The 120,185-nt window shown below is 46.2% G+C and overlaps 2 protein-coding genes and 2 long non-coding RNA genes across 7 annotated transcripts; 2 read left to right on the top strand and 2 right to left on the bottom strand.

Annotated features, from left to right (window-relative positions):
- The first annotated feature begins 29,652 nt into the window (after positions 1–29,652).
- On the top strand, positions 29,653–50,216 carry TAL1 (TAL bHLH transcription factor 1, erythroid differentiation factor). Of its 3 annotated transcripts, none has more exons than XM_020987686.2 (5): positions 29,653–29,807; positions 32,975–33,129; positions 38,769–39,248; positions 40,739–40,833; positions 45,716–50,216. In XM_020987686.2, exons 3-5 carry the CDS (start codon positions 38,770–38,772, stop codon positions 46,174–46,176), a joined length of 1,035 nt encoding a protein of 344 aa, XP_020843345.1. In that variant the 5' UTR covers positions 29,653–29,807; positions 32,975–33,129; position 38,769; the 3' UTR covers positions 46,177–50,216. The 3 variants fall into 3 exon arrangements, with proteins under 3 accessions (XP_020843345.1, XP_020843348.1, XP_020843349.1); XM_020987689.2 differs by lacking the exon at positions 29,653–29,807 and adding an exon at positions 30,066–30,616; XM_020987690.2 differs by lacking the exon at positions 29,653–29,807 and adding an exon at positions 30,678–32,600.
- Positions 50,217–63,439: 13,223 nt separating this feature from the next.
- Positions 63,440–84,949, bottom strand: LOC110209316 (uncharacterized). Of its 2 annotated transcripts, none has more exons than XR_013487432.1 (3): positions 84,188–84,949; positions 63,934–64,198; positions 63,440–63,597 (listed from the first exon to the last, which is right to left on the bottom strand). It is a non-coding gene; the product is annotated as an uncharacterized LOC110209316 (long non-coding RNA). The 2 variants fall into 2 exon arrangements; XR_002324779.2 differs by lacking the exon at positions 84,188–84,949 and adding an exon at positions 73,882–75,334.
- PDZK1IP1 (PDZK1 interacting protein 1) lies at positions 84,950–95,898 on the top strand. The gene is made up of 4 exons (XM_020987678.2): positions 84,950–85,120; positions 90,198–90,306; positions 94,283–94,378; positions 95,385–95,898. Exons 1-4 carry the CDS (start codon positions 85,054–85,056, stop codon positions 95,461–95,463), a joined length of 351 nt encoding a protein of 116 aa, XP_020843337.1. The 5' UTR covers positions 84,950–85,053; the 3' UTR covers positions 95,464–95,898.
- A 5,304-nt stretch (positions 95,899–101,202) lies between these two features.
- LOC144457859 (uncharacterized) lies at positions 101,203–105,797 on the bottom strand. The gene is made up of 2 exons (XR_013487431.1): positions 105,301–105,797; positions 101,203–102,177 (listed from the first exon to the last, which is right to left on the bottom strand). It is a non-coding gene; the product is annotated as an uncharacterized LOC144457859 (long non-coding RNA).
- Between the last annotated feature and the right edge of the window lie 14,388 nt (positions 105,798–120,185).

Raw genomic sequence — 120,185 nt, 5'->3', positions numbered from 1 at the left:
TAGGAAATGACTTGTTAAGTCAGTTTGTGAGGGGCCACCACCGACCATTCCCTCTCAGCCCCATAAGAGGAAATCCTGCTAGATTACCCTGGGGCTGGCAAAGGGTGCTATTAAAGTGCTCCCAGCCAGGCACCGCCACAGCCTCTGGGGAGCAGCTTTTCTGCTGCCCTGGCCAGATGGCATGGTCGCCCTTCAGGCTTTTTTCTTGACTAGGCTAACCTGACACAAATAGCGAATGCGTTTAGACTTCCCCATGAATGTGTCGTTTCCTTATTTCAAGGGCCAGCTTCTGTGCCTTCATGAAGGAGGTGGCAGTATGTTAGGTGCATTCCCAGTAGTGTAACTTTCCCAGGTTTAAATTGTCCCTAAATGGCTAACCCTTGTCAGTGGAGGAAAAAAAAGCACTTATTAAGTGCCTTCTGTGTGCAGGGATAAAAAATTCCAGCCCTCAGGGAGCTTACATCACCGTAAGGGGTAGGGGAGGCACAAGGCCCTCGTCCCCCTGTCATTCCTCTGAAGTCGCTTCCAGGTTTCCGCCCACTGCTAGTGCCTTCCTTCTGGTATCCCCTTCCCTTTTTATATGTCTTGTATGTATGTAATTGTTTGCATATTGTCTCGCCCATGAGATCATGAGCTCCCTGGAGGCAGGAATTATTTTTTTTTTGCCTTGCTTTTTATTCCTAGTGCTTCATTATGAATGCTTAATACCTGCATGCAGACTAACATTTACATGGATAGATATAAGAGAATCTGAGGGTGGAGCCAGCCCCCCAAATCGGGAGGGTCCAGACAGGCTTCCCTGGGAGGTGGTCCCTCAGCCGAGCCTCAGAAGCACCCAAGGATTCGAAGAAGCAGAGATATGGAGGGCGAGTCCAATCCAGGCATGACAATAGGAGAGGAACATACAAGTTTAGCTAGAACCTGGAGTATGTGGAGATTAGCGTGACATCACAGACCATAAGCTGAAGACTTTGTATTTTATTCTAGAAGTGCTAGTGAGCCACTGAAGATTCTTGTGTAGAGAAGTCAACGGTGCAGAGAATGCTCTGGAGAGAGGAGAGGCTGAGCGTGGGGAACCTTAGGGAAATACTAGATGCTTTTCTGCCAATGGCTCATAACTTCTCATCCGAACGGGGATTCCTTCTCTGGTATCCCTCACTCACAGGGGATCAAGCATTCTACCTGCTTGACCACACTCAGTGATGGGGAAACTCACTTCCAAGGCATCCCATTCAATTTTGGACAACTCAGTATAAAATCTCACTTAAATTGAGCTAAACTCCACCTCTGCCTGTGTTTCAAGGTGGTTTCATCACTGTGGGAAATTACTTCCCCCATCGATGCAAATCTAAACTCCCTGAGGCGTTAGCAGGCACTTGTAAATAGTCAGAAAAAATTGTCTCCTTTCTATTGCCTTCTTATTAATAGCCGACATCTATCAATATGGCATTTCAGATTTGCAAAGTACTTTATGTTGAGCCCCACAGCAAACCTACATGGTAGAAATTCCAGGTGTGATTGTCATTTTATGGATGAGAAAACAGCCTCGGAGACCTTAAGTGATTTGCCCACGTTCACACAGTAGAATCAGAGGCCAGATTGGAATCCAAGTCTTCCTGACGCTAGGTCCAATGCTGTTATGTGCTGCCTTCCTCCTTAGTTCTTTGCTAACCCCCTTCTCACCCCATTGAATTGAAAAGGATTCCTAAGATGCACTCGGGATGCAGCATGACGCTTTGCAGGCATCCTCGGCCAAGGAATACCTCCTCATTCTATAGCTTGTCATTTAGGTAGCCTGGGTGAGAATCTTACACAAACCAACAGAGGTGCTGTTTAAGAAAATCCAATACCAAAAACATTACACACAGATAAATGGATGATTCATAGAATCTGAACTGGAAAAGACCCAATGCCTGTCTGGTCCTATCTGCACCTGAATTAGACTCTTCAGTATGCCCAGTACTTAGCACAGTGCCTCGCCTGAGTAGGTTCCTAATAAGCCATTCCCTTGTATCAAACCAAACCTCTCTCTTCTCAATTTTCTTTTCATTGAGATACTACATTATTTAGCTCTGCCTCTGGAGAGGCAGAGCAAGTCTGATGGTTTGTCCAGGGAACAGCCCTTCCAGTACTTGAAGATAGCGCTTATGTTTCCCAAGCCTTTTTCCAGGCCAAACAGCCCTAGCTCACTCAACTGATTCTCATGGTTACTAGCCTATTCATTCTAGATTATTTCTCTCTACATGTTCTTCAGTGTATCACCATCCTTTCTAAAATGTAGCACCCAAAATGGAACATAAGATCCCAGATATGGCCCAACCAGCACAAGATTATCGCCCTCCAGTTCTAAGTACTAACTATTCTTAATGGCTAAAATTACATTAGTTTTTTTTTGGGGGGGGGAATGGGACTGCTGTATCATACTATTAACTCGTAGACCTTGTAGTTCACTACAATAGCTAAAATTGCGTTAGGTTTTTTTTTCCTTTGCTACCTACCATATATCACAATATTGAAACACTGGCCTTTCCATTCACTAGTCATCCCCCCCATCCCCCAACCACTTTTAATTTTTTTTCTGATGAACCGCTGTCTAGTGTACCTCCCCCACTTTGTATTTGGAATACTTGGGAAATTGGTTTTTTTAACCTAAGTGTAAGACTTTACATTTATCCCTGAACATTTCATTGTAGTCAATTTCTCACTTTATTGAAGGGTCCACTAGGATTTTCCTTTAAGTACTAAGACTTCCTCATCTAATACTTCCATCTCTAACTACTTAAGGAATATCTCCACTTGCATATCCCATTATCAGTTCAAACACTGTGGATCTAAAATCCGAGTTCTCTTCCTTCCTAGGCAGTCCTGCCTTTCCAATTTCCCTATATCTTTTGATGGTACCACCTACTTTATTCCCTGAGACTTAAAAGTTTGGTGTTGTTATCTTCTAACTCCCTAACTTCATCTGTAACATAATAACTATCACTTGTGTGACATGTTAAGGTTGGAACTTTAAGGTTGAAACTTGGCGAATGTCTCATTTGGTTCTCACAACAACCCTGGGAGGGGCAGTGCAGTTATCCCCATTTTACAGATGAGGAGACTGAGGCTGAGAGAGGTGCTACCTTACCCAGGGCCACACAGCTGTTGACTGAGATGGGAGTTGAATTCCATTTTCTGGTGCCCAGGTGTTGTCACTCGATGCACTTTGCTACCTCACTGACACACATTGTCTCCCAGTTCTATTGATTGCTGTGTTCACTTCTTTCAATCCCTATGACCCACCTATTGCCTGGTGCCTGGATTGCAGTGACGCTCTAGCAAATCCCCCAGCCTCCTTTTTTCCCCCCCTTTGCATCCTGCACAGGCCCCAGACTAATCTTCCTAGAGACCCTCCTGCCCACCCCAGATCAAGTCCAAATGCCTGTCTTTGACTTCCAAAGTCTTCATGGTTTTGGTTTATCAAATCTTACTCTCATTGCTCTCCTACACGGAGACCCTCTACCCAGGCTGATTTCCTCCTTAGTTGTTTCCCACTAACACACACACACACACACACACACACACACACACACACACACACACACACACACTTTTCAATATTCTTTGAAATTCCCTTTCACCTAATCTTCCTCTATGAAAATCCTCACCTCAACTCCAGGAAGTTTTGGCTGACCATCCCAGTCTGCAGTCGGCTATCTTTCCCCTACCTGATTTCTCTGTACCATGTATTTGGGTACTTAACTACCATTTAGTACATCATTCTATTCTGTTTGTACTCCTTTCTGACTTGTTCAAACCACATACTTGCTTCCAGGGACCAGATCTCTCCCCAAAGATTCTGAGCTCTATGAGGCCAGGAGCCCCTGGCTGCACACCTCTGTTCTATTCAGCAATCTAACCAACATGAAATACCTGCTGGGTGCAGAAGACCGCAAGAGAAGGGGGGTTTAGATGCCTCGTCAACAGCTATCATTCCCTGTACTTAGAGTACTTCAAAGTTGGCAAAGCACTTACCTGTGACAACTCACTGGATCCTCAAAACAACCCTGATGGGAGGTAGATGCTATCATCATGTGATCTATAATATATATTATTAAACCCAATTTGCAGGTGAGAAAAAGAATTTGAGTGACTTGCCTACAGTCACACAAGTAGGAAGTGTTCCAGGAAGGACACGAAATCTGGTCCAGCACTCTGCCCTGCCAACTAGCTGTCTCAGTGGTGCACTTGGTCTACTAGGGCAGCGCGACACATAGACAAATCTATTATGAGAAAATTGCCTCAGGAGAGGCAGCCTCAGAGAGAACGGCTAGGTTTGAGTCCTGTTTCTGATACGTATTAGCTGTGTGTCCCTGGGCGAGTTACTGTTGGTGGAACTGTGTGAACTGATCCAACCATTTTGGAGAGCAATCTGAAATTATGCCCAAAAGCATTGTAAAACCACTTATACCCGTTAAGCCAGCAATACCATTATTAAGTCTGTTTCCCAAGATGATTAGGCAAAAAGGAAAAGAACCTAGCAAAGAACTAGGGGAAGTAGATAGGCAAGGCCTCCTAAGGAGGTGGCACTTGGCAGATGATCTGAGCTAGAAGGCAGCTCATCCACCTTGTCCAGCTTGAGCCTGAGTGAGAATCCCCTGAAATTTTCAAAGTACTTTGCCAAGTACTTTACAATCATATTAGGTGAGCTTCCCAACAAACCCAGTGGATGGGTGTTATGCCCATTTTGAGGGTGATAAGACCAAAGCTCATATGGATGAAGTGACTTGCCCAAGATCATTCAGCTCATAAGTCTCCAAAGCAACTTCCAAGCCCGGGTCCTCCCGATTCTGAGTCCAGCTCTTTCTGCATGATCTGGGCTGCCTCGACAGTACAGACAAGTGGTCAGACAGCCTCTGCTTGAAGACCTTCAATGATGCCTCCCCCACTTCCTGAGGCAGTCCATTCCACTTTAGAACACCTCTGGTTTTCAGTTTTTCTTCATATCAGGCTGAATTGGCCTTTCTGTAATTTCTTCCTGCTGCTTCTGATTCTGCCCCACTGCAGCCAAGCAGACCACGGCTGACCCTTCTCCCACACAACAGACCTTCAGGTATTTGAAGGCAGAAATCACATCTCCCAGCGTCTTCACCTAGAACATCTCCAGTCCCTTCAGCTGATCCTTATATGAGGTGAACACAAGGCCCTTTGCCAATCTGGTTGCCCTCCTTTAGACACTCGCTTATCAGTGTCCTTCCTACACTCTGGTGCTCAGATGTGAAGTTAGTCATTCAGATGTGGCCTGGCCAGGGCAGGCATCAGTACCTCATTCCTAAAAAACAAGGCTCTTAATGCGACCGAAGATCACACCGGGACAGCTAGGTGGCGCCATCGTGCACAGAGCATGTCGGGGTGTAGGGGTGCCTGGAGTCAGGAAGACTCACTGAGTTCAAATCTAACCTCAGACACTAGCTGTGTGACCCTGGGCAAGTCATTTCACTGTCTGCCTCAGTTTCCTCATCTATAAAATGAGCTGGAGAAGAAAATAGCAAACCACCGCAGTATCTTTGCCAAGAGAACCCAGATGGGGTCACAAAGCGTCATACATGACTGAACAAGAAGAACACATTAGTTTTGTTGGCTGCTGAAGGAGACTCAACTCACACTGAGCTTGAAGTCCACTAGAACTCTTCAGCTCTTTCATGGCCAAGTTGCTTTCTAACAATGCCTCCCCCATCTTGTTCTTGTGATAGTGACTTCTAGAACCCAGCTGCAAGACTTTTACATTTGTCCCTATGAAGACCCATAGTGTGATGGAAAAAAAAATTGGTCTTGGAGCTAGAAGACCTGCGTGCAAGTCCTGTCTCTGATACGTACCAGCTGTATGAATGTCAGCTGGTCCGTTAAGCTCTCAGTGCCTCGGCCAGCTCTTTACAAGATGAGAAATTGCCCTACAATATCTTTTATCACCTTCAGTTCCCAGCATATCCCTCCCTTCTCCTTTCCCATAGAGTCATTCCTTTTAACAAAGAGTAAAAAAGAGAAAAAATTGTCCAGCAAAACTGACCAAGACATCGACCAATTATGTGCAGTGGTCCATCCTCATGGTCCCTGCCTCTGCAAAGAAGGGAGGGAGCTAGAGTCTCACATCTCTGGGGCCAAGTTTGATCATGATGATTTCACAGCGTTCTGTTTCAAAATTTACATTGTATATATTGTTTCCCTAGTTCTGCTTGCTTCACTTGGTATCGGTTCATTAAGTCTTCCCATACTTCTCGTATTCATCATTTCTTACAGGGCATTAATACTCCATTCCATTCATGGACCAAAATTTGTTTAGTTGTTCCCCAATTCACAGTTTCAGCAACAGTGGATTAGTGTGCCTGTCTTTCTACAGCTCCTTCAACAATGATGCTTCATCTCTTTTGCCGTCTTTGCCAGCTTGGTGGGTTCACCTCGTATTAACACTCGTCATGGTACCTGACACACAGAGCTTAATGAATATATGCTTGTTGATTTATATATATATATATATATATATATATATATATATAATGTATATATATATTATATATATATATATTATGTATATATATATTTATTTTTCATTTTCAACATTCACTTTTATAAGATTTTGAGTTCTAAATTTCCCCTCCTTCCCCTCCCCCTTTCCCAAGACAGCATGCAATCTAATACAGGCTATACATGTTCAATCATCTTAAACATATTTCCACATTAGTCATGTTGTGATAGAAGAATCAGAACAAAAGCAAAAAACCACGAGAAAGAAAGAACAAAAAAAGAGAGAGAGAGAAAATAGTATGCTTCGATCTGCATTCAGACTCCATAGTTCTTTTTCTGGATGTGGATAGCAATTTGGATTGTGAGTCTTTTAGAGTTGTCTTAGATCACTGCATTGCTGAGAAGGGCCAAGTCTATCAAAGTTGGTCATCACACAGTGTGGCTGTTACTGTGTACAATGTTCTTCTGTTTCAGCTCACTGCACTCATGCTTGTTGTTTGTTTGTTTGTTTGTTTGTTTGTTTGTTTGTTTGTTTGCTAGGCAGTGGGGTTAAGTGACTTGCCCAGGATTACAGAGCTAGTAAGTGTTGTGTCTGAACTCAGGTCCACCTGACTCCAGGGCTGCTGCTCTATCCACTGCGCCACCTAGCGGCCCCTTTGCTTGTTGATTTTTGACTGATTGCTCTGACATGTCCTCAGTTTTTCCTGTAACTCGCTGCATCGTCATCCATGTCTTGCTCCCTAACCATAGGGATCTCCCAAGTCTCCATCTGGGGCGCTCTCCTCTTCCGCCTTTAGACACTCCTACTGACTTCGTCGGCTTCCATGGATTCAGTGATCATCCCTGCAATGTCAGATCCATATATCCAGCCTTGGCCTCTGTTCTGAGGTCTAGTCTGGCACCATCAGTTGCCTGTTGGACATTTTAAATTGTATGTCTTGTCTTTCTCTTTGACCTCCTTGGGATATATATCTAGCAGCAAGATCTCTGGGTCAAAAGCTATGAACATTTAAATGTTTTGTTAAGAAATCTAATTGTACAAATAGTCATAACCACACTTTTTAATTAACAAAGTAATCTATTCCTAACCATTCAGTCAAGTAGATTATTCAACATTATTTTCCAGTTTTACAGATGAGGAAACTGAAGGGAGCTGAAGTGATTTGTCCTTTGTCAAAGCACTAGAAGGTATGAGGGTTGGGACTGGAACCCAAGTCTCTTGGCTCCTAATGCAGATGTCTGGCAATGTCTCAAGTGTTAAGATGAATGTATCTTCTCTGCTAGTGGTAGTAACAGCAATGGTCATAAAAGCTACTACTTCTATAGCTGGGGCAACTAGGTGGCACAGTGCCAGACCTGGAGTCTGGAAGACCTGAGTTCAAAATCTAACCTCAAACAGTTTTTAGCTGTGTGACCCTGGGCAAGTCACTTAACTCTGTTGGCTTCAGTTTTCTCATCTGTAAAATAAGTTGGAGAAGGAAGTGGCCAGAAAAGCCCAAGTGAGGTCATGAAGAATAGGACATAACTGAAAATGACTAAACAACAATTTCTATAACACTTTAATGTTTGTGAATCACTTTACCAATATTATCTCATTTGATCCTCCCAAGAACCCTGGGAGGTAGGTGCTATTACTATCCCCATTTTACAGATGGGGAAACTGAGGCAGACAGGGGTGAAGTGATGACAAAAGTGGGTGCATGGGTAAGTATAGGGATGAGAGGGATCTCAGAAGGAGTAATATGGAAAGAATCCAGTCAAATATTCAACTAACTCCATTTTCTTCTTTGTAAGATGGGGGTTGGGGATTAGACTATATGATCTCCAAGGGTTCTTTTAGCCAGCTCTAGTCATCTCTGAACCTAGTGTATATATATCCTAATATATATATAATATATATTATATATACACTAATATACATCTACATACACTAATATACTATATTAGTCTAGTATATACTAACGTACTATATATACTAATATACTATGTTAATATATACTGATATATACATATACTAATATCCCAATATATACATACATATCCTAATATACATATATGTATCCATATTTAGTGCTGTGGGAGCTCTAAGGGAGATAAGTTGTGGACCTTCTTGGAAGAACCAGGGCCAGAAATAGTCTTAGCAGAATGGGTGGCATTTGGACAAGCCAAGAAGAGAGAGGGGGAGGATGATTTTAGGGAATGGCCTGGCACTAATGAAAGCCGCTGCTGATGTCACCCCCATTTCCTGGCACCCTGGGCTCCTGGCTTAGGGTGATGGCTCTTCATGTTCCTGCATCCCTGCCCATCCCCCACTGTCTCCACCAGAGGGGTCTGGAGCTCCCCACCTCCAAGGAGGAGGAAAAAGAGGGTGAAAGGAGGAGGAGGAGGAGGAAATCCTGTTTTCCCATTTCCTGGCTGGGGGGAAAGTCTGCCAAAATGAAGAGAGGAACAGAACGGTATGGGTTTAGGGTTGGAAGTAAGAGAAATTTGTTTCAGATCCCCCGTCCCCTGAGCTTGTCAGGAGGCTGGAGTCCTGGGAGGGGGGGGAGGGAGGAGATTGGAGAAACAAAGGGCATGATGATACTAGGGACCTGAAATGTCAAAGCTAGGAAGTGGGGAGGGGGGGTTGTTAGAATCATTGGCCTATAGGGGTCAAGAAGACCTGAATTCGAATCCTGCCTCAGACACTTATCTGTGTGGCCTTAGTCAAGTCACTGAATCTCTCTCAGCCTCTGTCTCCTCATCTGTAAGATGGGGGTAATAATAACATCTACCTCGCAGAGTTGTTGGGAGGATCAAATGAAATAATATTTGTAAATTGCTTTGCAAACCTTAAAGCCAATATAAGTGCTGGCTATGATTATGGTCCTAGTCATGTCAGAGCAGGAAGAGGTGTCTGAACACAGAACATGGAATATCAGATCTGGGAGAGACCTTGAGATCATTGTGTATAACATCTTCATTTTCTGAGGAAAAAACTGAAGCTCAGAATTGAGTAGTTTTCTCAAAGTTGCCAGTGAGAGGGAACTAGAGGTGAGATTAGAGCCTGGCTCCCTGGGTTCTCAGTTCAGGCCCCCTGCACACCTGCACTGTTGGCCCCTGGCAGGATACACATTGACCTCAGTTTCATTGATATAGTGGCTGTACCAGGCAGTTCTGGGAGATGCAGTTAAAGAGAAGAGACACCCCTGACTTTGGTGGCTCACCAACACGTTTTCACACATATTCAGATAGTTTGTGCTCATAGACTGTCATGCACATGTATGTGGATCCAAACACACACAGACACACACAGACACACACACACACACACACACACACACACGCACACGTGTGCTCCTGCGCACGCGCTCCGTTCTGGCTTTGGAGATAGGCTCTGATGTCACAAAATGGCACATCTCAGAGTCCACCTGTGGCTGAAGAATGGGACACAAGATTAGGATGGGTGGAACAGGCTTACCCTGGAGGCATCCCTGGAGGTGGTGAAGTTGGAGTGTTGGGTAGCTGTGGTTTAGGCTGAAAGTGAGGGCAGTGGGGTTGTGCCCTCTACCAGGTCTCAGCACAGTGCCTGACCCATCGTAGCTACTTAATAAATGTTACTTGACTGACTCCATCTCTCCACCTCAGAGCTAACCCTCCTGGGGCCAAAGCTGCTTCTTTCTGGAATACTGATCCCTCTCCCTTCTCTCTCCACCTTTCTCCCTACCCCAGACCACGCCAGGACATGAACCCACAGGGAGCTTGGTCCAGCACCTGGCTAGTCCAATGTCCGAGCTGCTCCAGGAAATTGCAGACTACAAGGTTGTGTAATCAGCTTGTGCGAGAAACCCTTATCGGCCCCTTCCCAAAGCAATCTATGTGGAGCTGAGCTAGAGGGAAGGGAGGGTCTCCTCTAAGCTCATATTGCATGTTCCTTTCTGGCTATCTTCTTCTCTGTCTCCTCCATCCTTTCTCTGTCTCTCCTTCCTCCCTCCCCCTCTCCCCTTGTCTTTTTCTGTCTCTCTCCCCTCTCTCTCTCTCTCTCTCTCTCTCTCTCTCTCTCTCTCTCTCTCTCTCTCTCTCTCTCTCTCTCTCTCTCTCTGTTTTTCTCTGTCTCTATCTCTGTTTTCTATACCTCTCTGTTTCACTCTGCCTTCCAGTTCCTTTCTGAGTCACAAATTCTGAAAGACAGAAGGGACCTCAGAGGTCATTTAGTCTAATGTGCAGCTAAACCTAGATCTTCTCTTCAGCACTCTCAACATGCAGGCATCCAGCCACTCCTTGAGGACCATAAGTGATGGAGAACTCACTCCTTGCTGAAGCAGTCCATTCCACTTTGGAAAAGCTCTCATTGTAAAGCGTCCTTTCCTCCCGACCTCACTGATTCTCTGCAATGTCCCTGCATCATTCTTGATTCTGCCCCCTGGAGCTGGAGAAAACAAAGCTAACCCATCCTCCGCATCACAGCCCTTCAAATGCTTAAAAACCACCCTCATGTCCCTTCTAAGTTTTCCCTTCTTCAGGCCACATATCCCCAGCTCCTTCTACTGATCCTTACATCTCTCCCTCAGTTTTTTTGTTGTTGTTGTTTTTTGGTCTACCTCTTGGTTTCCCATTCTGGGTCTAATAAGGGAATTTTTATAAAAAGTGCTTACTTAGCACAATGCTTGACACATGGTAGATACAACATTACCTTTCCCTTCCCTGTGTGTGTCTCTGTCTCTTTCTGCCTTTCTTTGTATCTTTTTATATCTACTTTGTATCTATTGTATTTTTCATTCAGTCTTTGTATGAGGGTGCAGGGCAGGAGGGACAATCACACACATACATGTGAATGTCTATGAATGTATAAGGCACGCCCATAAAGCAGTAAGATAAGTTTCCTGTGTGGCCTGTGGCCTCAGCCTCATGCCTTTATAGTCACAGGGCATCTGGTGCAGCTGCCCCTGCCGCATCCCATGACTGTGCATGAGTGACATAGACAAAGCCCTGCCCATGGTTTCAAGGTAAATATTGCCAAAACTCACAAAGTGCCCATAGTTCTTCTAAACTGACTGGAGGAATGAAAACCATGAGGAAAGACACACAGACTGAGATAGGAAGAGAATAAGGAAATGCATGAGGGGAAGTGACATCAGGAAGATGGAGACAGACAAGAGAGAGAAAGAAGGCGAGATGGAGTCAGAGACAAGAGATAAGAGATAGGGAAAGAGAGAGACAGGAAGGACAGAGAAATGAGAAGACATAAAGATGGAGACTGAACCTGGAGATAGGAAACAGTTATACACAGAGAAATGGAGGGAAAGAGACAAGTTGGAGGTGAAAAGTGGAGATAGGTAGCAAGCATAGATATGTCCTGGAGAGACTGAAAGCTAGCTACAAAGAGAAAAACGTGGAGGGAAGTGAAGACAGACAGGAGCCGAGAAACCTTTAGAAACACAGCAATGAGAAACAGACAGAGAAAACTGGAGACAGGAAATGGAAACAGGAAAAGAAGGAAAGATACAGAGATGGGGTCAGATAAATGACAAATAACAATGTTTTGCCTTAATTTTCTCACCAAGGTGTTTTCTCATCTCTTGGCTTCTCCAAGTACCAGTCTCCCATAATTAAGTTAGAAAATTATAGAATATTCAATGTGAGAGCTAGGAAGGGCCTTTGAATAGACAATAGAAAATGTAAAAGGTGGGAGGGCCTTAGAACTTAGGACAGAGACCATCAGACCTGAGAAGCTCTTTAGAGCCTGAACCCCATTTTTTACAGATGAAGGAATTAAGAAGAAAAGATTTGTCTAAGGTCACCCATACCATTCTGGGCTTCTTATTCCATCAGTGTTGGAACAGGCCCTACCCTATCAGCTCCTGTTTGAGGCTGAGCAGTTAAATGAATTTTAATTTTATTTTTTAAATAATAGTGTATTTCCCCCCAGTTACATGTAAAAACTATTTTTAACACTCATTTAAAATTTTTTTTTGAGTTCCAAATTTTCTCTCTCCCTCCCTCACCTCCCCCCTCCCTGAAACAGTAAGCAATTTGATATAAGTTCTGCTTGTTCAATCATGCAAAACACATTACTGTATTAGTCATGTTGTGAAAGTCAAACCAAGGGGAAAAACCCCACAAAAAATAAAGGAAAAAAAAGTATGCTTCAATTTGCATTTAGACTCCAACAATTCTTTCTCTGGAAGTGGATAGCATGCTTCATCATGAGTCCCTTGGCGTTGTCTTGGATCATTGTATTGCTGAGAATAGCTAAATTATTCACAGTTGATCATCATACAGAATTGCTGTTACTGTCTATACAATGTTCTGGTTCTGCTCATTTCACTTTGCATCAGTTCATGTCTTTCCAGGTTTTTCTGAAACTGTCTGTTCGTCATTTCTTATAGCACAATAGTATTCCATCATGTTCATATACCACAACTTGTTCAGCCATTTCCCAACTGATGGGCATCCCCTCAATTTCCAATCCTTTGCTGCCACAAAAAAGAGTTGCTATAAATATTTTTGTACAAATAGGTCCTTTCTCCTTATTAAGGGACATTTGAAGAGTCACAGGAATACAGCTAGAAGGGATTTAGAAGTCCATCCATTTCAACTTGTCATTTAACAAAGGGAAAAATGAGAAGGGACTTGTCCAAAATCAAGCAGGTAGTAAGTTAAGATTTTGATCTAGGGCCTCTGATAGCACATCTCATGTTTTTCCAAATATAGCAAAGTGTGCCTTTGTATTCCAAGTAAGCTTTAGTTCAGTTTAGTTTAATTTAGTTAATATAGTTTAATTTAGAGAGGAAGTGAGATCCATTATTGCTTTGCAGTGATGAGCCAGCATGTCACCACCTTCATAATCTTCCTGCCCAGGACAGGACGTCAGAGAGGTGTGTGCCTGTCTATACAGCTGTGGTACAAGGTCTTGCTGGTTTGGGGCTCCCCTCCACCCTTCTCTGGCTGCTTGGCAAATATGCACAAATATAATCTGAATGTCTGTGGAAATCAATGGAGCTCTTGCTGGGCAGATATCCCTCCTCTCCTCCATCCCCAAGGATACCACCCTTCTAACCATCTGCCTGGACTATGGCAATGGCTTCCTTGAAGGTCTTTCTGCCTCCATTCTCTCCCTCCCCCCATCCAGGCCTTTCATACTTGTGGATCTGGTCATCAGACCCTCCATTGCCTCTCTAGAGAACTGAAAACTTCATCTGGCATCCTAGTGTTTCCCAGCAGGTCGTCGTTGGCCCGCCTGTCCAGATAGGAACATGCTATTGCCTTCTGCTCACTCCCTCCTCTGGCTAGACTGGAGCCCTGAACATGCCAAGGGTCCTCCCAAGGCAGCTAGGTGGCACAGTGGATAAAGAGCTGGGCCTGGAGTCAGGAAGTCCCGAGTTCAGATTCACATGACCTTTACTAGCTGTGTCACCCTGGGCAAGTCACTTAACCTCTGCCTGCCTCAGTTACCTCCACCATAAAATGGGGATAATAAACAGCACCCACTCCCAGGGCTGTTGCAAGGATTGATTAAGATCATGTTTGTAAAGAGCCTGGCACATGTTAGACACTTAGCAACTGCTTTTTTCCTTCCTTCTGTCCTTCCTCTTTGCCCCTCCTCACACTGGGATCCTGTGTGCCTGTGGCATTCCTACCTACACATTTAAGCCACCTCCTCCAGGAAGGCTGCCTTGATCCCCTTCCCCCAAAGACCTCACAGGACACTTTTATTTGTGCCTCTCTGGTGAACTTCTCATGCAGTTTGTTGTGTGTTTCAGTTTTCTATTGGCAAAGGATTGAGGAGGGTAGGACCCAGTTTTATCTAAACTTTGCATCTTCTGCTTCTGCCACTAGAAAGTTCTGCACAAAACAGGCACTTAAATAAATGTTGGTGGACTATTCCTTTGCACATTGTACATGTCTTCAGACTTTGCAATGTATAGATCAGTTACACTGATTTTTCATGTCCTTTCCCATTTTTTGTCCCAAAAAAATGCTATTTCTTATCTGGGATGGCTCTTAGGGAGGGGAGAAGGGGAATAGTGGGGGAAATCACAGTGATATAAAAAGGCAACTAGGTGGTGCAGTAAGTAAAGCACCAGGCCTGGAGTCAGGAGGACCTGAGTCCAAATTTGGCCTAAGACACTTAGTAGCTATCTAGGCAAGTCACTTAGCCCTGTTGGCCTCAGTTTCCTTATCTGTAAAATGAGCTGGAGAAGGAAATAGCAAATCACTCCAGTATCTTTGCCCAGAGAGTTCTAGCACTGATGAAATCCCAAGTCCCTGACTTACTGATAGGTAATTCTAAAGAGATGCTATGATTGTAAAATTCCATGATTCTGAGATCTGAGGGGAAAGATTGCTGCTGGCTGTGGAAGATTCCCGGAAGAGCCGACACCTACCTCACAGGGCTGTTGTGAGAATCAGATGAAATGAAATTTGTAAAAAGAAAAAAAGATTTAGCACAGTGCCTGGCACATGGTAGGTACAATATAAATGCTTATTCCCCTTCTCTTCCCACCTCCCACTCCTGTGAGGGGCTGGTGCTGGTACCAGTGCTGCCTTCTATCCCTGCAGCTGAAGAAAGGGGAGCTTAGGACAGAGAATGGGAAGCCCACATTGCCCAGAGACTGCAAGGGTCTCCCATGAGACTGAGGCCACTCTAGGGTGGCTTGTTAGGGGACACTGATAGTGTGTTAGGTGTTCCTCCAAGAAACATTGAAGATAAGGACTGCCTGCCAGGTTTTTGGTCTGAATGCCCAGGTGCCCACCAGCACACTGCCTGCACAGAGCAGAATCTTAATAAATGTTTGATGGCCCTCTGTGCACAGGGCCTTTGCCTAAGGCTTGAGAGGCCAACTGCCTTGCCCTGAGTCATCCAGAACTGAGGGTAGGTGGGTGGAGGGGGTGGTGGTTCTAGAGAGATCCTGGGTGTCCTGGCCTTGGAGGACAGCTCCTAGGAAAAAAAACAGCTCGTAGAAGGGCACTAGATGTGGGAGGTTTGACAGGATGGGGCCCTGACCCCTCTCTAAACAGCTCCCGCTTCCGGCTGGCCTGAAAGATAAAGGGGAGAAGGGTGGGGAGGAGGACAGGGGAGAATTGGGGCTCTGGTCACCCCCCCCAATTTGCTTCCGTCCTCTGGGTCACATCCGGGGTCAAGCTGCACACTGGTCCACGGGTCCTCTCCATCAGTTCCTGTCCTGTCTGGCTTCCTGTGGCCCACCTGGGAGAGGGACTGGGCCGGGGACAGCCTGCTCTGGGTGCCCTGAGGAGCTGAAGGGTGGTAGTAGGCAGGGCCCCATGCCCCCAGACTTTACAGTGGCTGTGAGATGTTGGGGTGGGGGAACGGGAGAAGGGCTATCACCCTTTCTCCACCCCCCGCCCCAGCCCTTGCCTCTGTCCAGGGTCCTGGTGAGAAGGGAGAGGGGGGCTGCATTTCCTGGCGTGCCCCTGGGTTTCACGTCACCACCCGTTCCCCCCTTCCGGAGGCTATTTTTGGCTGCTCTGCAGGGGATCTGTCGGTGTTTCCTTTTTTCCACTGGCCATGGAAAGTGAGGAGGGAGTTAGGTGTCGTCACGGGCCCCGGAAATGGCTGAGGGGGGAGGGAGAGAGATGGACAGAGACCTGGCAGTCCAGACCGTGGCGCCACTGGCAGGACTGGGTGGGGGAGATGGGGGTTGAGGAGCAGGGAGTAGCTCGGAAGGGACAGTGAGCATCCTTCGAAGGAAAGACCTTGTAACTTACGAAGGAGTACAGCCCTGCCTTTCCCCCTATTCCCACCTCCTGCCAACTGCTCACCTCTCTAACCACTGTGAGGATGAAAGGCCACAGAGAGAGTACATAGTTATCGTAATAGCCATTGTTACAGACATTCATTGGCACTGCCTATATGCAGGGCCTCGGGAGGACCTTGGGCAGAGGCAGAGGCAGAGGCAGAGGTAGAGGCAGACGCAGAGGCAGACACAGAGGGAGGAGGCAGCCCAGTGGATCCCTGCTTAATCCATCAGTCTCAGTGTTTCCTCTGGCTTCCTGGTTGTACCGTAAAGCATGGCGGGGAATAGGGGGTGGTGGTGGATAGGGTAAAGCCACAAGTAGCTTCAATCCACAATAATAAGGGGGCCAGATGTGGTGTTGATCAAGATCTTAGGGGAAAGATTATTAACAACTGTGGGGAGATTCCAGGATGAGTGGCCACTGGAATTTGATTTTAAGGGCTGGGAGTGAATGGGAATTCAACAGATTGGGGATGGAGCAAGAGAATGCAGGGTCATTGCTGGGGTCAGAGACTTGTGTGCCTGGAGGGCAGGGGTGGGAGATAAGCCTGAGAAGATAGGATGGTGCCAGGTTCCATAGGGTCTTAAAAGCTATGCTAATGACCTTGAACTTTATTCAGAATGGAGGAAGCTGAAAAAAGGTTTGTAGTTAAGCAAGGGCATGACACCTATGTATAAGAAAGATTACTGGGGCTATCTGTGACTGTATTGGAGGGGAGAAGGATGGAGGGATGACCAGTTATGAAGCTAATGAAAGAGTCTAGGTAAGTGGCAATGAGAGCTTATTAATACAATAATACAATTAATACAATGGTGATAGGAATTAAAGGAGGGGACAGGTGCCAAAGCAGTGAGAAGGAATGGACAGGAGCCTTTAACTGAGGGGAGATGAGAAGCAGGGGCATAGGAAGAGTGAAATATAACAGCAGGGTCCAGGATACAAGAGACCAGATGAATGGGGCCACAGACAAAAAGAGAGAAGTCAGGAGAAGTGGAATTTCTGGGAAAGACAAAAGCTCACGTTAGGATGGGCTGTTTGAGGTGTGGTAGAGTGGCATCTGAGGTGGGCAGTTAGAGATAGATGGAGAGTGGCATCTGAAGACCAGAAGAGACATTAGTCTGCAACGGTATTTACATAAAGTTTGGCTTTCTTGAAGCAGGGGGTGAACATGAATTTCATATATCTGTAACTGGGAGAGATTTCAGAGTCCATTTGATTCAACTACCTCCTTTCATAAAGCTGGAAACCAAAGCCGGATAAGTTAAATGTCTTGCTCAAGGTCACACGGGTTACATAACATTGGAGCTAACAGGAGGGAGTATAATTAGCAACAACTTACATTTACGTAGCACTTTATAGTTTGCAAAGTGTTTATTTACTCTGTCTTTCCCTGTCTCTCTCCCCCTCTCCCCCCCATCACTCCCTCTCTCCCTTACCCCTTCTCTTCCCCTGTTCTCTCCTTGTCTGTCTCCCTCTTCCTCTCCCTCTCTCCCCTGCCTCTTCTCTCCCCTATCTCCCCTCCCCCATCTCTCTCCTTCTCCCTCTCTCTCATCTCTCTGTCTCTGTCTGTCTCTGTTCTCTCTCTCTCTCTCCTTCCTCTCTGTCATTCTCACCCTCCTCTCCTCTGTCTCCCCTGCCCCCATCTCTTTTTCTCTCCTCTATCAATGCTGATGGGCACCTGCTCTGCCAATTATAGTCTTAAGGAGTTGCCTGGGAGCTGTGAAAAGTTAAGTCGTGTTCCCAGAGTTACACCACAGTGTGTGTCAGAGTTAGGACTTGAACCCAGGATCACCTGACTGAAAGGGCAGCTCTCTTTCCTCTATATTATCATGCTTCTCACAGGTGTCATTATGTCTGTTTTATAGAAGAGGAAACTGAGGCTTATAGCATTAATGTGATGACTAAGTCATCTACTAGTAAGTTTCTGAGGTAGGATGTGAACCCAGGTCTTCATGACGCCAAATCCAGCACTCAGTTCATTAGACATACTTCCTAGTCTAGGGATAGGAACAGATTCTTAGGGAATAACCACTTTATTAAGGAAATTAGGAAACATTGAATGAAACTGAGCAAGAGAAGCCAAATCCTCTTCCATCTTAATGCCTTCTCTCTGAGATAACCTCCCATTTATTCTGTCTGTATCTTTTTCGTACATAATTGTTTGCTTACATGTTGTCTCACCCATCAGATGTGTGGGTTCCTTGAAAGCAGTTTTTTCCCCTTTCTTCATATCCTCAGCTTTTAGCACAGTGCCTGGCACAGAGCAGGTGTATAATAAATGCTTGTTGTGGCTAATGCAGAAATGTTTTGCATGATCTCACATATATAATTGATATCATGTTGCTTGCCTTCTCAATGGATGGGGGAAAGGAGGAAGGGAGAGATTTTTTTAAATGAATGTTAAAATCTTTTCACATGTAATTGGGAAATATTTAGCAAAATAAATTCTTAAAAATATGTTTTACAAAATAAATGTTTGTTGACTGATTATATCTGGTAGGCAGACATGGCTAACACTTGTCAGCTACTGCAAAGAAGTCAAGGAGGCTAAGGCTTGAGAAAAGGCTTTAAAAGGCTGTCAAGAGGTTACTGGGGACTTTTGAAAGAGGAATTTCAGTAGAATGGTGGAGTCAGAATCCGGATTGCAAAGGGGTTGGTGATGTGTGGGTTCCTTGAAAGCTGTTTTCCCCCCTTTCTTCATATCCTCAGCTTTTAGCACAGTGCCTGGCACAGAGTAGGTGTATAACAAATGCTTGTTGTGGCTAATGCAGAAATGTTTTGCATGATCCCACATATATAATTGATATCATGTTGCTTGCCCTCTGAATGGATGGGGGAAAGGAAGAAGGGATAGATTTTTAAAAATGAATGTTAAAATCTTTTTACATGTAATTGGGGTTGGTGGTAAGAAAGCAGAGGCATTGGGTGTTAGTGGAAGGAGAAATGGGAGAGGATTCTGTCCATCTATAAGGGCGGCAGGACCACTTTTTAAGGAATTGGGAAACTAGGGAATGTTTGTAAACAGACAGGAGGTATCTAACCCAGAGGGAGAGATACATGAGAAAGAGAGGCGACTATAGGAAGCAATTTCAAAATAAGCCTGCAGACATTTGTTAAGCAAACAGCTACTTCGTGCCAGGCACTGTGGTAGGTAGGAGCATATTAGAGTTCTCTGGGGGCTGAGGATATAGAAAGAAATGGATAAATATGTAGAAGGGTAGTGATGGTAAATTGAGTCACTAATGACTAACAGGGATATGGAAAGATGGTTAGTAGGAAGTGACAGGATAAATTGGAAATCATCAATGGAGAGAAGGCACTGGCATTAAGGGAGGGTTTGGGAAAAACTTTATGCGAAAGGAAAGATTTTGGCTGAGACTTGAGGAATATCTGCCAAGATAGCAGAGATAAGGAGGGAGAGAATTCCAGGCTTGAGGGACAGCCACTGAAAATGTAGAGATGAGAGATAGAGTATCTTGTGTGAGGAAGGGCTTGGAGGCCAGATCAGAGAACATGGGAGGGGGCAGTGAGATGTAAGAAGACTGGAAATAGAGAAGGGGGCCAGGTTATGAGGAGATTTCAAAGGAAAAGGGAAAGATTTATATTTGATCCTGGAGGTAATAGGGAGCCACTGGAGTTTACTGAGTAGGGAGATGATATGGTCAAATCCAGGTTTTATGACTTTTGACAGCTAAGTGGAGGGGAGATTAGAATAGAGAGAAATGAAGTAAAGAGATGACCAACCAGAAGTTATTGCAGTCATGCAGGCCTGAGGTGATGAGGACGGGCATGAAGGTGAGGAAAGTGTCAAGGGAAAGAAGCAGGCATACTCAGAAGATGCTGCGAAGGTAGAAATGATAGAACTTGGCAACAGATTGGATATGAGGAGGTGCTGAGAGATTGAGGAGTCAAGAATGACGTGTAGGCTGTGAAACGGGTCACTGAGAGGATAGTGATGCACTCTACAATCTACAGGGAAATTAGGAAGAGGGAAGGGTTTGGGGGGTTTAGCTTCAGACATGTTGAATTTTAAATGTCTATGGGATATCCAATTTGAGATGTCCAATAGGTAGTTGGAGATGTGAGAATGGAGCTCAGGAGAGAAGTTAGGGCTGGATAATACATCTGAGAAACATATGCAAAGAGATGCTAATTGACTCCATAAGAGCTGATGATACCAACAAGGGAGATGGTATAGAGGGAGAAGAGAAACTGGCCAAAGACAGCCATAATTAGCAGGTGTGACCTGAATGGATATCCAATAAAAGAGACTGGGAAAAAGCAATCAGACAGGTAGGAAAAGAACTAGGAAAGAGCAGTGTCACAAGAAAGGAATGAAATCAAAGGTTCCAGAGAGGTCACGAAGAATGAGGATTGAAAAAAGGTCACTGGATTTGACAATTAATAGATGACTGACAGCCTTAGAGAGCTACAAAGCCAAAATATAGAGAGCTTAAGAAGAGAATGAGAGAAAAGGAAATCTTCTTAAGGAGCTTGGACATGAAAGAAAGGAAAGATAGAGAATGACAGGTAGCAGGGAAGGGTGGATAAAGTGAAGGGTTTTTTTTTTTTTTAAGAATAGAGGAACATAGGCATGATTGTAGGTGGTACAGAGGTAGGTAGTAGAAAGGAATAACTAGGCCAGTTTGTCTTGGCCAAAGAATATGTGAGGCAGTTTTTGTTCAACAACTCTGAAGAGATTGGAGCTAGGCTGTATTTAAAAAATCATTTATTTTTCATTTTCAACATTTATTTTTATAAGGTTTTGAGTTCCAAATTCCACCTCCCCTTCCTCCCCAAGATGTTATACATTCTAATATAAGCTATACATGTGCAGTCATATTAAACATATTTCCACATTAGTCATGTTGTGAAAGAAGAATCGGAACACAAGGGAAAAACCAAAAGAAAGAAAAAAGAGAGGGAAAATAGTATGTTTCAATCTAAATTTGGATCCCACAGTTCTTTCTCTGGATATGGATAGCATTTTCCAGCATGAGTCTTTTGGAATTGTCTTGGATCATTGTACTGCTGAAAAGAGCTAAGTCTATCAAAGTTGGTCATTGCACAATGTTGCTGTTACTGTGTATGATGTTCTGGTTCTGCTCACTTCACTCAGCATCAGTTCACGCCGAGTCTTTCCAGGTTTTTCTGAAATCTGCCTGCTCATCATTTCTTATAGCACAATAGTATTCTATTATATTCATATACCACAACTTGTTCAGCCATTCCCCAATTGATGGGCATCCCCTCAATTTCCAATTAGGAGCTAGACTTCAGTGTATGACATGTAAGCTCTGGAGCAACCTTACAAACCTCTATCCTTATTGACAAGTCAGATGTTCAGAGTTTAGCTGTTAACTTGTCTTCTCAGAATCTAGGGGTAGCCCTGAGGGGCTGAGAGGTGCCTTTCTTTCTTTTTTTAAAATAAGTTTTTTTCCCCAGCTACATGTTAAAACAAATTTTTAAACTTTTGGGTCTTTTTTTTAAACGTTTTGAGTTCCAAATTTCTTCTCTTCCCTCCCACCTCCCTGAGAGGGTAAGCAATCTGATATAGATTACGCATGTACAATCACATAAAACATTTCCATATTAGTCATTTTGTACAAGAAGACTTGAAGGAAGAAAGACAGACAGAAAGAAAGAGAACAACAGCATGTGGCAATGTATATTCAGTCAATATCAGTTCTTTCTCTGGAGGCAGACAGCATGCTTCATCATAGTCCTTTGGGATTGTCTTGGATCCCTGTATTGCTGAGAAGAGCTAAGTCATTCACAGTTCTTCATTGTACAATATTGCTGTTACTGTTATTGTCCTGGTTCTTCTCACTTCATTTTGCATCAGTTCATGCAACTCTTTCCAGATTTTTCTGAAATCATCCTGTTTGTCATTTTTTATAGCACAATAATATTCCATCACAATCATATGCTACAGCTTGTTCAGCCATTTCCCAATTGATTGCGCATCCCCTTGATTTCCAATTCTTAGCCACCACAAAAAGAGCTGCTATAAATATTTTTGTACAAACAGATCCTTCCCCCCTGCTCTTTTTTAAATTTGAGAGGTGTCTTTCTAATGTGATTGATAGTTCAGCAGCTCCCATCGATGTTCTTCCGTTCTCCCCATGATTATCAGTGGGTGTTAACTAGTCTGCCAGACTTAATTAGCTTTTAGGAAGGAGAATTTATACAATAGAGAACCACTGAATGAATGCCAGAGAATACTATGGTTGGGCATATTTTTTTTTTGCTTTTTTTAGTGAGGCAATCGGAGTTAAGTGACTTGCCCAGGGCCACACAGCTAGCAAGTGTCAAGTGTCTGAGGCTGGATTTGACCTCAGGTCCTTCTGACTCCAAGGCTGGAGCTCTATCCACTGCGCCACCTAGCTGCCCCAGACATTTTTAAAAAGTAATTTTTTTCACTCTTCAAGAATCTACCTCATTTCCCTTCCAACCCCTCACCAATTGAGAAGGAAAAAACAGAACAGAATATGTAGAAATACAAAAATATATTGTTAAGCAAAACAAATTTTCCCATTGATCATGTACAAAAAAGTTATCTCTTTCTGTACCGAGTCTTTCATCTCTATCAGGCAATGGTTAGCAGGTTTCATCATTATTCCTTTGGAATTGTGGCTGGTCATTACACTGGCAAGAGTTCCCAAGTCTTTCAAAGTAGTTTTATTTTACAATATTGTTATCTTTGTATAAATTGGTTTCCTGGTTCTGCTCACTTCATTCTACATCTGTGTATATGAGTCTTCCAAGGATTCTCTGAAGCCCTCTCCATTATTTCTTAGAGCACCATACATCAAGTTTCTATACCACAGCTTGTTTAGTTATTGCCCTGTGGATAGACACTTCTTCAGTTTCCAATTATTCTCCAATGCAAAAGAGCTATAAATGTTTTTGTACATTCTTAGTTGGAGTTTGTTTTGCTTGGGAGTAATCCCTCCCTTAATGTACCTTCCCTCTAATTCTCTCTTCTCTTTCTCTCCTATTTCCCTATCAAGTAAAATGTATTTCTGTACTCATCTCTGTGTGTGTATTCTTCTCTCCTTTGAATCGGTTTAGATAAGAGTGAGGTTTAGGTATCATCCACTTCCCCTCATCCTTGTTTGTTTAGATCTCTACTTATATATCTGAAAATGTGAGATAATTTTCTTTCACATTTCTCTCCTTTCTCCCTCTCCTTCCATTTTTGTTTTAAGATCATTAAGGCACAATAGAACCACTCCCAGATCTTCTGCCTAATTAGATTTCCTCTCTGTCCTCAGAGCATCTGCTCTGTATATGTATATCTCTCCTCCTTAGAATGTAAGCAGTTTATCATTGTTTAGTCCCTTATGATTGTTCTTATCTTTACCTTTTTATGTTTTTCTTGAGTCCTGTGTTTGCACTTCAAAATTTCTATGGAGCTCTGGTGGTTTTTTTTCTATGAAGAATGCTTATAAATCCTTTATTTTATTAAAGGTTCACTTTTCACCCTGTAGCATTATATTCAATTTTCCTGGGTAAGTTATTCTTTGTTCCTAGCGTATATCTTTTGTCTTTTAGAATGTTGTAATCCAAGCTCTCCATTTCTTTTTAGTGGTGGGTGCTAACTTGGTGTGATCCTGATTATGGTTCCTCAATATTTGAACTTTTTCTTTCTGGTTGTTTGTAGTAGCTTTTCTTTGATCTGGAAGCTCTGGAGTTTTGCTACAATATTCCCGAGAGTTTTCATTTTGGGGGTTTCTTTCAAGAAGTGACCAGTGGGTTCTATTTCCACTTTGACCTCTGGTTCTAAGAGAGATGGGCAATTATCTTTTGTTATTTCTTGAAGTGATTCTTTTTTTTATTCATGATTTTCAGGTAGTCCAATAATCCTTAAATATTCTCTTCTTGATCTATTTTCCAGATCAGGTATTTTTGTGGTGAAATACCTTACATTTTCTGCTGTTCTTTTTTCCCAGTCTTTTAGTTTCATTTTTGTATTTCTTGATATCTCTTAGAATCATTAAATTCTGTTTGGTTAATTCTAATTTTCAGACACTCAATTGTCATGTTCCACTGCAACTCAGAACTCATGAGCTGATGAAATCCATTAACCTTAGCTTCCCTGATTGCTTGGTTTACAGGTGTGTGACACCATACCAGGTGCCATTTTTTCCTGTGCCAAAAGGCACAGATCAAAGTGTTTCCTTTAGGAAATCTCTTCAAACTACCCTAAGTCAATAGGCTGCCTCTGTTCTCTGAATTTTAACAATCCTGATTGTTTCATTTATATGGGATTCACTCATTACATACTGTAATGATTCTTTGCCTCACTCCCCACAGTGACTGCCCCAAATCTTGTTCTTTTTCTTCCACCTCCAGCCCCACCCTAAATTTCTCTTCCCCCCCTTAAAAAAGGTGACAGTGCTCCCTATTTTCCAGGCCATCTATCAAGAATTCTTCGCTTTCCTGGGAAACAATCTTTGCAGCAAGTATCTCAGATAAAGGCCTCATTTCTCAACTATATAGAGAAATGAGTCAAATTTATAAGAATAGAAGCCATTCCCTGATTGATAAATGGTCAGATGATAGGAATAGGAAGTCTTCAGATGAAGAAATCAAAACTATCTATAGTCACATGAAGAATCATTTTTGATTGGAGAAATCCAAATTAAAACAACTCTGAGGTACCACCTCACACAAAAAAGGAAAATAATAAATGCTGAAGAGGATGTGGGAAAATTGGGACGCTAATGCATTGTTGGTGAGGTGTGAACTGATCCAACCATTCTGAAAAGCAATTTGGAACAATGCCCAAAGGGCAATGAAACTATGGATATCCTTTGATCCAGCAATACCACTAATAGGTCTGTATCCCAAAGAGATCATAAAAAAGGGGGAAAAATTTATATGTGCAAAAATATTTATGGCAGCTCTTTTTGTGTTGGCAAAATACTGGAAATTGAGAGGATGCCCATCAATTTGGGAATGGCTGAACAAGTTATATGAATGTAACGAAATATTATTGTGTGATAAGAAATGATGAGCAGGCAGATTTCAGAAAAACCTGGAAAAACTTGTACAAACTGATGTGAAGTGAAATGAGCAGAACCAGGAAAACATTGTAAACAGTAACAGTAACATTGTGAGATGATCAACTATGAATGACTTAGCTCTTCTCAGCAACACAATGATCCAAGACAATTACAAAGGACTTATGATAGAAACTGCTATCCACATCCAGAGAAAGAATTAACAGACTCTGAATGCGAATCAAAGCATGCTTTTTTTTCTCACTTTTTTGTGGGGTTTTTTTTTGGCCTGTTTCTTCTTTCACAACAATGACTGACAAGTAGATATGTTTTACATGATAGCACACATATAACTTATATCAAATTGCTTACCATTTTAGGAAGACAGGAGGAGAGTGAGGGAGAGAGGGAGAAAAATTTGGAATTCAAAATCTTGTAAAAATGCATGCTAAAAATTGTCTTTACATATAATTGGAAAAAATACTATTTAAAAAAAAAGAATTCTTCACTTTCCTTCATCTAGTCCTCAAACTTGTTTCTAATAATCACTCATTCTTTCTTTCTTCCTTGCTTGATGTCTTACAGGTTCTCTATATCCTCCTTGAGTCCTTGCTTATAGATGTCATGGAGTAATTCTCTTTTCCTAGATATGTGTCTTAAGCCTTCTCTATGATCATAATAACTCTTTTTTTTTGGTGGAATTCTTTTCTTTTGTTTGCTCATTCTTATAACCTACTTTTTGGCTTTAAACTTTTTGCTGAGGCCAGGCTGTGTGTGTGTGTGTGTGTGTGTGTGTGTGTGTGTGTGTGTGTGTGTATACTAAGTTTTTGTCCTCTTAGATCATTCTGATGCTTTCTTGGGAGTGTTGAGTATTGTATTATTCCAGGATCTCAGGAACGGCACAGCCTGGGGATTTGCAAGCTTTCAGTGCTCCCAAAGTGATATGATCTAGGGCAAAGACTGCTCACTGCTCTCCTAGTCTGAACACTTCAGGTTCTTGACTCAGGTTTGAGTCTGAGCAACATGCCTATGGGCTTCCTCCTCTTTGGAAGTTTCAGTAGACTATTTCTGGGCTCAGCCACTGTCAGCTAAATGGGAAGCTTGGCTGGTTCAAACTATAGGATTCCCTTTTGGTCTGAGATTCCTGCCCTGGTTATTCTGTTGCAGGCCTCAGTTTAGGCTGGAGGCCTAGAGTCTTTGCTCTGCTTCTGGAACCACAGCCATACAACCATTGTTTACTTCTGAATTTGTTCTTTGCTTAGTACATAGCTAGAGCCCACTAGATGACACTCCTCTCTGCCACCCCCAGCTCCTAGGCATAGGTCCCTTCCTCAGTGTATGCTGAATCTGTGACCCAGAACTGGGTAGTGAACAACAAAGATGCTGAATGTGCCCTGTTCCTGCCTTCTGGCCCATGTGGCAAATTTCTGGCCAGACTATCCTCAATTCTGCAGACTTCTCTGTCTCTCCGTGCCAACCTGGGCTGGAAAAAGTGACTCACTGTAATATTTCTTGGATTTCTCCATCAGGACTTAGTCTGGTATGTTTTCTAGATCTTTATGAAAAAGTTGTATTGGAGGAGCTGGGCTATATACTTCTGTCTACTCTCCCATCTTGATTCCACCCCTGAACTGAGTCTTGATGGAATCCAGGAAAGGTAGAGAAGCCAGGAGAGGGAGAGCAGGAGGATAAACATTTCAGTCATGGAAGACAGCCAATAAAAAGTCAGAGAATTGGAGTTGGGATCAAAGTGTCACTAGGCATAAGTCAGGAAGACCTGAGTTCAAATCCTGCCTCAGATACTTTCTACTGTGTGACCCTGTGCAAGTCCCTTAACCTAACTTTGCCACAAGTGTCTTCCAAATAAAGTAGAGATAATAATAGCACCCACTTTCCAAGACTGTTGTGAGTCTTAAATGAGATTATACTTTTAGAGTGCTTTGCAAACCTTAAAGCACTATATAAATGCTTGCTGTTATTATTATTTGAGGAATAGGAAGAAAGCCAGTGGTGCTTGTTACATGTTGGAACATGGAGTATATGAAGAGGAGTAAAGTGTAAGAAGATTGAAAAGGTAGGAATAGGAGAAATTGTGAAGAACTTTTTAAAAAAATTAATTAATTTTGTTTTATCAACAATCACTTTCGTAAGCTTGTGAGGTTTAAATTTTTCTCTCCTTCCCTCCCCAAGATGGCAAGCAATCTGATATAGGCTATACATATACTTTCCTATTAAACATATTTTCACATGAGTGATGTTGTAAGTAAGAATTAGAACAAATAGGATAAACCACCAGAAAGAGGAAACAAAACACAACAGAAGGAAAAAAAAATAGCAAATAGTATGCTTCGATCTGCATTCAAGCTCCATAGTTCTTTCTTTGGATGTGGATAGCATTTTTCATCATGAGGCCTTTGGAGATGTCTTAGATCTTTGTAATGCTGAGAAGGGTTAAGTCTATCAATATTAGTCATCAAACAACATGGCTGTTACTGTGTACAACGTTCTCCTTGTTCTGCTCACTTGTGAAGAACTTTGAAAGGGAACCAGAGGAATTTCCATTTGGACCTCGAGGTAATAGCATTTCTCAAACTGGAGTTTCCTGAGTAGGAGAGTGATATAGCCAGACCTCTTTAATAAAATCACTTTGACAGCTGAGTGGAGGGTGATCTAGGGTGGGGAGAGACTTGAGGTGGGCAGACCAGGCAGTAGGCTATTGCAGTGATCCAGGTGAAATATGCTAAGGGTCTGCACCAGGATGGCAGGGCAGCCATATGAGTGAAGAGAAGGGGACATAAACAAGAGATATTGTGAAGGTAGAAATGATAAGATGTAGCAACAGATTCTGTTTGGGGCAAGACGTTGGGTGGCTGGAAGGACAGTGGTGCCATCCATAGGGAAATTTGAAAAAGGGGAGATTTTTTTTTGGGAGAAATAGTGAGTTTTGCATTGGACATGTTGAATTTGAGATGTCCTATAGGCAGTTCAGATGACGTGAGATTGGAGATCAGAGGAGAAGTCAGGGATGGACAATAGATCTGAGAATCATTTGCCAAGAAAACCTCAAACTGGCATCAGGAAGTTTGGATTGAATTGGACTGGGCTGACCAGTCTGACTGCTCTGCTCTGCTCTGAAGATGGAACTGTATTTGTGGGCAAATGCAGCCTGCTAGATTGCTTACAGCTAACCCAGTGTCTCAGGCCTTCAAGGAACCCCACTTTTGTCTGTGTGGGCTCTCTCAGGGGCAATGCAGGGTTCAGGCCCACTGTGACTCAGTTAGATAGATGCTGTTGTGGCAAAACAAATTAGCCCATCAATCTACCAATCCGCCTGACCATCAGTTTGGCAGCCAGCCATCCAGCCAATCAGTGTCTGGTGGTCTGCCTCCTTCCATGGCTGAGAACTCCCAGGGCAGCAACAAGAAGCACCGCGGGCTATAGCTTTCCAAAAGTCTACTGTCTCAGTCTACTGGTGCTGAAGCTGACCCCTCTGCGGTGTGTGTATGCATGTCTGCCTAAGCTAGTCGGTCCAAGGGTTGTGTCCCTGGCCTGGGCTTGCCCCTCCCTGGGGGGCCTACATCTCCAACGGGACCTCTTCAGGAATAAACTTGACGCGGCCTCCCGAGAATTTTCTGGGGGAGTGGACTTCGAGGGCTTGTCTCTCCCTGAATCACCATTTCCCTTGACTGCCCACGCTTTGCAAACGACTCTTGCTAGCGCCCTTATCCCTGTCGAGCTCTCCCGTGTCTGTCTGAGCTGCCAGAGCTTCGCCACCTCCTGGCTACCCCAAGCACTGGCGCTCCTGGGTTGTGGTTTAGCCCTAGGATGCCCACCACATCCCGCCCAGGGTCTGAAATTCAGAGAAGAGGAAGTGAGCCCAGGGCCTGCACGGCTGAGCCCTAAGAGACCTCCATCCGTTGATTGCTGTCCACCCAGTTACTGCTCCTCCTTTCCCCTGTCTCAGGGATTTACTGGGGCTGAGGAACTGCCCCTCCAGGGACGCGGTAACGCGTCTGTGTTTACTCGGAACGGGGGTGGCTACGGGAGTAGAGTTGGTGTTGCTGGTGGCGGCCCAGGCCTCTGGGCACCACCTGACGCAGAGCACCGCGGGAGTCGAGGATGCAGAGTCCTGGACTGTGGGGTCCAGTGAGTGCCAGCCGTGGGTGCCTCTGCAAAGGCCCGGGCCCCCTCCCCAGTCTTTCCCCCACCCCGCACACCGCCCTGCAATCATTTTCCGCTCCCCTTGGATGAAATTGCCAAAGTCTAATGAATCATTCGGCCCGTAATGGGCCGCGGCGCTTATCAGGGGCCGGCGGGCCCGCGGCAGCGCCTTATCTCGGCCTCGCACATGGGCCGCCCGCCCGCCCGCTCCGCCCGCCATGCTAAGTAGGAAGGGGACGTGAGGTGGGATTAGAGCGAATGTGGATGTGGCAAAGCCACCAGCGCCGCGGCGCACGGGGGCGGGGGCGGGAAGGGGGGCGTTCGGGGAGGAGGCCGGGCAAGGCAGGGGGGCGCACCCCGCGAATAGGCCGGAAAATGGCTCCGCCGCGCAGAACGGTGAGTAGCCCACCCGTGCCTTTATTCCTACGAGGAGCCCTGGACACCCCCACGCCGACCGCCCTCCTTCCTCACCCCCTCCTTTTGTTCCTCGGTCTGCACCCGGGCTATTTTCCCAGCTTCCTTTCGATAGTATGTGTGTTTTAACCGCCGCGCCCCCCACCCCCACTCCAACCCCCACCCCCGCCAGCCATCAACCGGGCCCCCGCCTCCCAGACCCTCTTCCTTCCTTCCCCTTTTTTTCTTACGCAATATACAGAAATGCGCGAGGCGGTGGCTGGTGTTTATTTCTTCTTCCTTGTGTGCGTGCGTCCGGATTGTGGCAGTGTGGGTCTGTGCGGGGGTTGTGCGTGCGGGATATCAGCCGGGTCGGGCCCTCTCGTAGCCACCGCCTAGTGGCTGGGTTCTGTGTGCGTGTGACCACCCGGGCTTGTATTCTGGCAGGGGTAGTTGAGCCGTCGAGTTGTGGGTCCGCGTATGGCTGTGTAACGTGAACTGTGTGTTCTCAGACTCGGGTTTGGGATATTGTAGGAGACCGTGGGTGCGGCGTTTTGGCCAGGCTAGAACCTAGTGCGTTCTCTTCTCCGAATCAGGTTGCGAGTCTGCCGGTGTGCTGGTGCGTGCGTGCGTGTGTGTGTGTGTGTGTGTGTGTGTGTGTGTGTGTGTGTGCGCGCGCGCGCGCGTGTGTCCCAGGGCCGGGGAGGTCCAGGGCATCTCTCGGGGCTTCCTGGTTTTTTACCGACCATGGTTTCCTGGGGGACCGATGGCAGCTCGGAGTGTCGGACGCCCAGTGGATGGGCAGTACCTTGGTATTCGTCCTTTTCCGGAGAGGGTGGCTGGGGCTCTGGGCTTCGGGCTGGGGCGGGGCAGATTTGACAGAAGGGGACCAGGGCCAGGTAGGATTGCTCCCTCCCCTCTCTTGCAGTCCCTTCTACTCTAGGAGGCTAGCGGTCTCTCCACAGCAAACCTTCCCCAAACCAGCAGGACCCTCTCCCGGCCTGGTCTGCCCTTTGCACTCTACTGGGCTCTGGCCAGCTTACTCCGGCTAGTCAATTTCAGGGCTGTTCCATTTCAGGTCTTTTTTTTTTTTTTGTCTGCTGGGCTGGAGCTCTGGCCTGGGGTATCTCTGGCCCAGTGTAATGCACCAGGCCCCTCGGCCAGAGAAATCTTTCTCTTCTCTGGCCCACTCACCCTCACCCCATCCCGCCCCAAGCTTGGGGTCCCCGGTAGCCCGAGACTTGCGACCGAAATATCCGCATCTGTCTCGGAAGGTGGTCAGGAGATAGCGGCGTCTAGGGTTGCCTGGCAGAGGCCCCCAATTCTTTGCCAGTTCGGCGAAGATTTTCATTTCCAGAAGAAAACGAAAGCTTGGGAATGCTTTGGTTTCCACCTTCCTCTTCTCAGTCCTCTCAGGGGGCGTGCAGGGAGGTGGGTCCTGGGCCCCTTTCTGGAAAGGAACAAAGCGCTTTGTGCGGCGAGAACGTTCTCCCGGATTCCTTTTCCGCAGTGAAGGGAGGCTCCGCTTCCTCCTGGGCTGCCTGCTCTGGCTGGATCTGGGACCAACACCAAGCCGAGAGAGGGGTCTCTGGCGGAGCTTGGAGGCGTTTCTGAGCGAGCCTGAGGCAGAGTCAGAGGGCCAGGAGAGAGCAGAGTTTCCTTCCCCAGCCTACCCCATATTCCGCGTGAATCCAGAGCCAGAGAGAATAAGCTCTTTGGGAAAACCCGGGAAGAATTATCCAGATATTTTCTGCAAGGCAGTGCCTACACAGGTGTAGGGAAGGAGATCCTCTTTATTATCCCGAGATTTTGATCCATAGAAATGCCACCTTTAGGCCTCCGATAAAATAAAGACCCTCTTGTCTCTCCGCAGCAGGCTGCCCCCCCCTTCCCTTTTTGCCCAAGATAATGCGGACAATGGCTTCCACCAGCCCAACCCTCCACTTCCCACCGTAGGAGAAGACGCCCTAGCCTCCAAGGCGGGGTTCTCCGCGGCGAGATTCGGCTGATTCTTTTCGTTTTCGTTTTGGGGAATTTTCCTAACCAGGGAAGGTGGAAGGGCGAGGGAGCGAAGGGGAGGTATCGGGAAATAGACCTCAGTCTTGTGAGGAAAGCGCTTCGCAAATCTGAAAGCGCTCCATAAATGGGAGTCATTATTCCTGCCCAAGTCATCACCTATTTCAGGCCCGCTCTCTCCAAACCGTTGCCCAACTAGACAAGGGAGCCTTCCTCCGGTCTCCCGGCGCCCGAAGCGGGTTGGCTTGATTTCGGGCGAAGACCAGCCTCAACGCTAGGCTGGTGTCGGACTTCAGCGAATCGGCGGAGGGCTGACTATTTCTTGGCGCCCTCCACCCCCCGCCACCCCCGCCAAAGCTATCCCAGCCTGCCGCTAGTTACATTGAACTGGCCCTTCTCCGGGAGAAGGACTGGTAAAGAGGAGCCCAGCCTCAAATCCAGTGCCGGCTCTGCCACGGACCTCTAGCAAGGACCACCCCGCCCCTTCCCGGTCTGGGGGTTCTCTTTTTCCCTGTCTTCCCCATGGTACCTAAACTCCGCCCTAACCTTCCAGGCTTCAGGGGCTACCTCAGGGTTTCTCTGGGCCTCCTCCTAACGGGTACCCCCTGGACAACCTAGGACTGAGCAGACACAGCTTTCGAAGCCGGACACACAAAGAAGGACCCCGCCCCTCGGAGGCGGGCTGGGCCAGGGCAGCACAGGGCACTGGTCAGACCTAGCTAGGCCCGCGGCCCTCTGAACCTCCGAGGGCACTGGGACTCCTAGCCTGCTCCGGCCCAGGTTGGGGTGTCACTAGGGTGGGAGGTGCTTCTGTTTCTGATTGGTGAGGGCTGGAAACTTTTGTGGGGTCCGTGTGCCCAGTAACCGCAAAGGACCCCTCCCGTATGCACTAGCCCTGGAAGCCGGATTTTGCTCAACGGGGCGTGTTTTCTATATCCGTCCAGATCCCTGGGGCTTGGAGGGGGGACACGTGGATAACCGGCAGAGAGACTGACCCTTCTCTCTCTCTCTCTCTCTCTCTCTCTCTCTCTCTCTCTCTCTCTCTCTCTCTCTCTCTCTCTCTCTCTCTCTCTCTCTCTCTCTTTCTCTCTCTCTCTCTCTCTCTCCCCTCCCCTGATCTTTCCTGGAACCTCCCGGCCCTCCTCGCCTGGCAGGCTGCGATGGAGTAGGCCGCTGCCATTGCCTTCTACAGAGGGAGGTGGAGACCGAGGACCCCGGCTAGTCCTTTCCCCCCTACCGGCCCGCCCCCCGCAGTGGGGAGAGGTGGAGAACCGATTGCTAGGAGCCTGTCGCTTTAAATATGCCCCAGGTGAGTTTGACAGCCTTTTAGCTGGAGTGGGGGGAAGGGACGGTGTGTCTCTGTGTGTGTTGGGAGGGGCAGCCGTTAAAAGTAGTAGACCGAGAAGCTCTTGGGTACCAGGGCGACCCCGCAGCCCCAAGGTGGGAGTACTGAGGATTGGGGAGGGCAGTGCTAAGGACCACTCAGCTTTCTGGGCCTGGAAAGAAGCAGGGGGAAGGAATACTCCCCCATGACTCAGGAAGGACCAGACGATTCAATTCAATATAATACAATATTTATGCAGAACAATTTCAAGACAGGGCCGGGGTGGGGGGCATTACACTGGCGATCAGGAAGGGTCTAGCTTAGTACAAAGCGGGGCTGGGATTCAAATAAATTCAACAGATATTTTTTTTTTCGGTGCTGGCACTGACGTAGGCAACGGGGATACAAAATCAAAAGAATGCAAAACGACCTTGTTCTTAAAAAGCTTTCATTCTACTGGGGAATAGAATGCGTTAATGAAACATTAAATCGCAGGTAAATTGAACATGAGAGCTCTGTTAACTGGGAAGATTAGAGAAGGTGGTAACTGAGGGAGATCTTAGCAGAAGCTAAGTAGTCTAAGAGTATGATGAGGATAGTGGTGGTGGTGGTAACAACTATGCAGAAATATGGGAATTAAGATACTGCCGGTGGTGAAGGAGGAAGGTTATGATGGTCAGGGTTGGAAGGATTTGCTTCTGTCTTTGGTATTGATCCACTACGTGACTTTGGATAAGTCCTTTCCTCCTTTAGGCTCTCTCAGGTTACTCTTTTGTAAAAATTCAATCTAATTCAAGAAGTGTTTATTAAGCACTTAGGTTCCTGTGCAGACTCTGGAGTTAGAAAGAAAAATGTGAGGGAAGCCTTGCTCTCCAGGAGCACCCTTAAGGGGGAGGAAGACAAGCACAAAAACCGCCCTGTTTTGGGGGAAAGTGAGATCAATTAGAAGGAATGGCCCCAGGGCTAGGCAAAGGGCTGTGTGAGGAGTGAGGAGACTGCAGCACTCTCACCTAATTGGACTTGCTGATGGATTAGAGAAAGCTTCTCCGAGGCCTGCTGAATCTCCAAAGTTTTGGTAGACTCACCTTTATTTCTGAAGCTCAGATTAACCTGAGGGTGCCAAAACAGACATTTGGGCCCAAGGTTATGTTGGGACGCTCAGCTCTGGAGGCTAGTACTGGAGGGGACTCTACCTTGAGGGAGGCAGTAATTTGGGGGGTTCCAGTGCCCGGTTCTCGGTATCTCAGTCATCCGGCAAATGTCGGAGGTTTTATTGTTTGTTTGTTTTTTCCTTTCTCCTACTGGATATTTGGTATTAATATTCCAGGCAGCTTTCATCATTGGTCATTCCTGTCCCTTCCTGACAACTCAAGGGTGCTCTGCTGCTCAGAACTTGGGTGGAGGACTGGGGGTGGTAGGTGTCTATGCCAGGAGCTAGACAGTTCTGTAGAGCCCAGCAGCAGCAAGGATAGTTAGGGATCTGGCTCTGATGCTGCCTGTCTGTGTGACCTTGGGCAGGTCCAGCCATCAGGTGGAAGGTGGAGGTAGGGAACTAACTATATGCCTTCCCACTTACCTGAAGGGACAGTTGTGAAAGCTATAGGAATGGGTTCTTTTTTTTAACCTCTCCTAGAAGAAAGATATTTTTCTAGAGTCCAGACTACACAGTTCATTAAAACAAAACAAAAACGTTTTTTTTGAGTGAAGACAAATCAGCAAAATCCCAGTCCTTTCCTTAAGAAATTGACCATCTATTGAGGGTGGGAGAGGAAGAGACAACACCAATATTTACAAGCCTAACCACAGATATCATCATGTCCAGCCACATCGTTTTATTGATGAGAAACTGAGACCCAGACAAGGGACAAGGCTTACCGGAGGTCACATATGGAGTGAGTCATTCATTCAACAAGTGTTTATTGGGCAAATGCTGAGTGTCCAAGGACTTCGTGGAAGGACCGAGTCTGCGACCCTCCAAGGCGCAGAAAAGATTAGAGATTTGAGTCTGATGAGACTTTAGAGAGACCTTCAAGTATAAACCCTTTATTTTATAAAAGGGGAAACTGAGATAAAGGAGGTGAAAAGACTGAAACAATGGGGTCACAAAGGCAATATGGAATTTGATCCCAGGTCCCCAGACGCTAAACGGGTTCAAGAGAGACTAATGTCCGTAGAACCCAAAGGCCTCGGGAGTTGATGGCTGAGATGTCGTTAAGGAGGAGCACAAAGGAAGAGGTGTGAATGGAAAGAATCTTAGATCTGCCCTGGGAGCTTTGGTTTAGAGCTCCCCTCTAATATAGTTCTCGAGTTGTACGACAGTTTGATCAAATCGCTTTCTCCCACGGGGCCTCAGTTTCCTCTTCTGTAAAACGGGGTTTATGTCTGTGAACATCCTATTGCAAAAGGTTGCTGGGAGGAAAGTACTTTAGGAAAGCTTATTATTATTATTCGTTGTATTGGCATTCAGATGATTGTTGTGGGGAGTTTTTCTCGCCGTGTACGCAGCCCTCGTGGTATTTAGAGCTTCACTCCCGCTGTCCCTACTCCGCCCCTCATTGTCCCCTTTAAATTAAAAACCAGGAAGCGCTTTCCATTCTCCACGATTCAGATTAGAGTCCTTCCCAACCCGTGTTTGCCCGCCCGCATTTGAGGCTCTAGAAGGCTAAGGAGCTGGGGAAACTGTCCAGGGTGGGGGAGGTGAGGGGAAGGAAGCCGCTGAAGGAGCCAGGAGGGAGGTCAAGAGCCTGAGTCTCCCCGAGCGAACTCTGCCCTGGACTTGGAGTCCGGCTGCTACGGCCAAAGTGGCGGGAGATCTACTAGGCCATTCACCCCTGCCCAAGGGAAGGCCTCTGTCCAGGCTAGCCTGGAAGGAGAGCGAACCCAGGGCACCCCTCCCTTCGGCCCCTGTAAAGGCTCAGGGAGCCCGGGGCTGCTGAGCTCACTCCCGCTCGGATGATGGCCAGCAAGCGTTTGGACTCCCTTAGCCCAGGAGGGTCCTTAGCCCCAGCTGCTTCCTCCTACGCCTGCCCGCAGCGAAGGTTCGCTTTCTAGCAGACACCGGCCATTGTCTCCGGAAGCCTCAGAGACAAGCATCGAATGCCGAGTGTTTCTGTCTAACGCTGTCTGCCGGACATGCCCCGTTTTTCGGTTTGTTTTGTTTTATTTTATTTCTTCGTTTTTGTTTTACTTTTACCAGAATAAAATCAAACAAATTCAGTTTGGGAACATTTGTGTATGAAAGTTTCTATTCAAATGCAGAGTGAGGTGGCCATTCTAGCCAGGAGCTGTCAAAGCCCGAGTCTCGAAATAGTTGCGGCCCTAGAGACCCGTTGCAGAACTCCTCGGCCCCTCACAGAGGAGCTGGGCAGCCAGGCTCAGCCTGCAGCTGCTGTGGCAGGCCCAGGGCCGGAGGAGGGAAGGGCTGGAACTGGCGGAGCAGTGCGAGGTTGGGCAGGGCCGAGCCAGATCGGAGCTAAGCTGGGCAGGCTCTCTTAGGGCCGCTAGCCTTCTAGAACGAGTGGTCTCGGGCCACCCTTAATGTCAGGAATCTATCGTCCTTTCTTGGGGTTACCACTTCTTCCCCCAGCCCTCTTCCCCAGGGATTGTCCGATCCATGAATCCATTCCTAGCTAGAACCCTTTCTCCCATTTTCTCTCCTCGGGTTGACAAAACTTTCCCCACACCTCCTCGATCCTCCCCCGGTGGGGCGGTAGTGCAAGGAACCTTACCCCTATTTTCTTAAAGACCAGACTGAGGCTCCGACGTGAGATGAATGGCCTGGTCCAAGGGCTCACGGCCGGCAAAGATTAGAGCCAGAATCCGAACCCAGGGCTTTCCTGACTCCACCAAGTCAGCTACTCAGTTGAGAGCCAGCCTGGTTTGGGGCCTTCCCTGGCGATTTCCTGTTCGATGCAGATTCCTCATAGATAAGCTTGGGAAGTACCTTGTAGCCGTACGCCTGGGGGATTCCTCCTTCCTTCAATCCACCAAACTGGGGGTAGCTAGCATTCCCTTCCCAAGGAAGTATGTGTATTTTACTTCCCCGCCCACTAGGGGCTGGGGGTGACCGGGAGAGGGAAGAAGAGGGCTGAGCGACCCAGAGCCCAGGGAATTCGCCTCCAAGTTGCGATCAAGAGCCTGTCCTAGACTTTCGTTATCAGTCCCCCTTGCGAGTACGGTCCCGCTTGGTTCGAATCCCCGAGTTCGTATCTTCAGGCCTAGTTCCTCCCCTGCCAGCAACCTGCGCCACTCCCGCCCTGCAGCTAGGCGAGGCGGAGCTTGGGGTTCTGTGCCCCAGAGGCAAACCCGAGGGTCCTTGTCAAGGAGCCTCCGCCACCACCCGTCTTCTCGAGGTCGTTGACTCTTGCGACCGGGTCCTACCCATTGTTCGCGTCTTTCGAGTCACTTTTCGAAAGCACAGTGTTTCGGGCAGTGGCTGGCTGTTCAGCCTGCCCAGTCCAAGCCCCGGGCCTTGGTCCCCCAGTGGTTGTAGTCTGGCCCCGGCAGCCCAGCGGTGTGTGGGTGAGTGGGAGGCAGGAGTGAGCATCAGTCGGAGAATGACAGAGAAGGGCTCACAGATCTCAGATCCTGTCAAGGAACGCACTCTGGTCTCTGAAGCTCCCTTAAAATTCTATTTGTGTAATGAGGAGGCGGACTTGTAGTCACACTAAGGAAGCAAACTGTGACCAACGCTCCTGTCAGCTGAGAAGGACCCACGTAGACAAACTAGACAAGTCATTAAGTAGACCTACTCCTCTCTCTCTTTGCTCTCAACCGCATTAGTTTTCTCTCTCCTGGTGTGTGTTAGAGGCTTGTATTAATGGGAATAATCTCTCCCCACTCCACTTTGCCTGCATGGACACTGCCGCTGTTAATCTGTTAGTGCCTGGAACCCTGAGAAGCCTCAATCCCTAGCAACACCTCACCTTGGGGGGCTGGGTTTTTGGATGGGAAGGAGAGTACAGATGAAGGGTGGGGAAGTGTGTATCGGTGGGAGGGAAAGAAGACTAAATTGAGGGATTGAGGAGGGGAGAATTCTTCTCTCCCTCCTACCTGTGCCCTCCACTGTTCACCCTCTGTTTGAGGTCCCCGAGGCCCCAGGAAAAGGTGGAGAGCTGGGACCGGGAGAGTAGAGGGAGAGAGGGGAAACGGGGATTAGGGAATTGGGGGAGGGGAGAATGAAGGAGAAGGAAGAGGAGAGCGGGGAGGGGGCTAGAGGATCGAGAGGAGGGGAGTGGGACAAGGGGAGCGGACAGAGAGGAAGGCAGGCAAAGGAGACTGTGTACCCGTTTTTCTGCGCCTCTCTGTCTACCCTTTTCCCTCCAGGGCCCCAGTCCGGACACTGCGCCTCTGGGGAGAATGATTCTTTTCCGTTTTTTCTCCCTCTCTCGTTCGTCTCCTTTCATTTCCATTAAATAAATAATAAATAAAACCTCCTTTCTCCTGGTCGTCTCTTCCCCCCTCCTCGTGTGTCTCCCCCTCCCCGTCTCTGTCCCCCGCCCCCGCCCCCTCCCCGGGTCCCCACGCTTCCTGTCCCCGCCTGCGGGCGCTGCGTGTCCGTCCGTGTGACTGTCCGTCCGTCTGTCCGTCCGCGTGTGTCTGCTTGTCTGTCTGTGTCCCTGCAGGATGATGGAGCGGCAGGCAGCTGAGCTGCCCCCCAGTGACCCCCCGCGGGATGCAGCCCCGGGGACCAGCAGCAGCGGTAGCGGAGGGGGGGGCGGCTCCGATCCTGAGCCCGAGTCCGAGTCCCGCATGGAACCGCAGCGGGCCCCCCCCCACCTCCTCCTCCTCAACGGCGTTGCCAAGGAGACCGGCCGTCCGGCCCCCGACCCCCCCGTCATCGAGTTGGCCCCCCGCCGCGGCCCGGGGGGCGGCGCCCGGGACTTAAAGGGCCGCGACGCAGAGGCGCGCCAGAGGGTGCCCACCACGGAGCTGTGTCGGCCACCCGCCCCCGCCCCAGCCACGGCGCCTGCCCCCGTAGAGCCCCCCAGCGACGGCCGCATGGTGCAGCTGAGCCCCAGCGCGCTCCCGGGACAGGCGGCCGCTGCCGCTGCGGGCAGAGCCATGCTCTACGGCCTCGGGCAGCCGCTAGCCTCGCTCAGCAGGTTAGTGTTCGCAGCCCCGGGAAAAGGGAGTACGACTGAGGGATCGGCATGTGGAGATTGCGACCCAGATAGGGGGATGCAGACTGGGATGTGGGAAAGTGAACCGAGATACGGAGATGGGGAAACGTATGTGAGAAAGGGGACTAGGATGTGGGGATGGAGGATCAGAATGTGAGGATAGGGATCGAGGATGCTGCAGAATGGGTTTGTGTGTTTGGGGAGGGGGTGGGGGATGGAGGTGGTAGCCAGGAGGCTAGCACAAGTCCAGCCGAGCTCTGCTGGGATTGACGCTGTGTCGGTTATGGGAAGGTGTGTTGCTACTCTCTTTGGCAACATGTGTGCCTCCTACGTACGGGTGATCAGGCTCCTGTTACTATCGTCATTCCTGTTTTAGGAACGAGTGCACAGCATTATCGTGCTTGTGTGTTCAGATCTGTGTATTATGTCTGTGTGTTTGATTGTTTCTGTATGTATGTGGTGTGTGTGTGTGTGTGTGTGTGTGTGTGTGTGTGTGTGTGTAAAGGCAAGCAAGGGGGATCGGTTTGTCTTCCTGTTCTTGTCCTGCTTCGCTGCACTCTGAGTTCGTGTCTGACCTTTCTCAGACCCTACCCTAGTACACTCTTCTCCCTCTCTCTTTCTCTCCCTCTTCCTCTCCTCTCTGTCTCTATCTCCCCTCCTCCTCCTCCTATTTTTTCTGTCTCTGTCTACATTTATCCGTCTCTGTTTCTGTGTCTGTGTCTGTCTGTCTCTTTGTGTCTGTCTCTTTCTCTTTGATTCTCCAGCTGATCTGCGCTTATCAGGGCTCTCTCGGTTTGCCTTCGCCCTCTGTGTGTGTTCCATTTCATAAAGTCCATTCCTCTGTCTGTCCGTGTGTCATTTTCTATATCTGTCTGCTATTCTAAAAAGTCTCCCCCCCCCCGATCGTTCCATCTAACTGTTGGAAGAGCGTCTCAGATAGAAAATGCTGGGGCTAGAGGGAAGCCGTGTGCATGCGTGTGATGTCCGCCTCATGGTCTTCCTCTTCCACCCTGCCAAGCTGTGGAGCCCGAGATCCTTAACAGAACCCTGCAGTGCACTGATCCCCCTCCCGCGTTGGCCCGGGTGTTGTTTACTGAAAGGCTCTAAAATTGATAGACGCCCCCCCCACACCCGGGCCCGCTCTTCCAGTGTGTGTGTGTGTGTGTGTGTGTGTGTGTGTGTGTGTGTGTGTGTGTGAGCTTTTCTTCCTTACCCCCTCTCCTTACTCAGGTTCACTGGGACAGGGCCCTGGACTGCCTGGGGACTCTTGCTGACCCTCAACTCATCACGAAGGAGTCCAAAACGGGAAGTGGGAGGAGGTGGGCAAAGGACTTTGGGCTAAACTTTGGTGCACGCTCTTTTGGCCCCGGCCCGTTGTGTGTGTGACGGTCCTGCGGCTACCAGGAAGGTGGTGGGGACCGGCATATCTGACTCTGCTTCTCCCCCCCGTCTCTTCCTTCTCCTCCTGACAGCGGGTTTTTCGGGGAGCCAGACCCCTTCCCGGTGTTTACCAGCAACAATCGCGTCAAGAGGAGACCCTCGCCCTACGAAGTGGAGATCAATGACGGTGAGTCAGTCCTTCCTCAGGCTTCTTCCTACCCCGCTCCGCCCCACCTGACCCTTTAGTCTGGGGTGGCCCCCTTACAGCCCGCCACCCAGCCACTTCCCCGGAGAGCTTAATAGCGCGACAGTTATTGAGCTATTTGGTTAATAGTGAGAGAGTCAGAGAGCAGGTCCTTCTGGTCTAGGAGCCAGGAAAACAAGATTTCAAGTGCTGCCTCAGATCCAGACTGGCTGCCGGCCAACCTGGTGGGAGTCCCTTCACCCTTCAGCTCTCGGGCAATTCTCTAAAGCCGTAAATTATAGAACGGTACTTAATCCCAAACTGATGACGTTCCAGCTCTGAGCCCCCTCTCTCCCCCTCCCCCCAAGTAATTTCTACCTCTGGTAAGCACACGGATAGTACATATTCATAGATATACATATTCAGGTATAGATGCATACATACTGTATGTAGAATATATGTATAAGTAAACTGTTTAATACAAGTTTAATAACTTATCCAGAGGCAGATGATTGGTAGGTTTGAGGAAACATTTGAACTCAGAACTTTCTGACCTCAATACATATACCTATTTACTGTGTTCAATATATATGTATATGCACATATACATAGAATTTCATATATTCACAAATACGTATTACACACACACACACACACACACACACACACACACCAGAATCGTTATTTCATTGCTGCATTGATGTAGGGAATGCTCCGTGCAGACGCTCCCTCTAACAAGGAAGACTGCAGCCTAAAGTCTTAGACAATGGTTTGGGACACCAAGCAAATTGTCCAGTGTCGCACAACCAGTATATACCAGGGGCTTGAACCTAGGTTTTCCTGACCCCCAGCCTGCAGTCTATCCACTATGTCTCCCATCTCTTTTCACCCTCCCCTCTCCTCCCCTCTCCTCCCCTCTCCTCCCTCTCCTCCTCTCCTCCTCTCTTCCTCCTCTCCTCCTCTCCCCTCCTTTCCTCTCCCCCTCTCCTCTACGCTCCCTCCCTTCTCCCTTCCTTTTCCTCTCCTCTCTTCCCTACTCTCCTTTTCCAAACTCTCCTCTCCTCTGCTCCTTAAAACACCATATAAACACTAACTTCTATTATCGTTATTGTTAGTAATCCCGACTGATTTTTACTGACTGTGTGACTTTGGCTGAGTCACTGGACTACTCTTCCTTTGAAAAAATGAGGATAATATTCCTCTGTCTCTACCTCACAACTGCCCTAGTTGTGAGGAACCTACCAAACCCTAGAGGTGTATGATTCTTTTTTTCTCTAACTCACTGTTACAAAATAATAGTTAGCATTTATACAGCCCTTTAAGCCTTACCTGGCACTTTATCTATATTATCTCATTTGATTCTCACTATAATAATTTGAGGTAGGTCATATTATTTCCCCCATTTTACAGATGAAGGAACAGAGGCTGAATGACTTTTAATAACTTGCCCAGACTCAGCTGGTAGCCTTGAGGGAACATTTGAACTCAGAGCTTTCTGATTTCAAGCCCAGCATTTCACCCTTTAAGTCACCTCATTACTTTTGAAGTTTTCCTGATAATCATTCTGCCGTAGGTGAGGATGTGTGGAATATCGAAAGTAAAGGTGGGGCCCATATCCATGCTAGGAGGAAAAGGGCAGAGAGTTTGGAGTTAAACTATCCTTGCTGAAAATTGCCAAATTAAATAAAATTAAGCAGACATTTATTAAGGACCTCCTATGCATGGGTCTGGCGAGACACAAAACTTAGCTGAGATAACTGCAAGGGCATATTTGTTTCACACACACATCACAAACATACACAAACATTCAAATCACACACATAATACACAGATCTGAACTTACAAGCACAATAATGCTATGCACTCATTCCTGAAACAGGAATGATGATAGTAACAGGAGCCTGATCACCCGTACGTAGGAGGCACACATGTTGCCAAAGAGAGTAGCAACACACCTTCCTATAACCAACACAGTGTCAATCCCAGCAGAGCTCGGCCTCGGTAGCCTCCTGGCTACCATCTCCATCCCCCACTCCCTCCCCAAACACCCAAATCCATTCTGCAGCAGCCTCAATCCCTGTCTTCACATCATGCTCACATCTTTGCTCTCAAGACTGGTTTGTAATTTAGCAGGATTAAGTGATCAAGTCCATCATTTTTCTCCTTCCCACTTGGCCCCAACACCACTGGGAACACCCTTGGGGATGGGTCACCCTGCCCTACACCACCCCATAGCCTTCAGTGGAGATTCCCTCAAGCCCAGTTTAATTTTCAGTCTTTTTGTTAGTTGAGGAAGATTGTACTTCAGTCTCCTCTTGGGGCTGTTGTGAAGTTGAAGGTGACATTATTCTGTTAAGCACAAAGTAGTTGGGCCAGTGGAAAGAGCCCTGGGGGGAGGCTGGGATTGAGAGCTCAGGCTCTATGGTCAAGGCCAAGGCCAGCCTATAAGGAGGCCACTGTGGCCAGAGGGTAGTGAGAGAGAGAGGCCCTCGGTAATTTGTAATTAGGCTGGAGGAGGGAGGTAGGGGCCAGATTAGGGAGGGCATTGAAGGCCAGGCTCAGGGTTGGCCATGGCTCAGGGAGGAGAGGGTAACCATTATAGGTGTATGGATGACAGAGTCCAAGTTGGGCTTTCAGAAGTGTTTACAGGCAATCTAGGTTGCTATGGAACCAGAGAGTGATGCTGACTGGTGGACCTGAGGGTAATAAAATTTGAAGGGAGTAAAAACCCACCAATTTAATTCAACAAACACCCTACTTTGTGCCAGCTCTTCCAGTGAGTGACACACTCTTTCCCCCCACCCCCACAGTGAGAGTAAGCAAAACAGAGAGGAGGAGATACAGGAATAGAGAAACTGGAAAAAGTGGGGGCATTGGAAAGAAATAACAGAAAAAGAATAGGAAAGTGGGGAGGGAAAGAGAACAGAGAAGCAAAGCAGGGAAAGAGATTAAAGGAGAAGACATTATAATTTAACTAGCTGTGTGACCATGGACAAATCATTCTCCTCAGTGGGTCTTAGTGCCCCTCCCTGTGAAAAAGGAGGGAGTTCTTATTCAGTTCTATTCAAGCCAACACAACAGACATTTGTGAAACCCCTACTGTGTGCAGTGCTGGGAGAGATGTGGACTTTAGATCAGGCACAGCTGATGAAGCTAAGTCTTTGACTCCAAGACTCCAGCATCATTTCTTTCCCTGAGGACCTGGGGAGTGAATAGAAAGATGGGTGTGTGTGTGTGTGTGTGTGTGTGTGTGTGTGTGTGTGTGTGTGTGTGTGTGTGTGTGTGTGTGTATGTGTGTAGAAATCAATGTTAGGGAAGACTGACAGGTGGAGAGCACAGCTGTCTCAGAGGGCTTTGGTTCCCATGTCCCAGCCAAGGTGGAGCTGTCCTATCCAGAGGTCTGATGCCCTGGGGCCAACTTCCATTTCCTTCTAGGGACAGCCCTGCAGGTGTGCTGTGTTTTTCTGTCCTGGGCCTCAGAGAACAGGAAGCCCAGCTGGACTGACGGGTATTGGAGGAGTCCCTCAGGGGCCTTGGTGTGCTGGTCTCATTCCCTGGGGCAGTAATTTATTCACTGGAAAATTTGTTTTCCCACAGACAGAGGGAATGAAACTAGAGAGATCTAGAAGGGACTTTAGTATGAGAGTGTCAGACCTAGAAGGGGCTGGAGAACATAGAATGTCAGAACTGGAAGGGACCTTAGAATGTAAGATGTTAGAGCTTGGAGGAACTTTGGAATAGCCTTCTACTGACACTACTCGTGTGACTTTAGGCAAGTCATGGCTTCTCTGGAACCAGCAGGTTCCTCATCTATAAAATGAAGAGGTTGAACTGAATGACCTTTCAGGTCCCTTCTAATTCTTGATTTGGGATCTCAGGATTGAATGTTCTATGAGGTAAAAATCAAGAACTTGGAGAGACCTTAGAACAGTGAATCCCAAATTTGGGAAGAATCCTAGATTTAAAAAAAATAGGCTGTCTGGAAGGGACCTTAGAACACAAAACAATGACTGTTAGATCAGGAAGGGACCTAAGAACATCAGGATGGAGGGACCCCTCAGAGATCCTTCTTCTTTCGCAAATCACTGCTGCAAAGGGCCAGAGCCAGGACTTTAACCCCAGGGGCTGGTCTTCCAGTCCAGAAATCTTTCCACTATATGAGAGAGAGAGAGAGAGACAGACAGACAGACAGACAGACACACACACACACACATACACACAGAGACAAAGAGAAAAAGTAGAGAGCTAAATATACAAAAGCTTAGAGCCAGAGTAACATAGGAAGAAATGAGGGAAGAGACAAAAACAAAGAAACAAAATGGAGAGAAGGAAAGTCCATGGGTTTTTTTGTGATGCTCAGTGGCTTTGTGTGACTTTAGACACCAACATGGCCATAGCTCAGCCCACTCTGGGAATATTAGAGAGCTTCTGGTCTAACCCCACTTATTTTATTTTCTATATCAAGAAAATGAAACCCAGAAGGGTTAAGTGTGAGGTGGCTCACTGACCTTGGAGTCAGGAAGACAAAAAAGGGTTCAGATCCTGCCTCAGACACTTACTAGTTGTGTGACCCTGAGCAGAAGTCACTTAACTTCTCAGCCTCAGTTTTCCCATCAGTAAGATGGGGATAATAATAGCACCTACCTCATTTTGCAAACTGCTTTAGAAATACTAGCTATTCTTATTAAGTGACTTGCTCAAGGTCACACAGTGAAGTGTCTAAGGCAGAATTTGGACTTAATTTCCTGACTCCAAGTTCATTGCACTTTCCATCCCTTCCAGCCCTTGCAGTCTGTAGGGGGTGTGGTGGTGGGTGAGCAACTGGGGAGGGAGAGTGGACAGGACTGATTGGCTATGTTCCCTCCCCTCTTGTGCTCTCTAATAGGCCCCCATACCAAGGTTGTCCGGCGCATCTTCACCAATAGCCGGGAGCGGTGGAGGCAGCAAAACGTTAATGGGGCATTTGCTGAGCTCCGAAAACTTATTCCCACCCATCCACCGGATAAGAAGCTGAGCAAAAATGAGATACTTCGTCTGGCTATGAAATACATCAACTTCTTAGCCAAACTCCTCAATGACCAAGAGGAGGAGGGCAGCCAGCGGGGCCGCGGGGCCAAGGACCCCGTGGGGACTGGCGGAGCTGGCAGCGGAGGCGGGACGGGACCCAGGGCTGGGCCAGCTACTGATGACCTCCTCCACGATGCTCTCTCACCCAACTCCAGCTGTGGCAGCTCCCTGGATGGTGCTGCCAGCCCTGACAGCTACACTGAGGATTCGGAGCCCAAGCATCCAGCTCGAAGCCTGCACCCTGCCCTATTGCCTGCCGATGGCACTGGCCCACGGTGATGGGCCATGCCAAAGGGCAGCCCTCCTGTGGCTGGGATGGCGCAGACTTGGGGTACAGCATAGGGACAGTGGATGGAGCAGGATGCTGGGAGTAGGGGAAATGGTCAGTTCAGAGGCTAGGAAAAGACTGGCCTGGAAGCAGAGGGGATGAATAAGATGACCTTTCTTGGGCCTGGCTTATCCGGCCTGAACCCTATATGTCACATATCATGGGAATTGTGTGCGTATGGTCAGAGGCTGAAGTGATGTCTTTGGTGATTATTTCCCTCCTGGATCCTTGGACTTTGCCCCCTCTGGCCCTGGAGTTGGCAGCTCTATGGACACAGCATGGTTGGTAGTGTACAAGGAAGAAGATTCAGCTCTCTCCCACTCTCCTGTATCTCTGTGAACCTCTGGACACCTACCAGCCCCACCTGATCCCCAGAACCAGGTCTAAGGACCCAGGAACACCCCCTATGCCTGTCCTCCCCCATAATACTGAACCGTGCTTTCAGACCTTGGCCTTTGGGATGGTCTAAACCCCAGTCATCCAGGCTCATGGCCTCCATGGCTCTGCCATGATCACTTGAGGGCTAGAGGCATGGTGGGGAGAGTGGAAAGTCAGCACTTTCCAGGTGGGAGCTCCTGAGCCCTCCTATGGAAGGAAAGGTACCCAGTACTCGGTCCCACTCTGCCCTGGCCCTCCCGCCACAGCAGTCTGCACATGCTCAGTGATCACCCCGAGTTGTGAGCAGCCTCAATGGCCAGTTGTCATTGGAACACTCACGGATGGCATAATCACAATTTATGCACATTCACTAATGCCTTCCCCAGTGGGGGGCATGGATAATCCAAGACCCTGGAGAAAAATGCACTTGCTTGGTTTGGGAATGAAGCTGATTGCTCCTCTCGTTCCTGGGTGCTAGCTTTTTGGCTGTAGACACTGTAGGAATCCAAGCAGGTGGGTGAAGGGGTGATCGAGGGAGCTGAGGACCCTTGATTGAAAGTCAGGAGACCTGAGTTCTTGACCTAACTGTTCCTGACTTACTGTGTGGCCTTGGGGAAGTTCCTTCTCCTCTCTGGGCCTCAGATGGGACTGACTGGGTGGTCTCTCCAAGCTCTCACCTTCCCAGAGTCTGCTCCCAGCTCTGCTGCTCACAAGCCCTGTGACCCTGCACAGATCTCTAATGGGGGCCTTAGCTTTGGTAGTCTTTAAAGGTCCTTTCAGCTCTGCTCTTCTCCAATCCCAGGCTCCTGCACTGACTGGGGATGAGACCTGGGGAACCTGGTCGTGTATAATGGAATGCTGGACCTGAAGAGTCTGAGCTCTGTGTTCAATGCCCTTCTGGACACCAAGTTCATGGGTGTCCTTGAACAGGGATGAGTACGGATTGGCCTGGGAATGGATAGGGGCTCCCCTGAATGAACTGAAACCTGGCCTAGCTTGAAGGCAAGACTCCAAGCTCTTCTACTCCTGGGATACCTACAAACAGCCCTTGACGCTCCGGCACCTCACTTTATGTGGCAGTCATGCTCCTGAGAAAGTCACTTGTAAACCGAAGTTTTGTACATCAGATTCTGTTTTAAAGGACTCTTAGGGTGACCTCTTTTGTAAAGTGAAGAATTCTTTTTGTAAAGTGAATCATCACTCCTTAATTTGTCTCATGTGTAAGACTGAAGGGTTGGACATCAAGTTTGCATGGAGTGAGGTCTGCCTATAGCTATGCTGGAGAAAGAGTTCCCCAGTATTTGTAAGAAGACTCCAGTCCCCTTTCTGTCTCTCTTACTGGAGGCTTCTTTTTCAATCAAATGGAGACCGACTGCTTGGTGCTGTCTGAAAGCCTGGCCTTCCCTCTGCAGCAGGACTAGTGAGGGTCTTTGAACCCCGACCACATCATGACACTTTACCTGATCTCTGACTGCAGGCATTGAGATCCAGCTTGTGTGTAGGGAGCTGAGCAGATTACCTGTCTGTGGTCCAGCAGTGGCTGGCTTTGATAGCACAGGGGCCTTTCTCTGTGCCTGAAGAGAGGCACTCCCTTTTGGGGGAGGGGGCAGGTAGCAATAGCCTGACTTGGTAGGGGGCACTGAGGATTTCTCAGTGTTTCTGTACCTGCTCTGAGCTCCCTGGACCCACGTCCCATGACTCACCTTGATCATTTCCATTTTACAACCTTCAAGGTTTGGTTGATCCTTTGTATCGAATAGTTTCCATTTTACTGATGAAGAAACAGAGATGAAATTATTTGTCCATGGTCATATGTCAGTTGGAAGGTAGAAACACAGCCCCAGCCTCTCCTGGGGCTCCCATTTTCTATGCCTTGTATTTAATACCTTATACCCTCCTTCCTGGTGGGCTCCTATTTTATAACACAAAACTGCTATGGAAACCAGGAGAGATCTAGAGAGTAGCTTGGGGCTTGGTGCCCAGTTTTCAACAAGACAGGTTGGCCAGCAAAATGGGAGTGGGGGACACCTGGGCTTCCCAGTGAGAGCAAGAGAGCTTGGTCCTTGGTAAATTGGAACCATGTGGATAGTTGGATATAGACCAGGGCTATGGACCTGGTTCTAGTCCATACTTCCCTTCTGAGTTGCTGTGTGACTTTTGGCAGGTTGCTTCTCCTTTCTGGGCCTCAGCGACAAATGGGGCAGGTTTAGAATCCCATCTTCCTCCCAGGGCAGTCATGAAGCTCATTGTAGGCTATGTATGAAAAGCTACCAGGAAGATTAAAGATTAAAGATAAGGGAGAGGAGGGTGTTACTATGAGCATCCTTCTCAAAATGGGTTTTTTCCACTCTAGACACATGCCCATTGGCTTTTGCCATATCTCAAGCTCTCTAGGCAACAATGAAGTCTCTCCTGCTCTCCACACATGTACATTATCCAGATAATTTAGCCCTGAACTAGTTCTGTCTGAACTCTCTGGATAAGTGAGGCCATCAGACGTTGGTCAACAGATACACTCGGACACCTTTGCTCTTTTAGGCTGAGGTACATGTCTGTGTGTGCAGAGGGGAGTAGGAAGGGAAAAGGGGTTGTCAGAGAATGAGTCAGGTTGGGGGAGCACATAGGAATAGATCTACCATAGGATCAACCCAACTTGATCTAGTGTGGGAAGGTAGCCAAGGCTTTAGCAGAGACTCAAAAATCATTTGGTATTTCCTTTCCCCTAAAAGAAATAAGAAAATTTGAAGAATAAGACTAAAACAAATAGGAGAACAATTCAATTCCACTCAAGAAGCATTCATTAAGCACCTACCGTATGTCTGGCACTGTGTCAGCTGCTGGGAATACAGACAAAAACAGAAACAACAAACCAGTGCCTGCCCTCAAGGAGCTTAAATTCTATTGTGGGAAAATAGAACTGAAAATACAAAAGAGGTCAGCATAAATAACATTCTAAGGATAATGGCAAAGAATGTCATGATAGAAAACATTCTGAGAACAAAGGCCAATGTGATAAGTTGGGGAAATTGCCTATTTTTTCACTCATATTCTCTCTTTTTCTGTGTGTATGTGTGTAGCTGAAAGACATGATGGTACAATCTTCGTAAATTTCTCCAAACAAGACCAAACCCAGTGTCTGTAGCCCAGCAGCTACATTTCATCTCCAGTTTTGGGAGTGGGTCTAGTTGTACTTGTTTTCAATGGTACCTGGCCCCCTGGGAACCCAGATCTCCTCTGGTCCCTGCCCTATGTCTGTGTACGTATGTGGCTCCCCACATTTTCCAGGGGCAGCCCCTTGGGTCCATGTACTGTAGGGGATGATTTTGGCTGGTCTCTGCAGAGGATGCTCTTGCAGAGAGGGAGTAACCACCCTTGGTACCGTTGCCTTGGAGGACCACCGAGGCGAGCGCTGGGGAGTGCTACTCTGGGAGAGAAAAGGCCTTTTGGTGGTGACGAGTGTGCTTGCACTTGTGTGTGCATGAATGTGCATGTGTGTGTGTGTGTGTGTGTGTGTGTGCGCGCGCGTGTGTGTGCGTGTGTGTGCACATGCAAGCATATATGTATGAGGAGTATATTGGGGAATGAGATTTCTAAATAAAAGTTTTACAGAGTGGCTATGGCTTCTGGTCAGTGGTATCTTTGTGCTGGGGAGGATGGGAAGAAGGGCATGCTTTTTGTGGTTTCGAGGGGTATTGGGGGAAGATGAAGACCCCTAGTCTGCCTGTCAAAGGGGGTATTCCTCCTGAGGGACAGGCTGGACCAGACTTTTTCCAAGGTCCCTTCCAGCTTTCAGATTCCACGGCCCTGTTGGTTTGCTCTGAAGATTAGGAGAAGGGTTGACTTTATCTTTCTTGGTCCAAGGGGGCAGAACCAGGAACAACGGGGTATATAAGGAAAACCTGTGACCATCAGAGCTCTCCATGGTGAGGATGTTGGGGAACCTTGGAGAGCACCAGTCAGAGGTGGGATGATCATTTGCTCAGGGGTGCTGTAGAGAGGGTTCCTGCAGGGTGAGGCAGAAGTAGGGTGGGAAACAATAGGAAAGACCATTTATGTAGCACAGTAAAGTTTATAGATTGCTTTCCTCACCACAGCCCTGCAAGAAAAGCAGGTCAGGAATTATTATCCTCATTTCACAGATGGGGAAACTGAGGCACATAGAGGTGACATGACTTGCCCAAAGTCACATGAGTAGCTTGCATCAGAGTGTGGCTCTGAACCAGGTCAGAGGACCTGAAGCAAGAGGTCAGGTTAGAGAACCTGAATTCAGATTTCAGTTTTGCTGTTTATTGACCTTGGGGCCACTTAGAGTCATAGGATTATAGTATTGGAAGAAACCCCAAATAGCCAGAGAAGTCTATGGCCCTAGGACTATCTCCCATTATACAGCTCTGGGATGTGTAAGATTTAAAATGCATCCAGGGCGAGTTAGAACTGGCTCCTGAAATCCTCTGCAAGCTTGTCCACTGGGCCATACGATTCCACTTCTCTTGTCTGGGGTAGGCCTTCCTGTTCAGTTGTAGAGATTTTCCCCCTCCATGACTTCATCTCCCACCAGCTCCATGACAGCTGCCACAACAGGGTCTTGTTCAGAAGGCATCATATAAACCCAGGCCCCAGTGGCTCAGGGCCTTTGACCAGAAAGCATATCCCACTGCCCCTCTGGGCTACTCCTCAGCATGAGCAATGGTGGGGGCAAGAGACTTCATATTTGACTCTCTCCCTGACTCCATCTGTCTATACTCTCCTCTGTTCTGCTTGGCTATGAACACCAAAAAAACATTCCAACCCATCCTACCTCCCAAACTCTACCTTCAATTTTTTGGACAAACACCCTCAGTTTATTGATGGGAAAATGAAGGCCTAGGTGGGGCCAAGTTAAACAGGCAGTGAATGGCAGAGCTGTTTAAATCCATGACCTTTGGGACTCAGTTTCCTTAGCTGTAAAATAAAAGGGCTGCGATTAGTTGCCTCCAACAATTCTAGCTGTTTATCCGACACATTCCCAGTATCACCCCATGACTAAAGGCCCAGGGTCTCCTAAGGATGCTGGACTCATATGGACTAGGCCTCATCTTGAGGGTCATTTTCTTTCTCTAGATTGATATTTTCCCCCTGGAGTTTTGTCCTGGGGAAGCTACCACAATATATTTAGGTTTCCTCCAAAAGTGTGTAACAGGGTGCCTTCTACACACTTTTAGCACTATATATGGGTGTTGGGCACAGCACAGCCTTTATTTCACCCTGAGTGAGACTGAAGAAGATGTGAAGCACTCACTCATGAACAGGTATGGAAAAATAAGCCTCCAAGGTGCCCATCACTCTGAAGGTAAGCACACTTTGGGGCCACCAAGCAAGTGCTCTCCTTTAACCTAGACCTGCCCTGCCTTGCCCTAACTACTCCAGGCCGCAGCCTTGTTGACAAGGTCCAGATCCCTTGCCCTGAGTGGTGTGCCCTTTGGTGCCAGGGCGTGCCTCTGTGAGGGGTCCTCTGCCTTTTCCCAGAAGCACGTGGTTGAGGAGGTGGTGCCTAATTAGCTCACCCAAGGAGCTCTCTATTGATTGGAAATTGGTGAACTTGGGGAATCGTGGCCTTTGGGTTTATTTAAGGTAAGGTAAGCCTCAGGTCATGGGAAGTCCGTTTTCTGTTCTTACATTTGGTGCCTGGGCTCAGGAAAGGAAAATCAAAGGCAAAAGGAAGCTTAGACCTAGGCAAGTATGAACCGCTGTCAGTCACGGTTTCGTGTGTGTGTGTGTGTGTGTGTGTGTGTGTGTGTGTGTGTGTGTGTGTGTGTGTGTGTGTGTGTGTGTAAGGGAGGGAGTGGGGGAAGCAGAGAGGAATCCCCTTCCACAACCCCATGCTGCACCATAGACTGAAGACAAGAGAAAGAAAGTGTCTAAGAAAGGACCACAAGCCATTCCGTAGCTTTAATTTATTGACTTTGGGGAGGGGCAGCTTTTCCTACAAGGGCTTGTCCCCTCTGACTCTCAGCTGCCAATGATCACAAAGGCCATCCCAGTTACTGGAAACCAGTCAGAGGCATTTCCCCCATAATTTTTAAGCATTTATGCTTCTGAAGTTATTAAAGCTTAGGGACTTTGGGGATATTCTGCATAAGTCTATGAAAAGTCTATAAAAATGAATACAAGGTAATTCTGGGAGGGAGCTCACTAACCGTTGTTAGGCATGGAGGAGTCAGAAAGGTCTCCCGTTGGAGGTAGTATCTGAGCTGTCTTGAAGGAGGTGGGAGATTCCAAGGTGGAGGTGAGGAGGAAAGCATCCCAGGCGTGGGAATAGCCAGTGCAAAGACATGAAGATGGGAGATGGAGCATTGCTTGTTTGAAACTACAAGGAGGCCAGGGTAGCTGGACCAAAGAGTAAAAGGAGGGACTAATGTGTGAGAAGACCAGAAAGTAGGAAGGGGTCAGGTTGTGAAGGCCTTTAAATGCCAAACAGAGGACTTTACATACGACCCTGGAGGTAATAGGGAGCCACAGGAATCTATTGATTATGGGAAGGGGTGGTGGTACTGTGGTCAGATTGCTGTAGGATGATCACTCTGGTGGAGGGACTGGTGTGGGAAGAAACTTTGAGCAGGTTATTGCAACAGTCCAGGTGTGAAATGAGTGGCTGCTTCAGGGTGAGTGGAGCTAATAAACGTAGACGTAGAAGCAGTCTGATTCAACCCCTTCATTTTGAAGAAGAAAACTGAGGCATGGGGGTGGGGGAAACGACATGATTTGCTAACAAATTGAATATGTGGGGTAAGTGAGAAGGGATTCAAGAATAATATTGTGATCATGGGAGGCTGAGAGCTTGAGAGTCCTTTGCCAGAAATCAGGAAGTTGGGGAAAAGGCAGGATTTTGGGGGTGGGTAGAGTACTAAGTTCTGTTCTGGACATGTTGAGCTGGAGAGGTCCATAGGACATCGTTTTTGAAATATCCAATGGCTAGTTCTTGATATAGGATTAGATCTCAGGAGAGAGATGAGGGCTGGATATGGAGGTCTGGGAATTATTTGCACAGAGATGGTAACTGAATCATTGGGAGCTGATGAGAACACCAAGAGCGAGCATACTGAGAAGGGCCCAGGACAGAGCCTTGTGGGACACCCGCAGTTAGTGGGAGTGACATGGATGATGACCATGGGGATGGTCAGAAAGCGGGAAGAGGAGGACTAGGAGAGAGCCTGGGAGGTTGGTCAGATGCTGCATGGCAAGGATTGAGATAAGACATCAGATCTGGCAGTTAAGAGATCATTGGTAACTTTGGAGAGAGCAGTTTCAGCTGGCCAGATCGTAGGGTTAGGAAGGGGAGGCACAGCTGTAGATGGCTTTATGCTTTAAGAAGCTTGGCTGAGATGGGGAGGAAAGATACAGGACCATAGCTGGTGGTAGGTGGTAGGGTGTGGTCGGGATTTAGAGAGGAGGATTTAGATCTCATGATCTTATTGTAATTTCCTCTGCCCAACCCCCAGCTCTGCACAGGACCCACTCTCCTGATGTCTACTCATCCTTTCTCTGTCCTCCTTCAAGCAGTAGGGACCCAATGCCAAGTGCTGGCTGGTCTTGGCTTGAATAGAGGTGGAAAGCTGGCTTCCCTAATTGTGATGGAGCCCTGGAGGGAGGAAGGTCACAGATGGTCAGTCCCTGGAGTACAACAAGAAAGCAGGAACTAAGAGGCTTGTTTGTAAAGGTTACTGTGCTCCATCACAGAGGGGAGGACCCTTAGATGAAAAAGAGCCCTGACTCTGTAGTGCTTTGGGGTTTCCAATTTCTTTTCTAGGCAAGTAGAGCAAGAACCCTCCCTGTGGGGTGGGTATTTCTCCTCTTTGCAGTGTCAGGCTTAGAGTTAGGAGATCTAGCTTTGGTACTTACTAGCAGTGAGATTATGGATGGGTAACTCAGTCTCTCAGATCCTCAGCTGCCCTATCTGTAAAATGGGGATAATAATATTAGCACTGCTCACTCACAAGACTGTTGTAAGGAGAGCACATTGCACACTTTGAAGTCCTTTGAAATACCAATAATATTTATTCCAACTCTGATGTTCTGTGTGCTATGTTCTAGGCTCTCTCTCACCTCTACCATTTTGTCTAAGGGTCATCCTAAGCTCTTACATTCAGTCAAGCAACTAGCATTTATTAAGCAGCTACTATATGCCAGACACTATACTAAGTGCTAGGGGCACAAAGAAAGGAAAAAATCAGACAATCCCCACTTTCAACTCCCAGTCTAATGGGGGAGATAGTGCGCAAATAACTGTGTACAAACAAGATATAGGCAGGATAAATGGGGGTAGGCTCAGAGGGAAGATTCAGGAAGACTGGGAAAGGCTTCTGGGAGAAGGTTAGCTGAGACTTAAAGGAAGCCAGGGAAGTTAGGAGGTAGAGATGAGGAGGGAGAGAGTTCCAGGTATGAGGCACAGCTATGGGAAATGCTTGGAGTCTGGAGATGGAGGGTCTTGTGCTAAAAATAGGAAGGGGTCCAATATTACTAGACTGTATTGTACTTGGTGGGGCTGGAGAGGGGATTAAGAAGATTGGAAAAGGAGGAAAGAAGGGTTTTGTGTTTGATTCTTGAGGCAATAGGGAACCAATGGAGGTGATTAATGTCATAGTGTTGATAGGGTGAGACTTTCACTTAGAAGATCAGTTTCACCGTGGGGAGAGCCTGGAAGCAGGCTGACCCCCAGCAGCTACTGCAGCGGTCCAGCGGGGAGGTAATGAGGGCCTGGACCAGGGTGGGAGCTGTGTCACAGGAGAGAGATGATACAAAGTGAGAAATGACAGAACTTGGCAGCTGAATGGGTATGGGGAGTGCGAGAGTGAGGAAGGGAGGATGAGTCATTGGCTGAGAGCCTGGGTGACTAGGATGATGGATGATGGACAGTAAAAGGAGATTTAGGAAGAGGGGAGGGCTTAAGGGGGAAAGATAATGAATTCAGCTTTGGATATATTGATTTTAAGATATCTATGAGACATTTAGTTAGAGATGTCCAAGAGGAAGTTGGAGATGTGAGACTAGAGGTTAGGGCTGGACAAATAAATCTGAGAGTCATCCACATAAAGACGACCATGGGAGCTGATGAGATCACTGAGTAAAAATAGTACAGAAGAAGAGAAGGCCCAGGACACCCAATGTTAGGGGGCATGACCCTAATGAAGATCCAGGAAATGGAGGCATTGATTGTCAACAACCTTCTCAAAGAGGTTAGCCACAAAAGGCAGAAGAGACATGAGATGATAGCTAGCAGGAATGGGGTGGATCAAGTAAGGGTGTTTTAAGGATGGGGGGGGAAGCATGGGCAGGTTAGTGGGCAGGTTAGTTGGCAGGAGGGAAGCAACCAACAGACATGGAGAGATTGAAGATGAGGAAGAAAGTAGGGATGAATAAAGGAGCTATCTTCTGGAGAAGATGGGATGGAATGGGATCCCTTGTCCAAGTAGAAGGGTTTGCCTTGGAAAGGAGAAGGGCCATCTCTTCTCCTGAGATGGGATTGAAGGGGGAGAAAGTTGCATTAGGTGTATTAGCGACGTGAGATGGGGATGATGGGACAAGAGAGGATTCTGGGTAAATGGTCTCATTTTTTTCCAGTAAAATATAAAACTAAGTACTCATTTGAGAGAATGGGGCAGAGGAGCTATTTGAGGGAAGATTTGAGGAGGGGTGAAAAAGTTTGGAAGAACTGAGTGGGATGGTAAGTCAGTTATGAAAGCCTAAAACAATTGCCTGCTGCATTAAGTGGGCCCAGGCAAGATAATGCAACATAAATTTGTAGTGAAACCACTTCTACATTCTAAGTCCTCCCAGCACTGATATTATGTTCTATCTTCTAAGCCATCTCTCCAGTCTGATATATTGCATTTCCTTGTTGACAGTGGGGTGGGCTCAGTCAGGTAAAGCCTGGATTAGACACCCTTTGGAAGTTTCAACAGGCTGTAAAGGGGAAGTGACTTGCTAGAGTTCATGGTGGGTCAGTGTCAGAGCTGACTGTAGGACCCATCTGTTCTGCCTTTCACCTTTGAGCTCATTCCTCTTCCTTTCTACTCTTCCTTTCTCAGGGAAGGTTAGATCCTGCCTTGTTAGAGAGTGGGATCTCACTGGTGTGGTACTGGTAGTCATGGGTCTGTTTCCTCACCTTGGAGAGAGAGAGAGACAGAGAGAGAGAGAGAGAGAGAGAGAGAGAGAGAGAGAGAGAGAGAGAGAGAGACAGAGAGAGAGAGAGAGAGAGAATGTGTGAGTGTGAAATTTATTTCACACACTCCAGCTTGGACTCATACTTTGGCCAGTGATCTCTGGAGTGTGGCTCAGGCTGGAAGTTTCATTTACCTTAGTCAAATGTGTCAGAAGGAGTTGGCCCTTGGCTTGGCTTGAGTGGAGACACTCCAACCCCCAGCATGAGGAGAGAGGTGGTTTTGAAGGGCTGGAATGGGGTTGGCCAAGTTATCTTCTGTGGAGGGCTTCAGGGCCCCCAGGACTGAGGGCTGAACCTGCCACACCACTCCAAGGGAGAGGTGATAGGAGATCTGAGAGCCCTTATCTACTCCTCCCACCCTCATCTCCCCCACTTGTTATCTCCTGCCTACTTTGAAAAACAGAAAACTGTCCTCTTGTTTTGGGCCCACCCTACCCAACTTTGGACTGGAGTAGTGACACATGAGGGTTTTTTTTGGGGGGCAATTGGGGTTAAGTGACTTGCCCAGGGTCACACAGCTAGTAAATGTCAAGTGTTTGGTCTGAGGCCAGATTTGAACTCAGGTCTTCCTGACTTGAGGGCCAGTGCTCTATCCATTGCGCTACCTAGCTGCCCCACATATGAGTTTTATAGACAGTCTAAGAAACATGGACTATTACAGCAGGGAGAAACCTTAGAGATCATCTACTCTCATTTTTACAGGTGGGGAACACTGAGGCCCAGAGAAGTTTGAGGGACTTGTCTGAGGTCACTTAAGTAGCCCATAATAGATCTGGGTTTCAAAATCAGGTCTCCTCAGTATAGATCCACTGCTCTTTCCAGGACACCATCCTGTCCTTGTCATAACAGTAAATAAAAATAGCTAATATTTACAAACTGTAGGCAAAGCTTTTGTATTATATTATTCTATTTGATCTTCACAACAATACCGTAGAGTAGGGGATTATTTCTCTCTTTTTACAGAGAAGGAAACTGAGGCTGAGAGAAGTATAAAACATTTTATGGCTTCCCACATTACAGCCTGCCAGATAGGCAGTGTAAGCATTATTATGTCCATTTTACAGATGAGTACACTGAGGCTCAGAGGATGAAGTGACTTGCCCAAGGTTATACATGAAGCAAATGACTGTCTTGTCTCTGTCTCTTTGTCTCTATTTCTGTCTCTGTCTCTCTCCTCTCACCTCTCTTCTGTCTCTCTGTCTGTCTCTTTCTCTGGCTCTCTGCCAGGTACTCTGTTCCCCTCCCTCACTTGTTGCTTCGATCCTCTCCTCTTCAGTGTCCACACAATAACAGGATGTGATTCGTTCACAGAAAGGAAACTCAACGAGTCGATGGTGCAGATAGCACATCTCTGGCCAACACCTCCCCCCCTCCCCCCCCCCCACAGCTGATGCCTCTGGAATTGGGAAGTAAGTGCGCTTGCTCTCCCTCTCTCTCTCTCTCTCTCTCTCTCTCTCTCTCTCTCTCTCTCTCTCTTTCCCCTCTATTTCCCCTTCTGCATTCCTTCCCTCTCTGGACACCAGGCCATACTCACAGCAGGATGGAATTTCTCACTCCGTACCTCTTTCTAACCCCTCTCCACACTTCCAGTTCCAGGACTTAGACCAGACTCTTTGAAGACTCTGAACTCGCATGGTAAAATCCATGATGACCACACCTTCCACAGGACTCCACTGCCTCCCAACCTTGGCTTCTCTGCAGTGTGATGACAGACTGACCTTGCCCTCTGCAGAGTCCAGGAAGCTGAGGCCCAGCAAGAGAGGCTTGTTGGACGGGCTCCCAGTCCACGCAGTGAGGCCGGACTCCTGGGTGTGTTCTCTGGCCTCACCATGCTAGTTACAGCATTGCAGAATTACACAATCACCTGGTCCAACGCTTTTTGGGCAGAGACTCCCCTTTGATATAGGCTTGTCCAGTTTTTGCTTGAAACTTCCAGTGATGGGAAACCCAGGGCCCCCTGAAGTAGCCTATTTCTTATTTTTTTTGGAAGTTAAAAAAAGTGATTCAATATGTATTTAAACAGCATCAGTTCTTTCTCTGGGGATGGATAGCATTTTTCATCATTAAGTCCTTCTGAGTTATCTTGGATCATTGTATGGCTGAGAATAAAGTCATTCACAGCTGATCATCTTACAATACTGCTGTTACTTTGTACACAGTAATGTAACTTTGCATCAGCTTATGTAAGTCTTTACAGGTTTAGTTTTTTTTTTGAGAGCATCCTGTACATCATTTCTTACAGGACAATAGTATTCCATCACAATTACATACCATAATTTGTTCAGCCATTCCTTAATAGATGGGCTTCCACTCAATTTCCAATTCTTTGCCACCAGAAAAGAGGTACTATAAATATTTTTGTACATATAGGTCTTTTCCTTTAACCTCTTTTTGGATATAGACCTAGTAGTGGTATTGCACAGGTTTTATAGCTCTTCGGACATAGTTCAAATTGCTCTGCAGAATAGTTGAATCAGTTCACAACTCCACCAACAGCATGTTAATGTCTCATTTTTCCCACATCCCCTCCAACACTTGTCATTTTCCTTTTCAGCTTTATTAGCCAATCTAATAGGTATGAGGTAGTACCTCAGAATTGTTTTAATTTGCATTTCTCCACTCAATATGAGTTAGAGTACTTTTCCATATGGCTTTAGGTAGCTTTGATTACTTAATCTGAAAACTTTTCATATCTTTTGATCATTTGTCAATTGAGGAATGGCTCTTATTTTTATAAATTTGACTCAGTTCTCTATATATTTGAGAAAACAGGCCTTTATCAGAGAAACTTGCTTGAAATATTTTTTCACAGTTACAATTGCTAACTGTATTTCACTCCATCCTATTTCCTCCTCTATTTATTCTATTCTCTCTTTCCTTTCACCCTGCCCCTCTTCAAAAGTGGTTTTGCTTCTGACTACTCTCTCCTTGAATCTGCCCTCCCTTCTATCACCCTCGCTTCTCTTATAACCTTCCCCTTCTACTTTCCAGTAGAGTAAGACAGATTTCTGACTTTGCGTTATTCCCTTTTTGAGCCAACTCTGATGAGAGTAAGGCTCACTCATTCCCTCTCGCCTCCCTCATCTTCTCTTCCATTGTAAAAGCTTTTCCTTACCTCTTTTAAGTGAGATAATTTGCCCCATTCTGCCTTTCCTTTTCCCTTTCTCTCAGTGTTTTCCTCTCTCACACCTTAATTTTTTATTTTTAGATATCATCCCTTCATATTCAACTCACACCTATGCCCTCTATCTATATATATTGCTTCTAAAGTTCTTATGAGTTACAAGTATCATCTTTCCATGTAGGAATTTAAACAGTTTAACCTTATTAAGTCCCTTATGATTTCTCTTTCCTGTTTACCTTTTTATGCTTCACTTGAGTCTTGTATTTGAAAGTCAAATTTTCTATTCAGATCTGGTCTTTTCATCAAGAATGCTTGAAAGTTCTCTATTTCATTGAATGTCCATCTCTCCCTTCCCCCCCCCACCGCACCCCAAAGCATTATACTCAGTTTTGCTGGGTAGATGATTCTTGGTTGTAATCCTAACTCAGAATATCATATTCCAAGACTTTTGATCCTTTAATGTAGAAGCTGCTAAATCTTGTGTTATCCCAACTGTGGCTCTATGATACTTAGATTGTTTCTTTCTGGCTGCTTGTAATATTTTCTCCTTGCACTGGGAGCTCTGCAATTTGGTTATAATATTCCTGGGAGTTTTCATTTTGGGATCTCTTTCAGGAGGTGATTGGTGGATTCTTTCAATTTCTATTTTATCCTCTGGTTCTAGAATATCCAGACTGTTTACCTTGATAATTTCTTGAAAAATGATGTCTAGGCTCTTTTTTTTTTAATTATGGCCTTCAGGTCATCCCATAATTGTTAAATTATCTCTCCTGGATCTATTTTCCAGGCCAGTTATTCTTCCAATGAAACATTTTACATTGTCTTCTATTTTTTCATTCTTTTGGTTTTGTTTTGTTGTTTCTTGATTTCTCACAAAATCATTAGTTTCTATTTGTGTAGTCTAACTTTTAAGGAATTTTATTCTTCAGTGAGCTTTTGTACCTCCTTTTCCATTTGGCCAATTCTACTTTTTTTTTTTTTGTGAGGTGATGAGGTTAAGTGGCTTGCCCAGGGTCACACAGCTAGTGAATATCATGAGTCTGAGGCCAGATTTGAACTCAGGTCCTCTTGATTCCAGGGCCAGTACTCTATCCACTGCGCCATCTAGCTGCCCCTCAATTCTACTTTTTAAGGAGTTTTTTCTTCAGTGAATTTTTTGTGTCTCTTTTTCCATTTGGCCAATTCTGCATTTCAAGGCATTCTTCTCCTCACTGGGTTTTTGTACCTCTTTTACCATTTGGCCTAGTCTGTTTTTTAAGGTATTATTTTCTTCAATATTTGTGTCTCCTTTACCAAGCTGTTGACTCTTTTTTCATGATTTTCTTGCATCACTCTCATTTCTCTTCCCAATTTTTCCTCTACCTCTCTTACTTGATTTTTGAAATCCTTTTTGAGCCCTTGCATGGCCTGAGACCAATTCATATATTTCTTGGAGGCTTTGGATGTAGGAGCTTTGACTTTGTTATTTTCTTCTGAGTGTGTGTTTTGATCTTCCTTGTCACCAGAGTAACTTTCTACGGTCAGATTTTTTTCTGTTCTTTGCTCATTTTCCCAGTCTATTTCTTGACTGTTAACTCTTCATTAAAGTGGGGCTCTGCTTCCAGGGTGGAGGGGGCACTGTCCCAAGCTTCAGGGTTATTGCGCAGCTGTTTCCAGAGATACTTCTTGGGACCTATAAATTTCTAGTTCTTCCAAGGTGGTGTGATCTAAGGAGAGGTGCTTACTCCTACTCTGGTCTATAAGTGACCGCAAGCACTCTTTTCTGCCCTGGAACTGTTATGAAGGTCTCTGTTCCACTGTGGCCTGCAAGCTCTGGTGTGCTAGTGCTCTACTTTGCCCTGTGATTGTCACCCAGGACTGAAACCCAGATCTGAGGATGGGTAAAGTAACCGATTCCTGCCCTCAGCGCCGGCGAAGAGATCCCTGTAATCTCCTTGTGACCAGTTGTTTGACCCCTTTACTGTCTGTGGGCTAAGAGCTCTAGAAGCAGCCACTGCAGCTGCTGATTCATTCACTCCCAATGCCTGCTCCTGATATTCTGGGGCCTGGCATGACCTGCCCTGAGCTGTGCTCCATTCTCACCCCGGTATGACAGACCTTTCCTGATGACCCTCTATGTTGTCTTAGAAAGGTCAACTTTCTAAGTTGACTAGAACTTAACTTAGTCTACTAGTTGGCTAGACTATTGGCTAGAAAATTACTTCACCCTGTCTTTTTTGGGGGTATGCTGCCCCAGGAATTATTTTTATGCCATTATTTAAAGGTGTTCAGAGGGGTTTGGGGGAGAGCTCAGGTGGGTCACTGCTTTTTCTCTGCCATCTTGGCTCTGCCTCTGAAGTAGCCCATTTCATTTTAGATTCAGTTGGGCTGATGTAACCCCCAGATACCTGAAGACAGCTTTTGTGTCTCTCCCCACCCCAGCCTTCTCTCCACCAGGTTAAACATCCCCAGCTGCTTCAGTTGATCCTTATACAGTCTGGGCTCAAGGCCCTACATAACCTTGGTGGGGTGAAGGGAACAAGTATTTATTAACCACTTATTATGTGTTGGTCAAGTACTGTGCCAAGTGCTTCTACAAATATGATCTCATTTGATCCTCTCAAGGTGAGGCAAGGAGGTAGGTGGTATTATTATCACCATTTTACAGTTGAAGAAACTGAGGCAGATGGAAGTGAATTGAGTTGCTCAGTCTTGACTCCAGAACCAGCACTCTATCAACTGTGCTACCTAGCTGCCCAAGGCATATCTAATGTATAATATAATAGGATATAAAATTTTACAAATGATGACTGTTGTCCACCTTATCCTCCAGAATACTCTCTCTCCTCTCTGGGTTTCTGGGACACTAGTCTCTTCTGGTTCTCCCCCTACCTGTCCGACCATTCTTGATACAATATCCTTTGCAGGATTGCTATCTACATGATACCCCCTAACTGCGGTTTATTCCCCAAGGTACGCTGTCCTGGCCCCTTTTCTATTCTGTCTCTACACTCATCTCTTGGTAATGCAATCTCCTAGGCTTTTAAACTACCATCTCTATGCAGATGAATCCCAGATCTATATAGCCAACCTGTCACTCCCCTGAGCTTGTGGCTTGCATGGCCAACTGTATATTGGACAATTCAAACTGGATGTTCCATGGGCATCTTAAATTCACAGATTCAAAACCAAACTATTGTCTCCCTAAGGTCTTCTCTCTTCCAAATTCCCTATTTTCCGTCAAAGGTACCACCATCCTTCCAGTCCCCCTGGAATGAGCCTGGATTTCTCATTCTTCCTCATCTCACATATTCAACTGATTGACAAGTCTTGACGTTTCTACCCTAGGCCTGATGACCACACTTCTGGATTATTGAAATAGCCTCCTGATTGGTCTTCTGTCTGACTGAGTTCATTGTCCACACTGCAACTGAAGTAATTTTTCTTAAGTGCAGATCTGAGCATGTGACTCTTCTATATATCCATTCTAGGGGCTCCCTATCATCTTGAGGATAAATAATAATAATAGCTAGCATTTATATTGGAAGATAAGTGCTATTATCATCATTTAACAAAGAAGGAAACAGAGGCAGACAGGGATTAAGTGACTTGTTCAGGATCACATAGCTAGTAAGTATCTGAGGTTAGATTTGAATTCAGGTCTTCCTGACTCCAGGTCCGGTGTTTCACCACCTAGATAAAATAGAAATTCCTGTTTAGCTTTTCAAGCCCTACACAGTTTGGCCCCAACATATCCTTCCAGCCTCAGTGGGCATTCCTCCTCCATCCATACTCTGTGATACAGCCAAGCTGGCTTCTCTCTGTTCCTCATACAGGTCACCGCATCTTTCGGTCTCCATGACTTTGTGCTGGCTATCCAAATGCCTGGAATGCACCCCGCACTCCCTCCACCTCACTGAGTCTCTCCTTTTCCCTGAGATGCTGCTCAGGCTTCATCTGCATGAAGCCTTTCCAATTGCTTAACCCCTTCCCTCCCAAACCACCTTGTACATATTTGAACGTGTTCACCTCATATTTTTGCTGTGCATATTTTTATGTGTACTCTCTTCCATTAGAATGTCAGCTCCTTCAGAGTAGGGCTTGTTTCATTCTTTTCTTTTTCTTTTGAACTTTAGTTTTCCTGAGTTTTTTTGTCCTTTGCTTTTTGTGGTCTGTGTTCACTTCTGCAGCGTTTCATGGTTTTCCCTTGCAGCCTCTGGGTTTAGCTTAGTGACTGGCACACAGGAGATACTTGCTGAATTGTTTCTTGGTTGATTGACTGGTCACCTGCCACCTGCATAATTTTCAAAGGAGGAGAAGTGATTGCACGTGGATCCAGACAGCAATACTAACACTTAGCTCTATGGTGTCTGCCTTGCATGCAGCTGAATATGTTGATGTTTATATTAGTGCACGCTTTTGAATTGTATTAATTTTATATTCAAACTCAACATATAGTAAAACAGAGCTCATTTTTCCCCACCCTCCCCCAAACCCACACCTCTTTTGGACTTCCCTATTCCTGTCAAAGACGCCATCATCCTTCTAGTCTCCTGGTTTCAAAACATTGGCATTATCTCAGACTCCTTGCTCTTCCTTACCCCATGTATCCAGGCACTTGCCAAATCTTGCCTCTCTTCCTTTCTCTACACTCATCTAGCTCCCCCCTGAATTTAACCCTCTTCTCTTCTGGCTGTTGCCAGAAGACTTTTGCAATAGTAAGGCCAATGCTGCGTCTAATTCACCACAAGTGCCAGGGTCTTTTCTCTCAAGGAGTTCACATTCTAGGTTTTTAAGATAGTGGATGTAGCATTGGGCCTGGAATCAGAAAAGCCTGAATTCAAATCCCACCTCAGCCACTTAGGAGCTGTGTGGACCTGGTTCTCCTCTTGCCTTTCCTTTCTGACTGCTCCTCAGTCCTATGGCACGTGCCCCATTCTTGGGTGTTCACCAGGGTGCTGTCCTGGGTTCTTTTCTCTTCTCCCCCTCTAGTATTTTCCTTGGTGATTGTCATCAGCTCCCACGGATTCAATGATCATCTCTATGGACATGATTGTCAGATCTATTTGTCAAGCCCTAATCCCTCTCCTGACCTCCAGTCTCACTTTTCCAGTTGCTCATTGGACAGGTCGAACTGGACGTTCCATCTCAAACTGACATGTCCAAAATGGAACTTACAATCTTTTCCTCCAAACCTTGTCTTCTTCCTAACTTCCTTATTACAGTAGAGGGTACCACCATAGCCTCAGTTATCCAGAACTGAAACCTAGGTGTCATCCTCACCTTCTCATCCTATCTCACCCTTCATATTCAATCTATCATCAAGGCCAGTTGATTCAATCTTTGAAATAGCTCTCTAGAACATCCCCTTCTCTGCTCTGACACTGCCACCATCCTGGGAAAGCCCTTATCTCCTCATGCCTGGACTATCGCACCAACTGCTTCAGGGTTCTGCCTGCTCCAGGTTTCTCCACTCCAGTCTAGCCTCTAATCAGATGTCAGAGTGATCTTCCTAAAGTACAAGTCAGCCCATGGTGCCCTTTTATTGAAAAAGCCCCAATGGTTCTTAATTACCTCAGAGGTCAAATATAAAATCTTCTGGCTTTTAAAACCCTTCATAACCTGACCCCTACCACCTCTCCAGTCTTCTTACACCTCCCCCCCACCTGCCCCAGTAATCTGCAATGCAATGACACTGGCATTCTGGCTGTTTCTTGAACAAGATGCTCTACTTCCAGGTTCTGGACATTTTCCCTGGCTATCCATCATGCCTAGAACTCTCTTCCTCCTTGTCTATACCTCCTGGCTTCCCTGGCTTCCTTCAAGCCCAACAAGGAAGCCTTTCCTGCTCCCCCCATATGCTAGTGCATGCCCTCTGTCATTATGTCCAATGTATCTTGTCTCTAGCACATTTGTGATAATTATTTGCATGTTGCCTCCCCTTGTTAGACTGTGAGTTTCTTAAGGTTGGGAGCTGTTTTTTTACCTTTCTTTGTATCTCCAGTGCCTGGCACATCCTAGGTGCTTCACAGTTGTTTGTTCACTTGACTTGTCTTTGAAGGAATGTAACTGAATGTCTAAATGGGCCAGCTAGCCTAGGTTGTGTAGAATCACTGACAGAGCTATAAGGACTTGCAGAGACCATTGAGTTCAAGCCTTTCATTTTGCAGATGAGGAAACTGAGGCCTAGTGACTTCCTAAAGGTCTGAGTAGGAGAGTAAGTACCAGAGTCAGGATTTGCACCCAGCTCTCTGCCTCCAGAGACATCTTCTCCACCCATCCCACCTCCTCTAAAGAAGCCAGGTGCCTCTCAAAAATAAGGAAAGCCCTGTATTTCAATAGCACCTCAAGGCTAACCCAGTCCTTTCTTCTCAAACAGCCCCTGTAGAGTAGATAATAAGAGTGGAGATTATTGTCCCTATATGCAGATGAAGAAACTGAGGCACAGAAAGGGGGGGTCACTTGTCCAGAATCTCAAAGCTCAGGAGTGGAGTCAAGAATTAAACCCATGTTCTTAGATCCTAGACCATAGGACAATAGAATTTAGCAGTAGGAGGGATATTAGAAATACATCCAATGTCCACATTTGGTAGATGGGGAAACTGAGGCCCAGAGACTGGAAGCCGACTAATGTCACAACCAAGATTGAAACCCCAGGCTTCTGACTTCCAAGAAATGTTCTCCCTGTGACAGCTGGCTCACTCAGGGAAGGTTTCCTGGAGATTGGGTGGGGGTGGGGGACTTAGGGGAGATCCAGGGTATGCAGGAGGGCATTCTAGGAAGAGGAAATAGCAATTAACTAGCTGGGCCCTCCTCCTGTCCCTGGAGCCTGATATTTCTGAAGGGAACCTGGTGTGGGGCCTGGCCTGCCCAGCCTTTCCCAGAGCCAAGGCTTCCTGATGCCTGGTAGTCTGACCAGCTGAGGCCCGTGAGAGCACCCTGCCAGCATGCATTCCCAGTCCGCCCTTCCATCCTGGGTCCCAGACCCTGCCCTATCTCTCCCAGAGCCAGGCCTTCTGTCCCGGTTGCTGGTTCTCACACAGATCTAGGGCTCAGCCTCCCAGGGGAGCCCCCAGCTCAATAGACTATCAGGGGTCCCCATCTCTCTCACAGCCTTGCTGTCCGGGGTGGGTGAGGGGAGTGGACGGAGGGGGCCATACTAACACCCAGCCAGCCCCTGTTCCTCGATCCTAATCCCACCCCCTCCCCCATGCCAGCTCCTAGCCACTCTGGCCTCTCCCTTTCCTCAGTGATGTAAGGAAGAGATGGATGGGGGTCAGTGTCAGAAGGAGCTTGTGGGGGGTCCTGGGACAAGAGGTCTCTCCAGGAGCCACATCTGCTCTATTGGGGCTGGGCCAAGCACTTGGGGACTGGGCTGGGCTGAGCTGCGCTGGGCTGGTCCGTGGCAGGTTCTTTCCCTGAGCTTTGGGAAAGGATGGAGCCCTGCTAGCTGTGCCCTGCCTGGCTTGGCTCGACTTCTGAGGGCCTGTGTCATGGTAATGAGGACAGATGCGCTAGAGTGGAGAAGGAAGAGGAGGCGGGGGTAGAGGGGAGCAAGGCCTTTGTCCAGCCCTTGTCTTCATGGAGGGCCCTCTAAGGGAGACAAGAGGGGCCTGCCAGAGGCTGAGTGGAAGCAGTCAGCCGCCCGTCACTTCGGCAGCCGGCTGTAGTTAGTGGAGGCGAGGGAGCTTCCCTGGGTGAGAGTCTTGGCTCTGGCCCAGCCAGGACCTGAACAAGACCCCTTTCCCCACCCCCAGCCCCCAGAGAGGTGAGCCAGGGGAAGCTCATCCCTAGCAGGCCCAGCTCTCACCGGCAGGAAGTTTACCCTGATATAGAGCCTGAAGCTGCCTTGTCACACCTTCTTTCTGTGGCTCCTGGTTCTGACCTCTGGCCCAGCGGCCAAAGGCTCATCACTCCTTGCCATTCATCTTCAGGGCTCTCCCAAGCCTCCTCTTCACTCCCGTGACTCCTGCTGCCACCGGGCCTGGCCTGATCTCTTTCTTCTGTCCCTCCCTCCCTCCCTCTGCTCCTGTGTAGGGTCTCAGGTCAGAATGTTGGCTATTCTCTCATTTCACAATGAAAGAGACCTTAGTAGCGTCTCTTCCCAGGCCTAGAGGGAAGACATCTTAGTGGGAGGAATATTCAGAGAAGCACATTTTGCCATAATGTAAGGGAAAGCTTCCTCCCCTGCATAACTATTTTAAAGTGGAATGGGCTATTCTTGGGAGGTAGTGAGCTCTCCATCACTGGAGGTCTTCAGGGAGAGGGTGGATGACTTTTGGTGGGATGGGTGTTCTAGTCACCATGTTCTCATTCTGGACTTGATCCTTCAGTGCTGAAATTCTGAAAGGGGCATTTTGTGGAGCAAATAAGGTTCCCTGGAAATGTGGGTAATGACTCTTTTCTGGGTCCCAAAGTTCTCATCTATAAAATGGGGATAATTCTTTTGTTCTCTCCCTCATGGGTTGCTGTGAGAAAAGTGCTTTGAAAACCTTAAAACATCACAGAAATAGGAACAGTATTTATTCTTATTTGTGAGTGTGTGTGTGTGTAAATACTGAGAACCCTAGAAGTTATAGCAGGGTGCTGAGGGCTGTTTCAAGAGCCAAGACCAGCCTGTCATGGGGCCCAGCTATCAGGAATCCCTGCCTAGGTCCAGAGTCATCCCAGGGTCCTCTTTGTGTCCTTGGGAGTAGGGTGGCCTGGCCAAACCCTTGGGCTTAAGGTCAAACCCAGAAGGAGATGTGTTGTTTGGGGGGGGGGGGACCAGGGCCCCTTGGTAGGCCAGGGGAGACCAGAGGACCATGGGATCTGGAGTTGGAAAGAACTACAGAAATAATCTAATCCAAACCTTCCGTTTTATAGATGTGGAAGCTGAGGTCTAAAGCAGGTAGTTGGTTTGCCCAAGGTCATTCTGGCAGCTCACAATCAGGATTTCAGCTCAGGTTTTGATTCTAAATATACTGTCCTTTCCATGACATCACCTGTTGTGTCAGGGGCAGCTTTCTGGAACTGGTCAAGACCACCTGGAACCTGGGGCAGGTAGGGGAGGGGCAGCCCTTCCTTGGTTATGAGTCGAGGCCTGTCAGAGGCTATGGTGGCAGTGATGATCCTTCTATCCAGAAAGGCAGAAGCTTCCAATGTCTATGGCTGAAGTTGGGCCAATGGGCCATATTTCTCTCTGTGTTTGGAGGCTGGGTAAGGGCCAGGGGGTGGGTGCCACTAGGCAGGTTTATTCTGTTCCATTGAGGAGGTCAGTGATAAATCTTACAGACTCCACCGAGATCTCCTAGGACTCATCACCACCAGCAAATGCATCCCCTCAGTGAGCCCCAGCTGCCTTTCTCTCTCCTGCTCCCACTGCCAAGGAACTTTGGGAATGGCTGCTCAGCCAGCCTTCCAGTCCCCTGGAGGTCCCCCTGGACCTCTCCTCCCCACACACTTCTAAGACAGGGGGAACCCTGCACGTCCACACCAGAGCTGACTGCTCAGGTCACTTACACCCCTCAGTGTCTCAGGTCTGGCATCTCCCACACCAAACCTATTTTGGGGTTAGCCTTCCTCCAGGAAGCTTGCCCAGAGGAGGCCAATCTCTCCCTTGCCCTTGCTGCACTCACATAGACTCACAGGGTCCTGAGTCCAGGTGGAGAAAGAAGACCTGGGCATGATGCAAGGAAGTCAGGGAAGAGAGCCATGAGACTATTGTTCATTGCATTTGGAATAAGGTTGTGCTGGTGCCATTTTTGGACACCAGGTATTATTCTCTTTAGACACCTGCCCTCTCAGTTAACCTCGTCTTTGCCACACTCTATCATCCATCCACAAGGGCCTTCGTGTTAATCCTGATACATAACACTGGATCCCCACATTGGAGCAGCCTTTGTAGACAGAGGCTGTTCCAGATGTCTAGTGTGCCTTTCATCTGCACCTCCACCTCTCAGAATCCCTAATATCCTTCAAAGCTCAGCTCTTGTCGCTTCCTATGTGAAACCTTTCTCGATCCCCCCAGATGCTAGGGCCTCCCCAAATCATCTCGGACTTTTCTTGTACACATATTGTACACACTCAGTTGTGCCCAGGGCAGGTACTTTGTCTTGTATCCTCTGTACAATGCCAACATGATAGAACCACTTAAGAAATGTTTGCTGATTGACTAGGAAAAAACATTTAAGCAAAACCAACAGATGGCCAGTTCCTTATGAGGACTGTGTGTTTGGCCACCCATTAAAAAAAAATATATCAGTTTTCCAGGACCCTGGATGGCCACTCCATTCAATCAGATTGTGCTGCCTTTTAGGGTTTTTTTTTAATGTTACTGGAGTGATTATTTCTTTTGCTTTCTTAGTTCCCCTGGTTCTTCTTTCTTCCCTCTGCATCACTTCATAAACTCTTCCTATGTTTCTTTAAATTCCTTGTAATCGTGTCCCATTTTACTGCGGCCCTAGAGTTTGCTCAGCCATTGCCCAGTTAATAGGCAATTACCTTACTTCTAATTCTTTGCTATGACAAATATTTTGGAATAAGGCGCCTCTATTCTTCCCCCTTGATTTTGGCCTTTTTGGGTTTTAATCCAAGCCCAGTCTCTCGCTACCTATGTGACCTCAATGAGCCTTAGTTTATTCATCTGTAAAATGAGGGAGTTGGAATAGATAACCCTTGAGGGCCCTTCCACCACCAAATCACTTACCCCAGTGCCTGGCACGTAGTAGGCACACGTTTCTTGCCTCTTGAGGGGGTGTGCCCCGAATTCCATCTCCTATGGCCTTTCTGTTGTCTGAGCCCCATACCAGGTCTGCACTTCCTCCTCCTCTTCACCTCCAGCTCAAGCTCCACCTTCAGTATGAAACCTCTCCAGAGTCCCCTAGCTATCAGTGCCCACCCTCCTGCCCACCAAACTACCTGGTATTCATCTTTTATTTGTTCCCTGTGGTTATTTAGTCCTTTTCAGTCATGTTCAACTCTTCATGACCCCATTTGGGGTTTTCTTGGCAGAGATACTGGAGTGGGTTGCCATTTTCTTCTCCAGCTCATTTTTACAGATGAAGAAACTGAGGCAAAAAGGGTGAAGTGACTTGCCCAGGGTCACACAGCTAGTAAGTGTCTGAGGTCAGATTTGAACTCGGGAAGATGCGTCTTCCTGACCCCAGGCCTGGCGTTTTAAGTACAATGGTACCATCTAACTGGTATTTTTCTATATTTGCAGGCTTCCTAGTCATTCTCTTACTGGGCTGTGGGCTTCTCTAAGGGTACTGATAGATAGGAGTTCTTGGGGACCTGGGTTCTAGGCCCTGCTCCAATTCATCCTCCACACAGCTACCAAACTGACCATTCTAAATTTTGTATTTGCTGATCTATGAATATATTTCTCACCAGTAGAGCGTAAGCTCTATGTGTCCAGCAAGGATTGGCTTGCTTTTTTTTTCATTTATTTATATTTATTTTTGGCTAGGCAATGGGGTTAAGTGACTTGCCCAGGGTCACACAGCTGGTGAGTGTTAGGTGTCTGAGGCTGGATTTGAATTCAGGTGCTCCTGACTCTAGGGCCAGTCAGTGTGCTATCCACTACACCACCTAGCTGCCCCTGATTGGCTTGCTTTTGCCTTTGTCTTCCTGGCACCCAGGAAGGTGCCTAGTACTTAGGAAGCACTTCATAAATGCGTGTTCATTGACTGATTCTTCTATTACAGACCTGAGCAAAATCACTGATTTGGGGTCCTCAGTTTTCTCCCTTGTCAAAAGAGGAAGTCAGATTCAATAGTGTCTACAGGAGTGATTGTAACTCCCTTAGGATGGTGTGATGTTAGGAGGGCCTATAACTTACTAGGAGTGATTATGTAGCATTGCCCAGGGTCACCCAGCTGGCAGGGGTCAGCCAGGATTCAAACTGCAGAGCTAGGTCAGTTCTCTTGTCCTGACAAACCATTACATCTCGCTGATCTGTTATGCTTCTTTCTCCTCCAAAGGGCTCTCTATGTTGTAACTGCTTAACAACATTGGACTAAAACTAAGATTTTACTTTTGGTGAATATTATCTGAAATATGGGGTTCATGGCTTTGGGCTTGGAAAGCCCTGGTTAAGCGGAGATTTTGTTGTAAGAGGAGAACTGATCTGGAGAGAATTCATCCGTGGCAGTGGTTTGGAAAGAGCCCTGACTGGATCCACAGTCCCAGTCCCAATACGTGATGTGTGATCTGGGGCAAGCCATGTAATATCTCTGCCCTCTAGTTAAATGGGAATAATCATGCAAAACTGTTGTGAGCTAAGTGCTCCAAAGGCCAGAAAGTGCTATGAAGACAGGGAGTTTTTCCTCAGGCTGGCTGTCTGGAAGCAGATGCTGCTATTTGGCCGGGGGCCTGAGATGCTTCCAGTGCTGGCCAATGCCAAAGGAACAGGCCGTTAAAAACATGGTGTCTTGGAGTCCTTCCAGTGAGGAGGACTTGGATTCCGAGCTGTATCTCCAGCTTAGGAGAAGGGCTGTGTTGAGCCATCTTCTCTCACAAGGTGGATGGGGCTAGGGGTAAGGTCCAAGCCTGTACCTCCACCCCCCTGTTCACCTGACTGATCCTCAGTTTCTCTCTGTGTCAAAGAAGGAGCTGTACTAGACGACTTCCAAGCTGTCTCCCAGCTCTCAAGCTTTGTGATCTTATGTCTGCGGCTGACATTAACATTTGAAAGATGAAGTTTCCAGAATCATTGCTCAGAGGGAATCACCTCATAATGCAGGGGTGGATGGCTTGATTACAAGGAAAGGGTGTTAGCTCTTGTTCCCAGGAAAGCTTCCGGGGCTCTCAGAACGAGGCCCAATTCCCAGGGCTCTGCTCAGCTGTCAGTCAAAGTGATGGATGGCTAGGGGAGGTGCTAAGCCTGCTGGCTGAGCCTCCCCTGAGGAAAGATGCTCAGCAGCCAGAGGATGGCGGGAAAGGCTGGGAACCTGGCCGGGAGACCGTTCCCTCCACACCTCCAGTGGATACTTAGGCTCTGACAGACCTGTCATATCCCACACAGTGTCAGGGCTGGCGGGTCCTCATTGACCATTTAGTTTAGACCTGGTCTACAGTCCTCTCTGCAATACACCCACAAGTGGGCAGCCAGCCTCGGCTCTGGAACGGGGCGAGGGGGGCATGTATGTGTTTTTATACACACACACACAGAGACACACACAGACACACACATTCTTTCCCCCTAATAGAATGTAAGCTTCATGAGAGAAGGTACTGTTCACTTTTAGCTCTGTATCCCCAGCACCCAACATTAGTAGGCTTGTTAATAAATGCTTACTGATGGCCTGTGCACCATTCTCTGAGATTTCCATACTCAACCACAGTGAGGCATGAATTACTTCCCAGTAGGTGCCTAGGCTCCCCTCCTTCCACTTAATCTGTGGAAAGTGCCCAGTCTTCTCTAGAAAGTGCCCTGCTCTTCCCCAGATAAAGATAAAGGTGGAGGAACCCACCAAGGGTCACCCAGCTGTGTGGGTCTGTGAACTCAGGTCTTCTGAGGCCGAGGTAAGCTCTCTGTCCACTAAACTAAACCATCTCTGAGACAAATCAACCCTGATTGAAATCCATTCTGCTATTGCGGAAGTAGAGTTCTCACTCAAAACGTAGAGGAGACCGGAAGCATAGCGTATTTGGAGACAGAGCCTGGAGCAGCCTTCAGAAGAGGTTTTAGAAAGAAATCCCTTCTCTACTTCCTTCATCAAGAGGCCCAGGCTCGTGTCAGGGTTCTGATACTAACTCACTATGTGACATTAGCATAAACTGTTCAGCTCTCTAAGCCTCAGTTTTCTCATCTGTAAAATGGCATGGTAGCTTGTCATAACTGGGAGTCAAGGAGTCTTGGGTTCAAATTTTGCCTCAGACACTTATTAGCTAGGAGCCTCAGAGCTGAAAAGGACTTGAGCCCTCTAGTTTAACTACCTACATCCCCCCACCCCCATTTTTTCATAGGAGGGAATGGAGGCTTAAATCAGTTACCTGCACTTTAGGTTTTACATGGCTGGCAAGTGTCACAGGCAGTATTTCAAGTCTGGTTTTCTCGATTCCAATTCCAGGATGTTATCACTGTGCTGTGATGTTTTTTTCATCTCGGAGGTTCAGTTTTCTTGTATGAAAAATGAGGATGATAATAGCACTCCCCACTCCCTCCAATTACTCAGGCTGCTTATGAAGGTCAAGTGAGACAATGTCTGTTAAAAGGGTAGACATTAAGGCCCATAAAAACCGGCTCTCATTATCAGATGATCAATCCTGGGTCTGCCACTAACTCAGGGTGTGACATTAGGCAAATCTCTTCCCCTTTAGAAGTCTCAGTTTCCCCATCTGTAAAATGAGGGAGCAGGACTCACTCCCTGTTCCTTAAGGCTTCTCCCATCCTGGGGAAAGGGAGGGAGAAGGGGCTTCCCAGTTGGGGCCCCTTTGCAGTTACTCAGTGTGGCCACAGGGGGGAGGCCAGCACTCACCCAGCCTTGGACCTGTCTTGGTCCTAGGAGAGGTCGTGAAGGGAGACGAAGCCCCCAGGGACTATTGAGAAAAGGATGAGTGACTATAGGCATAATGAGCCTCTACTCTGGCCCCCAGACTGCCGGCCTTGGAGCTGCTGGGGCTTGGGCTGTGACCCTCTGGTCTTGGAGTTAGAGGATCTGAGTTGGAGTCCTGCTTGTGTGACCCTAGGAAGATGTTTTCCTTCTCTGGGCCTCTGTTTCTTCCAGAAGGGAAAAAAAATCTTCATAAGACACATGTTTTTTTTTCAATGTGGGGTCCACTCTTCTGCAGGTGACATGGATCCTCTATATCTAAGTAGGTGACGTCCTGAGCAGCAGTGGTCAAAACACTTAATCTCTTGTTGGGCAAGCCTTGGTGATGAGCCTTTCTTGAGTTTTGGAGCACAGTCATGTGGTCTTGCCTCTGGACTGGTATTTGAATGTTCTTCAGCCCATTGAGACCTCTCAGAGTTCACCAGCACAGAGACCAGGGGTCTGTCAGGGGAAGACGCCAATGAAGGGAGCTCGACAATGGGGAGACAAATACTTGCTTCACATTATTTCTCAGTACTTCACTAGGTTGTTGTGAGGTTCAGTTGGGTAACATATGTGACATCAGTCTGCTGTGTGACCTTAGGACAAATGCTTTCCTCCCAGCCTCAGGTTTCACCTCTGTAAAATGAAGGAGTTGACCTAGATGGCTTCTCCCAGCTACCATCTTATATTTTCTGTTCTAAGATCATTTCTATTCTGACGATTCCCACTTATGCAGCCCCAACCACTTCACTGACCTCCAGTCTCACATCTCCAATCACCTATGGGACATCTTGAACTGGATGTCCAGTAGACATCTTAAACTCAACATGTCCAAAACTGAATTTGTTATGTTTTTCCCAAAGCCTCTCCCCTTCCAAGCCCCCTTATTATGCTTGGAGGCGCCATCATCCTTCTAGTCCCACAGGCTCAAACCCTTCCTGTCATCTTTGACGCCTTACTGTTTCTCAACCCCCCCCCCCCCATATCTAATCTGTGGTCAAAGTCTATCAATTTTACCTTTGAAACATGAGCCTCCTCCTCTCCTCTCCTGCCTGTCTGGTGCCAACCTTCATCATCTCACATCTGGACTATTGCAATACTCCCTGCTTTGTCTTCTGGTAACTTTCTCTCCCCACTCCAGTCCATCCTTCACTTAGCTGTAAAGCAATCTTCCTAAAGCTCAGGCCTGACCATGTCCTTCCCCCACCCTGTGATGGTCGGAGTGATGACCTCCATGGAATTAGGAAAGTTGGGATGAGCAGAGTTGGGGGGAATGATGAGTTCTGTTGGGATGCATTGAGCTTGAGTTGCTTGTAAGACATAAAGTTTGAAATGTACAAAAAGTGGCTGGTGAAGTGGGAGAGAGAGACTATTTATGTAGATCTGGAATTATCTTCATGGATGTGATCATTGAATCTATGGCAGTTGACAAAATCACCAAGTAACATAATAATAACAATAATAATAATTAGCATTTATATAGCACTTTAGGTTTGATCCTTACAACCCTAGTGATGATGATAATGCTGATAATAATAATAATATTAACTAACATTTATTTGGAACTTTAAGATTTACAAAGTGCTTTTACAAGTGTTATCTCATTTTATCCTTACAAAAATCTTCCATAAGTTAGTCAATAGACATTTATAAAGTACCTACTATGTGCTGGACACTATGCTAAGCATTGGTGAAACAAAAGAGGCAAAAGACAGTTCCTGCCCTCAAGGAGTTTATGGTCTAATGGGAGAGACAATAATGCAAATAATTATGCACAAAACAAGCTATGTGTAGGATAAATAGGAAATAATTAGCAGAATGAAGGCACTATCATTAAAGGAGATCAGCAAAGGCTTCCTATAGAAGGTAAGATTTTAGCTGAGACCTGAAGGAAGTCAGAGAAGCCAGGAGGCAGAGAATTCTAGGCATGGGAAAGCAAGAGAAAATGCTCAGAGCCCAAAGAGCGAGCGTCCTGTTCATGGAAGAGTCAAGAAAGGGGTGTCACTGGATTAAAGATACATGTAGGGGAATAAGGTGTAAGAAAACTGGAAAAGTAAGAGGGGGCTAGGTTAGGAAGGACTTTGAATGTCAAAGAGCATTTTGTATTTGCTCATAGAGGTAATAGGGAGGTACTGGAGTTTACTGAGTGGGGTGTGTGTGTGTGTGTGTGTGTGTGTGTGTGTGTGTGTGTGTGTATGTATGTATGTATGTGTATGTGTGTGTTTGTGGGGTGGTGTGTGAGAGGGAGGAGTCCAGGATGACTACTGGGTTGGGAACCTAAGGGACTGGGAGGATGGTGTTGCCCTTTACAGATATAAGGAAGGTAGGAGTAGGGAGGGTTTAGGAAGAAGATATTGAGTTCCAATTTGGATATACTAAGTTTAAGATGACTACTAGGTGTCCAGTTCAAGATGTCTGAAAGGTAGTTGGAGAGGAGAGATTAGAGACCAACAGAGAGATTGGGGCAGGATCGGTAGATTTGAGAATCGTCAGCATAGATGGTAACTAAATCCGTGGGAGCTGATAAGATTACCAAGTGAAGTAGTGTAGACGAAGAAGAGAAAAAGGCCCAGGACAGAACCCTGAGGGACACCTATATTTAGAGGGCATGATCTGGAAGAGGATCCAGCAAAGGAGACTGGGAAGGACCTGTCAGTAGTCTTCTCAGAAGGACAACCAGGAGAGAGTGATGTCATCCACATCTAGAGAGAAGAGAAAAGAGTGATCGACAGTGTCAAAGGCTGCAGAAAGGTCAAGGAGAAGGATGATGGAAAAAGGCCATCGGATTTGGCAACTAAGAGATTGTTGGTAACTTTGGAGAGAACAGTTTTAGTGAAATGATAGCCAAATTGCAAGGGGTTGAGAAGAGAATGAGAGAAGAGAAAGAGGAAGCACCCATTGTAGATGCCATTTTCAAGGACTTTGGCTACAAAGGGCAGAAGAGATATAGAATGGTAGCAGGGATGGAAGGACTGAGAGAGGGGTTTTTTTGAGGCTAGGGGAGACATCAAATGTTTGTAGGTAGTAGGGAATGAGCCAGTAGAGGGAGAGATTGCAAATAAATGGAAGTAGGGATGACAGAGAGAGCAATCTGATGGAGGAAATGGGATGGAATAAGATTTCTTGAACAAGTAGAGGTGTTTGCTTTGGTAAAGAGGAAGGCTACCTCCTCATGTGAGACAGGAGTGAAGAAGGAAAGGGGGTAGAAGGCATCTGAGTGATAGAAGATGAGGAAGAGGGGAGAAGAGGTAGTTTACAGCAAATGGCCTAGATATTCCCTGTAAAATATGAAGCAAAGATCTCAGCTGAGAGAATGGGGGAGGGGAAGCCATGGGAGATTTAGGAGGGATGAAAAGGTTTGGAAGAGTCTCTTTGGAGAGTAGGATTGTGGGTTGATAAAGGAGGTAGAACAGGACTGCCTGACAGCAATGAGGGCCCAGTAGAGGTTGTGCAACACAAAGTTTTACTCAGAACAACTGCATGATTCATTCACTCCATATATCCAGTCATTTTTAAAAAAATCTCATTATTTCTATCTTTATAACATCACTCATCTAGATCCCCTACTCTCCGCTCATACTGCTACTACCATCCAGCTACACCAGCCTACTTCAGACTTCCTCAAACTTCTGTCTGGATCCCCATGTACTTTCTGTGCCCCATGCTTGGAATGCTTTCCCTCCTAATGTCCTTGACTTCCTTCACTATTGAGCTCAAATCTCACTTTCTGAAGGTACTTTTATTAGCACCTTCCCCTTTGAGATTATCTCCCTTGACTCTGTATGTATTTTGCAGCTCTGTGACCCTGAGCAAGTAACTTCACCCTGTTTGCCTCACTTTTCTCATCTATAAAATGATCTGGAGAAGGCAGTAGCAGATAATGAAGTATCCTTGCCCAGAAAACCCCAAATGGGGTTACAAAGAGTCTGATGTGACTGAAAAGCAACAGTAATGCTGTGTCCAACTCTTTAGTCCCGGTAAGAAACCAGCCCATCTTTCTAGTCATAGAATCATAAGGTCAAAGACTCATACAGCTCTTGGATAAGGGAGCCCAGGGAACAGGAAGAAACCTGGCTCCCCTGGACCTTGTTAACCATCACCTATGGTTCAGGGTGATACTGTTGTGCCCACAGCTGTGTGTGGGGCAGGGGTAGAGGAGGGAGGGAGGTCCTTGCCTTATTTGCAGTTTTTATTGGATTGGGAGCAGCTGTGGCCTGCTGCCTGGACATTCAGTCCCATGTCCTGGCTCCTCATCTCTCAGCCCCCAAATGACCCAGTTGTGGGGGAGTCTCTCACTGTCTTCTGGATGACTAGAGGTTGTATATCTCTGGGGGTGGTAGATTCTGTCTTCCTTGGATAGGACTCCCAGCTAAGCAGGTGCATGTGGGCAGATGGACTGTGGTCAGGTCTCAGGTGACCACTATGGCCTCTCCCTCACTCTTTTTGTTTTCTCCAGCTGACTTGTTTTTAAATTCTATTTTATTTTGTTTTCTGTTCTGAATTCTCTCCCTCCCACCTTCCCCTCCTCCACCCACTAAAAAACAGAACCAAGGAAAACAAAGTTGTTGCAAGTATGTAACATCAAGTAAACCAAATTCTTGTATTAGCATGTCCTAAAAAAAGAAAGAAAATGCTGCTTCCATTTGCCTTCTGAGTCCATCAATTAGCTCTCTGTCTGGAGGTGGGCAGCCTGTTTCATCATGAATCCTTTGCAATTGAGGTTGGCCATTGCATGGATCAGAGTTCTTAAGTCTTTATGGTATTGCTAGTGTACAAATTGTTATGTAAATTGTATGTTGTACTGTATAAATTGTATTATTGTGTGCATTGTCTTCTTCCCCACTCTTGTGGTCCTACAGAAAAGAGCCGGTTTAAGTCTGACTTGGTCCTTTACCAGCATGACCTTGGGTAAATTACTTCCTTTCTTTGGGCCCCAATTTATGGTCACTACTGGCTTTAAATCCTACCAACCCCCCAAGTCTAGCCCTTTTCTCTCCCCTCTTCCTCCCAAGCCCAGGCCCTGTTGGTCCAGACTTGTCTGAATCATCAGCATCTTTGGGGCCAGGGCCTCCACTGGCTCAGTTGATCCCCTCTGATCCCCCAGCTCACCCGTGTCTGCAGACTTGGGCTAGGCTTCCCCTCTGGGGATTCCAGGGGATCAGCCATGCCCTGGATGGTGGATGTGGGCAACATTCCTTTTCAGGGTTGAGGTGAGACATCTGGGAAACCAATCTTTTCTGCCAGGATTGAATTAAGGAGGGGATGATTTGTGTTTGAGGAACTAGTCCAGCTTTCATGGCCTTCTCCATTCCTCCCATTCCCCTCAAGTAGGGGTGGGTGGGGGAGGGGAGAGTCTTTTTATGGGGGAGGGGGCCACTGAAGTTTGGCCCCTTGGACACAGAATACCAGCTTAATGTGGGGAGGTAGCATCTTTTGCCCCTGCTCCAGTTCTTTGGAAAAGTAACAGAAGTCATCAAATCCCTGGCTTTTCTTGTCAGTTCCTTGGGAAAAGATTGATTTCATGGAAGGCTCTCCCCTCTTTTCTTCTCTCCATCAGACTAATACTCCGAAGGGGCTCTCCTTTTTAAAATGAGGGCTCTTTGAGGGCAGAGGTGTAAGACACTTAGAGATTAGGGCTCTCGACTCATTGGGTCCTTGGGCATCACTGTCCTATGCCTCTTCTCTTCTGATTAATGCCTTGCTCCAAAGAGATCTCTGTTGCTATTGAGTTTGACTGAACAATATTTATTAAGCTCCTCCTATGTGCCTACCCGTATGCTCAGTGCTGGGAAGAGAAAAAGGTCATAGTTCTTGCCCTCAAGGAACTTGCAGTCTATAGTATCTGGGCCTCCTGTTGGCTACTCCCAGATTCTTGGAGCTCAAGGGTTGATGGATGATCTCAATCCTTAGCTCAGGAACCCCCATTTCCACTGAGTCTCCCTGACCAAGCCAGAACAAAGCAGACGACATTATAGTAAAGCAAAAGATACTTAATACAAGAGCACAAGATAATTAACAAAGACTTAAATTGTGCAGCAAGGTGGTGAAATGGTTAAAACACTAGGCCTGAAGTCAGTAAAACCTGAGTTCAAATCTGGTCTTGGACACTTAACTAGCTCTATGACCCTGTGCTAGTCACTTAGCCTCTGTCTATTGTAAAATGGGAATAATAGCCGTACCTACCTTGCAAGGTTTTTGTGAGGATCAAATGAGACAATATCTGTAAAGAGTGCTTAGTATGGTGCCTGGTACATAGTGGATGCTTAGTAAATGCTTGTTTCCCTTCTTCCTTTCCTCTTGCCCCATATTTTCTGTGAGTTCACCTCCAGTCTGTGTCTTTGACCCATTGAGAAATGGCCCCAAGCCCGTTTGGTCACTCATGAAAGAGGCTCAGCTGTAGCAGGCCCCTTCTTACTTCTTCTCCCTTCTCTGACTTCTCAGAAGAGCCCTTCAGTCCAGGGAACAGAACAAGGGTTAGGTGAAATGGAAGACTGAGTGTCTAGCAGCACTGGCCTGAGGTCCCCTCATGTCTGGAATGCTCTCCCTTCTCACCTCTACCTCTGGCTTCCACAGTTTCCTTCAAGCAGATCCCACCTTCTGTAGAAGACCTTTCACAGTCCTCAAACTGGGAATGCCTTCCCTCTGAGGTTACCTTCCATGGTCACTCTATACCTTGTGTTGTGATACTTGGGGTTCACTCTCCCAGAGTAATCCTGGCTACATGACTTCTTCAGCCTTCTAAGGGTATGCCTGAGCACTTGGGGGAACTTCTCTAAAGCTATCAGCCTGAACCCCCATTCAGGTGTATTCCCCTCTCCCAGATTGTTAAACTGCTGGTGATTAAATCTCTGAGTTCCATGAGGCCAATTAGCATCCATTAATTTTTCCAAAGGGACATGTAATTTGCAGATATAGCAAGAAAAAAAGTACAATGCCTGTGGGGCAACTCCTAGCCCACCTTGGTCCCTGGGAAGAGTGGGCTCAGGCTTGGCAGAGTTTCTATATAGCGCTGGTCCCATCAAGTGCTTTTCCAAATGAGTCATTGCTGCTGGATGAGTCCTACTACTGGTCCTGAAGAAGTCCCTTTCTCATTAGGGCCTTGATGTTGGATGGGCCAGCTGCAAAATCCAGCACAGAGCCCACCTTTGGAGCAGCTGGTGGCTCTCTCTTCTGATGTTTTAAAGCTTTCAAGGTTACAGCTATCTTCAGTCTCCACCTGAATTCAAATCTGGCCTTGGACACTTAACTAGCTATGTGACCCTGGGCAAGTCACTTAACCTCTGCCTGCCTCATTTTCCTTTACAGCAAAATGGGGATAATACCAGCACCTACCTTGAGAGGTTGTTGAGTACAAAATGAGATATTTGTAAAGCACTCAGCACAGCATCTGGCACACAGTAGGGCTTATATAACTGTTTTCTAATATTATTATTATTGTTATCTTCATTATGAGAGAGAAAGAGAGAGAGAGAGAGAGAGAGAGAGAGAGAGGCACAGTCACCACCCTTTGAGGGGAATGCTGTTATTATCCCCATTTTTCAATTGAGGAAACTGAGGCAGGCAGAGGTTAAGTGACTTGCCCAGGGTCACACAGATAGTAAGTAAATCCTTTGCTGGATCAGCAGTCCCTACTTTGGGTGCTTCCCAAGTCTTTGTCCTGGTCCCTATTTTCTTCATTTTCTACAGCCTCTCTTGCGGATCTTATCAGGGTCCATGGGTTCTGTTGCCATCTGTATCAGGATGACTCCCAGAGCTATGTGGCCAGCCCTAGTCTCTCTGCTAAGCTCCATTCCTGAATCACTGACTGATCATTGGGCAACTCTAACTAGACAATCTCTAAGCATTTCAAACTCAACATGTCTCAAATTGAACCCATTAGCCTCCCCCAAAACCCAACCCTGTTCCAGACTTCCCTCTGTCTACTCCTCATTCTTCTTCATCCCCCACATTCAGTTGGTTACCAAGTCTTGTTAATTCGGCCTCCACGATATCTCTCCCCTGTTTCCCCTTCTCTCTACCCACACAGCTACCATGCTACTTCAGGCCCTCATTACCTCCTACCTGGACAATTGCAATAACCCAACTGGAAAGCTGGCTTCCCGACATCAATTGATGCAGCTGCCAAAATAATCTCCCCAAAGCCCAAGATTGATAATGTCATTCCCTTGCTCAAGAATTTTCAGTGACTCCCTATTACCTCTAAGATGAAATACAAACTTCTTAATTTGTCACTTAAAGCCTTTACAAACTGGTTCCTACCTACCTTTTTAGACTTAACTGATTTTTTCCCATTTATATATCCTACTTTTCTGCTATACTCAGCTACTTGATATCATTCCCCGGACATTCCATTCCATTTCCTGTCTATGCTTTTATGTAGGTTCTGTCTCTGGAATGTTCTCCCTCCTATGGTCATGCTTAGAATCCCTAGCTTCAAGTGAACAGAACCAGGAGAACGTTGGGAGTAACAGCAACACGGTGTGATGACTGACTTAGATAGATTTGGCCTTTCTCAGCAATGCAATGATCTAAGACAATTCCAAAGACTCATGATGGAAAATGCTGTCCACATCCTGAGAAAGAACTATGGAGTTTGAATGCAGATTGAAGCATACCATTTTAACCTTTTTTTTTCTTTCTTGTGGTTTTCTCCTTTTGTTCTGATTCTTCTTTTACAATATGACTAATGTGGAAATATATTTAATATGATGGTACATGTGTAGCCTGTATCAGATTGCATAGCATCTTGGGGAGGGGGGAAAATTTAGAACTCACAATCTTATAAAAGTGAATATTCAAACTAAAAATGAATAAATGAGTAATTAATATAAAAAAGACTCCCTTGCTTCCTTCTAGGCTTAGAACATGAGCTGGAGATCATGCTTAAATCTTGAGAGCAGATGGGTCATCAAATCAGAGCCTATAGAGAGAGGAGTGAGGATTCAAAGCTGCTTTGACCTGCTTCTGTGTATCTAGCTCTGTGCTAGGCACCATGGACCAAACAGGAACAGGAGTGCTGGGCCTTGCCCTTTGGGAGTTCCCAATGTGGTTTAGGAGGGCTAGCACCAGGGTCCAGAGATCCCCCCAGAAAGCAGAACCAGGAGAGCTAGGTGGGAGTTGGGGCTGGGTGACTATGTGGGAGACATTGTACAGGGGCTTCTTAATCAGGTTTAGGTTGGACTAGTTAGCATCTGAGGGCCTTCCAACACCCAAAGTTTTGTGGTTCTAGGACTGTGGGTCCTATGAATCTCTGTTTCTGCATCTGTGAAATGGCAGTAACAATCCCTTTCCTCATTCCCGTGTAGGTTAGCTGTGAGGAAGGAGCTTCATCCCCTTGAATACCTATGGAAATATGAGCTACTGCTACTATGTGGAGCCCCTTGAGGATGGCCACAGACAATATTCACAGATGTTCAGAGAACACCTCCAGGGACATGATCTGAATGTGAGGACCCAGGGAACAGAAATGGGAGCTTTTTGTTTCAAACTCAACATAGAGTGAAGGCAATTTAAAGTCAGGGGAGGACTCCTGTGGAAGACCTTCAGAGGAAGTAGCCAGCCTCAGTCACTTATTAGCACCCCCATGTCCTTCAATTAGTCCTCCAGTGTTATGATCTCTAGCCCCCTCCCCACTCTGGTTGGCCTGCCTGGAGTCAGGAATACCTGAGTTCAAATGTAGTCTCAGATAATCTGTGTCATCTTGGGTAAGTCACTCTGCCTCAGTTTCCTCAACCATAAAATGGGGGGGTATTAATAGCACCTACCTCCCATGGCTGTTGTTAGGATCAAACAAGTGAATGTTTGTAAAGCACTTATCATGGTGCTTGGTATGTTCTGGGTCCTATGGAAAAGCCTTCTCTTCTCTTCCCCCTCTGGACACCTTCCAGATGCTCAGTGGGCTTCCTGGATGTGGCTTTCAGAGCTGACCATCGTCCTCCAGATGGGTCTGTGCAGGTCTGAAGAAAGGAGGTCTCCCCTGCCCTTTGCCTAACTTCATAAATCCTCCACACCTTATTTGTTTCTTGGGCTGGGATGGGCACGGTCTCACCTCCTGTTATTCTGTCACTCTTTATGCACAACCAGTTCTTCAGGAGAGGCCTCTCATTTTGCAATCTATGATCTCAGCCAGCCCAACTCTGGTCTCCCCAGGGAGCTGTCGGGGGTGGGGAAGCTCCAAGGCTTCTAGGAGCCCTGGGAAGCAGTGGGAGCTCAGGACCCTGGGAGACTCGAGGCCCTGGGGGGCCAAAGGGAGTCAGTGGCCCCAAGGCCTCTGGAACTGCCTCCTTCTCTTTCCCAGGCCATGGGAGGAGCGTTTCCTGCCCCTCTCCCAGAGGTCTGAAGAATGGGCAGAGGGCTCCCAGATCAGCCCTTGGGAGAACTCCGAGTGCCAGGGCTCAGTGCCAGTGGTAGGTGGTGCTGGTTGGGAAGAGGCTGGCCTGGAGTCAGGAGGGGCGGGGCAGGAGGAGTTGCTGCCCTACCATCTCATTGTCAGAGCTGGGGAGGGCGGGACCTCTAGCCCCCACCTGTGAGTCCAGCCCAGCAGAAGTTTCAGCCTCAGAGGCCCGAGAGTAGCTTCTGATACGGGGAGCAGCTAAGAACTCTGCCTGCCGGGACGAGACAGACTCCAGCCATGGAGACCCCCGAGCTGGTCTTACTATGCCTGCTTATGGCTGCAGAACCTGTCACCTGTCAACAAGGTAGCTGTGGGGGTACTGGGGGGCTTGAGGGTTCCCTGGGAAGCCAGTCCTTGACAATGTGGGGTTGGTACCACACTGTGGCACCCAGGTGAACAGTTCTGTGCTGAACAGAGACATTCTTGTCCTAGGAAAGAATACCAGCCTAGGAGTCAGGAGACGTGGGCAGTGCTGCTGGTCTGGTCACTGGCTTTCTCTGCAAATTTGGTCTACTCATTTCCCCTTTCTGGGCCTCAGTTTTCCCATATATAAATCATGGGGCTGGATGAGCTGATTTTTGAGGTCTCTCCCAGGTCTGACATAATCGAGCAGGGTACTCTGCCCAAAGAAGGCACTTAGTAACTACTGAACTTGCATTCTGTGTTCTATCATGTCTCCCAGCCCTGACCTACCATGTTCTGTGTTCTAAGAGCCCTCCTAGCTCTGACATTCTCTGCCCTAGGCTCTAAGGGCCCTTCCAGTGCTGACTTTTTCTCTTCTCTGATTTAAGGATCCCCTCTCTGCCTCCTTCTCCCCTCTACCTCCACCCCCAGCCATGATACTCTTTGATATCAGGTTTTATGGGGTGATGGGGTTTCCTTGGGACTCTGGATGTGTGGGTTCATTCCTTCCTCCCTCCATCCTTATCTGGTTCACCATTCATTTCAAAGTCAACACTGCAAACAAGGGCTGTACCCCCTGTAGGCTGGGGGAAGTGGATCCCTTGGGTCACATAACCACATCCTTAGAGCTGGGTAGGATTTCAGAGGCATCTAGTTCAACCTATACCTGAATAGAAATTCCCTTCTATATAGGCCATGAGGGGTCAAATGGAAGTGGGAGGCTCCTTCTACTTTTGGACAGTTCTAATTATTCTACTGGTACACTTTTCAGCTGGCCTCAGCTCTTTGGCAACTCAGTTTCCCCACCTATGAAATGGGTCTAATGAAGCATCTGAATCCAAATTTGCCTCAGAAGGTACCAGATTAGGGGCAAGGATGGGTGACTGACATGTTATTATGCCAGATGCTCGTAAATGAGGGACCTGGTGAAATGGTCAATTCTAGGACAGTCTAAGGGAAGACTCCAGGACAGGAGAAGTGAGGGCTTTGCATAGTTAGGAGGTTGTCGTATTACTCAAAGGAAATGCCCTCAGAGTCTCTCTTTTGCTGAGACTCCTGTCTTCAGGGATCCAAATGCTGTAGTATTTGACTTGGGGGTAGGTTGGAGACAGGGCAGAAAGAACTGGACTGAAAATTGGGAGATTAAGCCACTGTGTTCCCAAGACTGTTGATGTGACATTGGGCTCTTTCCCTCTCTGGGCCTCAGTTTCCTCCTGAGGCAAAAGAGGGAGGGGGTGCAGCTTACAGCCATTGTCCTCTGAATTAAGCACTGGGCTTGGCATTCAGAAGCCCTGAGTACTGGCTATCTCTATGTCTTTGGACAAATGGCTCTGCGGGTTTCATTTTCTCAATTGAAAAGCGAGGCTAACAGCATTTAGACTACCTATCCCCTAGGACTCTTGTGAGGGTAGCCCTTCTGCTGTGGATGGAGCCAGTGGGACATTTGGTGCATGTCAGAGGGTACAGGAGAAGTGCAAATGATGCTGGTGGGAGCAGGAGAAAAGGGCTTAAGTGGAGACTGAGGGAGATCATGGAATACCAGAGCAGCGAAGGGCATGAGAACATAGAACAGAGAGTGTCAGAGCTGGGAAGCGCTTGAGGAGACATCCAAACACCATGGAAAGGACACTGGCTTTGGGGTCAGAGATTGTTGTTCAGCCATTTTCCAGTTGTGTCTGACTCTTCATGACCCCATTTGGGGTTTTCTTGGCAAAGATACTGTAGGGGTTTGCCATTTCCTTCTCCAGCTCACTTTATAGATGAGGAAACTGAGGCAAACAGCATAAGTGACTTGTCCAGGGTCACATAGCTAGTAAGTGTCTGAGGCCAGTTTTGAACCCAGGAAGACAAGTCTTCCTGATTCCAGGCTCAGTGCTCCATCTACTACGCTGCCCTCTGGGGTCAGAGGACCTGGATTAAAATCCTACCTCTTTCTTGGAAGTCACTTAACTTTCCTGGTCCTCAGTTCCTTCATCTATAAAATGGGTCAGATTGCCTCTGGGGTCCTTCTTAGCTCTATCCTTATCCATGACCTTAGAACATAGAAAGTTTTTGCTAAGAAGGCTTTTAGAATGTGGCACAGTAAATGTCAAGGATGGCCCTGGCTTCTGAGATAGCTTTACTCTACTCTCTCATTTTAGAGACGATGAAACAGATTTCAAGAGATGAGATGACTTGCTCGAAGTCAGAGGCTAGATTAGAACCCAGACCTTTGGTCTCCTTCAGAGTGTTCCTTCTGTTTCTTTTCTTTCTTTTGGCTCAGCTCTCACATTTTTAAAAACTTTTTCAAAGCCCATTTATATCTGTTGGGTCACTTGATCTTCAAGACAGTTTGTGAGAGGACAGAGATTATTACCCCGATTTTAGGGGGAGAAAGGGAAGCCCTCACAAGGAAGTGACTCTCCCAAGGTCTCAGAGTGTTCAGCAGCAGGGCCAAGCATAGAGCCCAAGGTTCGTTCTTTCTACTAGACTTTGATAGCATGCATTGTTTTTGGGGTTGACCTCCCCAGCCTTTCCTTCTTGTCTGGTACTTGGAGAAAGGAGGGGCAGCCCGTGAGGCCTGGAGGTAGGCCAGGAAAAGATTTCTGGTGGGGGAGAAAGACAGAGGGGACTTCTGGCCATTCAGGGAAAAGAAGACATCAAAACTGATGTGCCCACCAGACTCATGAGGGAGGGAGACTTCCTAGCTCTATTCCATCCCAAAGGTTTCTGGCAGAAAACAGTTCAGTTGAAACAATGTTGCTCTGGGAGGACAATGCCTCGATAACACAATAACTCTGGCCTTGGCTACATTCAGTGAGGATGGTTATCCCAGAATAGCATTGTACTCCTTGTCCTGTCAGGAAAGATGAGGAAGGGACTCCCCCGGCCCAGGGACCAGAGCTGCCTTCCTCCACTATTTACCCTTAAGCCCCAAGACGTAACATGAAAAATGGAAGCAAAAGCTGTATCACTGCAGAAAGGCTTTGGGTTAGATCAGGAAAGACTTCCCAAGATGAGGTGGGGCTGAGGGGTCTTTCCCCTCCCTCTCCACAGATCAAAAAAAAAAAGTAACTTTGGTTCCTCAAAGTACCGGAGGGGCTAGCCACCTGCCTGGATGGGCCTTGGGATTATTCTGTCCGGAGACAGGAGGATGGTAAGCTGATCTCTGGAGGATCTCCTCCCTCCCTCTTCCTTCTCAACCTGTGTTCTTCTTAGCCTGAAATAATGGACAGGAAAACATATCAACAAAGGGAAGATGAAAGTGGCTTTTTTTTTGTGGGGGGAGGTGCTTTTAAAATCCTTCACAACCTGGCCCCCTTCATACACCATCCTCCCCTCCACATTCTCTCTGATACAGTGACACTGGCCTTCTGGCTGTTCCTCACACAAAACAATCCAGGGCCAGGCAGCAGGCATTTCCACCGTCTTTGCCCCATGCCTGGAATTCTCTTCCTCCTCATTTCTTTCCCTTGGCTCCTTCACAACCCAGCTAAAACCCTGCTTTTTGCAGGAATTCTAGTGCCTTCCCTCAGTGGATTATTCTCAATTTATTCTGAGTCTTACTTGGACATAGCTGTTTGCCTGTTGTCTTCCTGCTTAGACTAGGAGCTCCCTGAGAGCAGACTTCTTTGTATCCTAGTGCCTAGTACAGTGCCTGGCACACAGATGGTGATCAATAAATGCTAAATCACCTGACTGGACTGGATAGTGGGTGGTGGGGGTGGGCGGGGTTGTGGGAGACCTTGGTAGGGATGCGGTACTGTCAGGAGAAGGAAATATTCCAAAGCCTCCTTCCCACACACACTGGGGTCACTCCAAAGGCCTAGGGGACACTCCTGCACTGTCCATTCCTCCTGGCCTTTCCTCAGCCTCTTCCAGGGCACAGACCCATCAGGCCTCTCACTCTCTATGGGGAAATTTCATCTTCCAGAACAGGATTTTCCAGACAGAGTGTGCCAACATAAGAGAGCTTGGAACCACCTTGCCTCTTACCTAAGGGGCAGGCCCAGGCCCAGTTTCCAGTTGGGAACCCTGCTGGCTCAGGAGGCTGGGCCTCAGTCTCTCTAAACAGTGAGGCTCTGCAAGAGACCTTTCTGTTTAGGAGTGGAGGAGGGGAACCATGATTCAGGCTGTGACCCACTTGAAGAGAGCCTGAGGTTTTGAGATTCTCAGGCATTTATTCAACCCCTTAGCCAGAAAAAAGATACCAATCACTGACCCTGAGCTCTCATTCCCCTCACTGATCCCCCATCCCTCTCACTGAGCCCTTATCTTCTACCACACCTGAATCCCTTCATTAAGTCCTCAGTACTTACAACGATTTCCCATCTCCCTCACTGATCCCCCATTCCCCTCACTGATCCCCCAAATTCTTCCTGAGCTACCATTCTTCTGTTGAGCCCCCCATGCTCTCCCTGAGTCCCCTTCCTCGGTAATTAATCCATTTAAGAATCCATTGTCTTGAATGAGTAGGACGACAATCTGGTCTGTAGAGAAGGGCCCCAATCTAGTAACGTTGATGTCTCCATTCCTCCATCTCATGGCTCTGAGACCCCACCCACTGTATCTGAGTCTTCTCCAAGGCCCAAATGGGTCCTCAAAGAAAACAGCCCACTCCACTTAAGAAGAGCTCTGATCATTAGAACGCTCTTCCTGATTTCCAGCCTCAGTTGTCTCCTCAGTAACTTCTTCTCGTTCCTGGGGCCAAGCAGAATGAGGCTTGCAGTCCACCCAGACCCTCAAATCTTTCCCAGAGGAACTGCTCTCTAGCTTTGCCTCTCCTGTCTTGTACTCATTTGTTAGAATTATGTTTTGAACCCAATTGTAAGATTTTACATTTATTATTACTATCGCATGTTATCTTTTTAGATTCAATCCTTTGTTCCAGTCCATTGAGATCTTTGGGGATGCCAAAGCTCGTGGTCACCTTGGACCTTAGCTTTTTTTTTCTCGGTGAGATGAAGTCCTGTATCTTTCTGTCTCTCTTTCCCCCCTAGGTCTGGGGAATCTGGAGCCATGGATGCAGGGCTTGATTGCTGTGGCCGTATTTCTGGCCCTTGTGGCCATAGCTTTTGCTGTCAATCACTTCTGGTGCCAAGAGGATCCGTAAGTGACACTGTTGGTACCTCTGCTCCCTGATGCCCTCTCTCTTTTGTTTCTCTCTTCTCTCTTAGGGAGGCAGTGTGGTCTGGTGGAGTGAGATCCTTGGGTTGGGTTTCATGGGACCCAGATTCTTACCCAGGTGTGGGACTGATTTGCTTCATGACCTTGGGCAAGTCACTTCCCTCTTTGAGCCTCAGTTTCCTAATTTGTGAAATGGAGACAAAGTTGTCTTGGTTGCCTCACAGGGGTTTGTCAGGATTTCGGGAAAGAATGGGCGGGAAGTACTTGGGAAGTTGAGTGCAATATTATTATTACATGGAGAGTCATTTTAATGTCATTGTTATTACCTCCCCCTACAATGGAATGGGCCTTCCCCTCTGAAGTAAGCAGTCTTTCCTGCTTTGCTCCCAGTCTAATATATTCAGCCAAACGAGGGAGGTGAGAGGGAGAGTGATGTCAGAATAAGGTTGGGCCCCAGCTTGTGCCATAGGGAGAGTTGGATAGCCAAGTCCCAGTGTCTCTACCTGCTTAGGATTCTGAAGGAGCAACTCTATCCTCCCTGCCCCTCCCACTTTCTTCAGCATCCTTCCCTCCCTTCTGCTCCTCCTCCTCTCTTGTCCTCTCTCCTCCTCCTCTCCTCTTTTCTCTCCTCCCTCCTAAACTTTCCTTGCCCTTCTTCCTTGCTTTCTTGTTTCCCTCCTCTTCTACTTTTCTCCTCCTTCTTTTCCTGGTTCTCCTTCCCCTGGCACCTCTCTTCTTTTTTACTTCTTCCTCTGATTCATTCTCTTCCTTCTCCTTCTCCATTCCTCTCCTCCTTACTTTCTTATCCTTCCCTCAGACAGTGGGAAGCCACTTCCTTCCATGTCTAGAATTCTGGGAATGGGCTAGTTTTGCATAAGATCTCCCACAATGACCTCATTCCTTGTGGCTCCAGTGAGGATCTCAGGCTGGGAACAGAATTGAGTCAGAGGAGCATGTGGCAGGATCTCAGGGAAGCAGGGAGGAAAAGCCACCCCACTCTTGCCTCACCCATTCAATCAGATGTCAGATCTTGCCTGTGTCTACCTCCACAATATTTCTAAAACTTGATCCCTTCTCTCCACCCAAACACTGACTATCTTATTTCAGGAACTCATCCCCTCTGTCCTGGACTATTGCAATAGCTTCTTAATTGGTCTCCCTGCCTGAGGGATCTTTCCGCTCCAATCCATCATCTACAGAGCAGTCAGAGTGATTTCTTTAAGTGCGGGTATGACCATATCATTCCTCTACTTGACAAACTCTAGTGGCTCCCCAACATAAAATATCAGCTCCTACATATGGCTTTTAAAGCCTTTCCTAAGCTACCTTTGCACACTCTACAATCCAGCCAGACCTGCCTTGCTGCTGTTCTTCTCGCATGCCACTCCACATTTCATCTCTATGCCTTAGCATGGGCTATTTTCCCTCATACTGGAATACATCTCCTCTCCTGCACCTCATAGACTCAGATATTTTCTTCAGGACTCAGCTTGAACATTACCTTCCACTGCGAGTCTTGCCTTATTTTCCCAGCTACTTGCATGCTGGTCCTTCCCCAAACTCCTTTGGATTTATTTTGTGCTGGTTCTGTGTACATATACATATATTCGAGTTGCCTTTCCTGATAGGACTCAAGCTCCTAGAAGGGGAGGACTTATTTGTTTTTGCTTTTGTATCACCAGTCCCTAGCACAGCCCCTGGAAAATTGTTGATTTATTGGTTGAGGATAGAGAAGACTTTATATTATCACCCTTCTACCCCAGAGCAAACACCCCCAAATTGCTCTTAGGCTCCATTCAGAGATGGGATGAAAGCAATGCATTCAGAGAGGTTATGTGACCTCACCTAGCCAGATCACACAGCACCAGAATGTAGCTGAGTTGGGACTCAAATTCACATCTCCTGATGCCACAGAATCTCAGAACATTAGTAGCCACCTAGTTCAGCCCGTGCCTGTAGAAGAATCCCTTGACAACATCTCCAATACTTGGTTGTCTAGCCTCTGCTTGAATACCTCCAGGGACAGGGAACTCATTACCTTTTGAGGCAGCTCCTTCCACTCTGGGACAGTTTTCATTGTTAGGAAGCTTTTGCAGACAGCGAGCCTCAATGGACCTCTCTGTAACTTCCCAAGTTGGTCCTGGTTCTGCTTGAGCCAAGCTGGACAAACCCAATTCTCTTCTAGGTGAGAGCCCTTCAGGTGCTTTGGGGGTTACCCAACATCTAATACAGGATTACTCAAGAAGAGGTTAACAGTTGCCAGAGGCCAAAAGAATTCATTTAGTCCAGGGGTAGACAATCCTTTTGTTGATTTATACAAATAATAATAATAATAAATAAAATAATAAAAGGATTTGTTCTGTGTAGTCTGGATCCAGTCAAAGGGCTGCACTAGAGGGCCACTAGAGGCCACAGGCGCCCCATTTCAGAGCTCGTCCAGCCCCATCATTTTTAGGGCTTTGCACATTTTGCCCTGATGGGGACCTGTGATCTCATGGGTGTGGGAATTCTGGGTAAGGAAACTCTACGTCTCGTCAGAGTGCCTCTGACTTTGCATTTAATAATGGTTTGTTGGATTCAAGTGAACACCCCTACCATATCTCCATCAAGCTTTCCCTTCTCACACACCAGGGTGGCCCTCACAAAACATGAACCGCACACAAGATGACAGATGAGGTCAGACTAGGGCAGAGGACACAAGGACCTCATCGACTCCTGACAGACCGTGTGCTTCCTTTCCTGGTGCCCAAAGTCAAATTTGTTTTTTGGCTGCTATGTTATAGTTTTGACTCACATTGTTCTTGCCGTGCAAGACTCCTAGATCTTTTTTTTTCTTTTCCCCACAAGGCAATCAGGGTTAAGTGACTTGCCCAGGGTCACACAGCTAGTAAGTATCAACTATCTGGTCTGAGAGCAGATTTGAACTCAGGTTCTCCTGACTCCTGGGCTGGTGCTGTATCCACTGAACCACCTAGCTGCCCCTAGATCTTTTTTCATAGTTGCTGCTGAGTAGTTGTGAAGTTTTTTTTTTTTAGCTCAGAAATGACTTTCCATTTATCCCTAACTAAATTTCATCTAATGAGAGTAAGCTTAGTATTCCAGGCTCTTGAGAACTCCTCCAAAGTCTTAGAAAGTCCAGGGCTTTTTCTGTGCCCTTTGAGTTTTTGGCCTGAGGAGTCCCATTCTTCCCTGTTGCTATTACAGAGAATGGGAAGCTGGTCAGGATCTGGAGTCCAAGGACCTGGATTCAAATCCTGTCTCTGCTACTTACTACCTTGGGCAAGTCACCTAACTCTGGTCTAAAAATGGGAAAGGTTGGACCAGATGGTCTTTAAGCTTTCTTCAGGCTTTTAATTTTTCTGTTTGGTCCCCAGGGCCTCATCCTTTACCCTGAAAACTCACAGTGAAAGTAATCCTGCTCTACACACAGATGAAAATAATTTGCTCTACATACACACATGTACATGCACACACATGCATATACATACACACATACATGTACACGCACACACATATGCACAAGCACACACACACATGTTGTTTTGAGGACCTGAGCTAGTATCTGAGATCTTCGGGGAATCACATAAAGCTCCTACAAACTGATGGTCAGGAAGGAGTCTCCCAGATAGTTGTAAAGATGAGGAGGAGCAGGGACTCTCGTACCTGCCAGGAGTGGGTTGAGCCAGTGTCCTGTAAGGAGACTGCCACAATGGGACCCCCACAGATACAGAGCCAGTCCACCGAAAGTGGACACCAACAGCTGTGACAGGATTTGCAGGCCCATTATAACCTGCGTGGCGAGTGGATGCTCAGGGGAGAAGCTGAACACGTGAATAGGAGATGTGTGCCTTTGCCCTGACTCTGGAGTGGCACCATCTCCTTGAGTTTCCTCCCACTGTGGGTGAGTGAGGTAGGCTGGTATCTGCTGATCTCTGGGGGGGGGTTGTTCTTCTAACAGGGAGCCTGTGACAACAGTCTTGTCGGTTGGAGCCAAATCAGACGGGAACTTGGCAGGGGTGGATGGAAAGTATTCGACAATGGCTTTGAACTTCAGGTAAGCCTGCCCTAGGCTTCCAACTCTGAACCAGATCTTTACCTTGACCCTGACCATAACTGTGATCCTGACTTTAGCCCTTATCTTGATGCCGATCTAGATTATGACTTGGATCCTGCAGGATCTTTGAAGAAAAATGTCAGTGGACAGACATTCCCTGCCATGGACAAGGGAGGGAGCAAATACTTGTATAAAGACTCATCTACCCCAGCAGACCTGGTTTCCTTTTTACAGAGACCCGGTCTGAGATGCGACCTATAGGTGGTTTGGCTAGCATGCCAAAGGACAGGAGCTACTTTGTGGTCTCAGGAGTGGGAAAAGTCTATTTAGTTAGGTTGTCAGAGACAGGATTAGAACTCAGGTCTCCCACACTCTCAAGTCTAGCCTTTGATCTCCTATACCTAGTTGAATCAGTGAGGAACATGTTGAGGAGGACAAAGGCTCAATTTAGGGGATGGGAGCTAAGTGAGGGGGAGTGTGGGGGAGAATGTGTTTTAGTAAAGGGATGGAGCTTCAGGAAGGAGATGAAAGCTCAGCATTGGAGAGGGAGTCTTGTAAGGGAGTCGAGAGCTTAGTGAGAGGATGGTTTGTGCTCAAGCAAACAGACTGGGCTTTAGCCTCAGAAACTCGATCAATTTGACAATATCATGCTGCCTTTGCTTGTAATATGCCTGGTCTGGAAGGGGGTTGGACAGGGGGAGGTAGAGGTGGAAGGGAGGATGTGCCTGGCTTGAGAGTCAAAGGATCTGTGTCCAACTCTGACCATTGACTCTGCATTATGTAATCTTGAACAAATTCTTTCCCCTCTAGGGGCCTCAGTTTCTCCCTCTGTCAAACAAAGGGTACAGATGGGGCAGGATGTTTTCCAAGGTCACTTCCAGCTCTGCCATTCTGTGGTTTTGTCTGGGGCCACGGAGTGGAAGGGGCTAGGGCAGGAGCAGTGACAGGATGAAATGTCCCTGGGAAGGAGTGGATGTAAATAGTGTTTCGGTCTTTGCCCTTTCAGGTCCAGTGAACACAAAAATGCCTACGAGAATGAGAATGTGTTGGAAGATATCCCAGGAGTCCATAGCACCCCCATGTGACCTTCCCAACCCATCTCCCCACCCCTCCTTGGCTCCCCTCCTGGGCAAACCACCACCTCTGACAGTTCCCTGGGCACTTCTTGAAGAGATCACCACTGCTCCCTTCTCAAAGATTACTTATTTTTTGTGCTTCATCTGTAATCATGAGTCACCCTCCCTCTAAGCCATTCATACCCCCTCACCCCATCTCCTTTGTCAGGGTTTGGTTTGGGGCCAGGGTCAGGGCCAGGATTCAAGCTGGGATTGAGCTTAGGGGTCGTCTGGAGCTTGATACACACGGAACTGTCCTGGTCTGGGATCCTTCTAAGTCTTTGGTCTCTGCAGCGGAGAGCCTTGATCAGGTGAGGTTAAATTGGTCCCACATAATAATGCCCCTTCCTTTGAAATGGCTTTTATTTCTGTGAAATAAAGACATTTTGTGCTTGTTGTCATTAATGGCTTTGAGGGAAATTCTGCAATCATTCCCTGCCTACTCCCGCCTCCTTCCCTCCCCAAGCAGAAGCAGTCTAGAATTTTGCCTCTTTAATGTAGTTTAAGGTTACATCAGTGAGGGTGGGAGGGTGTCCCCTTGTACTACTGACTCATATTGAGGGTACAGTCCATGCAGTGTCTCTGTTCTTGTCCAGATAATGCCCTTTCTAGCCTGGCCTCTCCCATTTTGACCTTATGAAGTTAATTTTTTTTATTCCAAGTATAAAACTTTAATTAGATTTCAGGTGATGGCCCATTGTTCTGGCCTGTATACTCTGGGCATTTTGGGATACTCACTGTGATCCAACACATTCTTTATTCCTTTTAGCTTTGTGTTATCTGCAACTATGGCAAGCCTTTCTTCTATTCAGTGGGAGATGATGGCTTTGGAGACATAAAGGCCTGGATTGGAATTCCAATTAGTAGCTGTGGGACCCTGGGCAAGTCATTTCCTTTCTCTGGGTCTCAGTTTCCTCCTCTATAAAGTGAAGGGACTGGGCCTAAATGATGTCCAGTTCTAAAACCATGATCCTATAACTCATGTGAAACAGCACAGGGCTAAAGGCAGAGCCTTGGGGCACTCCACTAGAAACCTTTGCTCATGGGAACGTCATGAAGATTGCTTTTAGAGAGTCTAATTATTCAACTAGTTCTTGAATTTTTGCCTCCTTTGCCCCATTTCTGCCTGAGGAGTGGTTCTATTCTTTCTTCTCCTTCCTCTAGTTGTATTAGCTTTCTTTGTCTATTAGTCTGTGGCTGTCAACAAACATATGGTTCTTAATACACACACACACACACACACACACACACACACACACACACACACACACACACACACACACACACACTGGCTGGGAAGTTCCTTTCACATCTGCATTGGCCTCCAAAGTTTCTGCTCAAATCTTCAAAATTCATTCTTGAGAATGAATCAGGCCTACTCTTCCCAGGTGGATGACCCAATTGGCAAAATTAATAACATTTAAAGAGAAGTCGTCTAATTTCTAATTCAAAAAACTGCTTTACAGTTATTAAAAGAGTCTCCTATTTGCACCACTATCAGGTAAGCATTATTATACCCATTTTCCAAACGAGGACCTCTAGGCTCTTGGCCTTGCTTTGTCCATACCCCCTAAGAGCAGTGAGCTGAGACTTGGGAGAAAGAATTGACCTGCTGACTATGTAGTTGTCCAGATTCCCAAATACTTCCTTTGGCCCTGACCTTGGAAGAGAGCTGGGGGTGGGGGTAAAAAAAAAAAAGGAAGCCATCTCTTAGAAAAAGCCACTCCCCCCTTCATCCCTGCCCCATCCCCAGTTAAAAAGTCAAAATAGCGGCTTGTACAAACTTGATTTTTCCTCACCTATTATTTTCAATTTTAATATCTAATTTGCTTATCAGAAAATACACCGTCTAGTGATTTTTGAACCTGTTTGGTTATTATGTAGATCAAATGAGGTAACATACAGCACTCCAACAAAGCTAGCTGTTATTAGTATGTGAGACCTGGAAGTATGGACGTCTCTATTGTTAAGGGTTTGCAAACTCAATGTGTGGACACTGGTGTGGACAGGCTGGGCTTGTGGGAGGGGTGGGGATTGGGGCCACAAGTTTAATGAGCTTACTAGGGTATTTTAATGAGGGCCCTGAAAGAAAGGAGGGAAGGAGCCAATTCTGGGAATATACTACTAATAAACTTGAGCTTGTAGAGTCTTAGACAAGTGGGTGAGGTAGGAAACCATTTTCCTTACCCTGAAAGGCTACAGTAGGCTGAATTGGAAAGAAAAGTCATGCCCAGAAGGAGAGTGCCCTCTCACATAAGCAGGCAAGTCTTCAGACTCCAGAGAGCCTTGTTGGCCACTAACACCTGGTGGTTCTACCATTGATGACTCATTCAGGAAGCATCTGGGGCAGGATCTGAACCCAGGTTTCCTGACTCCAGGTTTAGAGTTCATTTCATTATCCCACTATATTCCATGAGTGATTTAGTGGGGAAATCAGTTGGTTTGGGCGCTGTGATCTTGATAAAAACTGCTCCTCATCTCTGGTCCACAGTTTTCCTATCTGGGAGTAGATTAACTTAAAGGTACCTCTTCGCTGTGACATTCTGTGTTCTATATTCTGAGGACACTCCCAGCTCTGATACTAAGCTCTATGTTCTAAGGCTCTTCCTACCTCCGACCTTCTCTGTTCCAAGGACCCTCTTGGAGGTCTCTGACATTCATTATATCCTAGGTTCCCCACCCACCCATGTTACATTTTTTATTCTTCATTCTGAGCACTGCCATTCTGTGTTGCAAGTCCTTTTCACCTTTATAATTCTGTGGTTTTGTGATTAAACTGGAGAGAAAGGAATAGGGGGAACCCTTCTTTGGGAAAATAAACAATGAACATGTCCTGAGCCCCTGTAAAGGACATAGGGGCCAGAGTCCACTGGGGCCAGTCAACTAACTCCATGACCATTACATCCACTCAGCATTTCTCCTAAAGCACCAAAGTCTAAGGCCTCAGCTGCTCAGTTACCTATAAACTTCAGGGTGTGCCTGGTGTACTAGTCCTGTTCCTTCGCCTACCACTTGGGCCAGTCTCTAATGATTCTTCATTAATGATTTCCCCTGGAAGTCAACAGGACTGAGGACTGTTTATGAAAGGAGCTGGGGGACAAGAAGCTAGCTTTTGCCTCTGTGGGAATTAGATTCCAGACCTCTCCGGTCCTGGCCTATAACCTACACTCCAAGCCTTGAACCCTTTTTTATCTTCCTGGAAACCCCCAGTGCAGATGCAGCAAGTTTCAACAAACAGAGCCAACAGGGCTCTTTGCAAGGTTGGGAAAACTGGAAGGAGGAAAAGAGGTGATTCCTATGGGTGTGTTGGGTGTCCTGGCTGTCCATATGACAACCTGGAGAGTGAGCAATGAATATGTTTGTGAAAGGAGGACATAAGGTTGGGAAAGAAGGAGAGAGGGGAATGAAGAAGGAGGAAAGGGAGTGGGAGAGAAGGAGGACAGTAAAATGGGTTGAGAGGTGGAGAGAGACACAGAAAGAGACAAAGACAGAGAGAGAGATAGAAAGACACACAGAGACAGAGATAGACACACAGACACACAAGAAGACATCCAAGCAGACACAGACGGACGAAGGCAGGAGCCTTATAGGCAGGCTGGTTTATCAGAAAGGACTCTTGCAAAAAGTACTCCGTACTGGGTGTAAGAGGGACTGGATTTAAATTCCTTGCCACTTGTATATTCTTAGGCAGGACACTTACCAGTCCTCTGTCTGAGCCTTGGTTTTCTTAGATTAGATGTCTAAGGTACAGATATTTACTGGTTAGGTGACCCTCTTCTATGCACCTCAGTTTTCTTACCCACAAAATGGAGATTCTAATACTTGTAATCCTAATCTCACATGATGGTTGGAATCTAGAAATACCAAGAAAAGAGGTGGAATTCTTTGGGGAATGTATGATAATTCAACAAACATTTATTGAGAACTTTCTTTATGGAAGGCCTTAAACTGTGGGATAAGGGAGATGGGAACACAGGTAACTCTGATACACAATATCACGTGGTTAGGATATCAGAGAGGAGTGAAGTATCATGGGAAACGTGTGTGTGTGTGTGTGTGTGTGTGTGTGTGTGTGTGTGTGTAAAGGCAGCATAGTAGATAGAGTGAATAGAGAGATGGTCTTGAGTTGGGAAGTGGAAGGGTTTCACATGTTGGTCATGTGACCCTTGGCAAGTTCCCTCAGGCAACTCTGTAAGACTGGAAGTTGCCAAGAAGTTTCCTTCATTGGTGAAAGGTGTTTCTTTACTGGAGAATTCCTTTACATCCCATGTGGCATCACCAGGTTGGTCCCTATTCCCATCTTATATATTAGTGCAATAGGCTATCAGGAATGGTGGTGACCTCCCCCTACTGTAGGTGCTCAAACAGATACTGACTGGCCATTTGTTAGAGATGTCCTAGAGGGAATTTTTGCTCAGGTAAAAATGGGATGAGTTGACACTCAGGGCCCCATCAAGTCTAATGTTCCTTGTTTCATGTTCTAAGGTCTTTCCTCACTTTGGCACTCTGTGGGTTCTAAGGTCTGTCTCTTCCCTCAGGCCTGACATTCTCTGTTCTAAGGCCCTTCTCAGCTCTGACAACTTGTGTTCTTTGTTATAAAGTCCCTCTGGGCTCTGATATTCTAGGTTCTAGATTCTGAAGTCCTTTCCAAGCTGTATGATACATTACGGCATGTGGATAATGAGAATGAAGTGTTGATTATTCTCTGTTCCATTTCCTTTGATGTCTTGGAGCCTTCTCTAATTGAATGGGACATGAAGATGTATGCCTGTGCCCATTGAAGAATGAGAATTTGGGAGGCTTTTGCACTAGGGGACCTTTGGGCCTTTCTCTCTTTCTCCTAAGGGAAAGAGAAGTAGAAGAGGGTAGTGGAAGTAAGACTTTTTTTTTTTATCTTAGTGTTGAGATTGCCTGAAGCCTAGTATGTATTAATTACTTCCTAAGTACTCTATGTATCAAGACATTAATAAATATTTTTGGATGAATAAATCATTAAAATTCAACATCCATCCATCCATCCATCCATCCATCCATCCATCCATCCATCCATCTATTCATTCAAACACCAAGCCCAGCTAGGCCTTATCTGTGTACCTGGTGAATATGGACTATTTGTGCCTGACCTGTGGTAGAGCTTTCTGAGCTCATATTGGTCTGATCAGCCAGAATTGGACACACTGTACATCGACCCCAATATCATAATGTCACCAATCTTCTTTGAGGACAAAGAAAAACAACTAACTTAGTGAATAGAGAAGTCCAACAGAGATGTCTGCCAGGGCAACCTCACCACCTCTGCTTTGTTAAAAAAATTTTCCCTATTAATGAGCCTTTATTTTCCTATTCTTCCCCACTTTTTCCTTAAAAAAGAAAAAGAAAAACAAAACTCTGATAAACAAACATACACAGTCAAGCAAAACAAATTCCTACATTAGCCATGGCCAAAAATTCATGGCTCATTGTGTCTCGAGTTCATCACCTCTTAGTCAGTTGGTGGGAAGCATATGTTATCACTGGTCATCAGGAATCATGGTTGGTCATTGTGATGGTCAGAGCTTTGCTACTTTCATAGTCATTTGTCTTTGCCCTCCTGTTCTTGTATAAACTGTTCTCCTGATTTTGCTTACTTTATTCTACATTAGTTCACACAAGTCTTCCCAGGTTTTTCTAAAGCCGTCTTTCACAATCAAAAAAAAATTAGGAAATAAATTTTATTTTCATTTCTGAAAATATTTATTTTATTTAAAAATAATTTTTTCCATTTTCAAATTCTTTTTCTCCCCCCCATTGAGAAGGCAAGAAAAAACAAAACTCATTACAAGTGTGTATAGTCATGCAAAATAAATCCTCATATTAGCCCTGTCCAAAAAGAAAAGAAGGGAGAAAAAGGAGAAAATACACTGCAGTCTTCAGTCTGAGTCCATCAGCTCTATACATCTGGAGGTGGGTAATATGTTTCGTCATGAGTCCTTTGGAATTGTAGTGGATCATTGTGTTGATCAAAGTTACTATGTCTTTCTGAGTTGATTATCTTTACAATGTTATTATTGTATAAATTGTTCTCTGGGTTCTACTTATTTCACTTTGTATCAGTTCATATGAATCTTTCTGGGTTTCTCTGAAACCATTTCTTTCTTTATTTCTTGTAGCATGTTAGTGTCCCATTGCATTCATACTCCATAATTTGTTCAGTCACTTCCCAATTGATGGGCACCACCTCAGTTTCCAGTTCTTTACCACTGCAGATAGAGCTGTCATCAATGCTTCAGTACATTTAGGATCTTTTCTTCTTTCTTTGATCTCTTTGGGGTATAGACCTAGTAGTCATCCCCTTAACCTTGCTGACGTGCTGGGGGAATGTGTGTCCATCTTACTCTCTCACTCTAGGAAGAGGTCTGTCTCAGGGGCCGTCTCTCTGCCTCGAGACAGAATATCCTGAACAAATGGGATTCTGGTCAGTTTTTAAAAAGGCTCCACTTTCTCCAGACCTTCTGGCCTCTCCCTTCCATCCATGACCCTCCTGGCCTCCAGAATAGTCTTCTTCATCCTTTTGGAAAGCTCTAGCTCTGGGGCTCTTGATCTTTTTTTGTGGGTAGGCTGGTAAAATTCTTCCTCCCCTTTCAGAATCATGTTTTTAAATGCATGGCATAGAATATATACAAGTTGCAACAACTACAAAGGAAACTGGTTATATGGAAATACAGTTATCAGACTGTTAAAAAAATCACGTAAAAGAGTAAATTATATCACATGAAAGGGCACAAAGACCTCTTAGGGTAGATGGAAAGAAGGGACAGAGGCAAGCATTGTTCGAACCTTACTCTCATCGGATTTGGCACAAAGAGGGAATATTACACACTCGATTGGGTATAGAAATCTATCTTACCCTATAGGAAGTAGGAGGGGAAAGGCAGAAGAAAAGGGAGGGGTCTCCGTAGAAGGCAGGGCAGATTGAGGAAGATGGTGGTCAGAAGCAAAAAATATATGTTTATTTACTTTGTTAAATATTTCCCAATTACAAGTAAATTTTTTTAACATTAAAAAAAAAGATAAAAAAATTCATGTATCCTAGGTTAAAAACTCTTCTCTAGCCCCATGAAGCCTGGCCTGGCTACCTCAGAATCCCCATTGATCTCTCCCTCCTAACAGTGACTGTGGCACTGATTCTCTGAGCAGGATAGCAGGAAGAGCTCTGGATTTGGGCACAGAAGAAAACTGGGTTATAATCCTGTCTCCAACACTTTTTAGCTTTGTTAGCCTAGGCAAGTCACTTAGCCTCTTTGAGCCTCGGTTTGCCCCTCTGTAAAATAGGGACATTACCTAGAGACCATGGAATATTAGGGCTGGAAGGGACCCTGGAGGGAATTCAGTTTAACTCCCATCCAAACAAGAATCTATTCCACAGCCTCAAACAAGTGGTCCTCCAGCCTCTGTCTGAAGACTGGGGATGGGTGGGGGATGGAGGCTCACTCCCTACCTAGGGCTTTCTGCCCATTCCACTTTGGAAGAGCTCTGATTGCTAGGGAGGTTTTCCTTACCTTTAACCAAAAATCTGCCTCTTTGCACCATCCCTACAAACATTCCCTGCCAAACCTTAACAGAGGTTAAGTTATTTTACCTTTCTCAGACTCAGTTTCTCTGTTTCCTCATCTGTAAAGTGGGGATAGCACCTACCTCCCAGGGTTTTTGTGAGGATCAAATGAGATAATATAGAAAATGCTTTGCAAACCTTAAATATTAGCTATTATATATTATGTGACAATATATTATCATTTTCCAGAAGAGAGGATGATATTTATTGGAGCTTTATTGACTACAGCTGAAAGGTAGAAACACATCAGTCTCCCCTCCTCTTGATGCTCAGTGGAGGGGGAGGGATTGATTCGACATGCTCCATCCTCCTCTCCCAAAGGCAAGCAGTGGGGGGGTGGGGGTGGGAAGGAAAGGTCTGCTCCAGGCTTGGTAGGAGCCTCGACTGGATGGGAATGCTGGGGGGAAATTGAGCACTCTCAGCCCTTAGGCTCATTTCTCTTCCCTTAAGCCTGAAATCTGCTCCTACCTTGGGGACAAGACAGCACTAATGCATTATGGTAAAGGGAGAGGGGGCCTGGCCCAGTGGGCTCCTTCCCCCCAAGCTCTGGAGTTGGGTGAGGCTGTGCTGGGAACATAGACAAGGCCGGTGCTGTCTCAACTGTGGTTTGGCTGTAAATGCAGGCACAGTTATATACTGGGGGACCTCATCTGTAGAGAAAGGGAAGAGCTCAGATTTCTTTGTCTTGTGCCCCTTGGGCAGCAGTGCCCAGAGTAGAGGAGAAAGAGAGAAGGGAGGGAGGAGAAGAATTTAGATTGTCAAGGGAGAGAGAAGGGAAGAAATAAAAGGTAAAGAAGGGAAGGAAGAGACAGAGAGAAAGAGAGAGAGAGAGAGAGAGAGAGAGAGAGAGAGAGAGAGAGAGAGAGAGAGAGAGAGAGAGAGAGAGAGAGAGGAGTGGTAGGAAGAAACAATGAGAAAGAATATGGAAGAAGGTGGCACACCACCTGAGGCTATTCCTTATCCCAGTCTGTGCTAGAAGGTAGAAACAGTGTGTATAGCGGTTATAGAGCTGACCGTCAAGCCAAGAAGACCTAAATTTAAGCCTTGCCTGTAACGCACGCTGACTGGGGCAAGCAGGGCAAATTACATAATATTTCGGTGCTCTAGACAGCTGAGACTAGAAATTGCTGAAAAGGTGCTGCCTGGCATTGGTAGACTCATCCTAGAGTTCCCAATACCAATGACATTACAGGCTCAGTCCCATTCCTATATATTACACATTAAGTCACTTAACACGCTTGCCTCTGGAGAAGGCAATGGCTAGCAACTCCAGTATCTTTGCCAAGAAAAGCCCATGGACAGAGGTCTACAGGGTCTCGAACAGATGGACAAGACTGAAATGACTTAACAAATATTAGGTAACACACAAGTAGCTAGTTCGGCCACTAGGTGGCATAGTGGATTTAGTGCTGAACTCAGAGTCAGAGAACGGGTTCAAATTCTAACTCAGACCATTTCGAGCTGCAGGAATCTGGGCAACCTCTCCCACCCTCACTTTCCTAATCTGTATAATAGGGATACTAACAGTACCAACTTCCCAGGGTTGTTATAAGGATCAACTACGATATCTTTTAATTGCTTTGCAAACTTTAGAGGGATGTAAATGAGAGCTATACTACAATTAGCTTATGTTATATTCTAATGGTAATATATAATCTTGTTTTCGTTGTTTAGACATTTTTCAGTTGTGTCCAAATCTTTGTGACCCCATTTGGGGTTTTCTTGGAAGAGGTACCGGAGTGGTTTGCATTTCCTTCTCCAGCTCATTTTACAGATGACGCAAATAGAGTCAAGTGACTTTCCCAGGGTTATACAGTTAGCAAGCGTCTGAGGTAACATTTGAACTCAGGTCTTCCCGACTCCAGGCCTGGCACTCTAGCCAATGTCAACATATAATTACAATGTTACAGTGTTAATAATATTGATAATTACTGACAATAGCTCACATTCTAAAGGCTGTTAAAGCTCACAAAGTACTTTAAGCACCTTGCAAATATATCAAACAACCTTATCAAATATAAGTCTTGGGTGCTCTGCCCTTTCTTGTGCGGCCTTGGCATGCCTCTTCCTTTCCCTGGTTGTTTAGCGTCCTCACCTGTAAAACTGGGCCACTTGAAGATCGGGTGGGGTATATGTAAAAGCGGGAGTCCTTTTCACACTTATTAACATGGGTATTTGCTCAGAGCACAGAATTGAACCTATTTCCACGTACTTACTGAAAGGGGTATCTGGTCCCCGCCTCTATCGTATCCCACTCAGGACGGCTCACAGCAGACTAGCGGAAAACGTTGAAGAAATGTTTATCAGCCCGCTGTAGAGTGTAGTAGGAGGGGCCCCGGCCTGTGAACCCGGTAGACCAGAGTTCGGCGCCCACCTGGATTCCTTTCTGACCTTGGTAGATCTTAAAGAGCTTCCAAGACATGTGGGGAGAGGGGAGAGGCGAGGATGTGGAATGGGTCTAGTAGCTCGAGTCTGGGCTGCTGGGGAGATACCTCCACCTCCACCCCCGCTACGGAAAAGGTGTTGGTGGGGATTGAGGGAGAGACCCTGCCCCCTCGGAGATCCCAGTGGACTGTGGACAAGAAGAGAAGCTGGGGCCCGGAGCAGAAGCGCCCCATCTCTCTGGTCCTCTGCCTGGGCCTGGGGGGTCATGAGGGGTTCCCGGTTTTCCTTCTGCTTACAAAGAGCTCCTAAAACCCTGGCGGGGCCGCCTCCTCCTCCCTCCTCTTCTCTCCTCCCCACCCCTCTCCTCCAGCGCTCCGCCCCCGCCTCCCACCCTCAGCCTTATCGCTCCTTTCCACCTGCTAGGGTGAACCGGGATGGAGGCGGCCCCGGGGCCGGGTCCAGGCTGCCCGCGGTTGGGGATTGTTAATGACTCTCCCGGGGCTCTAATCTGGGACTGGCACAGGCCGCGCTCACTGTCTGCCCGCACCTCCTGCGGGGGGCTGATAAGGAACCATCTGCAGGCGGGCCCTGGTTATCGGCCCGCACAGCCCGGCTGCGCGGAGCGATAATGGGGGGGTAGGGATTCGTGTTGGTTCTCCCCCCCGCCCCGCCTTTGTTCTAGCAGGCAATATTGGGGTTTTGGAGGGCCGGGGGTGTCCTCTTAGTGCGGGATGGCTGAGGGGGTGGGGAAGGGAGGAGGACAGAGCAAGGATGGGGGAAGCCCTCCCTCCCCCCTCGGACCACTCCTTCCCCCTCCCCCGTGGGAGGCTGGGACTCTTCCCCAGATCCCTCCCGGTCCTGGGGACTTGTCCTGGTTCTTCCTTGGCTAACACAGGGAGAAGTCAGGGCTGACACTTTTCGGCACAGATGACAGCGTCCATGCTGGTAGTCTGCGTTTCTCCAGTGTTTGTCTTTCTCTCCATGTATATCTGTCTTTCTTCAGTGTCTGTCTCTTCCCTGCTTTAATCTTTCTTTTTCCCCTCTTTTCTCCTCTAGTTCTTTCCCTTTTCTTTAATCTCATTTTCTATTCCTCTTCTCACTGTCTACCTCTTATGATATTTTTGGGGGGGGAGGGGGAGGGGAAATGCCAGGAATGAGAATCTGAAGACTTGAATTTGAGACTTGGTCCTGACACAAACTTGCTGTGTGACTCTGAGCACCTGTAACCTCTCTGGGCTTCAGCATTTATGTGAAATTTCACCAGGAAGGGTGGGAATATTGGGGTAGGATAGTTATAAAATCATGGAACTCCCTGAAGGGTGATAGAAGAGTGGGCTCATGATCTCATGAAATCTTTGAATCTGACAATCCTAAGAACCACTGATTCTCAGAATCCCAAGATGTTAGAATTTCAGTATCAGAGAATTTTGGGATCTTGGAATCATAGAAGGATGGAAACTTAGAGGTAGAAAGGGCATTGAAACATTTATTTCAGCCTCTCTCTTGGTTCAGGAGTTTTCTCTGCAAGATTCCTGACAGGTTTATCCAGCCTCTTACTGAATTACCTTCAAATGACAGGATCCTCACTACTTCTAATCCAGTCTAATACATTCCATTTTTGTGTGGCTTTGATTATTTCTTCCTTTTCTTAATGCATAAAAAGGAGAGAGAAGAATGCAAAACTGGAAGACTGTCCTGATCTCTATTCCCCCAGAAGGATGACTTTTTCTGCTTTCTGATAGATTTGGGGTTGCTGCTTCTGGAGGCTGGGGCCAGCACAGGCAATCACAGCAACCATTAGCTACCAGTTCAATGGTTTTAGTTAGAAGGCTGAATAAAACCAAGGTGAGTTAATAGTGAGCAGGGGACTTCCTGGGAGTGCTAGCTTCCTGTCCTTTAATGGAAGCCTTAGGCCTGGGCTATTTATTGGAGCCATTCTAGGGAAGTAGGACTCAGACATGGCAAAGAAGCCCTCTTTTCAGGCCCAGCTGGAAAGGACATAACTAGTTTTCTATAAATGGAGGCAGCAAAATGCACTGGGTTGGGAAGCTGTTGACTGGGTTTGGGTCCTAACTCTGCAATCAATTCACTTTGTGACTTTGGAAAAGTCACTCATCTTCCCCAGACTTCAGTTTTCCCATCCATAAAATAAAGGGCTTGGAGGAGGGGGTCTTTTAAGTCCTTGTCCTTCATAGGTAACATATGGGAAGCACTTTATAGGCACTGCTTCATTCAATCCTAGCAACCAGGATTGTGAGAAAGGGGCAATTTTTATCTCCGTTTGACAGATGAGGAAACAAAGGCTCAGAAAAATTAAGTGATTTGCTCATGGCTACATAGCCAGTAGTCATCAAAACACAAACTGGAATCAGGGCTTTCTGGCACATCTATGGCATGCTGTGTTCTGCGGTCCCTCCCAGCTCAGAGAAATTGTGTTCTATATTCTAAGGCCTGCCAAGCTTTACCATTCCATGTTCTGTGTCCCAATGCTCCTCCCCATTCAGACATTTTGTGTTTGACATTGCAAGGCCAATTAGTCAATCGATTAACCAAGTATTTATTAGGCATCAGACATAAAGCTAGGCCCTGGAGATACAAGGACAGAGAGTGAGATAATCTCTACTTGCAAAGATTTTACATTAGAATGGAGGAGACTACAAGTACACACACACACACACACACACAAGTATAGATAGAAAGAAAGATAGCTATAGATAGATATTAGAGAGAGATAGTTATATGTGTGACTATATATAAACACCCATTCATGTGTTCGAGAGCATAGACATGTACACACACACGTAGTGAATAAATAGAGGCATACACACACACGCACACACACACACACACACACACACACACACACACACTAGTTAAATAAATACAAGGAGTTTGGGAGGAAGGACACTGGCCACAGTTAGGGAGATCAGGAAAGGCTTTACGCAAAAGAGGGTGCCTGAGCTGGGTCTTAAAGGAAGAGAAGGGTTTTATGAAGAGGAGGTAATGAAGGAGGTAAGGAAGGCACATGAGATGGCCTATCAAAATCATAGAGAAGGGGGATGGAGAGAAAGACAGAAGAGAAGAATCCAGAACAGCAGAACAGTGAGAAGGCCAGTGGGACTTGATTGCAGAAAGCAGAGGGGAGAATACTGTCCAATGAGGCTGAAAGGCTAGGTGGGGGCTAGTTGAGCAGGGCTTTAAAGGGCAAATTGAGGGGGCAGCTAGGTGGTGCAGTGGATAGAGCACTGGCTCTGAAGTCAGGAGGACCTGAGTTCAAATCCGGCCTCCGACCAAACACTTGACATGTACTAGCTGTGTGACCCTGGGCAAGTCACTTAACCCCAACTGCCTAAAAATAAAAGTTAAAAAAAAAGGTAAATTGAGAAGTTTATATTTGATCCTAGAGTCAATAGGAAGCCAGTCTTGACATTTTCTGTTGTATGTTTGAAGTTCCCTCCCAATTTTTACACTTTTCATTTTGTGTTCTAAGGTCCTTCTCAGCTCTGATAGTCTGTGTTCTAGATTGTAAGGTCCCTCTCTTTCACATTGTAAGTTTTATGTTCCAAGTTCTCTCCTAGCCCTGACACTCTCTTTTCTTTGATACTGCCTTTGAGTTCTATTTTGGTTCTATAGTGGAAGGGTTTCTTGGAACTGTTCAGCCTCATCTCTCCCATATGTTGAACTTCACATATTTCTTAGATCCATACCATCCACTATACACACAAAAATTCAAGGGATCCTACCCTCCTTCTCTCTTTGCTTCTACCCTCCCAAGTTGGATTGACCCAATGGACAAACCCATGAAACGAAAAGCTAGTGGTATAGAAAAAAGAACACTTTGACGTGCACTCCCAAGACTGGCCTTCTCTCCCCTTTTTTGTAAAGAGGGAACTCTAAAATGATTCATGATCTACTTGCCTCATAGGGATGTTGTGGGGAGCTTGCGTTCTTCAAGAGTTGTATCTGCATTAAGAAAGGCCCTGAAAAGGAAAGTTTCCTGTCCTCTGCCTGCATCCAGAAGACTGAATTCAGTTTTCAGGGGCCACGATTTACGTAGGACATTGACAGGCTAGAAAGTATCCAGAGGAGGGTGGCCAGAAAGGGCCTGGTATCCTGAAGAGCAGGTAGCCAAAGACAACACTTGGTTTAGAATACAAACCAATTGTAAAACTCTAACAGGGAAAGAGGAAGGGAGATTAGGAGTGGTTAAGCCTCATAAGATTGATTCTAGACATCATTCAAATCATACAACTGATTTGATCATCAAAAGTATTTGACACCATGTTATAGGATGCCCCAGGTAGAGCCCAAGTTGAAGAGGGATTCTCTCTGGTTCATAAGACCCTCCAGACATGCCTGTTGGCAGATGAAGTGCTTACTGTAATGTACTTCAGAACACTGAAGAGCTTCCTGGTAGAGATCCATAACTTCTCAAAAGTTTGGCTTGGTCATCCACACAGAAAATGCCAAATGGATGAAGAATGTTTATTGCTCAGATTGTGATGTGCTGTTATACGGATATAACCTATAAAATGTATTCATCTCTGCATATCTTTAGAACAGGCAGGACAAATACAGTCAATTAGGAGCAGGAAAGAAAGTGGGATTGTCTTCAGGAAATTTCATAGCTCCTTTAATGACCCCAAACTTCTCCCAGAAATAAAGGTCTATCTTTTTATTTATTTTATTTTAATTTTTTTTTTTTTGCTTTTTGGTGAGACTGTTAAGTGACTTGCCCAGGGTCACACAGCTAGTCAGTGTCATGTGTCTGAGACTGGATTTGAACTCATGTCCTCCTGACTTCAAGGCCAGAGCTCTATCCACTGTGCCACCTATCTACCCCCATCTTTTTAATACCAATATTCTACCACTGTTGTTATGTGGCCATGAGATGTGGAATACTACATCGTCTGAGTAATTAAGAAGGACCATCACCTAGAAGGTCATAGAGAGGAACATGGTGGCTGTGACCAGGCTGTGACATATTACTGGTACATTTTACTAATAAGGAACTCTTAAGAAATCTTGAGTAGTTTTCATGTATGGATGAGAGATTTTATTGGAAGAAAGTCATCAAGGTAGAATTTTGCTTTCCCATATTGCATGCTTTTTTCATTAAAAAAACAAGCTGGCCCCACTATGAAGGAGCTGAGAAGAGAGGCAAATATGGAGGAAGAACTAAGCTTTTTAGAGTTCAGCCTTCACTTTTCCCCTTGGAAATTGCTTGGAAAAAGCTCTTGGAAATTGCAGTAAGAGAGGAGGGGTAGAGAGGAAGATTTCTCTCCTTCCAGCTCTGGATTGTCAATGGCATCTTGTAGTAGAAGCCCTTGGCAATGCCCAGTGGAACAGAGTCCAATGATGGAGTCCAAATCAGGCTCATAACAAGAAGTAAGAATCTGGCACCTAGAGCTGTACCCTGCTTGAGAGATGGCAGTACCTAGGTCCAAGACTCCCACTCTTCCTAGGGTTTTTGCTCTTCTTTATTTCTTTTCTTTTAAAAGTGCATAAAAGTACCCTAGGCCAGGATACCAGCTAATCTCAAAGTGGAGGCAGGGTAATTATAGCCAAGCTGGGAAGCAACATCCACCCTAGAAACGCATTTGGTGGCGGAGACCAAAGTTGGGGGGGGTGTAGAATAGGGCATTAGTGGCCTTGCCTTCATGCTGTGCTGGAGACCTTCTTATACCTTGCTCCCAAACATGTAATCTTCGATCCAGTCACACCAGCCTTCAGGGAGTTCCATGAACAAGACTCTGTCTCTTAGCACCAGGCATTTCCCTTGGCTTTCCCACATGCCTAGGAAGCTCTCCCTAACTCTCTGATGGCTGATCCCCCTGGCTTCCTTTAAGTAACAAACAACATTCCTTCTTTTACTGGAAGCCTTTCCCTCTTAATTCTAGCATCTTTCCTTTGTTAATTGTAGCCTATTTTTCCCCCTGTGTATAGCTTCCTTTGCATATATTCATTTGTATGTTGTCTCTCCCATTAGATTGTAAGCTACTTGAGGGCAGAGACTGTCTTTTGCCTTTTTTTTTAAATCTCCAGGGCACAGCACAGTGACTGGCACATAGTAGGCACTTAATAAATGTTTATTGATTTACTGATTGATTGATCTAAGCTGCCCCTCCTCATGAGTGCCTTGGTCACAAGTATACTCTACACGTGTTCTTCTCCACTTTGGATGTTTCTGTGTATTCACTTCTTTGTGGATAAGTGCGCTCAAGTTTATGGGGAGAAGTGTTTTGTTGCTACTGTTCTTACATTTCAGTAAATGCCTTTGTTTTGAGTTAATCACAACGGTAATTTGTGTAACAGGCTTTTGGTGGGAGGGAACTAAGTTGATGTTAATGAGCTAAGTATTACCCTCCCCTTGAGAGTGAGCAGGAAGCTCCAAACATCATACTGGACTACCAATATTTGAGGCATTAATAGATAGATATACTTTTAGCTCAATATCCCTTTTGGAGGAAGGTGAGGGAAGTAGCAGTCACCCATTCGCAGCCCTCCTGCTGTTCTGTCATTTTTTTCAGTTGTGTCTGACTCTTCATGACCCCATCTGAGGTTTTCTTGGCAGAGATACTGGAGTGGTTTGCCATTTCCTTCTCCAGCTTATTTTACAAATGAGGAAACTGAGGCAGGGTTAAGTGACCTGCTCAGGATTCCATAGCTAGGTGGTATCTGAGGTTGGATTTGACCTCAGGTCTTCTTGACTCCAGGATTGGTGCAAGGAATATATATACAATTCCTTGCAAACCTCAAAGTGGTATATAAATGCTAGAAATCATATTAGTCAGCAACCAACCACGTGTCTATTCTACACATGGAGGCCTATCCACAGGAACTTTTTTGCATTAATGATTCCTGGTTGCTTCTATTGAATGAATTTTTCTTTTCCTTGTTTTTCTGATTTTTTTTAAAGCTTTGGAATTTTAGCCCTGGTCCAAAAATTGTTGTGTATTTTGCTTCAAGTGTTCCCATTGTATTTTCTGAAATAGTAATTTCAGTGTGACTAGCCCTGGACCCAACTTTTACTCTTTAGTTGCCTCTCACCACAGGTTTTCAATTTTCAGAGGCCAATTATTTTTGTAGTTCAGTTAAAAGAATTTTTTTCTGGCTTCACATTTTAAATTTAAAATTTTAAAAACTTTACTGAACTCACATTTTAAATTGGAATGGCTGCTTCAGGCTCGAGGTTTTGCTTCAGGTTTTGGAGTGCCAGGATAATTTTTTTTAAAAGAGTGATTTCAAAGGACAGTGTTTATTTGTTTTTTGGCCAACTTGGTTTTAAAATGACTTAAAAGATTTTTTTGCCTGGTTGAAGGCACTGAGATTTCTATTTTAGTCTCAACTTTTTTCAAACTTTGGTTGTTTTGGTCAAAGATATAGTTTGACATGCTGACTCTGGAGTTGTTTTCTGGGGAATATTTTGGGGAAGCCATGTTATTTTCAATGATTATTTTCTTCCATAAGTATTTATTATCTGAAGATGTAAAGAGGCTATATTGGCTTTATTCCCTATTTGATACTACGATTAAGATGTTATTATGCATTTTGCTTATTGCTGAATTTCATTGTGGCATGATGTGTTTATAAGCAAGTTTGAATGACTGCTTTATGCAGAATTATTTGCTATATGTTGATGCATTAAAACTCATTGGTATTATTTCCTAATTTGATTTCATGCTGTTACTTCGATATTGCATTGTTGATGGACAGCAGGTTAATTCCATAGAGCACTGTGTGCATGTTTATTGTTTGTGTTAATATGTGAATATGGATGTTGGCGCACGTGATGTAAACTCCCAAAAATGTTGCACCAAATAGGGGTCACCCAGAATTTTCCTGAAGACTTTTGATGAGGGAAATCCCAATACTTTTGGGCTCAAGGTCTTTCATTATTCTAATTGCTCATTAAATTCTCCCCAGCTTTTCAATATCCTTTCTAAAATATGGCACCAAGAACTAGACCCTATCTGCCAGATGTGGTCTAATCAGGGTAGCGTGTAGTAGGACTATCACCTCCCCAGTCTTGGATGCTATTCCTCTCACTGCAGCTGAAGATTTAATTAGCTCTTTTTAATTCCATATCATATTGTCAATATGAACTTGTAGCCTGCTCAGATCCCCAGGTATTTTACAGAGGCATAATTAACCAGCCATACCTTTCCCATCCTGTACTTCTGAAGTTTATTTTTTGAATGCAAGTGTCAGACTTTTTTTTGCTTATCCCTGTTAAATTTTATCTTCTTAGATTCAGACTAATATTTTAGACAGAAAAAAATTCTTGTATCTTTTATGCTATTAGTTTTCCTTCCCAGCTTTGTGATATCTATGAATATGATAAGCATGTGCCTTATGCTTTTATCCACATCATTGATCAAAATGTTAAACAGCCCAGGGCCAAGCTCACATCTCTGAGATACTCCCCTGGAGATCTCCTTCCAAGCTGATGAACTGTTAATGACTTATCTTTGGATTCAACCAGTTCCAAATACACATAACTTGAGTATATGAATATAGCTCATATTTTCCCATCTTTTTTTTTTGTTAAATAAGAATAGCATGAAACATTTGTTAAATATCTTGATCAAATCTCAGTAAACTATATAGCATTCTCCTAATCTACCAGTCTAGTAACTGGCAAAGAAAGGAAGGAAGGAAGGAAGGAAGGAAGGAAGGAAGGAAGAACAAAGAAAGAAAGGAAGACAAAGAAAGAGAGAGAATTTGAACTTAAAATTTTAAAAATGAATGTTAAAATTATTTTCACATGTAACCGGGGAAAAACAAAATACTAAACATAAAAAAAGAAAGAAAAAGAAAGAAAGAAAAGGAAAGAAATTCTAGTCAGAAATGATTTGTTCTTGATAAAGCATTGCTGGTGTCTTGTGACCATTGCTTCCTTTTCTAGATAGTCACTAACAATACATTTTAGAGGATCTTGTTAAAAACAGATTAAAGATTCCACTCTTAAAGATTCCACTCTGTTCCCTCCCTTAGAATCAGGTCTAGATCCCAGATTCCTCTTCTTACTTTCTTCACCTTTAGATCAAGAAAGTTGAGGATAGTTAAAAAACTTTCATCTTTTAGTAGAGAAATCTTCAGCAGATTTCCAAATAGTAGAGAGCATTAATCAATAACATCTACTCAAATGCCATGTTAGGCTTTTGAAGTATCTCTTAAACTCTTCATCCATTCCCCAATTCTGTTTGGGTGGTTTATAGTATATTCACACATAAATTATAGGATCATTGATTGAGAACTGGAAGGGACTCCATAGTCCTTTATGTCCAATCAGCTTATCCTATCGGTGATGAAACCAAAGCCCACAGGGGTGTAGGTGTCTTTTCCAAGGTCACACAGGTAGGGAGTAGTAGGGCTGCATTTCTTGTCTGAAGAAACAGCACAGTGGTGCTCAGGGTGCGTATTGAGACTTTTTTTTTTAATGGCTGATGACTTGTGGCTCATTATGCACATTTACAACAAGAGTTTTCTTTTTCTTTTTCTTTTTAAGAAGGGGGATATTCAAGAAAGAGGAAATAGATTTTTGTTAACTGAAAGAAATAAAATAAAAATTCTTAAAGGACACAGAAATGAGAATTATTATTTGGGAGGGGGAACGCTGAAAAGGCCAGTTTGATTGGAACATAGAGCCAGACATTCCAGCCTACTTGTGATTCCTCATACCCAACATTCCATTTCCCACCTTTGGGAGTTCTCCCATGTCTGGAGCGTATTCCCTCTTTGCAGTCTCTTAGTACCTACAATTTCCTTTAAAGTTCAGCTGAAGAGTCAACTAGTAAATTCAACTTTTTATTTCTCCCTCCCCTACTCCATTTGTTATCATCCTCCTTCCAGAAATTATTTTATATTTACTCTTTATCTTGTTTTATTAATAATTACTCTAGGTATTTATTTATCTGTATACATGTTGTTCACTCCAACACTGAAAGGTAGGATGGAGCCACCTTCAGGAGTAGAGTTCACTAAGGTTATTTTAGAGTGTAAGCTCCTTGAGGGAAGGGCCTGTTTCATTTTTGCCTCCATATCCCTAGCACAGTGCTTGGCATCTTAGGCTATTAAAAAACATCCCTATTCAATAAATACATGGATAAGTGACCAGGAGCACAAGAAGAATCCAAACTATGTCTTTCAATGTAATTAAATTCAACCAGCATTTATTATGTTCATGGCAATATGCTAGATACGGATGTAGAGACAAAAATGAGAGAGCCCCTACCTTTAAGGAGCTGTTAAGGTGAAGCAACTCTGTTTCAGTGTCAGTTGGCTCCAGTTTCTCTTTGGGTGGGTGATGGTAAACGTACATTATCATTATGATATAACATTTAGTTATCATTTTAGGTACTTCAGTGTCCCTGGGAGTACAAGGACTCCTGTGTGTGTGTGTGGCAGAAGTAACTGGAGTGTCTGGTCTGAATGTGCCAGGGTACCGGAGCTGGTGGCTGCTAATGAGAAAGATACTCAGATTAGTTGGATAAGACTCATGTCTGAGAATTGGGTTCTATAATTTCCTCACTCTGTTTCTAGTAGAAATTGAGAGTGGGATAGAGACAGTGCTCTTCGATGCTGAGAGGTGGAGCTAGACTACTGAGATTGGGGAGCCATCTTTTCATCCTTCCTGCTCCCTCCCCTATCCAAGCACCCTCAAATCCTGCTCATACTGCCTTGTCGATACTTTTCACATCCTTCCCATCCTCAACTGCTCTGAGTTCTTTTCAAATACAGGCTATGGATAGCCAACTTTACTTCTCTCAATGTCCTCATCTCTAAAATGAGGATATGTCTTGTAATGAAGCTCCTGTGTGAGACAATATATTTGCAATGCTTTCCCAACCTCAAATGGGAGCTCTTACTACCTTGCGTAATACTCAGGAAATAGACAATAGCTTCTCTTTGACATGGATTGTGTTACACCAGCAGATTAGTCATTCAGTGTGCTATATCCAGGCTAGCCACCAGGGGTCACTCTAGGCTTAAATTGTTCTTGCTTATCAATCGTTTATTGGACATACGTGAATGAGCCTAAATAATAGGAAGAGAGATTCCTGCAAGGAATCTTAGAGGCAATTAAGTCCAACTCCCTCATTTTCTGGATAAGGAAATGGAGGCTCAGAGTGGTTAAGTGACCTACCTAGAGGTGCACAGCAAGTCAATATCTGAGGCAGGTAGCTGGCTCCGTGCATTGCTATATTGGATTAAGCCACTAGATGGTGTTCAAGGATTGAACCTTACTAATTCACTCTGGCTATAGGTGAGAGACCGATGCCTGGTTTTGCTAGAGTGAGTTTCTCCTAGCACCGTTCTGGCCTCCACCTCTTGGGGTATGAATAACTCAAATGATAATCTCCAGTGGCTTCTTCTGAGCTCCAGGCTCAAACACAAACTCCCCTGTCTGACATTTCAAACCCTTCACAACCTGGCCTCAATCTACTTGTCTCTTTGTTTTGAAAAATTCAATTCAATTTTATTTTCTAAATTCTCTCCTTCCCTTCTCCCCTCTCCCATCCACTGACAAGGCAAGAAAACTAGAACCCATTACAAATATAGTTATGTTAGCTATGTTAAAAAAAAAAAGCAAGAAACCTTCCGTTGGTCATCTGAGTCCATCAGCTTTCTAAACCAAGATGGGCAGCATGTTGCTTCCAGAATCCTTGGAATTGTGGTTGGTCATTGGTCCAACCTACTCTTCCAGACTGATTACACATTCCTCCCCTCCACCAACGGAACCAAACCACTCTTCTGGATAATATTCCACACCATCTCCATGCCAATCCACTGGTTGCTTCCTTCATGCCTGGAATCTCTCCTTCCTCCCTCACCTTTGCCTCTTAGTTGGAATCCCTAGTCTCCTTTCAGATTTAGCTCAAGGACCACCATTTACACGATGCCTCTGGCCATCCCCTCTAGGTGTAACCCCCCTATCATTAACCTTTATGTATTTTGCATATAACGACATATGTACATGTCACCTCCTTTGGCAGGATGTCTTTCCTTGCTTCCTCACAATATATTATTTATCAAAGTAGCGCTCAAATGAATAAAGTAGAAGGTTATAGCTCCAGACCATTGGGTTGCATATGGACAGATCTGAATCTCAGCTCACCAACCTGGTCTTTAAAGTCTGGTTTTTCCAGGTGCCTACATTCTCTTGTTCTAAAGCCCCTCATAGCTCTGACATTCTCTGTTCTAATGTCTGTCCCAGCACTGGCGGTTTAGATTATATAGGGTTGAATGAATGAGGTAATATTTGTAAAGTACTTAGCACAGTGCTTGGCACGTAGTAGACACTTAAAAATTCTTGTTCGCCTTGCTATTCCTCCAACCTCAGCTTTTACATTTTCTGTTTTAGTTTCTAAGGTCCCTCTCTGCTCTGGAATTCTTTGTTCTAGGTTGTAAGATCCCTTAAATTTTTGACATTCTGTGCTCTGAAGTCCTTTCCAGCTTTGACATTCTAGGCTATAGGGTCAAAGCCAACCTTGACCTCCATTCTAGACTCTAACATTCCTAGCTCCACCATTTCCTGTTTTAAGATCTCTCCCTACTGACTTGGACATTCCATGTATTTGATCCCTTTTAGCTCTGACAATCTAGCGTGTTACGATTCTGAGTTATTTTGCCACCTGGTGGTCATGTTTGAGAACTCCCGATCTCTACAAATTCCTGAAAGAAAAACAAAATTGGGAGACAGAAAGACAGAATGATAGAAAGAGATAAAGAGGCAGAGGGAGGGAGGGAGGGAGAGAGAGAGAGAGAGAGAGAGAGAGAGAGAGAGAGAGAGAGAGAGAGAGAGAGAGAGAGAGAGAGAGTAGAGACAGAGAGAGACAGAGATGCAGAAAGAGGGAGGGAGAGAAAGAGGGAGGGAAGGAGGGAGGGAGGGAGAGAGAGAGAGAGGGAGAGAGAGTAGAGAGAGAGAGAGAGAGAGAGAGAGAGAGAGAGAGAGTAGAGACAGAGAGAGAGAGAGAGAGAGAGAGAGAGAACACAAAGATGCATACAAATCAGAGTACCACAGTGTAGTAACAGTGGACACTGACAAACCCCACCGTGTTCAGTCACAGCAGGTGATCAGCATGGTGAGAGGATTCCAAATTGGGTCCCAATGGGATCAGTTGAAGTTGATGTTTCCTGGATAAGGGGAAAAGGAAGACCCCAAAGGAGAGACATGAAAGCTGCCTCAGTCTGAAGGGTTATGCCCTGGAAGAGGAATCAGTCTTGTTTTGTTTAGCCCCACAGAGCGGAATTAAGAGCTATGAGGGCAACTTGAAAGAAGGAGCTTGGGCTTGAGGCCTTCCTTGCATTCGGAGCTGTCCCAGAGTAGAACGGGCCACTTTGGGAGGGAGGGAGTCCCTCATCACTAAAGGTCTTCAAGCAAGTCTAGATGTCCACTTGTCCCACATGAGGTAGAGGGGATTCTTGTTCTGGTAAAGGGCTAGACTGGATGCTAACCTGAGGTCTGTCCTAACTCTGAGACTCTGTGATCTTGGCCAACAATCCCCCAAGTGCTTAATGAAGCCTCGTCATCCCAAATGATGACTTTGGGGAGGAGGGAGACCTGTGAATGTCTTGGGAATCTGTGCCAAGTGAGATGGGAGCCGTGTATGGGAAGGAAATCCCTATTCCCCCCCCCTTGTAAAATGACATTAGATTTTAGTATCTTCACTTCCAGTCGTAAGATTCTACAAAGAAGCTGTTCTCCTCGGCCACATGGAGTCTCCTCCTACTTGTGCCCCAGGCCTGCCTGTGCCCATGAAGAAGAGCTCAGAAGGTGGTTAAGGATGCAGCTGGATGTGGATGCCATTCATCGTGGCCTAGCCCTTCAGTGTTCTCTGTGCCCAAGACACAGGAGACTATGAGGCTATGAGACTTTGAGACATTCCCAATGACTATCCAAACATAGGAAGATTACCAAGGAAGCATCAGTGCCTGGGAAGATCACTGCTCAGCCCCAACAAGGTCTCCCTCCCTTAACTCTTGCTTTTCCTCTTGCCAAGGCAATCAGCTGTTCAGCCACAGCCTAAGGGCCAGTTCAGAGAGTGAACACCCCGAGGATGGGAGTCTGCTCTCTGTTTTTGTTTGTAGGCATTCCCAGGGTAGGAGGGGGGCTTAGTGCCCTTTCTAGGGCTAGTGGCAGCTTTGACCCCTTTCCCTAGGAGTCCTAAGGATCTTTCTGCTCATCTCACTAAAGCAGGGCTTCAAAGGGTCTGGCAACATCACACAATGCAGCAAGGTCAAGGTCATCATGATCACCTTGATTCCTGGGGAGTATCATGGCAGTTATGATAATAACAACAACAATAATAACCCATATGTCTACAAAGATTTGCAAAGTGATGTGGGGGCTGGGAAGAGATTAGGGGAAAGGGGAGATTCGTCTTCCTAAATTTTTTCTCAACAACTCTCAAACATAGAAGTATGAATGTTTTTATCCCTATAATATGGATGAGCAGAGACTTGTCTAAGGATACAGAGAAGCCAATGGAAAAGGCTCTCCCTTTCCCCCTCTCTCCCCCTTTCATTCTCTCTTCTGTCTCCTCCCTCCTCTCCCTTCTCCCCCCTCTTTCTCCTTCAATGCAACCTACCAATCAATTAATTGATAAACATTCATAAAGTACCTACTATGTGGTAGTCACTGTGCTGAGTGCTCAGTACATGGGGATTTCATTTCTGTGACTTCAAGGATCCTTGTTCCTAGCTTTACATT

This window comes from Phascolarctos cinereus, unplaced genomic scaffold (genome assembly GCF_003287225.1).
Source record: "Phascolarctos cinereus isolate Bilbo 61053 unplaced genomic scaffold, phaCin_HiC Scaffold_5;HRSCAF=322, whole genome shotgun sequence".
NCBI lineage: Eukaryota > Metazoa > Chordata > Mammalia > Diprotodontia > Phascolarctidae > Phascolarctos > Phascolarctos cinereus.
This window is presented reverse-complemented; position numbering and strand designations above follow the sequence as displayed.

Bases quoted from the DNA above. Each gene is read 5' to 3' on its own strand.
- TAL1 (XM_020987686.2), top strand. From the start codon at position 38,770: ATGATGGAGCGGCAGGCAGCTGAGCTGCCCCCCAGTGACCCCCCGCGG. The intron at 39,249-40,738 runs GTTAGTGTTCGC...TCCTCCTGACAG, and splicing joins CCGCTAGCCTCGCTCAGCAG to CGGGTTTTTCGGGGAGCCAG. The intron at 40,834-45,715 runs GTGAGTCAGTCC...GCTCTCTAATAG, and splicing joins CGAAGTGGAGATCAATGACG to GCCCCCATACCAAGGTTGTC.
- PDZK1IP1 (XM_020987678.2), top strand. From the start codon at position 85,054: ATGGAGACCCCCGAGCTGGTCTTACTATGCCTGCTTATGGCTGCAGAA. The intron at 85,121-90,197 runs GTAGCTGTGGGG...TTTCCCCCCTAG, and splicing joins ACCTGTCACCTGTCAACAAG to GTCTGGGGAATCTGGAGCCA. The intron at 90,307-94,282 runs GTAAGTGACACT...TTCTTCTAACAG, and splicing joins TTCTGGTGCCAAGAGGATCC to GGAGCCTGTGACAACAGTCT.